The 131,279-nt window shown below is 39.5% G+C and overlaps 12 protein-coding genes and 1 pseudogene across 30 annotated transcripts in view; 4 read left to right on the top strand and 9 right to left on the bottom strand.

Annotated features, from left to right (window-relative positions):
• Positions 1-14,551: 14,551 nt before the first annotated feature.
• LOC120441710 (cystatin-A1-like) lies at positions 14,552-15,401 on the bottom strand. Its single transcript, XM_039617033.1, has 3 exons — positions 15,280-15,401; positions 15,074-15,175; positions 14,552-14,927 (listed from the first exon to the last, which is right to left on the bottom strand). The coding sequence occupies exons 1-3, from the start codon at positions 15,352-15,354 to the stop codon at positions 14,799-14,801; spliced, it is 306 nt and encodes a 101-aa protein (XP_039472967.1). The 5' UTR covers positions 15,355-15,401; the 3' UTR covers positions 14,552-14,798.
• Positions 15,402-20,396: 4,995 nt separating this feature from the next.
• LOC116314404 (cystatin-A-like) lies at positions 20,397-21,244 on the bottom strand. Its single transcript, XM_031732409.2, has 3 exons — positions 21,107-21,244; positions 20,901-21,002; positions 20,397-20,729 (listed from the first exon to the last, which is right to left on the bottom strand). Exons 1-3 carry the CDS (start codon positions 21,179-21,181, stop codon positions 20,601-20,603), a joined length of 306 nt encoding a protein of 101 aa, XP_031588269.1. The 5' UTR covers positions 21,182-21,244; the 3' UTR covers positions 20,397-20,600.
• An 8,738-nt stretch (positions 21,245-29,982) lies between these two features.
• Positions 29,983-31,796, bottom strand: LOC116314442 (cystatin-B-like). Its single transcript, XM_031732460.2, has 3 exons — positions 31,596-31,796; positions 31,405-31,506; positions 29,983-30,878 (listed from the first exon to the last, which is right to left on the bottom strand). Exons 1-3 carry the CDS (start codon positions 31,662-31,664, stop codon positions 30,750-30,752), a joined length of 300 nt encoding a protein of 99 aa, XP_031588320.1. The 5' UTR covers positions 31,665-31,796; the 3' UTR covers positions 29,983-30,749.
• Positions 31,797-39,399: 7,603 nt separating this feature from the next.
• LOC120441868 (cystatin-B-like) lies at positions 39,400-43,853 on the bottom strand. 9 transcript variants are annotated; one of them, XR_005614333.1, is made up of 5 exons: positions 43,643-43,678; positions 43,452-43,553; positions 40,260-43,297; positions 40,032-40,113; positions 39,400-39,914 (listed from the first exon to the last, which is right to left on the bottom strand). XR_005614333.1 is itself a non-coding variant. In XM_039617344.1 (3 exons), the coding sequence occupies exons 1-3, from the start codon at positions 43,703-43,705 to the stop codon at positions 41,647-41,649; spliced, it is 294 nt and encodes a 97-aa protein (XP_039473278.1). In that variant the 5' UTR covers positions 43,706-43,853; the 3' UTR covers positions 39,400-41,646. The 9 variants fall into 9 exon arrangements, 1 of the variants encoding a protein (XP_039473278.1); XR_005614332.1 differs by having other exon boundaries at positions 39,400-40,113; positions 40,260-40,303; positions 40,743-43,297; XR_005614329.1 differs by having other exon boundaries at positions 40,032-43,297.
• A 1,634-nt stretch (positions 43,854-45,487) lies between these two features.
• Positions 45,488-69,698, bottom strand: LOC120441867 (cystatin-B-like). 7 transcript variants are annotated; one of them, XM_039617341.1, is made up of 5 exons: positions 66,801-66,843; positions 66,615-66,701; positions 66,426-66,527; positions 66,201-66,264; positions 45,488-45,700 (listed from the first exon to the last, which is right to left on the bottom strand). In XM_039617341.1, the coding sequence occupies exons 2-5, from the start codon at positions 66,687-66,689 to the stop codon at positions 45,639-45,641; spliced, it is 303 nt and encodes a 100-aa protein (XP_039473275.1). In that variant the 5' UTR covers positions 66,690-66,701; positions 66,801-66,843; the 3' UTR covers positions 45,488-45,638. The 7 variants fall into 7 exon arrangements, with proteins under 7 accessions (XP_039473275.1, XP_039473271.1, XP_039473274.1 ...); XM_039617337.1 differs by lacking the exon at positions 66,801-66,843 and adding an exon at positions 69,525-69,698 and having other exon boundaries at positions 45,489-45,700; XM_039617340.1 differs by lacking the exon at positions 66,801-66,843 and adding an exon at positions 69,525-69,698 and having other exon boundaries at positions 45,489-45,700; positions 66,615-66,698.
• LOC116314444 (cystatin-B-like) lies at positions 62,624-64,056 on the bottom strand. The gene is made up of 3 exons (XM_039617335.1): positions 63,808-64,056; positions 63,617-63,718; positions 62,624-62,936 (listed from the first exon to the last, which is right to left on the bottom strand). Exons 1-3 carry the CDS (start codon positions 63,946-63,948, stop codon positions 62,808-62,810), a joined length of 372 nt encoding a protein of 123 aa, XP_039473269.1. The 5' UTR covers positions 63,949-64,056; the 3' UTR covers positions 62,624-62,807.
• Positions 69,699-76,037: 6,339 nt separating the features above from the next.
• LOC120441866 (extracellular matrix protein FRAS1-like) lies at positions 76,038-78,881 on the top strand. The gene is made up of 3 exons (XM_039617336.1): positions 76,038-76,068; positions 77,230-77,370; positions 78,234-78,881. The coding sequence occupies exons 2-3, from the start codon at positions 77,299-77,301 to the stop codon at positions 78,510-78,512; spliced, it is 351 nt and encodes a 116-aa protein (XP_039473270.1). The 5' UTR covers positions 76,038-76,068; positions 77,230-77,298; the 3' UTR covers positions 78,513-78,881.
• A 1,357-nt stretch (positions 78,882-80,238) lies between these two features.
• LOC116314445 lies at positions 80,239-81,321 on the bottom strand (annotated as a pseudogene).
• A 1,971-nt stretch (positions 81,322-83,292) lies between these two features.
• On the bottom strand, positions 83,293-85,767 carry LOC116314441 (cystatin-B-like). The gene is made up of 3 exons (XM_031732458.2): positions 85,522-85,767; positions 85,343-85,444; positions 83,293-83,612 (listed from the first exon to the last, which is right to left on the bottom strand). The coding sequence occupies exons 1-3, from the start codon at positions 85,660-85,662 to the stop codon at positions 83,484-83,486; spliced, it is 372 nt and encodes a 123-aa protein (XP_031588318.1). The 5' UTR covers positions 85,663-85,767; the 3' UTR covers positions 83,293-83,483.
• A 9,900-nt stretch (positions 85,768-95,667) lies between these two features.
• On the bottom strand, positions 95,668-97,014 carry LOC116314510 (cystatin-B-like). The gene is made up of 3 exons (XM_031732562.2): positions 96,851-97,014; positions 96,660-96,761; positions 95,668-95,992 (listed from the first exon to the last, which is right to left on the bottom strand). The coding sequence occupies exons 1-3, from the start codon at positions 96,917-96,919 to the stop codon at positions 95,864-95,866; spliced, it is 300 nt and encodes a 99-aa protein (XP_031588422.1). The 5' UTR covers positions 96,920-97,014; the 3' UTR covers positions 95,668-95,863.
• Positions 97,015-108,145: 11,131 nt separating this feature from the next.
• LOC116314515 (thiosulfate:glutathione sulfurtransferase-like) lies at positions 108,146-112,114 on the top strand. 2 transcript variants are annotated; one of them, XM_031732568.2, is made up of 4 exons: positions 108,146-108,338; positions 110,080-110,202; positions 110,300-110,462; positions 111,754-112,114. In XM_031732568.2, the coding sequence occupies exons 1-4, from the start codon at positions 108,332-108,334 to the stop codon at positions 111,815-111,817; spliced, it is 357 nt and encodes a 118-aa protein (XP_031588428.1). In that variant the 5' UTR covers positions 108,146-108,331; the 3' UTR covers positions 111,818-112,114. The 2 variants fall into 2 exon arrangements, with proteins under 2 accessions (XP_031588428.1, XP_031588429.2); XM_031732569.2 differs by lacking the exon at positions 108,146-108,338 and adding an exon at positions 109,348-109,563.
• An 11,158-nt stretch (positions 112,115-123,272) lies between these two features.
• Positions 123,273-125,649, top strand: LOC116314517 (thiosulfate:glutathione sulfurtransferase-like). Its single transcript, XM_031732570.2, has 4 exons — positions 123,273-123,536; positions 124,032-124,154; positions 124,251-124,413; positions 125,360-125,649. The coding sequence occupies exons 1-4, from the start codon at positions 123,356-123,358 to the stop codon at positions 125,412-125,414; spliced, it is 522 nt and encodes a 173-aa protein (XP_031588430.1). The 5' UTR covers positions 123,273-123,355; the 3' UTR covers positions 125,415-125,649.
• Positions 125,650-128,544: 2,895 nt separating this feature from the next.
• The window catches only part of drd3 (dopamine receptor D3), a 26,070-nt gene continuing 23,335 nt past the window's right edge, over positions 128,545-131,279 (top strand). For 2 of the 4 annotated variants that reach the window (XM_039617029.1, XM_031732585.2), the window contains exons 1-2: positions 128,547-128,957; positions 130,820-131,152. In XM_039617029.1, the coding sequence (XP_039472963.1) occupies positions 130,862-131,152 (291 nt within the window). In that variant the 5' untranslated portion in view covers positions 128,547-128,957; positions 130,820-130,861. Of the gene's footprint in view, positions 128,958-130,819; positions 131,153-131,279 lie in introns of all 4 variants that reach the window. The other 2 variants (XM_039617028.1, XM_039617030.1) reach the window with 2 other exon arrangements.

Below are 131,279 nucleotides of genomic sequence, written 5' to 3'. Positions count from 1 at the left end.
CTGTTCTAACTGCTTCAGACAGTCTATCACCCTCTTCCTGTAGCCACTTCCTGGGTCTCGTTTCAGGGGCTCATAAGTATTTTCATCACTGAGTAGTGACAAAATCTTCTCACGATAGTCTTTCTGGTTTAGCAATACTGTGCACCTACCCTTGTCTGCTGGCAGGATGATAATGTTGTTGTCATCACTAAGTGATGTGAGTGCCTTCCTCTCCTCCATGGTGATGTTGGATGCTGGGGGCTTTGCATTGCTGAGACAGGCCGAAACTTTCGTCCGTAGTTGCTCTGCTTGTTATGGAACGGCTGTGTGCAGGCAGGAGAAGGACCCAAAGTGCAGACTCCGGAGACAAACGTGAACTTAAACAGCTTTAATGATGAATAGTGATGGGTCCAGCAACACTGACGCACCGACGCTTGTATCAAGCTCACCTAGCGATGCCTGTATCGGTGCGTGCGTCGCTTTAAGAAAAAGTCACGTGATCGATACAGCTACTGTATCGCTCATTGCCAACGCGCCAAACTGTGTTTAAAAGGCACCGCATCCGCATCTGCCAACGGAATGAGTCGCCACCAAAAACACACAAAATTACTCTCGCAAAGATAAAAATAAAAAATAAAAAATACATATCTCTCCAAAACAAAATGGAGCCCGAAAGAAAAGAAATGTTTCTGCTGTGCGGGATCATTTTGATCTTTTCACTGCAAATAAGGTAACTGTTTGTCTGTCTTTGTTTCAGTGTAATCTATCAGAACAGGAAAAACAGCAATGTGACTTGAAGTGTAAATTATTTATTTCATTTTATGCAGGTTAAATGTCGCATCTGCTCTGCGTTTCTTACACAAACAAAAGCACCTCCTCAGTGTTTAGGCATTACAGAGCCAAACATGAAAATGAGGAGACAAACACACCGAGAATGAACACTGGTAGGCCTATATAGACACTGAATGGCTTTATCATCATTTTTTTATTAATATGTGTTTTATTATTTTCAAATCAAGCAAGACTGTTCTGGACCAGGCAGTCCTGAATTTTATTATATAGGACTGCCAACCCCTTAGTATTGTGGAGAGTGTCGGAGAGAAACATTCCAAGATCAGAGGATCCTTTAACGTACTGGGGGATGAGGAAGACATCTTATCTGAACCTTTTCCACCTGGCTTTTACAGTTTTATGTACCCCAGCTTCATCTGTGCCTGTGAGTTTTCCAAAGCTGGGGAAATGGTGTAAAAAAAAAAACGTAATAGACTGAATGCAAAAACATTGGATAAACCTATTTTTCTGAATAGAAATTTATAATAAACTCTGAGTCAAATGGGTAATATTACATTCACAATACTTTCATTTTAATTTTCCCTTAATGTCATTCACAATATATTTGAAAGATGTCTACAATATTTGCAATATAAAAGATATAAAATGATTCCATGGAAAATACAATACCTTACAGTGTATACAAGTATGACTAGGTCATTGAATCAGTGTCTGTTGTGAGTCTCAAGTAAGTTGCCTGCAATGATATTTAAGGTCCAGCAGGTGTCAGTATGGAGCAAAACAGCAACACTGTGTCGACACAGTATCGATACAGTTTGGGGAATGTGCTGAAACGCTTCACGAGGCCTCATCTACCCATCACTAATGCTGAACTCAAAAAAAGGGTAACAAAACTGAGAATACAAAATAACCTTACACAGAACACACAGCAAGATAAGGGTAGATCACGACACTGAGAAACTGAAACACAGGGCTTAAATACATAGAGGGAGCAATCAGGGAATGGGCAACAGGAGGGAAACACAGCTGGGGCAAATCAGGCCTAACGAAACAGGGGAAGCAAAACCAGATACATTAACATAAGATATGCACCTCCAAAGTAAAACAGGAAACATAACACAGACTGAACTTAAAGACACAGACTCACAGGCAGGCACTGCAACAGAGGGAACAGAGACGTGGGACCAGGGCAGACACAGACTGGACACGGGGATATAGCAGACAGGGGAGACAGCAACTAAAGATTACACAGAGACATAAACCATAAAACAGAACTCCAACAAAGTAACCAAAGACTAGAAATGATAAATAATATAATAAACTCAAAACCTCTGGGTCAACGACCCAGGCATCCTAACAGTACCCCCCCCTAAAGGGCTGGCTCCCAGACAGCCCAACCCGAAACACCAAAACAAAACAAAATCAACCCAACCAGGGTGGGCGGCGGGGGTCCCGGACGGAGGGACCAAAACAAACTAAACACAAGGAGCCAGAAACAAAAAAAGTGCAAACACTGGAGCCCGGAAAGCAACAGAACAAAAACAGGCTCACGACAGGCACAGGCGGCCAGGAAAAACAGTTCTGTACCACTGATTTGTTTCACAAAATGATCTTGGTCTTCTTTCTGTCGCAGAAAGAAAAGTCTTATTTATTGATACAGAAGTCAGACAGATGACTTCCTTAAATGAAGTCTGACATGTCATCACATTGCTCATTTATAGCTGAATGTAAACTTGCCACTGTGATGAAACGGCCTTAGAAACAATAAGGCTGTTTACAATAAGGGGGCGGGATTTTTTTGTAAAACAAAGGGGGGCGTAGCAACAAAAGTTTGGGAACCACTGCATTAACCAATGATGGACTTTGTAATGTCTACAGTCTCAGATCAACACAGCCCTGCCCTCCAGCACTATCAGCAGCAGGAGCAGCAGCAACAGCAACATTGTACCCCATCAGGTAAAACATAGGCTATGTTTGTCGCCACCTGATGACAATGATATAGAATGATGCTATCCCATATTACCGTGGTTCCCAAACTTTTTTTGCTGGGCCCCCCTTTGTTTTACATGAAAAATGTTCGCCCCCCCAACCCACCCCGCGCGTGCACGCACGCACACGCACTAACACATCCTCCAACCACACACACCCATATTTTGCTCCATTGTGGTTTATTTCACACCTCAAACATTTAGTAAACAATTAAGCAAATACAAGTAATATGCAATAAATTACAGGTAGTAATAAAATAAACTAAAATAAAATAAACTCTTTTACGCTACGTCCGCACCTACACGGGTATTTTTGAAAACGCAGCTGTATCGTCCACACGTAAATGGCGTTTCGAATCACCGAAAACGGAGATTTTTTTAAAACTCCATTTTTGTGTTTATGTGTGGACGAGGAATACAGAGTTCATCACGCAACGTCAAAGGTATGTGCCTTTTTTCACGTCCCGCTGTGCGCCATGTTATCGTTTACATGAGATGAATTGCAGAATGGCAGATAGAGACAAAATACTGTTAATCTGACTATCTGCAGGTTTTACACGCAGTTACTGTCCCTCCATTTAGAAAGGCAGAGGCGTCACGGTGTAATTATTTTACATGTAGTTGTTTTTTTCCTGTGTAATAATATTCAACATTGCTATCAATACATTTAAAAAAAAACTGCCTCTCTGTACAAAATGGGTTGAAAAACATAAACAACTGTGGGATACTGTTTGACTGTGATTTGAACCGGGGGAACAAATCGTGGCAGGATCAGCCTGATATTATTTTTATCCCGCTGTAACTTTACTGTATAAAGAGCTAACATCTCCAAAATGTCAGGAGTAGTTAGTCATTACAACAAGTGTTTGTGAACTAAAACTCAAGAATGTGGGATGTTAGTCCGTGATTTGAAGAGCCCAGCGCCAGCTCCCAACAAAGGGAACAAACCAATTCTGCAGGGGAGACCTACCTCGGCACTTGTGCAGGTGAAGCCAAAGGGAAGATATGCTTCACCATATTTTCTAGTCTTTGGCTTAGAATGAAGTTGGTTTGGAAACATATTCAGCGATGCTTCATCTCCTGCTTTGCGTTGTGCTAGCAGTGTCCAAGCGTTTTGTTTTTTTCCTTTTCATACTACGCCCCCCCTGCCATGGCTCTGCGCCCCCCCAGGGGGCGGGCCCCACACTTTGGGAAGGTCTGCCATATTAGATTCTTGATGAATGTGTGTTGTTGTTATTCAGCCTGGTTATATGTTCCACCTTTTTTAACTTTGAGCACCCGCCCCTTTAAACATCTCTGCACGGCCCTGTACAGCAGCTTAGGCTGAATATGGATAGACATGGAAATGTGAACACAAGTGTTGAATCTTTCCATGTATATTTCCTATCAACACTTTCCTAACTTTGACATTTCATGATGGTAGGTGATGGGTATCAATGCATGATTCACTGTGTTCTGACAACTAAAGTTGGAAAAGTTCACCCTTTTGATCTAGATTAGAATTTTAGATAAGAGGTATAATCCATTAACTATTTATATATCCTTCCATCAAAGTTGATTTGTTGTTTTTGCATTTTACTTTTTACTCAGAGTTAAATAATTAATAAGCCAGTCATCACCCTCCTTGTTTCCAACTAATCATTTCTTTTATTCTGGGTGCTTTTTCCACACATTAACTCCGATTCTATGGTAACTGACTGATTTTATCATTTGACATTGATATGGTGTTTGACTAACCTGATACTGAAACTTCCAGTTTTCTCGAACTGAGGAATTTCCAAGCAAGTATGCTTACGCGGGCCACAGTAGGTAGCTGTTTGTGAACTATGAACTGTGGGTAGCTGCAGGTAAACTGTGGGGCAAACCCACACTTATCCTATGCAGGCCCCAAGTGGGTGTGTCCAAACGGAGCCCACGCCCTTTAGAGCTCCAAACAGGCTTTAATCCATTTTTTTTGTTTTACGTTGTTGAACTTTGCTTATTGGAAAATATAGAGATCAGAGTTCGAGTGATGTGATATTATGTCTTGATATTAATGTCACGTTATTACAATATACATAATTATCACGTTATAACAAAATCTCCCCATGCCTCAATCCAAGCATAAAATAGAACTTAACTAATTGCGATAAATGAGCCATTTTCTCGAACTCTGATCTGCACTGTCATCCACTTCACTATGTTTTAAGACAAACACATATATCATGTTCGAAAAATAAAGATATGTTATATCGTGAAAACTTTATTGTTCAAACAATATAATTATCACGTTCATACAAAATAATATTTATATTGTAAGAACATGAAATGTTTTTTGTTATAACGTGATAGTTATGTATATTGTAATAATGTGATATCATCTTGTACAAACATGAAAAGTATATTGTTAGAACAATAAAGTTTTCAGGTTATAACGTGATATAGCTCTATTTTTCTTTTGCCTGGGTGGCAGCTCTACACTTCCGTATATCACAGAACATTTGGGAATTTCAGAAGAAACAGTTTATATATGAATACTTTTTTTGATATTCCTTATTACATTATTATTTTTGCTTATTTGGGGTGTGTCAAAACTAAACCTTATTACTCATTTGAAGCAATCAGCCGGATCAGCTGTTGTTATTGGTTTAATATGTCCTAGCCATTAGACAGAGGCAGACAAAGGTTTTACAATGTACATTTGTTGACTTGCGAAAAATCAGATTTTGCGTCTAATAATAATGCAAACATCTCCCCAAGAGCTCCTTAGGATAAGAAGCAATTTTACAGGGCTTGTTAACCAGTTGATACGTCTGTGAAAGCTCTGAAGTTCTGATTGAATGATTGATTGACAATACTATAATCTTTAAATCTGAGTCATCTGAAATGGAAACACGTAATTCCTGAGAAGTCAGTGTTTGTTTTTCTTTTTCCTGAACGGAAATTCATTGAGGAGTGTCACTAAACCAACTTTCACCACAGTTCTGCCAGGCTGTGCTCAGACAGGCACAATGTTTTGAACAAATGAACTGAACACTGAAACAAACATATTTTTGGGACACCACTGCAAAGGGGATAATTATCAATGATCCTTTCTTTATACTCATGTGTCGATACAGTCTTTGTTCATTCACCTGTAGGAAGTTTTCTTCTATTGCTCATGTAGGCACCTGTAACGAAGACACAGAGAGCACCCATCTTCAGACACACACTCTTCGTGTGAGAATGTGACAATCACATACCAATAGCACAGAGAGGTTAAATCCGGTGAACACAAATTTTCCACTAAACACAACAGGCTCCATTTTTTCTTTGTTGCAATATACATAATGTAATTTTTTTTAAACTTGTATTTATTATCAAACAGCTTTTTCTCTGTGTTGTGTTTGTGCTTCTTTAATGAGTAATCTTGTTTTTGTTTACTGTCTATCAGTTAATCCAGATTTTTGGTGAAAAGTTCATCTACAGATTTTCTTTACTTTTCACACAGAATTAAAATTAGTTTTAACAAACATACCAGAAAATTCAAAACTTATGTGTTTGTGTGTACCAATAAGCATTTGAGTAAAAACTCTCACTTTTTTTTATTGACTGCTTATGAGTCAAATACAGCTTCACAACTGTCACAAAATCAACACTCACAAAAAATTCATATTTTCTTTATTATTCCTTTAAAAATGTTCAATGTACAACATGTTTCAGTTTTTTGATTTAAAAATGATTCACTGCTTATAACACAAAAGTTTTATTCTTTTATTCTTTTATTATTATTTATTATTTTTGCTATAGCAACAGTAGTTTGGAGGGAATCATCAGCTGAAACAGGCCATGAGATCAAATTAGAAAGGTTTGATGGCCTCATCAATGCTGTGGTTTTCATTTACGTCAGTCACATGAATCGTTTTTGCATTAAGTGAAGTGCATTGACTGACATCCACCACAATGCACTTGGATCCTCCCACATCAACCTGCAGGCAAAAGAGACAAAAAACATGTTGTGTGTTTGAAACTAAATATCTTCATTAACACTTTTAACAGCACATCTAAAGTTTTCTTTCTTGTGTTCCAATTCCAGTGAATTTTTATATAATGAATATGAGAGAAGTACTTACCTTGATTCGAAAGAATTCCGTTCCTCTCGCACTCCCAAAAATGTAATTAAGAGCAAGGAATTCACTGAATATCTTCATGGTCTTTGCCTCCACTAAGAACTTGATCTGTGGTTGAACAAATTAGAATATGATGTAAATCCAGAGTGGAGTACAAATCAGAGCTTTTGGTTGTGGAGATTATGAAGAATGAAGGTAGAATGAAGCTCACCTGATCACAGATCCTCTGAATTCTTGGAGGAGCAGGAATTGCATCCATTCTGAAAGAAACAGAGACATAAGATATCTGCGTTTATGAATCCAGTTGGTTATCACACATATTTATACTGAAGTTTAGCAGAAGGTGTCTCCCATACATAAAGGGTGGAGCTATGAATCCAAGCACTGCCCTCACATAATTATGTTACTTATTGTTGGTGACTTACTCCCCAGCTCCAGCTTATACTTTTGCATGTCACCTAAATTACAATTGTGAAATACAAATATTTGCAGGCAACAAACTGCAAATTCACAGACAGAGCAAGAGTAAGTAAGTACTAAGCTCGATAAATTAGTCGTGATAACAATGATGTGCCACTGAGAGTGGAAAAATTCTTTGTGATCTACTAGCAAAGCAAAGACGCAGCCAGTTCATTTAAATAGTGAGCAACATTCACCATTCACAGAGCAGGGCAGACAAAAAACAGGAAGACCCAAGGGAATACCTTCATCCTTGGGATCAGACATTTGTAGAAACACATATGTGGCTGAGGAGGTGGACGGCTCCTTATCTTGGGCAGTGCCAGTGGTAGAGGGTGCTCCAAAATATTTTGTGCCCCTGAATAGAAACCCAGTATAAAACTCAGATACATGCATGCATCATTTTCATAATTAAAACAAATATATAATTTTGCCCAGTTTATCAAATATTCAGAATTATATGTATAACAAGCATTTTATTGAATTTGCTATCACAGCATCAGTGTTTGGATGTAATGCATTACTCTGTAATTACAGTAAGATAACTTTCCTAAATAATGTAGCCTAATAGTGTAAGGGATTTTATTTTTTGCTAAGTCATCTAGATTTGTCAAACATTGAGAATGGGAGTCAAATCAACAATACACTTTTTCCAATTAATAGCCAATTAATATTAGAATAGAACAGAATAATCCTTTAATTGTCCCACAAGGGGAAATTTGGTTTATTATATTATGCTGAAGATTAAAAATATCAGTGACTACTGTTTTCCCTATCCCAACTAATGAATGTTATCTTGTTTGAGGATACATGACATGCATAATACCTGCCATTATTCAATGACACTTACCTTTATCTTTTGCTCGTTTCTCCTCCTATTATTTTCTCTTTTTTCTAAACTGAGCACCTGATGACTTTGACCTTTTCTTGTCCATTTTCCATCTGTGTTAATTTTACACTCCAGTATCAACACCCAGTAAACTTAAAAATACAGAGCAAACCTGCTGTAAGTGACTGAACCTACAGGGCTAAATGCATCAAGTAACCACTAAGGAAATGAAATCACTCTTTTCATTCTTTTTTTAAAAATTGGATAAACAGATCCTGTTAAGAAGGGAAAGCCTTTAAATATGTGACAGAACTGAGTCTGCTGTCTTATTAGAGCAAAAATAATAATAAAAGTACTTTTTTCTGTCCCCAGTTAAAGCTGATGCAGTCAGAGCTGAACGTTGAAGAAGCTGTAAATGACAGAAGTCTGAAGGTACTGTTGGCTCGCTGTTCTCGTCACTGACTCGTCCTACAGTCACACATAAATGAGCTGTTGTTATCGTGTGTTACTTACTGACGTTTCCTCGGTTCAGGTTGTCAACGAAAGGTGCAGAATCCACTACACGCCTCCGAAGGTGAAATGAAGTCCTGCTTCATGAAAGGAGCTCTTTCACTCGAGGTTTAAATCCAGGCTGGAGCTGAAACTGTGAACTGCTGCTGAGTCCTCGCTGCAGGCTGTTCACCACCCAGACATCTCCGACCTCTTCCCCGTCCTTCTTCCAAGACGAAATTATTGTAAAAAAGGAGTTTTTTAAAAACGGAGTCAAATGGTTGTCTGAGTTTGAAATCATTTGTAGACCTTAGACGTCCTTTTTACATGTATTGAATTCAAATGTTTACTATGCACCGTCTTCATCAGAAATCGGTTCAACAACTGCTGGGTTGATGGATTACTGTGTCATTTTGGACGAGTCTTCATCAGTCCATCCCTCAGGATGAGATCTACAAGCTTTGATCATTCCTTAAGTTTTCACACGGTGTCATCATGATGTCAAATATCTGTCTGTCCAAAAATTCGATTTGGTACCAAGCACCAGAAAAAAGAACGACACTTCCATTAGCCTCAAGTGTACCTTATAAGAAATCGCCAATCCTCCAAACTAAGCTGTCTTTGTTAAAACTGTTGTACTTGCTTAACAACAGGAGCTGTATTCACTATGTGCGTTGGTATTTTACTTTTGAGTGCTTCTGATTTGATCTGATCATTTTCTCTGTTTATCAGAGATGTAAAGATCTCTCAATAAGGAAAGGACGAAAACTTCTATTTCACAGAGGACGTGTGACTGATCCTGATGTCATGGATGACATGTTCTATCACTATAACGTTTCCTGACTGAATAAACAGAAGCACTGCAGTGGTGTATCACAGCCTCCTGTCAGCAGAGTGATCACACAAGTCCAGTACTTGCAGTTTGTTTCATTTCCACTGGAGGGCCCCACCTGATCACAAACGGGTATTAATGGTATTAATTATTGTTGGTTTAATAAAAGCTGAGTCTTCCTCCTCCTAAAACACTTCAGTAGATTTTTTTCTGAAATTTCCACCATTAGAAATAAAGCAAGCAAATATATTTACCTTTGTGAGCTGTTTTTTCAAACATTTTTAGGCTCACGCAGATATTTCTTGAAACTTTTCTTACTTTTATGAACATAAATTCTCAAATTTTCTTTGACCAAACCACACAGATGATGAACACAGCCAGTTATAAATAAAAACATTGTGATGTATTTTAAAAAGCTTGCAGAGAAGTCATAAACATTTACTGAAGGTACTGGGATTATTGTATACATATATACATATATATGTGGGCCTCGGCAGCAGTACAGCTAGCTGCTGCTAGTGACAGGGTGAGCTTGTGGGCCCCTGGAAGTGCCTCCTCGTGGTGTGGAGTTTTTGTTTGATTGAGTGTTCTTTGTTGTTGTAACCTTTTTCCTTTTTCCAAGTGTTACTGATAAAACGGCGTTGCTGGCTCTTTATGTTAAGATTATTTATAATAAAGACTATTTTATTTACTAGACCTGTCTGTTTTCCTTTCATTCTGTTCTGGACCCATTTGTTACTGGTCCCCTCACTTGCACGCCTAGACCCCTTCGGGGGCGTAACAATGTGACGTTCCCCGAAGGAACGTATATGTATATATATATATATATATATATATACATATATGTATATATATATATATATATATATATATATATATACATGTATATATATATATATATATATGTGTGTGTGTGTGTGTGTGTGTGCGTGTGTGTGTGTATATATATATAAAAAGCTACAACCAGTAGCTTTTGACTGGTTGTCACCCAGTCAAAGCTACTTACAATTTGATGGATCAGTTCAGCTTTTAAGTAAGTTTCAGCACAGTCACATGTTGCTGCGATAATTTTATGTCATTACAGCTCCTTCTGGGTCGTGTTTGTTCTTCTCATTTTTTATTATTCAAACAAAACAAAACAATTTAGAGTATACTACTACTGTACTACTTTTCTACGTAAAATCGACCAACCCATAAGATCTCTCTAAAAGCATCAATTATTTTAGATTTTGCAACCACATCATAATTCTTATCACACATTTTTGTCATATCTTTTATTGAAAAATATGTATTATAGAAAGTGTTGAAAGAAAATGCCACACCCATACAACACAAGCCCATAGGGAAAAATATTGAAAACCAATAGGGAGGCAAAGTTTAAACAACGGCTCCTCTGCAACTTTTTTTTAAATCAATCACATTCATGTGTTTTTTTTTGTTGTTGTTTTTTTTTTACCATATTATAAAAACTATTCAATAAGGAGTGGGATCTTTTCTTTGTCCGCTGGCCAAGGGGAGATCCATGGAGCCATGTAAAACTAACTTGAACTTCTTGAGTTTATTCAATTCAATTTTATTTATACAGCACAAAATCATAACAACAGTCGCCTCAAGGTGCTTTATATTGTAAGGTAGATCCTACAACAATACATACAGAGAAAACCCAACAATCATATGTCCCCCTATGAGCATGCACTTTGGCCACAGTGGGAAGGAAAAACTCCCTTTTAACAGGAAGAAACCTCCGGCAGAACGAGGCTCAGGGAGGGGCGGGGCCATCTGCTGCGACCGGTCGGGGTGAGAGAAGGAAAACAGGATAAAGACATGCTGTGGAAGAGAGACAGAGATTAATAACAAGTATGATTCAATGCAGAGAGGTCTATTAACACAAAGGTGACTCAAGAAGAAGTACTCACTGGATCATGGGAATCGCCCAGCAGCCTACGCCTATTGCAGCATAACTAAGGGAGGATTCAGGGTCACCTGGTCCAGCCCTAACTATATGCTTTAGCAAAAAGGAAAGTTTTAAGCCTAGTCTTAAAAGTAGAGATAGTGTCTGTCTCCCGAATCCAAACTGGAAGCTGGTTCCATAGAAAAGGGGCCTGAAAACTGAAGGCTCTCCCTCCCATTCTACTTTTAATTACTCTAGGAACAACAAGTAAGCCTGCAGTGTGAGACCGAAGTGTTCTAATGGGGTGATATGGTACTACAAGGTCATTAAGATAAGATGGGACCTGATTATTTAAGACCTTGCAGGATTTTGAATTCAATTCTGGATTTAACAGCCAACGAAGGGAAGACGTTACAGGAGAAATATGCTCTCTCTTTCTAGTGCCCGATGACAAAAAAATGAACCAGACAATTAAAATGTTTGTTTTTCTTAATCTACTATTGAGGATTTGCTAACTCTGTTGTAGAACTGTCATGGGAGGGTGTGGTGGTCATTCTTTGGTATTTGTGTCAAAGAGTTTGTTCCTTGTTAATACTTAATACAGGTATTGAAAAAGAGAGAAACTCCTGCAAATACATGCAGGGACATGCAGAGGAGAGCCAGAAAAATAGAATATTTTGGGTAAACTTCCTTGAATCATATCACTGGGTGAGTTAGGTGGCTGATCTAAACAAGTTATCATATTTGAAAAGTCTCCTTTTTACTTGTATTTTAATACCAGATTCATAATGTGAGCTTATGGCGGTGGACACATCACATTGATCAAGCACATTTTTGTTCTGAAGAGAGTTTTTATAAACCTTGCTGTCTGATGTCACTTCATAGTTTTTATTTCCACTGTTATAGGTCTTCATACATATTATAGCCTGTATATTTATGATGGTTTGCCACCACATTTGCTTGTGATCACTCTTCATTAAAAATTTCTTTCATGTGACATTCAAATAACTTATCTGGTGTAACAAGGATCAGTTTATAGACAACTTGGTTGATTGTTGTGACATATCCAGGATACTGTTATACTTTTCCATTATGTAGGTTCACTTACCCCTAACATTGGTGATCAGGATAAGCAGTCACACGAAGCTGATTATCAACTCTTAAGCTAACCCAAGGTTTCCCCTGTGCATTCATATATATATATATATATATATATATATATATATATATATACATATATACATGACAGATCAAAGTTAATTCACTTTTACTGATTACATTTTGATGCTATTTTCTGGACAGCTGATGGGTTAGTAGGATGAAGCTCAGAAGGTAGAGCAGGTGATCTGTTGCTTAGAATGTTGGTGGTTCAATCCCTGGCTGCTCTTGTCTGCATGCCAAAGATTGTTGACTGTTGAGACATTGTTGATTGTTCCTTAAGTCTGCTCTTTGGGTCTGCTATTTGTTGCATTACGGCTGTGACTTCTTGTGAAAGTGAAATCCTGCCTTACCCTTCTTCCACTTAGACATGCAGCAAGAAAATGAGGCAAAATAAAGTGTTTCCTGGTTAGAATCATCATCATCATCATCATTTATTTATATAGCACTTTAAAAAACGCACCAGGCAGACCAAAGTGCTGAACAATACAGAAACAAGAAAAACAAAACATAGTATAAAATAATAGGAGGGATGTCTGTTTCCCGCCGAGTTAAAAGCCAGGGAGTAAAAATAGGTTTTCAATCTGGACTTAAAGACCTGCACTAAAGATGCTTGTCTAATATGAAGGGGAAGGGGAAGAATGCTATAATATCCGATACTTGAAGCTTTAGAGGAAAGTTCATCTCATGCTACACTTAGCTGATAAAGTCATACTTGGTATATGAGCAGTGCCAAGGACGCCAGTCTTCTGGAGCTTCTGTACGTTGATAGTATGAGGGAGTTTGCTGGTATCATCTTACATCCCCTTCTTGAACTGAGAGGACCTTTCACCACTGATACTGCTGTGGTACCAGTGGTGCCAAACACAGTTTAATTTTGGAACATCCCAATTAAGCAAAAGTAATATTGCATTCAGAAATATTAAGATGTGCATATACTTGTCAATAAACTGTTTCTTGTTAAACTCCCAAATATTCTGACACTCGCAGTCCTACTCTGCTGATGTAAGACTGGATACAGAAACTAAAAAATGTCTCAGCCATCATTCTCTGCACTGCAGTTGGGATTTAATGGAAAGAGTCACAGGATTAATCAGCAGGCGAGATGAGAAGGCACGTCTGAGCACAGCCTGGTAGAACTGGTAAAAGTCGGTAATGACACTCCTTAACAAAGCTCAATCCATGAGAAAAGACTTTCAAAGAACTGGGTGTATCAGCATAGCTTATTTAGATTCAGTGATATATTATTGCCAGTCTGTCAGTCAGATGAAACAAAGTATAAACCTAGTACTTGGAGCCAAGCTAACATTTCTGTTTGTGTGTAGTTTAGCACAGTGATGCTAAATCACAATGCTAACAAGTCTTAGCTGAGTATGCTAGGATATGAATCAGCACTTATCAATTTGTGCTTTTTCTATTTTAAACAAGGTTTTCCTTTTCAGCACTTGCTAACTTTGACATTCAAGTGGAAGTAATTTAATTAATGTATCAGTTTTCATTTATGGGCTGAAGAATGGAGCTCACTGAAATCAAATCAAATTTAAACTTCAAAGCAAAAATGAAATGCTCATAAAACTTTACTGTAAATAGAGAAATTCTACTGGACAGTTTCAGACTTAACTGCTGTTAGTGTGATATATTGTATAGCGACGCCATTTGTAATTTGACAAGGACATTGTATAGTATTGCTCAGGAGGCATTGCTCTGACACTTTTTTCTCCAAGTGAGGAGATAAATTATTCACATTTAGCATAATCTAAATATCTCCTTTCTGTTTTCCAGGGCAGAATGTAGTGGATGGATTAAAATTCACTTAAACAAAGTTATGGTCCATTTAAGATAAACTGGCATTTTATAAATATATATATATATATATATATATATATATATATATATATATATATATATAGATAGATACACACACACACACACACGAACGCACATACTTGTTTTCTCAGCTGAAATAAACTTACTTCTTCTTATTCAAATATTAAGTGTACCTCACTTAGTATTTGAGTAAAGACTCATTCCACATTTTTACTGGTTGCAAGTGATTTAATTACATGATAAATGACAAACAGATTATCCCAATAAATATTCATTTATTATTTATTTGTGAAATTATTCATTCACCTTCATTCAGTTATAAAGTAAACATTGTATTAGCTGTTTTAATTACTGTAAATATAAAGTTATTCTATGCATAACATTCGACTTCAAAGGAATATGGATGTGTGAAGTTCTTTAAACACAACAAATGCACATTTTTAAAAGGAGCTGAAACAAGCTCACATTAGAAAGGTAACAGGGGATCGTCTTTGTGGTGATGCTCTTGTACTCGAGTCAGGACGGCATTTCCTCCTTCAAATGGAAGCTTTCTCCACACCAGCAGATGAAGGTAACTGGTTCCTCCAGCATGAACCTGCAGTGGAGAGAAGTGAAAACCACACTGTGTGTTCAACACTGAGGCTCAATGTAACAGGTCTGTCCAGAAATAGCTTTTCTTTTCTGATTTTTCTTCAGGATGATGTGAAGAACATGTATAATGAATATGACAGTAATATTTACCTTGATGAGATAGTTTGTTCCTGCCACCACCTGACTCCTGTACTTAAGAGCAAGGAATTCCACATATTTTTTATTTGTCTTTTGCTCTGCTTGGCTCTTGACCTTTGTTTGAATAAAATAAAATTTGATATGAATCCAGACTGAAATTCAGAGTAAAGAGTTTTGTGTGTGGAGACTGCGAAAAATTAAAGTAGACTGAAGCTCACCTCATTACAGATCTTCCGGATTTCTGGAGTGGCAGGCATCGTCTCTGTGAATCCTCCGCTTAACACTTTAGCCATTCTGAAGGTTTGTTCAAATAAACAGAGATGTGAACGTTTGCCTTTAGGTGTTTCTGATGTGTCAGTACAGGTGGTTCACACACATATTTATACTGTATAACATCCCTGGAAAGGGTGGAGCATTTTAAGACTGAGTCATCAAAATGTTTCAGTTTTTTTCCCCCTCAAAACCTTGTTGAGTTTGGAAAGAGTTCTGCAACAATGTAGACCTAATGTATAGAAATATTTCAGAAACAAAATGAAATGTGAAAAATGTTTTTGAAACTTTATAGAAAATAACACTGGTTAAACTGTATTCTTCAGGCAAAGAAAATATACAAAATCTGATAAGACAGCTGCAACTACTGTATAGTCCAGTAAAGTCACACTACTTACATTCAGCAACTTTTTTATTAGGTACACCATTCCACTGCTTGTCAGAGGAATCAGCCTTTTACATCAGCAGCAACTCAAAGGCATGTAGACATGGCCAAGACAGCCGGCTGAAGGTTAAACTGAACACCAGAATAAGGAAGAAGGTGACTAAGTATGACATCGTCATTGATGTCAGAAGGGTGTGAATATGGTAAATGGCGCTTTACTTAGTCCCTAAGGACTAAGTAAAGCTGCCCCAAAGCGGTTTGCACTACATTCAGTCATCCACCCATTCACACACTGGTGATGGCAAACTACATTGTAGCCACAGCCACCCTGGGGCGCACTGACAGAGGCAAGGCTGCCGGACACTGGCGCCACCGGGCCCTCTGACCACCACCAGTAGGCAACGGGTGAAGTGTCTTGCCCAAGGACACAACGACCGAGACTGTCGGAGCCGGGGCTTGAACCAGCAACCTTCCGATTACAAGGCGAACTGCCAACTCTTGAGCCACGATCGCCCCTATAATATTTCAGTCATTGTTGATTTACTAGGATTGTGTGCAGGAAAGCACAACCATCTCCTGGGTTTACAGGGAATGGTCTGAAATGAGAAAATATGAGAGGAGAATGGACAGTTCGGACTATTTCAAGCTCATAGGAAGGCAACAGTAACTCAAGTAACCACTCATTACAAAAAAGGGTATGCAGAACAGCATCTCTGAAAGCACAAGACATCTGACCTTGAAGGAGATGGGGTAGCACAATGGAAGACAACACTGGGGGTCACACCTGTCAGCCAAGGGCAGGAAACTCGGGCTACTTTTTGCACAGACTCATCAAAACATTTTACTTAAATGGCCTCCAAAGTCACCAGATCTCAGTCCAGTAGAGCATCCTTGGGATGTGCGTGAAAGGAAAATTTGGATTAACAGCCGTGACACAGCTCGAATTCTCGAATTGTGATTGAAAAAAGTACAAACTGTTCTGATGATCTGTCAGATTGAGAAGTATATGTATAAGGTAAGCGAGCCTTTTAAGGGCAACATGGCTTTTGTTTGCTCATTGTTATTTCAGTGAAATGTGAACACCCCAGTATGATACTTCCTTGTGTAGGCTCAAATTGATGTTTGAACGCTTGTGGTGATGTAAAATAAAAAAGACATTCAACCTAAAGTAGCAAACCTGTTTTAAAATGTAAGGAATACAAACTACACATATTTATATTGTGTAGGCAGTAAAAGTAAAAAGTAGTCTGAAAAATAAATACTCAAGTAAAGGACAAAAACCTGAAAATTAATACAGTAACCAAATACTTATCATCTGTCTGCGTGTCTCAGTTGTTTAATCCCAGATGGTTATCACATATATTTATGCTGTAAGCACTGAAAACTTACCAGAAGGTGGCACCAGTTCCTGAAGAGTGAAGCTACATGCAAAGGTTGCCCTCACATCATGATGTCGCTTGTTGATGAATTTCTCTCCAAATTTGAGCTTACACTAAGACAGTTGTCAAAAATAATAATTGTGCAGTTCAAAGGTTGCAGACAAACAAATGGATATTCACAGACATACCAGGTTTTCTTGTTGCTGTTGATAAAATTGATATAAAAATCTCAAAAGATTTACAGATTTTAGGTGCAACAACAATGTGAAGCTGCAGTTGCAAAAATGCAACTTTACACTTATTAACAGTCTGTCTGTTATCACCCTGTCAAACCTGCCTTGTTTGTGTTTTTTAATGAGAACTCTTGTTTTTGCTCAAGACTTAATAGAGATATACACATTTAGGTGAGTCAGTGTTTTCTATGTAAACTCCATATTCACTTCTTCTTTTTATTTCATTTCTTCTCTTACAACATTGTTCATTCCATTTCATTCATTGCTAAGTGTTACAATGTCTCAGTAGCTATAGATTTAAAATAACTTATAACATAAATATTATCAAATTTAATTATTTGATTAATTTACATGGAAAGCAGCCTAAAGGCACAGGGCAATCTAAACAAGTTAGATTAAAAAGTGCCAATTTGATCATCTTTACTGTGACCTTCTCTTACTCAAACAACTTCAGTCTCCCCACCGTTGGACACAAGTTGTTGAAGAATATTCAGATGATCGTAACTGGATCCTCCCACATAAACCTGCAATCAACAGAGATGAAAACTCTTCTAGTCTTTAAAAATTTTACGTGCCCATTTCATAAGTGCATTCAGAATGTGTATTCTAAACAAGAATTAAAATTCTTTTGCCTTTGTTTGTATTGGCAACATTTGGCATTATTAATTAAACTGCCATATTAAGTAGCAAGATTTATCAGCTAGGTAAGGACTACTGCTTCATTGCTTATTAATAACAGTCTGGATAATTTCATGTATACTATAAACTACTTCAAATATTTCAAAATTGGTCTGTGATCATTTTTAAAAAAAGGTTATATAAAATAATCTAATAACTGAGTGTAAACAACTATTATTAAAGCGTATTGCACATGGCTATATACTGCCCCCTTCTGGTCATCTTACAAGCAATGTAGCATGTGGAAGCTGCATGTTGCATATAATGATGCAATGAGAATTCTTTGTAGGATAGAGGGAGTAGTGCCAGTCGGATGTTTGTAGCACACATACGCTGGTAGGATGGGGGCAGCATGGGCGCAAGAAACTTTTTTTGCTGATGCCCATCGATACCGCCCTGGGCAATGGCCCATGTCGCCCATATCAAAAACCACCACTGCCTCTAGTAACAGTATAATTTTACCACTCACAGACCCGACAGTGAGCAGTTCCCGTTACTCATCCAGTCTGACGAAGCACTGGTTGTATTTATTGATTTCATTTAAGTAATTGTGTATTTCATGTAAATTATAGTTTTATATCTTTACAATATCTTTTATATTTATTTTATAGGTTTATATGTTGTGTTGTTGTTGCTGTTTTTTTTAAACGATAGGCGAAAAGTCTGTCAATAAAGATTGATTAATTGATATTAACATCACGGGAAAAAAATAGACTAGAATTCTTTTCTTTACAGGCTCTTGACTTAGATTTAAGGTCTCAGCAGTTCCATCACTTTAAAATGTAATTGTTCTTTTCAGTTAATAATCTAAATAGCCTTTTATCTTCCTCTTCGTTGCAACTAATCATCTAGATTTATTTTTCAGTCATCTGTCTACATTTATACCTCAGCACAACAGGACTGTGAGTATTACTGCAGAATGCTTGGAAGAGTAACAAGAATCAGTTTATAGACAAGTACTTTCTTGTGTGACGTTTCTGGTTATCTTTAGTTATCTGGGAAACTGCAAACTGAAACTGTGGTGAAAAAATCTGGGGTGAACGATTTATGACTTGTTTGAAAGACAAAAAACTTGTTGAACTAGACATGGATGATATGATCACTTCACCTCTGAATGCTGCACACAGCTAAGACAAAAAGAAATTCGGGGTAAAGGTTTCCAAGAAAAATGATACTGAGAAGCAAAGTCATATTACTGACTTTTATTCATTGTATGATTTAATGATACGTGTGCTTTTATCTTGTTCTGCACTCTATATATTTATTGGTTTATTTGTTTTTGTCATGCACTATTATTTGCATTTTTGAATAACTTATGATTAGATTTTAAAAGTAATTATGTACATTACTGTACAAAAGTCTCGAGCTCTGTGCGTGTGTGTTTTATTATGTGGTTCAGGCCTTCTGGAGGTCTTCCAAAGTTTTTCAAGCATAACAAAGGCAGCACATATAACAGACAACTTAGCCAAGACTCCATTTCATATTGAGTCTTTAGACACAACTTTACTGGCTGCTTGACACAAAAAATTCATTTTATAGCCATTTCTTTAGTTCAGTATATGAAAGTACCATGGATAACACATTTTGACAAGGAAAAAATTGATTGTTCATTGTTCTGAGTTTTGCTTCCCCTTGTGTCATCATGTCAGGTTAGAATCAGCTCTGTCTCCCTCCTGTTGTGTATTCCCTCGTTACCCTCTGTCTGTATATTGGGTGTGTTTTCCTTTGATTCTCGTCAGGTTGTCTGCTTATCTCTTCTTGTGGTCTCCAAGTCTCAGGTTTTCTCAGATCTCAGGTTTCTGTACTGTTTTTCTATGTGTCTCGTGTTCTTACATTTAGCTTTTCCGTTATAGCTTTTTGTAGTTTATCTCAGTGCCCTATCACATTTTGTTTTGTAGTGTTTTGTGCAGCCAAAATAAAGACTCGCTCTTTGTTAAATTTCTTTCTTCCGGATCTTTACAAATCAATGCCTGTTATTGAATTAACTACTCCTACATAATGTTTATGGAATCACAGTAGACATCTGTCATACTTCCCTTATCTGATTTTTGCTGCATTACAAACTTCTTAAATTACCTTTATAAAGAACAACAACAACAGCAAAAAGCCCTTATTGAATGTATGCTAAATAAAATACTATTCACTTAAAGTAAATACTGCCCAGAGGGTGAACTGCCTTGGTGGAGGTTTGCATTCTCTGAGTGCTTCTTGTTTATTAAGTCACTTCCTTTCATTTTTCACACCAAGATAAACAGTATCTTGTTTGTTTTCTTTTTCCTTCCTCAAGTTTTTTATTTTCCATTTTCCATGTCCTCTTATTGTTTGTAAGGGATTTACTCACAGGATCAGCACCAAATATGACTTCACTGTCAAGAAACTGATTAACCCAAAACATTTTATAATTTCTTTATTATTCATGTGTGAATCTATTTATTCAACTTCATCCACTTCTAAAGTATACATTGTACCATCTCTGTCTTCATTCCTGTATATGTAATCATACTCTCTGTATAACATTCAAGTTCACAGGAATATTATTACAATAAAATGATAATAACATTTTGGAGAAAGCTGAAGCAGGCTCTGTGATCACATTAGAAAGGTACAAGGGGATCGTCTTTGTGGTGATGCTCCTGTACACCAGTCACCACTTCTTGTCCTGCATTACATGGAAGCTTATGGAACACCATCAGATGAAGGTAATTGGTTCCTCCAACATGAACCTGCAGTCAAAGTGGGGAAAACCATGCTGTGTGTTCAACACTGAGGAATCTCAGATTTACATTTTAATAACACACATGGATGTCACAAAGAACTCTGTCCATAAACAGTTTTTCTTCTTCTCCTTCAATGATGTGAAAAACACATGTAATGAATTTCACAGTAATAATTACCTTGATGAGATAGTTTATTCCTGCCACCACCTGACTCCTGTACTCCACAGCATGAAATTCGGCATAATTCTTCTGTGGCTCTTCTTCTACTTGGTTTTTGACCTTTGTTTAAATAAAATACAATTTACAATACAATCAGACTGAAATTCAAAGTAAAGATTTTTGTGCACAGAGACTCTGAAAAATCAAAGTAGACTGAAGCTCACATTTTCACAGATCTTCTGAGTTTGCTCATCAGCTTTCTTTGTTTTTGTCCATCCTCCGCAGATCACGTCTGACATTCTGAAGGTCTGCTGAAATAAACAGAGATGTAAACGTTTGCTTTTAGGTGTCTCTGATGTTTCAATACAGGTGGCTGACACACATATTTATACTGGATAACAAACCCAGAAACAGTACGTAAAGGGTGGAGCTACCTGTGTAACCACTGCCCTCACATCATTGTTACTCAACTGGAATATATTCCAGTTCCAGTTTACATTGGGTCACTTCTCAAAAGTTAGACTTGTGCTTTTTAAGAAAACTGCAGACACAGAAATGTATGGCATTCATAGCAGGTTTCACTGTTGTTATTAATTAAACTGCCATGTTAGATAGCAAGATTTATCAGCTAGGTAAGGACTACTGCACATTTAAGTCTGTTTTCTTTAATAGCTTTAATTTATTAAAAGAGACATTCTTTACATTTATTATTACATGATGTCTTTATAGAGTAAAGTTAAACTGCTGTTTACAGAATAAATCATCTACAGTTATAGGTTCATTCACACCTCAGTAAGACAAAAGCTGCTGTCTAGTTCATCGAGTTCTCCATCCCTGTGTTTCTTTACAGTAATGATAATTACTTTGGGTTGGATATTTATTCATTTCAATTTGTGTCACTTTTGTTATTACAGTGCATGTACAAGAGGGCAATGTTCAAACTGACAGGCAGGAGGAAGAAAAAAGACAGAAAAAAGGAGAAAGCATAATAATTTTGTAATCAAACCGTTTTAGCCATTATTATTTTTCACATCAAATGAGTCACAAATTCAATGCGACGGTGCTCTAAGCAGGAAATACTGTTTGATCTGTGAGCAGAAATGTTTTCCTTTTTTGATTTATTTAATGTCGCTTCATTGTTTATTAATGCCAGTCTTCATTATTTCATATATTTATATTTTTTGATAGTTTGTCACCACATTTGGTTGGTCATCACTGTCATCACTTTATATAACAATAATCAAATAACTATCAAAGTAAGAAGTACAACAAGTAGTACAACGATTAACATGCCTAAATAACCTTTTTTCCAACCTCTTTTTTGCAAATGATCATCTAGATTCATCTTATGGAACTCAAACATAGTAATTGAGTCATTATTTTCAGTCATCTGTCTACATTTATACCTCAGCACAACAGGACTGTGAGTATTACTGCAGAATGCTTGGAAGTGTAACAAGAATCAGTTTATAGACAAGTACTTCCATGTGTGACATTTCTGGTTATCTTTAGTTATCTGGGATATTACAAACTGAAACTGTGGTGAAAAAATCTGGGGTGAATGATTTATGGCTTGGTTGAAAGAAAAAAACTTGTTGAACTAGACATGCATGATATGATCACATCACTTCTGAATGCTGCACACAGCTAAGACAAAAAGAAATTCGGGATAAACGTTTCCAAAAAAATAATACTGAGAAGCAAAGTCATATTACTGACTTTTATTCATTGTATGATTTAATGATACGTGTGCTTTTATCTTCTTCTGCACTCTATATATTTATTGGTTTATTTGTTTTTGTCATGCACTATTATTTGCATTTTTGAATAACTTACGATTAGATTTTAAAAGTAATTATGTACATTACTGTAGAAAAGTTTTGAGCTCTGTGCGTCTGTTTTATTATGTGGTTCAGGCCTTCTAGAGGTCTTCCAAAGTTTTTCAAGCATAACAAAGGCAGCACATATAACAGACAACTTAGCCAAGACTTAATTTTAAATTGAATCTTTAGACACAACTTTATTACTGGCTGCTGACATAAAAAAACACATTTTATACCCATTTCTTTAGTTTAGTATATGAAAGTACCATGGATAACACATTTTCGACAAGCATAAATAAAGATCTTATTATTGGATATTATTTGCATAAATAAAGATCTGCCATCTAAAAACCTGGTATATAGCAGCATAGTGTGCGGCATGCCCTTAAAAAATCTGAGGAAAATGGACAAGTGGAGGACAAAAGAAACATGGGCAGGCCTAAAATACTATCTACAGCAGATGAACAGTATCTGAAAGTCATGTCCTTAACAAACAGGAAGGGTGGTTGTCAAGAAGCCCTTCTTAAGGAAGGGAAACAGCTTCATTTTTCAGCATGACAATGACCAAAACACACTGCCAGTGCAGTAAAAGCATACCTGGATAGAAAAACACACAGTGAGACTCTATCAGTCATGGACCGGTCTCCCCAAAACCAGATCTCAGCATTATTGAATCAGCGTGGCATCATCTTTACAGTGAACAGAAGAAAAGGCAGCCAACATCCAAAGAAGAGATTTAAATATCCTTTGTGAAGCCTGGAGAACTATTCCTGAAGACTACCTAAAAAAATTAAAAGAAATGACACAATAACATTTGTAGAATTTGGAGTTTCAATAAATTACTCAGACTCGATGATTTTGTGCATTGTTTTCTGATAGTATAAGTTAGGTAAGCTAACTAATACCAGGAAAGTCCAGCAGTTTTTTTCATATGAGTTTCACTTTCACCGGTCTCTCTTTTCTTTTTTGAAACCCACACTTTCCTTTTTACGAAGCAATCCTATCATGTTGCTGCTCTACCGCTCAGGATCAGACAAAGCTGAACTGACTTTTCCTCCTTCACCTGTAAACATTTTCCACACCAGCATATGAAGGCAACTGGTTTCTCTGACATGAACCTGCAGTCAAGAATAGTTAAAAACAATGCTGTGTGTTCAATGCTGAGGATCAGGAAATTTTTAATAACTCACAGAAATTCTATTAATAAGCATAATTTTATTTCCTTTGTTAGATAGTTTGTCTTTTCCTCTTGTTTGTCTGTCACTCTGCTTGGTCCTTGATCTTTGTAGAATAAAATATAATTCGAAAAAGGTTTTGTGCATAGAGGCTGTGATAAATGAAAGTAGACTAAAGCTCTAATCAACTAATCATATAGATTTATCTTGAAAACCTTTTGAGGGGGGCCAGAACTCAGGATGGCAACTGAGTCATTTGGCATAGGAGTAAGATATTATTTAATGATTTTCATTCATTTCCCTGCATTTATACCTCAGCACAGTAGAACTGTGACTATTACTGCAGAATGTTTGGAGATGCAACAACGATTAGAGTATGTCATGGAAGTTTTAAAATAACCTGCAAACACACTTTGTGAGCATTATTTGAAGTGAGTTTAATAAACACATTGCAATGTGGAGAGAAACACTAATCAAACACCAAAGTGATCTCTGACGATGGCCGCTGCCCTCACATCTCATACACACACACAGACAAAGACATTCCACAACTCTTACATGTTGGCCCATGCTCGGGGTGGCGGGATTTTACCTTCATCCTTAAAAACCTTCTCCCTCACAGAGAGAGAATCATGACCTTGTTTTCTGCCTAGCTGTCACCTAGAGATTTACATCCCTGATAAACAGGAGTCTCACTTGCTGTTTAACGTCTCGCATGAACTTACAATGGCCCCACTGTGTGTGTGTATATATGTGTGATAGAGCATAAGGCCCTTTTGTGGCGCACATGCATACAACTGGTGACAATGTGATTCTACAATTACTGAAGTGATATGGTTAAAATATGTGTTCAATACAACAGAAAAGAAATCTTCCACCATGAGTACTTTGTGTGTTCTAACATTTCTTATTATAATTTGTGTATCTGGGATGTTGTGTTGTTGTGTATTCCCTCGTTATCCTCTGTCTATATATTGTCTTGTGTTTGCTCCTCATCGAGTCCGTCTGCTTATCTCTCCTCTAGGTCTCCAAGTCCCAGGTTTCCTCAAGCTTTCTGTATTGTTTTTCTATGTATCTCGTGTTTTGATGTTTAGCTTTCCCCATTTTAGGTTTTTGTAGTTTGTCTCAGTCACCTGTAGCATTTTGTTTTGTAGTGTTTTGTGCAGCCAAAAATAAAGACTCGCTCTTTGTTAAATTTCCACCTCCATTTGTTTGCATTTGGATCCGGATTCTCTTCTTTCCACGCCATCTGCCTTAGCAGACATGACACGATGGTCTTTACAAATCAGTACCTGTTAATAAATTAACTACTCCTACATAATGTTTATGGAATCAAAGTAGACATCTGTCATGCTTCCCTTACCTGATTTTTGCTGCATTACAAACTTCTTAAATTATCTTTATAAAGAACAACAACAACAAAAAGCCCTAATTGAATGTATGCTAAATAAAATACTATTCACTTAAAGTAAATACTGCCCAGAGAGTGAAGTGCCTTGGTGGAGGTTTGCATTCTCTGAGTGCTTCTTGTTTATTCAGTCACTTCCTTTCTTTCCTCTTTAATGTTGCTTCATTGTTTATTGATGCCAGTCTTCATAATTTCATATATTTATTCTTTTTTGATAGTTTGTCACCAGAACTGGTTTGTCATCACTCTTTGTTTAAAAAATGTACATAAAAATAATCAAATAACTGTGCATAACGTTAGAAGTACAACAAGTAGTACAACAATTAACATGCCCAAATAACCTTTTTTCCATCCTCTTCTTTGCAAATGATCATCTAGATTTATCTTATGGAGCTCAAACATGGTCATTGAGTGATTATTTTTCAGTCATTTATACCTCAGCACAACAGGACTGTGAGTATTACTGCAGAACGCTTGGAAGTGTAACAAGGATCACTTAATAGACAAGTACTTTCTTGTGTGACATTTCTGGTTATCTTTAGTTATCTGGGACATTACAAACTGAAACTGTGGTGAAAAAATCTGGGGTGAAGGATTTATGACTTGTTTGAAAGACAAAAAACTTGTTGAACTAGACATGGATGATATGATCACTTCACTTCTGAATGCTGCACAAAGCTAAGACAAAAAGAAATTCGGGATAAAGGTTTCAAATATAAATGATACTGAGAAGCAAAGTCATATTACTGACTTTTATTCATTGTATGATTTAATGATAGGTGTGCTTTTATCTTTTTCTGTATTCTATATATTTATTGGTTTATTTGTTTTTATCATGCACTATTATTTGCATTTTCAAATAACTTATGATTATGGATCCAAATTTTGAATTTTTAGTTCAAATCTTTGTCAATATTTGCGTAAGCATCCAGGAAAGAGGCACAACAGTGAGTGTCTGCAAGCTGCACATATAAAAATGTATACTCCCCTAGCAGAGAATATACAATACACTTAAAACATGCTGTACATGAAAGAATCCGTGAAAATGTGGCAATTTTATACCCAAACTTAGGTTTTATTCTCTCAGCTGCAAAGTTTTTAGTTAATTCTCAGAAAACGTTCTAATTTTTCAGATTTGTTTTCCTTTGCCACTGGAAAAACAAAACAACCAAAGACAAAAATAAAAAAAATGATAGATAGAAAATAAAATTAGAATATATATAATTGTTTATCTATTACTTAGCTACTTTGGTGTAGTGAGAATGGCCATGGGGGAGATCTTTAAAGGAAAAGCTTTAAAACTAATCAAAATACAATAGAATTTCAAAATCTCTGCATTCGTTCACATCTTCCATACCCTTGCAGTGGGACAGATTGGAGTCTTTGACAGGCAGGTTCTGGCCCCTGGGTCATATGTTATGTTTCTGTTTGACCCCTTGTTCAACATGTTTTGTTGATACAATCAAGATGCCTGAACAGGAGATATACGTAAGCCATACAAGCCATGAGATGCAACTGAAATCTCCTCTTGAAACACGAACCTACAAGATTTAAAGTCAACCTCTGAAGTTAATTTTTCAGAATGTATGAAAATTGTTGTTCACAGCTGGATAACGTGGTCTACATCAGCGGTCCCCAACCCCCGGGCCTCGGACCGGTACCGGTCCGTGAGTCGTTTGGTACCGGGCCGCGAGAGTTGAGGCTCAGGTGTGAAATGTATGGTTTTCAGGGTTTTTATCAGTTTTCAGCGTTGTTTTGTTATCGTTTTATCGTTAACTCGGTTTTCCTGGGTCTTTTCACGTGTGTTATGAATAAATCTTCTTTTTTTCGGTACCGGTACTAGTTTTATTTTGTTGTATTCATCCGCGACACCTTAAAGGCCGGTCCGTGAAAATATTGTCGGGCATAAACCGGTCCGTGAGGCAAAAAAGGTTGGGGACCGCTGGTCTACATGGAAACAATGATCTCTAACTTTTGCAAACAAAATGTGAAAAATGAAATTACAGCGCCATCTAGTGACATTTTAAGAATATTGACAGTTAAATGTTATCAGGCTTTAAATGGAACATGAAAAGACCGAAATACATTAAAACACACATGGAAAAATGATAATTGAGTAGATTTGTTTGATGGTTGTAGGAGTAGAAACATCTGAAGGTTCAGTTACTTTGTCTTTGTACTTTGGTTGCACTTATACACACAAATGGGTATTACAATTATTATTTCTCCAGACTAGTCACTAACCCATCATCATATGGCCAAATGTGTTTAGGACTAGGTGACTATAAATAAATAAATAAATACATAAATAAACTTCAATAAACAATGACACCATCACAGCAAAGTGGGCAGTGCCATAAGATTGGTGTAGTGCTATAAAATATCAATATCTAAATATTCAGAGCTACTTTGAAACTCAAATCAGATATGTGTGTATGTATAGTGTGAAAAACAACCCCACAATACACCTTGTGAGATTATTATGTTATCATATGTTACCTTATATCTGTAATCAAAGTAGTTGAATCATGATACTGCTGTAGGTCATAGTACATCTTTTAGTCTAGATTGTGTGATGTGTATGTAGTTTAGTTTCCATTATACTTCTGAGTTAAAAGAAGGTGACAATCATTAGATTTGTTAGATAGGTGTGTATTATCTTGTACCATTGATCTGCTGTGAATGTGTTACACTGTTTCTTGACATTTCATACTGCTGAACCATGAAGAGAATGTTGGGTGCAGAGGGCCTTGTGCCGATAATAGAAGAGACAGACCACATTCCATACCCCCACCTTTACAGAGAGCAGAAAGACAGAGAGCCAAGGCCATAAGTCAGGCTCGCTAGGAATTAGAAAACATGTGAAGGTTTAGATTTTTACGACTAGGTGGGGGCCACCAGAGGCTATAAGAGTTTGAGTAATCCTCCACCATTTTGAGATTTGCTGTGACCCTCTGCATGCATGTCTCCCCATCCGGATGGTTTATGCTCATAAAGTGTTGAATTGTATGGAAATAAATAATTGTTGATTGAGCATTTATACACCGAGTATTGTCCTTCCTTCAGCCCAAAGATTAAAAGAACTGGGAGATTTTAACAACCTAAAATATGGATCTCTACACATTAGATCAATGCAAATGTTTAGTCACGATTTTCACAGGACTTCTTCTTCTGCTGTTAGAGTATTTCCCTCCTTCCTTCTGTTTTCTGATCCACTTTGTGGTTATATTGTACCAGTTGTCATAAGGCAGGAGATGGGCTACACCTTCTCCATCACAGGGCCAGGACAGTGAGACAGACAGTCAGTGATGCTCACATTGACATTCATTGCTATGTAGAATCACTGATTAACCTAACATGCAGGTGTTTGGGCCATTGCACAACTGTGCCACCTGAGTATTATTTACACCTATAAATGTATAGTTATTTACTGTTTACTGTTATTTACACTTAGCTAGATTATTGCGACAGTGTTGTGTTTATTGTGTTGCTCTCTTTTTGGCTTGTTTTGTCTTTTTTCTTCTTCTCTCAACAGGTGATCCAGGAAATTTTTTTTAAGTGCCCTTTCTCACTGTCCCTCTTCCCCTCTGTTTTTCTTTCCCTCCCTCTCTTTCTTTCTTTCTCCCTTTCCTATCTTGAAGTCATGTCTGTCCCGTCTGTAACAACTGAAAAAAAATAAAATAAATAATAATAATAATAATAACAAAGGTCAATCAAATAGACCAATATGGCAAGGCTGTGATGGTCCACTTGGTAACGTAAATCAGTTGGGCATCTATCTTGGCCTTCAGACAATAATTCTGATGGCTAAAGAACCAAACGGGACAGGCAAAAAAAAAAAAAAAAAAAGAAAAGAAAAAGAAAAGAAAAGAAAAAAAAGAAAAAGGTTGGATGGGATCTTTGTCATGATGGTCTTCCACACCAGTAACTACGGCTTCTCCTCCATAACATGGAAGCTTCTTCCAGACCCGCAGATGAAAGTAGCTGGATCCTCCCACATGAACCTGCAGTCAAACCATCACTGAAGATCTTCAGTAAGGTGTTCATCAGTGGATCTCACAAGTAACTCGGTCCATAAACACTTTCTTTATTTTCTTTCATTAATAATCAGTAACATGTATAATGCCACAGTGTTAATAACCTTTATGACATAGCTGACTCTTTGCAGGACCAGTAGAGTCACACACATGAAAATAAGAATGAAATAAATTAATAATTGATAAATTACTTAAGTAATGTTTAAATAAATAAGATAATTAAAAATAATTAAAAAATGAATTGGTACGACGCCTCATTCAGTAAATTGAAAAAGAAAACAAACAACAAAAATCACATTGCACATGATTAACAAAGAGAAGCGTCAGTCACAAAATCAAACAAACACTGACTTAATGGTAAAGTCTGCTAATAAAATACTCCTTACAACCTACTGACCACCTTTCATGTGTACTTTTAGCCACTGAACGCCAGCAGAGCTTCACTGGATGGACGGCACCATTCTTACAATAAATATTCCCTTTGTGCCCTGTGGATGGAGGCGGTGCTGCACTGGACAACTCCCATCAGGGCAGAAATGTTTCAGCACAGGAGAAAAAAGAATAAATTTCGATTGTTTTGAGACAAGGAATGAAATTCTGTTATCTCCTAAAAATAGAAAAAGTTGATTTCAATCAATAAGGGACTCTAGACTCAGGTCAGACTGAACTGTGCTTTATTTTAGGTCACTTTCAGATATGCGTTAAAAAAGGACACCATGCTAAATGAAATATAACTCTCCAAATGATGCTATAATAAACTCTCCAACATTAAAGAACATGGGATGTGGGGGAAAAGTACTTACAGTTCAGTCTCACATGGTTATTGCTACAAGAATGTAAAATATGTTAGATAAGCAATCAGACCTGAACCAAATCAATATGACAGATCTGCAAATTTTTTAGCTGAAGGGGGAAAAAGTGCATGATTGGAGAAACTTTAATTTCTGTAAAACACTCCAGAAACATGTCTTCCAAAAACTCATGAAAGGAGTATTCAAACCATATAAACCTGAATATAAAGAATGTAAATATTATTTTGTGAGTTTGAAAAGACATAACATTGTGTGCTAAAATCCATGAATCAATTCAGAGCCTGGAGACATGCTTACAGCTGAGTTTTACTGCAGACATTGTCCATATCAGGAAAGAGACATGTGTTTGGCTTCACTGTGACAAATGAAGAAATAGAGTCTGCTCCTGAAACTGCAGGCATTTCACAAATCAGAAACAATAACAGAAAAATAATCGGGTTCATTTATTTACCCACCTTGTATTTAACTGGTCCACTTTGCCTTCTATTATCTGCAGTATGTTACTATATGTAAATAAGGAAAACTTTCCCCACATGAAGCAGCAGGTTATTAATGGATTACAATGAGAGTACAGGCTGTAGGCACTGATGCTTTGGCTGGTTCATTGTCCCATTAGAAGTACTCAATACTGTCATGTTGACTCTTGGGGTGCTGCAGATCGGTCAGCTCGAGCTCTTCTCCATCACACGGGAGTTTCTCGTAAACACGGAGGTGAACATATTCTTCATCTCCCACATAAACCTGCAAGGAAGAACAAGGAAAGTTAAAGGAGATGCTTACTGTGCACATAGAAGTACTCCTGATCATTTTATCACAGCTGTGGTAATGTAAGCCACAGCTGTGGGCCAAACAACATGCTAACATGTGGAAAGGAGAATCCAGATCTTCATATATAGAGTGCACGATGGTTCTAGTGTTCACAAACACAACATTTGTTGATTTCTGTTCATGGCTGAGACAGTATGAAATGCACATGGATTTTCATTTTCTTTAACAGGTTTCTCTCCAATTTTGAATACATTTAAGCAAAATTTGGCTGGAAACAGCAGTGATGAGTAACACTTCATGCTAGAAAGTCAAAAAATTTTGTATGAACCTCCGTATAAATATAAAACAACATAACTACAGAATGAAAAAAATCACTGATCATTGCTTTAGTTTTCACTTGAGAGATCAGATTATCTACCATCAGTACTCTTATTGATGATATTTCATTATATTGAAGAGCTTTGTAGTGTTGCCACTGAGCTCACATTACAAACATTACCTTAATGAAGTAGTTGGTCCCAGTTACGACCTGTGTTCTGTAGCTCTGTGCAATGAAAACCTCGAAGTTTCTCTCGGCTTTCTGCTCTGCGAGAGGCTTCATCTAAATAACAATGACAATACCATCAACATGAAGCACAGGCCCCGTGTGTGCACAAAGTTGTGAGTGTGAAATCTCTCTTTTCTACTCACTGCATCACAGATGTTCTGAACTTCTTCATCAGCCTCCTTTTCCTCAGTCAGCCCTCCGCACATCGGCATTTTGACAAGCTTTTGGTAGTGAAAAACGACTGAAAAGTGAATAAAAGCACGCAGAGCCTGTTTTTATGGGGCGTTCAGTGCGTCAGCGAGTCATAGGGTGATGAGAGGGGCGGTATTTGTAAAAGGTCATGTAAAAAAAACCCCACACACATACAAAGTGAGAGAGAGAGAGAGAGGAAGACTCCTTTGTGTTTGTAGGATACATCTCTTAAGTATCTCTTAAATATCCATACACAAATATTTAGGCCCTTCCCTTTTTCCTGCATGCTCTCAAGTTTGCTGGGATGTGAAAATACAGGGTGTGAGTCACAGCCTAAAAAACTGCTTTCAGCTCTTCCTTTCCGGTTATCGTACGTCTGACACCTGAACCTCAGCAAACCACAGTTCCCCAAAGTACTGAGTGGGTACTGCTCTCTGTGGTTCAGACATTATTTTATTGCTATTATTTGTTGTTTAAGGCTGAATTAGAATTAGATTTTACCCAGTTACCTAGTGTTTTTAAACCAGGGGTTTAAAAAAGTCTTCACATACTTTCAAGAAAAATTTTAGAGGGCCTTCAGCCTAATTAGTACTCTTTTAAAGTTCAAATGTAGAGCTGTAAATGTTAGATGCAAAAGTAAAAAAAAAAACAAAAAGGAGATTTGAGCAGCAAAATAAAACAGAGAGATGAAAAACTGGTTACAAAGTGACACAAGCTAAAGAAAGAAAAAAAAAAACAGACAGGCATTTTTCTACAAAACGGGCAATGGCCACCTAAAGATGAGGACAGACATCAAGGAGACACAAATAACACAGAAAAGCAAAACCTGTGCACACATAGACCAAACAAGCTCACTCATATGTATGACATCACTGCATTTGCTCTTAAAATTACTTTGTCTTGTAATTGCACAGGTGGGGTGTTGGGTTCGTTATTGAACAGATACCACAACGGTTCTGGTGCGTACAGGAATCAGGGCAACTCTAACATTAAACCCCTCCTGCTGTTACTTTGGGTGTTAATGTTAAATCTCTGGGCTCTCTTGCTTTTATCACTTAAGAAATATTTCCAAATCACACTTTAGTGTGTCATGCTCAGAATTACTGTTATTCATGCCTTTATTTCATCATGTCTGAATTATTGTAATTCATTGCTCACTTGTCTCCAAAAGTTGAATCTGTTCATCTGGACGTAGCGTTTTGTGGGAGAAACGTTTCGTCACTCATCCAAGTGACTTCTTCAGTCTCAGCTGACTGCAGGTTTCCCAAACCTTATAAACAGGACATTTGCATAATGACTGAAACCAGCCCACTGAAGGAACAATGGGCTGTGAGGTCAGTTCCTTAATCATAATTATGCAAATTCCCATGACCATTGATCAACAATCACTGACCAAAACCCACTGATCAAAGAACACTGATCAATGGCCATGAGTACCATTCACAGAGAGTTGGGGAATGGCTGCAATCACAGCATTGTAAGATGGCGAAAGATGTACCCTTAGGCCCCTCCTCGATTCAGAGATGGTCTTTCCTTTTCACGTAAATGGCCTCCTTGACTCCGCGCTCAAACCAGCACTCTTCCCTGTCCAGGATGTGTACATTCTCATCGTTGAAAGAGTGTCCACTGGCCTGTAGGTGTAAATAAACTGTCCTGGCCTGATGAGGTTGCTCTTCTGTGTTGTGCCATCCGCTTCGCTAGAGGTTGTTTGGTTTCCCCGATGTATAAATCCTGGCAATCCTCCTGGCACTTAACAGCGTACACTATGTTACTCTGTTTGTGTCGGGGGACCCCATCCTTGGGGTGGACCAGTTTTTGGCGCAGCGTATTTTGGGGTTGCTTGCTTTTGCAACAGTGGGCCCACAGACTCTAGATCTTTAGTTTTCAGTAGCACTTTTCTTTTTCACCACACTCTGGAACTCTCTCCCACTGAGCTTTAGATCTGTGGACTCGATGGTCTGTTAAAAAGCAGCTAAAGACTCATATTTAAACCTTTTTTCAGGTAACTTTATACTTTGTAATTTTAATTACTTAGGGTTATGCATATATGTTGAAATTTTAAGGATTCTTCTTTTTGCTTTGCTTTTTTGTTTTTTCTTAATGTCTTAGCTGCTTGATTGAGTGGTGATATTGTCTCTGTGTTCTACTAGAAATTAAACAATCATCAATAATCATTTCGACAGCAAAACAAAATTATTATTCTTGAAAGTAATTTTAAATAACAAAATAAAACAGAAGGGAAACAATGAAATGTTAGGGTGGTCACTGAGTAGCCTTCTGACATTACCACGAGGTATAAATTAGTTACATTCAGTTAGTGCAAGCATTTATATAACATTAGCCACTGCATGTTAGCCTGATTTTCACAATGACAACACCAGATGTCTCAAACAAATATATAGCATGCATATATAAGGAGGATAAAATATTGGATTATGTTTAACACTGAAGTCTTTAAACAGATCTACATGCTGGTCTATTAGATAAGTTGCTAAATATTTTAAGCATTTCTCCCTTTGTCTGAGTAAAATAATTTGAATATCAACTTCTGTGAATCAGCTGACTTTTACTGTCTTTCTTATCAGTGAGGCAGGCTGCATGTGAAGCATCTCCTCTGTGAGCTTGTGGCTCCCTCAGAGTGTCTTTAAAACATTTAAAAGCACCACGGCGTTCCAGGCAGGGCGAGTCTGAGGCTGCCGGGAAAAGTGAACACGGGGGATATCTTTGACTTTCAAGGGTTGTCCATAAATGCTAACCAGGCAGCACCCTCTCAACCTGAGCTGTGGCTGAAAAAGGAGGCAGGCTGGTTCATGCTTTTAATCCACAGAGAAACCTTCGTCCCATGATTCAACACTCGATAATGGAAGAAAAATAAATATCAGAATTGACTGAGCCAGGCTATTTACAGTAGTTCAGGGTCACCAGGAATCTAAAATGTTCTTTTTCAAAGGAGCACAGCTGTGCAGCAACTCTCAGGCATTTACATTACTAACAAGCACAGATGCAATGCGAGCACATGCACTCCCTGAAATGTACCACATTTTTCTCTTTTGTACATGACTAGTGTCACCTAATCTGATCTTCTTCAAATTGTTGAATACCTTATGCTTTAGCCATGACTTGTGGATTTGTCTATGTCACTGTTTAAAGCATCTTCAGAAGAGATGTGGTGTGTTATGTTTACAACAGTTTTTATTTCTCAGCAGTTACTTCGTTTGCCTTCTTCGCACGCATCTCAGCAAGAAGGCTATGGTCCCATTCACTAAACCGAAACACTGCAGAACAAATGAGCAAACGAGACAAATGACTCCAAAGTTCTTGTGCTTTTGACTCAATTCAGACGTCTTGAATTCGATGAACACTGGAGCGAAATGCTTTTAACAAAGAAAATACTGTTTTACTTAAGTTGTTTAAGCCACTCCCACTCTCATATAGAAAGACTAAAAGTTTAAGGTTGTGAATAAGGGAAGTCAAAGAATTGACATGTGCACATGACATGATTTGTGCACTTGTGTGTCTATATTACGTTTACTCTGAGGGGAACAGATGTCTTCTGTATGACCTTATCTCTGCAGATGCATGACTTGAGCCACTTGCTGACATTATCACATTCACAGGGATACTCCCTCACTCCCTCATTTCTCTGAACATATCAATGATGTAATCAATCGCTTAGTGAAGAATCGTTGTCCTGCACGTTCACCTACGAATTTAATAGATCATCTCAATTTCTTCAAACTAAAGATTCGGTCTTTTGAATAAATTGTTAACACAATCAGATTCACTTTCACTCAGAAAGTAAATCTGATTGTGTTGTAGGGGGTTGATTGCGTAAGCTGTGCTTCCCTTAACAAGAATAAATATCGACCTATACTTGGAGCAAATATTACAAATACAGTAAATTTAATTTGGCGGAGTAGGGCATATATTGGGGGGAGTGATTTAGATGTAAAGAAGGTAGTGTGATGATATATTATTATAGGAATGTGTGGGATACTGCATAGATGAGAGGAAAGGTTAAGGTACTTTATGTGCCTGGAAAAGAGGAAAACTATTGAACAGGAAAATATTATTGTCATTGTCTGGTTTCCAACTTCATATAACAAGAATTTGAGAGGCTGGGGCAGGAAAAATATCATGGAGGGTTGCGGCTATAGGATTGAACATAGTTTAAGGGTGTGATTTTTGAGCTATCTGACACATGCACACATACACACACACGCACACAGGTTAATATACTGTATGCCATTTAAATGACAAACTGCTGTAGCCAAAGTCATATTCTTCTGAGCCTTCCCCCCATTGCTCCCCTCTGCTGGGCTGAATGTTTTCAAACACAGTGGGTTCATTGGGGTGGATGGGCACAGGGTGGAAAAAGTTCTCTCAGTCTCAGTCAAGGATAACAAGAATGAAAAGCAGGGAGAGAGAAAGAATGACCACTGTCTGGTTACAGAAAATGTTCAAACCGGCCCAGTTTGGCATTGACTGAGATGTGTGTGAGGGGAAAGTGTTCCTGTTCACAGCTCAGGCTTTTTAATGTGAAGCCAATTACACCCATGCTGGACAATGCTGGTTTACCGTCACGTAAAAGTACAGTACTGTGCAAAAGTCTCAGACTATCCTCATTTCTTTATATTTTGCTTCCAAGGAGCCAGACTTCCTTCTAGGACTTCCTTCTTTTAAATTTTTTCTTTGAAGTCTGGCTGTTTTTACACAAATTTTCAGACCAGTCCTTGTGCCTGAGCAGTTTCAGAGGAATGGTTTTGTGTGTTAGGGCAATTAACGCTGACATATTAATCATTTGAGCATAAAAAACCCACCTAACCCAAGAGAGGAACCAGTTAATTTATCTGTAGGTACTTTGTTACTTGCAGCCTGTTCCAGAAATTTTAAAAAAAATTGTTCCCATTTCTTTTGTTAAATCTATGAAAAATGACAAAAAAGTACCATTTGACAAACATAAAATAGTATTTTTGCACCAGAAGGTGATTTCCAATGACCTGTTAGCCAAAAAGCTGGTATAACTTGGTATGATCTGCAGTTCTTAAAAAGATTAGGAAACTGAACAACAAGTGAAGGACAGAAATGAAGTGGCAGACTTAAAGAAAACAAACAACAACAACAAAACAAAAAAACTACCTACAACAGATTAACTGTATCTAAAAGTCATGTCCTTCAGAAATGAAAAAAAATTATCCAGAAAAAACCCTGACACAGTCGGTCCAACTACTCTTTACCATTTTTAAGGAAAGCTGAGATTTGACAAGATACACAAGAACTGCACTGAATATCAGTGGCCACAGCTCTTATGGAGAGATGAATCCAAACGTTGAAGTTTTTGGTTCAAATAATTCTCTTAACTGGTTACTGAAACATATTTCAAGTATAGTTATATTATGGACACAATGTGTAGACCCTCAGCTTTCATTTGATGGTATCCACATTCAATTTGGATGAAGGGTTTAGGAGTTTCAGCTACTTAGCATGTGCTAGGGACTAAAAGTAATTGGACAATTGACTCAAATGCTATTTCATGGGCAGGTGTGGGCAAGTCCTTCATTATATCATTATCAATTAATCACTAAAAGGCGTGGAGTTGATTTGAGGCATGGTGCTTTCATTTGGAAGATTTTGCTGTGAACAGACAACATGCAGACAAAGGAGCTCTCCATGTAGGTGAAACAAGCCATCCTCAAGCTGCAGAAACGGGAAAAACTCATCCGAGAAATTGATACAATGTTAGGAGTTGCAAAATCTACAGTTTGGTACATCCTGAGAAAGAAACAAAGCACTGGTGAACTCAGCAATGCAAAAAAGACCTGGATGTCCACGGAAGACAACCGTGGTGGATGATCGCAGAATCATTTCCATGGTGATGAGAAAATCCCATTACAACAACCATATGGCTTTATTTTTCAGTATAACAATGATCCCAAACACACTCCCACTCAATACTGCTGAGTTACAGAGCAGACTATAGGTGTCTCACCATTTTACCGCTCTTTTTAAAGTATTTTTATTTAAAATGTATTATCTGTTTCACTATGGACAAAAGGAGCTGTTACATGTTTCTTTGAAACTGAGCTGGTTATCCTTGCTATTCTGATGGCATCTCTCAAGTGAGTCACATAAGTGGTGAATTGTGAGTCAGTTCAATTCCCCAACCAATCACATACGTAAAAATAGTCCATATGACCACAGGATGTATCTAACATTTATAAACTTAGACTGTAATCACACTAAAACTGTGTCCCAATTCAGGGTCTGCATCCTTCGGAGGGCTCGGCCTTCACAGTCCACGTGGGCTGCATCCTCTGAAGACCGAGAAGGCCGGAAGTGAGAGGCTTGTGAAATGGGACGGTCTAGCCTTCAGATTTGCGTCAGCGGCTGTTCCCGCCCTTACCATTTCTCCCGACTGGTGAAATGGATTCGGACAACATTCTTGCTTGTCTCATCTTTGTACTAATTGAAGAGCTACAACAAATCACTCATCACAGACGAGGGATTTGAACTAAGAAGTACATTCACCTTCGGGTACAGTGAAAAAGGGAGGTCTCTGAGTAAGTCTCTGAAAGTGGTGCTGAATCTACTTAACCAGGATTGGAGACATGGTTGGGGTGCCACAATTGAGGTGTTTCTTTTCTGGCTGGCTAGTGGAGCATCCTACAGAGTTGTTTCCAGAGTTTTCGTAATATCTCGTTCCACTGTTCACAGCATTGTCCACAGGGTCACAGAGGAGGTGGTGGCTATTTGCCTGAAGATCTAGACGCCGTGTCTCATGGGTTAACAGGGCTGGCAAGACACAGAGCCTTTTTGAAAGCTGCTGGTGCAATTGACTGCTGTCATGTCCGCATCAAACCTCCCAGCGGCCCTGATGGTCAGTGCTACAGGAACAGGGCCACTTCATCGATGCATATGTGGGCTGGCCGAGGTCAGTGCATGACTCCAGGTTGCTCCGCAACAGCCCACTGTACCGACAGGCCATTTACCCTCCTCCAGGGCATTTCATACTTGCAGATGGAGATTACCCATGTCTCCAACATCCACTCCCCCTCATCACTCCCTAAAAGAGGCCAGTCCAATCTGTGGGAGCCCAGTGCTTCAACTCTCATCATTCCAAAAGCATGCTCCATTATAGAGCGTGCTTTTGGAATGATGAAGATGAGGTTCTGTGCCATCTTCCTCCAAGCGCTGGAGGTGTACCACACCTTTGTACCACATGTAAGTCATTAGAATACATTGTCATTGTTTTTGGAAGAATCATAATGACATAATGGGAACTTTAGTGTATGTGCATGTATAATATATAATTATTTACAGAACCAAACATCTGTTTCAGGTCATAACAGCATGTGCTGTCCTGCATAACATCTGCCTCGGTGCTGGTGACATTGCAGTGGACAGTGGAAACAAGCATCCCTGAACACCTTCTGGAGACCACCCTGTATGATGGTCCACTCAGTAGCTGGAAAGCCAAACCAAGGGTCTCACTTACGGCACCTCCTTCATCTCTTTGGTCCTGGTCCAGCAGATTCAGCAGCACTGCCCAAGACTTCCTGCTCAGCCAAATATCAGGCCTGGTTAAAAGTGCCTGTGCATACTGGGACACTCAGGTTAATCCTTTAATGACAAGTACCAATAATCCTGTGCTGTTTTCTTTTCAATTTTGTTATTATCTCACTTTGGACAATTTAATAGGTCAGGTACAAATAAATTGCTGTACATAGTTTGAGAAAATCACGCAAATACAGTTGGAATATTTCAAATGTTTTTATTTTCCAAACTTCATTCATTTTGTTTAGGCAGTACATAATTTGTAACAAAACAATATAAATAAAGTAGAACTATGTACAGTGACTTTTATTCACAGAACTCTAATCATTTTGCTTTTCAACTAGTTTTTCCAGGACACCTAACAGCCTGTCCATTCTCTCGGCTCTTCGTTCCCCCATTTCCCGTTGTAGTCTCATGTCCTCTCTTATTAATTCAAAAAATACATCATCCCTGTCCTTCTTTCTTTTGTCCGCTCTTGGCTCCAGCTGGCCATCGTCCTCCTGCTCTTCCTGAGCTTGGACTTGGTTGCCCACTGCTGAACTGGGCCCTGGAGTGTCATCCTGGATGGAGGACACTCCAGGGCTAGGGTTAGGGTAGACTAGAGGCCTGGTAGAAGACCTCTGTCCTAACACCTCATCCATGAGGGCAAACCAAGGCCATGTAGCAGCAGTGCTCTTCCCACTCACTCCCTCACCTGACGTTGGATACTTGCAATCCTAGCGGCAGAGGACATCAAAAGTGGCAGTTGACAAAAACATCTACAGTACAGATTTACATTAATACCTTCAATACATTCTACTTGACAATACATATTGCAATACTATTGTACACACTTTGTTTTTTTAATTTTCCCATTTTTGGGGGGCCTGCGAAGGGGGGATTTTCCCCACCAGGCCCATCTTCTCAAGAATTTCCCTGAGAGACAGAATATAAGAGAACATGTCAATCATGTTAATCCCTGGACAGCATCCACAGCAAAATTTTGTAAATTAGGACCACAAGACCGAAAAATCACTCTCCCTTATGTCTAACAGATTAAAAACTGCATACTGTTGCTGTACCTCCAACCGGTGGAGAGGTATTCGTTGTCTCGGCGGAGTTGTCCCTAAAAGGACATTGGAGTAAATTCACTTTTCTGTTTGACGTTTGTACAGCATATTCAGCTGTGTGGAAACTACAACATTTAATGTCAGGCAAAACGATTTACTCCGGAACAAATAAAGCACTGACAAAAGCCAAACAATAACTTTTTCAGGTTATTTAAGTGACTTATATATCATGTTTAACATGACTAGTGAGAGCACTTTTGCAAATATGTGATGTCTTGATAAATAAAGCAGGTATTTGAAGTGCACACAGCTACATTCTCGCCTGGAAATATCTTCAAAGTTTATTTTGTGACCCAGAAAGAGCAATATTGAAAGTGACCCTTATGCTAAAAAACAGCAAGACTGTGCATTTGCAGTCATGTAAGTTTAACGAGTGTCACAAAATTCACCTTAAGATTTCTTCCATTAACTTTTTCATCTTCAAAAATAACGTACATTTGAAAATGTAGGTGTCCTCCGCCGCCATTTCCACAGTCTCCTTTGCTGATGCCATCGTTACAAACTGAATTGGTTGGCCCGCACTATGAATCCTGGGATATGTTGGGCCATGAAGAATACACCTGGCCCACCCTTCAAATCTGGGGAAATGAAGGATACCTTCGAATTGGGACAGCCTTCGTTGCGTTGCTGTGACGTAATCGGCCTTCAAATGTGGCCTCCGAAGGATGAATTGGGACACAGCTTAAGAAAGTGTTTTAACCATATGAGGTCTAGGAAGGAGGTCTAACCCATATTCTCAAAGCCAATGCTATCAGAATGTGGGAATCTTGGTTTAGATGCACATCTTTTAATTCAAATCTGGTCACAAATACCTTAGCAAGTGAAATATACTGAAATATACTTGAAATGATATTAAAGAACTCTAAATCAGGTTATCAGACCTTCATGATTAATTCTGTTACATCATCCGAAACTGACCAAGTTTACACAGCTATGCGACATAAATTACACTTTAAATACACTCTGTTCACATATGGGTCCCACATACACAGTCACACTCGTTTCACTCCTCTTTGATAAGTAATCAGACCTGAACTGCATTAATATGCAAAGTCTGCAAATGTTTTTAATTGTAGAGTTTTTAATTTTTGTAAAACTTTCCAGAAATGGGTCTTCCAAAAAAACATGAAAGGACTATTCAAACCACAGCAGAAAAATAATCTGCTTTATTTTTTTTACCCACCTCGTATTTAACTGGTCCACTTTGTCTTCTATTATCTGCAGTTGGTTATTATATGTAAACAAGGAAGGTTTCCCCTCATGAAGAGGCAAGTTATTAATGGATTACAATGAGAGTACAGGGTGTAGGCACTGATGCTTTGGCTGGTTCATTTTCCCATTAGAAGTACTCAATACTGTCATGTTGACTCTTGGGGTGCTGCAGATCGGTCAGCTCGAGCGTTCCTCCATCACACGGGAGTTTCTCGTAAACACGGAGGTGAACATAATCGTCTCCTCCCACATAGACCTGCAAGGAAGTACAAGGAAAATTAAAGGAGATGCTTAATGTGCACATAGAAGTACTCCTGATCATTTTAACACACCTATGGTAATGTAAGCCACACTAACCAAATGACATGCAAACATGTGGAAAAGGAGAATCCACATCTTCATATACAAAGTGCCTGATTGTTGTAGTGTTCACAAACAGAACATTTGTTGAGCTCTGTTGATGGCTGACAGAGTTTATGAAGTAAATATGTGCTTATGCTTCTTTATTTAAGCCCTAGTGCTAGTTGTGTGTTACAAGCGACCATTCACATGACCTGGAAAAACCGATACTGCTCGTTTTGTGCCTTAACACCAGGAGTGTGAGGCACACATATTTTTCATTTTCTTTTGTGGACTTGTCTCAAAATTTAAACAAATTAAAGCAAAATTTGTGTGGAAACAATGATTGAAAGCCTCAGCTGTGATGCTAGAAAATCAATAACAGTTAAAGGTTTGCACATACCTTCACATAAGTGTAGCGGTAGTAACTGAAAAAACCCCCCACTGATCATTGCTTTAGTTTTCACCTAACAGATCACATTATCAATCAATGCTCTTATTGATGATATTTTATTATATGCAAGACCTCAGAGCTTTGTAGTGTTGCCACTGTGCTCCCTGCTTGCATTACAAATGTAGCGCCCCAGACTGTGTACTCCACTATAGCCGGGTACGCCCTGAGTTCTAGTTACCTTGAACTTACTTAGTTGCCCTCAGTGCAAGCTCCCCTGATTTACACACATATAACCCACAGATACACTTTTACCTTACTCTGAACTATAGATAAGAAACAGTACCAGACACACAATCTTCTGTTTAAACCAAGCAGGTTTACTGAATGACTTGATAAACACCCAATAAATCATTAAAGTAAACAGTCTCTTGCAATGATAAAATATAACAATAACAACAGTTAAACAGTTCGTTACCGTAATGGGCCCCACACACACACACACACTCTCACACCCCAATTTCCCAAGTCCCCTCGGTGCAGGCCTGGATCGATGCTTGTGTGCGTAGGAACCAACGGTCCTAAAAGAAAACAAAATGGTGCTCCTACCTGGAACTCTTAGTCTCTTTCCACAAACTCACAGCAAGCCGAGAGGTCCGTCCCTAGTCCATGCAGCTGCACACTTACTCCTTGCCAGCAGCAAACCTGATCGGTCAGCCTCTGCAGTTAGTAGCCTCTCGCTCTGTACAGGTCCGGTGATCGTTAGCGAAGTCCGCCTTGAGGGCTAACTCCGGTTAGCCAAGTTAGCACGCCGCTAATTAGGTGATTCCGAGGCAACAGTGCAAACCAGTCCGGGCTGCACCACCTCACAGTCACGCTCTGTTACTCAGCCGTCGACGTGGGATGATTTATCCTTATCGTCCATGGGAAAAAGTCTCTGCAGACGCTAGCCGCATCTCGCGCACGCTTTTCTCTCCTCCCATCTCTCGTGGCTGCTGCCTTCTCCCTCGTTTCTTTTCCTCTCCGGCCCCTTTCACAATAAAAGCACCTAAACAATAACTAAGTTATGAATAATACAAATATAGGAAAATGAACAAGATAACTATTCAGATACACATATATATATATATATATATATATATATATATAACTAGAAATAAAACTTAGCCCCATAAAATGTACCCGGGCTACACAAACATTACCTTAATGAAGTAGTTGGTCCCAGCTACGAGCTGTGTTTTGTAGCTCTTTGCAGTGAAAACCTCGAAGTTTCTCCCAGTTTTCTGCTCTGCGAGAGGTTTCATCTGAATAACAATGACAGCAACAACAATATGAATGACAGGCCCCGTGTGTGCACAAAGTTGTGAGTGTAAAATCTCCCTTTTCTACTCACTGCATCACAGATGTTCTGAACTTCTTCATCAGCCTGCTTCACCTCGGTCAGCCCTCCGCACATTTCCACTTTGACAACATTTGGTTGGTAAAAAAACGACCAAAAAGCTAATAAATACACGTCAATTCACAAGACTCTGCATTGTGGACCAGCGCAGGGGAAGAGGGGTGTTTGTTTGTACGGTATTTGTAAACGATCATGTAAAAAACCAAATAACACAACAGCGAGTCATATGACTTCGCATTTTGGACCGTACCATCAGCTCAAGGAAAAGGGGGGCGGTAAAAAAACAAACAAACTAAAAAAACAAAACAAAAACAAGCACACTTAGACTAGGAAAAGAAAATAATCACTTTTGCCCACATTTTTACCGCATGTGTGGGTTTGTCGGAGCGTATGACAAAATACTCTCGAGTCTGCCGGGAAGTGAAAATACAGGGTGTGAGCTGTGATTGAAATATTGGAGAGGATCACACATGAATCACAACCTAAGTACAGCTTTCAGCTCTTCCTTTCCGGTTATCCTACTAATGACACCTGAACTTTAGCCTTTCCAAATCTCCCAAAACTTTATTTATTTAATGCAAATATACCTACTAAACTTAAGGGGATACTAGAGTTGGTATCGATCTACCTACCTTTAGTGCACAGGTATCGAACTCCAGGCATCGAGGGCCGGTGTCCTGCAGGTTTTAGATGTGTCCTTGATCCATCAGAGCTGGTTTAAATGGCTAAAATACCTCCTCAATATGTCTTGAAGTTCTCCAGAAGCCTGGTACTGAACTAATGATTTGTTTCAGGTGTGCTGACCCAGGGTGATATTTAAAACTTGCAGGACATTGGCCCTCGAGGCCTGGAGTTTGACACTCCTGCTCTAGTGTATACTCCTCTCTGTGGTTTAGATATTTTTTTTTTACTCTTATTTGTTGTTCAAGGCTGTAGATATTAGATTTTACTGTTCCCTAGTTGTTTTTGTTTTTTCCACCAGGGGGAATCTTCTCTTCATATACTTTTAAGTGAGTTTCAGGGGGCTCTGCCTAATTATTACTCTTTTCTAGTTAACATTTAGAGCTGGAAATGTTAGATGCAAAAATAAAAAAACAAAAAGGAGATTTTAATGACTGCAAACAGCATCAAAATTAAAACAGGGAGATAAAAATACAGCCACAAAGTGACACAAGCTAAAGAAAAAAAAAAAAAGCAGAACAAACAAACATCTGAACGTGACGTGTTGATGGCTGCAATAAGGCCAATACAAGATGGTCTACCAGATTAAATAGTTAAAACATTTAAATAAATGAAGGAAGGCTGAATGATCTGGTCAAAGCATGGTGGAGATGTACAAACAATCAAGATGTGCAGGAGACATAACGAGGACATCTGCTGGACAAGTGGGACTAATGCAAGATTAAAAAGAAATTCAGCTGTGACTGACATCTTAATAATGATTATCTTCTGTATGGACGACCACGTCCATCATTGTAGAACACAATAAATTGGAGAGATTAGTAGCCTGAATAATCCTTTAATTACTGGTTAGATTCTGTATATGCTGCACAAATTATGTCTCTAAAAACAGGATAACATGTGTTGGACTTTTGGGACTCTGTTAGAGTCTTCCCTCACACACACATACACACAGAGATAATTCAGACAAGAGTACTGTTAACCTTACAGTTATTATAGATGAAGCAAATATGAAAATCAAAAAATCATCAGTAGCTGCAATGATGGTAAAAACAGAAGTTAATAACTAGCAAGAAATCAACAATCACAATCATTTAGTTTTTTGTTACAGAATCCAACTTTTAATGCTTTAAATGCCAAAGTCCAGTCAAAGATATATTTCTAGAAATAAACATTTAAATGTATTAATTATAACTTTAACTTTTGAAGGAGCATTATTGCAGTTTTTTCTTTCAGGATAATAAAACAGCACATGTCATGAGGCAGCAGCTTGGAGGCAGAGAGCAGCTGAAATACAAAGTGTGATTCATTAAAAAGGTTGGATGGGATCTTTGTCATGATGGTCTTCCACACCAGTAACTACAGCTTCTCCTCAAGTGACAGCAACATCAGGAAGAAACAACACGAGAAGCTTGAGGAGTACCACCAGCTCTAGGAGAAGAGCTCAAGAAGATGTGGCGGGTGAAGGTAACAGTGGTCCCAGTGGTAATCGGAGCACTAGGTGCAGTGACTCCCAAGCTAGGCGAGTCGCTCCAGGAAGTCCTGGAACAACATCTGAGATCTCTGTCCTGAACAGCAGGATACTGCACAGGACCCTCAAGATCCCAGGCCTCTGGTGGAGGACCTGAGCTGGAAGGATAGACAGTCCACAGGGGCGAGAGGGGAATTTTAAAATAATACATTAATTAATTAATTAATTAATTAATTATACAGTTTATATAATTTATATTTTCATTTATATAATCTACACACACACACAGTTGCTTTAGCCTTCCCTTCCCCAACTTACCGTAAGGTTGACAGCTGCAACTATTCTGGTGCGCACAGCACTATGGTGCTAATTACATTATACACACGCAGCATTGAGGCCGTCCAAAGAGCAGCGACTTTATCCGAAATGCTGTACATGTCACAATGCTTTCACATTTATAAGATAACCGCAAAACACTGATTAAAGAAATACAAGATGCAGTTGTGTTCATAATCAACATCACCAGAACTCTTACCATCCATAACACACACTGCAGTAATCAATATACTTACAGGTATCTGAACACACACTGGCAGTCCTGGACTTTCCTCACCACCAGCCTATATCTGCCATTTCCCACTTCAGTGTGCAGCTCTCTTATTCCAGCCATGGGGTGCCCAGCATTCCCAGGCTTGCACTCTTAATAACTGACGGAGTGGAGCCGTCACGGTGCACGCACTCAGAGCATGACTCATGACAGAAACATACAATATCCAGTAAGAAAGATCAGTTAAGTTTATAGTGTCATTTACTGCTTATATCATTAAGGGCAATAAAGAGTACTGTGTGATATTTTGGTGGGGATTTATTTATTTCTGGGGGTTTTTATGTAATTAAAAACATAAATACCACTCATACAATACAACTCTTTTAGTCTGACACAGTACTTCTTTCTTATCTTTTGCTTAGTTTGTCATTCAAATGAAAAAGTGTTTCTGATCTGTATGGTAAACATAATAAACATCAACTAAAAGTCAAATATTTAAAGTCTATCATCAAATGTTTATGTGCTACAGTTCATCCTGACTATTCTATAATATTATTTATTCACTTTTTAAAACATATATGAACCTGAAGTTTTTGCTTTAGCTCTAGCTCATGTGAGAAAGAAACTTTTCACAGAACTCTGTGCTGTCCTGTGAAAAACCAAGTACAACACCTGACTCGATACTTTGTCGAACAAAACAAACCACAAAATTCACATTGATGTAATTAAGAAAGAGAAGCGTCAGTAACAAGATAAAACTCTCCAAATGATGCTATAATTGACACTTCCACACGGGATGTGGGGAAGAAAAGTATTTAAACTTCAGTCTCACATGGTTATTGCTACAAGAACGTAAAATATGATTTTGTGAGTTTGAAAACACATAACATTGTGTGCTAAAATCCTTCAATTCAGAGCCTGGAGACATGCTTACAGCATTTCTCTCTCATATCTTTTGCAGCTCTTTTTTAGCCCATTATTTTCTCACCTTTTTCACTTTTCTGGTTATTGCACCCTCTCAGATGGGACTACAGGGAAGCTCTCTGTCCATATCTCTTCCTGCCGTACTGCCCTCTGATGACTTCTTTGCGTTCTCTCAATCTTTTCTATCCTTTCTTCACATCTTTCAAACCTATATCACTTTTTCACACCTCCTGATATAAAACTCCAGTGTCGTTCTCGTTCTATATAAATCTCAGCTTTTTCAGCTCCTCTGCTATAGTCCATCCTTTCTCCCTTTTACCAGGATAAGAAACTGATTCTTAATACTTTGATTTAATTTGGGATGAATTGTTTTCCCAAACGCTGCCAAAAGCCAGGTTTTACTGATAAATCTTTGCTTGATGGGGGGACTTTAAATTTTTTCTTCTCTCTGCTCCTTTTGTTTTTACACTGACCTTATTTATTTTATCCTGCAGTCAAGTCAGGCGTGCATGCTGTCTGTGAGGCAAAGCAGAGGGAAGGGCAGGATTACAAATGCACAAGGGGCTGATTAGAACATGAGACACAGGAGAGCGCAAAAGTAAAGATGAAAGCCAAACTAAACCAAACCAAACTTTTTCCACCACTTGGTGAGTAGTTGGCATCCTACATGCAAACTGCAGGTGACCATGGCAATCTGATTGCAACCAAAGCAATCACAATCAGTGTTGGTCAAGTTACTTGAAAAAAGTAATCAGTAACTAATTACTGATTATTTCCCCCCAAAAGTAATCCCATTACTTTACTGATTACTTATTTTCAAAAGTAATTAGTTACTTAGTTACTTTTAAAAAACATGATTTACAACCTGAATAGGTGATAAAGCGATAGATCTTTCAGCCCAATTCTACTTTTTCTGCATAGTCCATCATATAAAATGTAATCAAATGAAAAAGTCTCTTTTTAAAACTAGTTTTATTAGTTTTAATCTAATAAAATTATGCATCAAGCAAAAATTAAATTATATACAACATTCTCTGACTGGAAGAAATTTGTTCAACATTTAAACCTATTTTCTGCACATTCCAGCACATAAAATAAAATAGTTTTTTGTGTTTACACTCAGTCTTTCAAATGTAAAACACAGCAGAAAATAAATCAAATCAAAGACTCAGCGGTCCTGTTGCTCTATTTTCCCCTGCTTAACAGGAGTGGGGCAGGCGGAGGTTTGCCCTGGTGCAGTTGTGCCGCATGTCAGTGGAAGAATCTTGGAGTTTCTCTGTGAATTTCGCATTCCCATGGCAGCGTACTCGTGCTTGCTTGGAAGTTTAGGGGTTCAGTTTTCTTCCCATGCAGTGTACAGCAGACGCTAATGGTTTTGTCACTTTTTACGGAATCAAACTCAAAGTAAGGTCAGTACTTCCACGCTTTAAACGCTGCACGGTCATACTCTCTCCCGCACTCGTTATATTATCCATTTTTGATCTGCACACAGCTGTTGCCACGAACACCGCACTCGTTTACCTCATTGTCATGAGACACTCGCGCAAACGAAATCACGGTTTAGTAACGCAGTAACGCAGCGTGCTTACGGGAAAGCAACAGTAATCTAATTACCTTTTTTGCAATAGTAATCCCTTACTTTACGCGTTACTTGAAATAAGTAATCGGATTATGCGTTATTGCCCATCTCTGGTCCACATACAGAAAGTGTCATAGAAAAATTTAAGGTATCGTGCCACATTTGACCTCTGACCTCTTGTTCATGGTTAATAATTAAGAGTCAAAGTGAAAGACAAATTTGAAACTTTGTTACTTACTACCGTTGTTTGGAATAAATAGGAATATAGGGAATTACATATTTTTATTTCAAGACAGCGTTGTCAAGAGAAAGAGAATGACCTGCCTAGTTAATAGGAAATATACTTTTACTATAATATATAATAAGCTCAAGTTATTCATGTACTTTATTATTAAACATTTAAACAATGAAATGAATGTTACACATGTAGTATATCTGCATATCTGTATAAATAAGAAAGAATAATGTCAAGTATAGTAAAGTGGATTTCATCAGGACAAAATAAAAGCCCTTCCTCTTGTTTTTATTTCAATACAAATTTCTTAAAGGAAAAACAAAGGAAATAAATAAATACAAAACATCACACTATTGCCCTTTAATTATTTTTAAAACCTGACATCTGTGCAGACCACAACTAGACAGATAAGCACATCGGATTCAGATTTGAGTTAAACTAACATCAGTCAGTCTCTAGAAGTCTAAAAAGTCTGTTTCTATCATTAAACATCCAATATACTCAACTTCCCAGAAAGTTTTGACTTCACGTGTGAAAATAGAAACGATTTTTGTTGTGTTTTGTACCACGACATCAGCTCAGATATTAACCTGCATAGCATTCAGCCCATGTTTAAACAAAATGTGGCATTTTCTGCTATTTCCTGTCAGGACAAATGGAAATGAAAATGTAATTTGCTTTAATATGATGGAACTAAAAAAGCTTGATTTTCATCACTGACTGAGAATATTGGATCTGTCTCCCAGCCTGGCTGTCCTGATTATGATGATGTATAAACCTTTAGCTGAGGAATAGATGCCAAAAGCCAAGAAGACCATAGAATTGTGCTCATTTTGCTGTCAGTAGACAGTGTTGGGGAGTAACGGAATACATGTACCACTGTTACGTATATAAAATACAAAATATGAGTAACTGTATTCTGTTACAGTTACCGTTTAAAAAAATGGTATTCAGAATACAGTTACTTTGTTGAAATAAATGGATTACACGGCGTCTCTTTTCCTGATTTATATGTTAGGCTATGCCCTCTCTATTTTTGGTAATTCCACGACGGTGGAAACCCAAACAAAACACGCATTAAGAGGCTCTAATACCTGTGTCTCAGTCTCACGGCCCATGTCACCTCTAATGATGTGAAGAAATATTTCTTTAAATTATTATTCAATAAATTGATTTAATATGAAGGCAATAGGCAGAGTGTTACATGCATAGCCCTAAAGAATATAGCCTCATGGGCAGTGTAGTCCATGCTGCAGGAGAATGCAGCCAAAAGAGTGCCTGACGAGCCCAGTTGTAAGTAAGCTATTAAGACTCGACTTTCAACTCGTGTTCGTGTTTTCCTCTGAAACAATAAGTTCCGTTGGAGCACACTTTCAACGCCTCTCTGTCTCTCGCTAGCAAAGCTGACCCAGACAACAAAGTAAAGCAAGTTTTTGGCTACGAGCCCGACACGGAACCCGACGTATTAGCCAGAGGTCCCTTTACTACGGTTCGGAGTCATGGACCTGTTTCATGTACGCGATGGAATAGTTTTAGTTGTAAAAAGCATGATAATATATTAAGTAATCCAAAGTACATTTTAGGGCATGTATTCTGTAATCTGTAGTGGAATATATTTTAAAAGTAACCTTCCCAACACTGTCAGTAGATGACATGAAGAGAGCTGATACTGAGATGTCTTTATTTCCTTGATGCCTTGTTGATATGTTGAATGAGTTATTGCCTTCCTTGTGTAATGTTTAGTTAGTTTGACTTTGTGAAATTCCCTCCTTCTGAGGTGAGAAATAACTTTGCTATTGCAGAGCTAAATTATTCAACAAGTTAATACCTTCAGCGAGGTCACCTGCACGAGAAATCCATTTTCATGTTATTTAATGTTCCTCGGTACAATGACAGTCCTGTAATGAAGTGCCTAATTTAAAATGTAACATCACCTATTGGTGAAACCAGCTTAGATTATAGGACTCACATGTTTTCATTTCTAGTCTTTAAAACCTCTCTACCCATCTAGTATTAATTCCTTCTGGGATACAAGTTAAGTATGTATATTATGCACACACACATACACACATGCAGCTATTACCCATTTCTTGTTTTTATACCTAAGATGAATTATTGTTGAATGAAGACATTTTTCAAACACATGTAAAATGTGGCCAATTGTGTTTATTGGGTTAAAAAAGGTAGAAGGGGGAAAAGAGGTAAAAGAGGAATAAAAAAGAAGGAAAGAGAGAGAGAGAAAAACCCCAACAATCCCTCTGAGCAAGCACCAGGCGACAGTGGATAGGAAAACTCCTTTAAAGTGAAAGACACTTAAAGGAGAAACCTATGGCAGAACCAGGCTCAGGAGGGGCAGTCAACTGCCGGGACTGGTCGGGGGTGAGGGTGAAAAAAAAAAAGGAGGGAGGGGAAGGGAAGGGGAAAGGGGGACAGAAAGAAGGAAAGAGAGAGAAGAGAAACCCCAACAATCCCTCTGAGCAAGCACCAGGCGACAGTGGATAGGAAAAACTCCTTTTAAAGTGAAAGACACTTAAAGGAGAAACCTATGGCAGAACCAGGCTCAGGAGGGGGCAGTCAACTGCCGGGACTGGTCGGGGGGTGAGGGTGAAAAAAGAAAAAGGAGGGAGGGGAAGGGGAAGGGGAAGGTTAAGTTGGAATAGAGGCGGAGGAAGACATGGTTACAGGTGAGAAGCAGCAGTGTCCCTCCTCCAGAACCAGTGGAAACGTTTTTCTTCTTTTCAGATAATGTTCCACGAGCACTTTTTTTCTCAAGGATGAGGGTTTTCAGCTCATCCATTGTTTCTGTGTTTTCTTTCTCAAGTTTGCTGCATCTTTTCACCATGTCTTCTAATTGTTCTTGTTTTTCTTTAAGCTTGTCTTGCAGTTCTTTAACTGTTGCCTCTCTATTCGCTTTTGCCTTGTGCACATCTGTGTGCATGTCTTCCAGCTGCTGGTTTCTCTTCTGGATTTCTTGAAGTCTACACTGCAGGTCTTTATGTGTTTTCTGTTGTTCTTGCTTTTGCGCCTGGATTTCAGTGTTTTTGTACTTCAAGGTCTTAGAAAGTTCTTCAAGTTCGGTATTTTTTCTCAGCATTTCATTGATGCTACTCTGCATCGCTGAGCATTGTTTTTCCATTTTTTTCTTTTCTCCTTCCAGTACAGATGTTTTGTACCTCGTTTCGTTATACAATTCTTGGAGTGTTAGATTTTTCTTCAGGAGAAAAACATTTTCTTCTTCCTGATGTATTTTCTGTTGGTCTTTTTCTTGAAGCAGCTCTTTATTTTTGAGGAGTGTTTCCTCAAGAGTTATTTGGAGCATTTTGCATTTTTCCTCCAAGACTGCAAACTTGGAGTCCGTTTCTTTCTCGAGCATTTCTTGTTGCTCTCTCTCTTGAATGAACTCCTTATTTCTGTGCACTTTTTTATCGAGCTTGATTTGGAGCAGTCTGTGTTTTTCCTCCATCTCATCAAGCTTGGAGTCCATTTCCTTCTGCTTCATTTCCATTTGCTTCTTGTCTTGAAGCAACTGTCGATTTTTGTGCAGAGTTTTATCATGTTTCACCTGCAGAGCTTTGCATTTTTCCTCCATGGCTTGGAGTTTGCTCTGCAGGTCTCTCTGCTCTACGGGCTCTTGTTTCTTGTCTTGGAGAATCTCTTTATTTCTCTCCAGAGTTTCATCAAGCATAACTTGCAAGCCTTCATTTTGTTTCTCGATGTTCCTCAGCTTGCACTCCATTTCTTCCTGATGTATTTTCTGTTGGTCTTTGTCGTGAAGCAACTCTTTATTTCTTTCCAGAGCTTCATCAAGCATTACTTGCAAGCCTCTATTTTGTTTCTCGATGTGCCTCAGCTTGCAATCCATTTCTTGCTGATGTATTTTCCGTTGGTCTTTCTCGTGAAGGAACTCTTTATTCCTTTCCAGAGCTTCATCAAGCATTACTTGCAAGCCTCTATTTTGTTTCTCGATGTGCCTCAGCTTGCAATCCATTTCTTGCTGATGTATTTTCCGTTGGTCTTTCTCGTGAAGGAACTCTTTATTCCTTTCCAGAGTTTCATCAAGCATTACTTGCAAGCCTCTATTTTGTTTCTCGATGTTCCTCAGCTTGCAATCCATTTCTTCCTTTTGTATTTTTGTTGGTCATTCTCGTGAAGCATCTCTGTATTTTTGAGCAGTGTTTCCTCAAGAGTTATTTGGAGCATTTTCAGTTTTTCTTCCAAGACTTCAAGCTTGGAGTCCGTTTCTTTCTCGAGGATTTCTTGTTGCTCTCTCTCTTCAATGAACTCTTTATTTCTGTGCACTGTTTTCTCAAGCTTGATTTGGAGCAGTCTGTGTTTTTCCTCCATCTCGTCATGCTTGGAGTCCATTTCCTTCTGTTTCATTTCCATTTGCTTCTTGTCTTGAAGCAACTGTTGATTTTTGTGCAGAGTTTTGTCATGCTTTACCTGCAGCGCTTTGTATTTTTCCTCCATGGCTTGGAGTTTGCGCTGCATGTCTCTCTGCTCGGCCTGTTGTTTCTCTTCTTGGTGGATTTCTTTAAGTTTCTCCAGAGCTTCATCAAGCTCTTCTTGGAGCTCCTGATTCTTCTTGAGCATTTTATCCCCTTTAATGCTCTCTTTTTTCTCCTTTTGGAGCAGATCTTTAATTTTTTCCAGAGCTTCATCCAGCTTTTCTTGGAGCACCTGATTCTTCTTATCTCGGAGAGCCCATTGTTTCTCCTCAATACCTTCTTTTTCTTGAAGCTGGTAGGATAATTTTTCTAATTCAGCGCTCTTTCTCTCATTTTCTTCCGTCAGGATCTTAATCTTCTCTCTGTTCATGAGATTTTCATTCTGCATTTCTTCCAATCGCTGTTCCTCTAATTCTACCTGTTCATCCCAAGGTAGAGAGCTCATATAAGGGTCTAGGGGCTCATACCATGGAATAGAGCTGGGGTCAGCTTCTTGTCTTTCTTGCTTTTTCTGAGACATGTTGGAGTCTGTTTACCGTGACTACGAAAAGGATCCAAAGGTTTCAAAATGCTTTACTGGTGAATGTTTGAACGCTGCTGACATAAGTGCTGCAAATAACGGACTAAAAGTTGTACATCCTCACCCCTATTTAAGGATTTTGAGGATCAAAGCTTCAAAGGATCAAAGCTTTAGAAGCCGGTGACATCAGAATTCCATAAGCCATGAGGTTGTCACATGACATTTTTGAATGAGGTCATATTTTTGTATGAATTTTTTTAAATAACATCAACATTCCGTAAGCCAGTGAGGTTCTTACATGACTTTTGAATGAGGATAAATTTTTGCTTGGAAAATTACCAATAAAGTTTCAATCCCTGTTACTTTTGTAAAAAAAAAAAAAAAAAAAAGAAAGAAAGAAAAAAGTGAGTAAAGAAAGTAAGTAAAAGTACAGTTTTATTTATATAGCATCTTTCAAGACAAATTCATTTTGTTTGAGTTGTATTGGTAACTCGTTGAAGTGTTACTGGGTATCATAACCAGTTTGCGCATACAGTGAGTGAAAGCATTGGGTGGACTGAATGAGGTTAAATTAAATCGATAGAACTGAGTGGAGTTCTATCGATTGTATTGATCAGACAGTTAGAACAACAACTAAAGGAAACTTTGATTAATCTCAAAGGAACTAATATAGGTTAACTGGTAGCTGATACAAATCAGGATTTACAACCATTTTTGGTTTGTGTTAGATTTATATTGTTGATTGTCATTTATGCTTAGAAATATCTACTTATATATGCTTAGTTGTAAATTGATAGAGGTTTGATCCTTAATAGTCTGCAAACTTTGTATGCATTCCAGAGTGTTCTGGCATGCACACACAACTTAAGGTCAGGAGAGAGGTTATATCTGCTCTTACTGATTTATGGTATAGGAGGACACCTACTCTGTATCTGGTTAAGTATAAGAGCCTTTTGTTTAGATGGACCGTTAGACTCCTGGCACCAGCGTTGGGGAGTCTTCACAGGTACACACACACACACACACACACACACACACACACACACACACACTTACACAACGCACAGGCAAGGTACTCTTTGTGTGTATGTATATGTCATATGTTAATGACCCTATGCATATTCATGTAACCTCAATAAAAGAGCAGTGTGCGGGGAGTGGACGAGAGCAACTGGGGTCAAGCGAAGGAACGGCGCTTGTCCGGTTCTCTCCGTGCACGGAAACAAAGAACGTTGCCTACTTGTGTCTTGCTTGCTGTGTAATTACATTGTCTTCAACGTTCCAGCGAATAGGTTTATGCTATGAACCTATCAGTTTGTTTGTTTTTCTGTTTGACTCCTTGTTTTGTTTAATATTGCAATTTATATGATAGTATTATGGGTTTGTTAAACTTTTCAATGTGCAAATGTTGGAAAATGAAATATCACAGCTGGAAATCAATGAAAGTGGAAATTCAGAAGAACTACCATCTCCACCCTAAATGACCATAGCCCCTCCACCCTTATTTGTTTATTACATTATATAACTGCCCTTGTATACAGACCCACAATGTTTCTGTTTCAATATTTCTTACACATACACCATGTATATAGTTTCACTCACATATATGTATGCATATACATTGCTTTTTATTTTATTTTATTTATTTATTTTTCCCCCCTTGTTGTATATTGGTTTCTCTTCTTCTTACTTTTGCACCTTTGTGGTCAAGCTACCCAATTTCGCTGTGCAAGAAACTGCACAATGACAATAAAAAGCTCTAAGTCTAAGTCTAAGTCTTTTCCTCATTAATGCACATCATAGATAACTATGTAATGTGTCTGTTGCACACTTTGTATGTCAGGAATAACCATAAATGTGTTGTCTTGCAAACGGCTGTATCAGGTCTTTACATCCACAATAAGCGAGGATAACAGAACTCCTGGAAAGCAAAAAAAAAAAAAAAAAAATCTGGTTCTTCTTTTTAAGACAGTCACCTTTAGTTTCACGCTGAGTGATGCTGGATTGTTGCAGACAAACCTGATTATGTTTCCCAGTGGGTTTTAATCTTCAGAGGCAACACAGAGTAAAGAGAAGCATTGTTATTTCAGTTTAACTTTAGTCTCAGTTTAGTTTTATCCCCTTGTAAATTTGATAAGAGCCAAATTGAGGAAACAAACTCAGTGTGTGGCCAGAAAATGCCATGGTGTCTTATAAACACATGTCACAACAAAATATGACGGATAAGACATCACATGTATAACGGAAAGAGACGCAGAAGAATTCATCTCTTTAGGCACTAGGATCAGCACCTTCACGCAGGCTGACCTGGCATCACGCAGCATCCAGTACGTCCACACCAGTGAAGAAGAGAAACATACCGACCAGTTCTCCTTCACCGTGTCCGACGGGACAAATGAGGTGAATGGCAGAAGATTTTTACGATACCTGGTAGCTTAACATGTTTTAAAATTCATTCATGAAGGAGGTCTAGATGCAGATATCTACTGACTACAACAGAAGCTCTGAAATATTATTTGTTCTTCCTAAAGACTAATTGGGTTTTAAAAATAACTTTGTTCCCATTTTGGCCAAGAAATAAGTCAACAGTCCTTGTGTGTCCAAAGAGGGACCTTTAATCTCAAGTGCAGGGAACAACCTTAAATGGTGCAGAAAACAAGCTGTTAACAGGAATTAAGAAAGAAAAGTTTTCTGATCACTTAAACGCTTAGATTAAATGAAAAAAAAAAAAAAAAAACCTTAACTATGTCATTAAATTGAAAGATATGAAAGAAATGTGAAAACTAACAAACTCTACAGCTTTTATAACAGCGGGAAAGTAGCAGCTTCCTGTCCCGGTCTCCTCATGCATAAATCTGCCTTGCTAATTCAAACTAATGAGGATCACAAGGACTCGAGTAAACATGTGAAAAGGTCATTTGACCTTCACGCCTGGCTGACTGCAATGTGGGAAGCTTTGTGGCCACTGTGGTGCTTGGTGAAGTTGTGTAGCCCTTTGGGGTTAAACTTTTTCATCACAATGAGACTTTTCTATTTGCTGAATTGTTGAGAAAGTTCTCAGTGAAAAGCAGGAAGTTGATGGCAGGATGTAGTTTTGGTTACACATATGTGTATCGCTCATAGGTTGTTTCATCATCTTATTATTGTTCTTTGTCTTCAGGTTGCTCAGACTTTCTACATCACTATCAAGCCTGTGGACGACTCCCTGCCTCTTCTTCAGGTCCCTGGCATGAGGGTGCAGGAGGGTGTGAGGAAGACCATCACTGAGTTTGAGCTGAAAGCCACCGATGCGGACACAGAGGTAACACACTGGCTACATACGTTTTCTGCAAATCTTTCACAGCTTTAATTACAGTATATGCGTGACATCATGACAAGAATCAGGTGTCACCTTCTGTGGCGGGAACTACAACAGAGACGCTTTGAGCACTTCAGAAGGTCTTAAAGTAAAACGAAACAAAAAACTTTTCAAATGTGTAACTGAGGTCAAAATACAGCATTGAAGGACTGATTTCTTCAGCGTGCACACTCATACTTCTTTAATTAAGGCGAAACTAAAGCAAATGTTGGATGTTATCCATCCTCTGCTGCATATATTGTAGAGTTAATAATATGTATGAAGTAATTTAAATGAGCTTATTTGCCTTTTTCCTTCTTTAGGCATCAAATTCTCTTTATGAGCTGCACAATATAAACAGATCATATCTTTGAAGCTTGGTATGATTTGTGAACTAATTGGCATCATGTTTGGAATCATCCCAAAGCAGTACAGATACCAGTTTAGAAAAGAGCTGGACCTCTGAATGTTTATTTTGAGATGATTACCTAAGCTGGCTAAACTAAGCAGCCGGTTTAAGGGATAATCCAACACTGTTAATCCCATAAATCTGTAATTCTCAGTAAAAACTTGAAGATTTATTTTCTACTGCCTTATTGTAGAATTTTAGAGAGTAACACCCAAAAGTGATGTTAAGGTTCGCCACTATAGATATTTTGAAGCTGATTCCTGAATTTGAGTTCTCACTATTTTGCTGGTTTGTTGGTTGTGCAGAACCAACACTGCTTCTTTATGTAGCTTCATCCTAGGGAGACATTGCAGGCGATATCATTGAGCCGTCCTTCCTTTCCTGCATTTTCCTCCTATTACACCACCTTCCTCCAGGCGGAGTCCATCGTCTTCAGCGTCATCCAGGCTCCTCGACACGGCACCATCGAGCGCACCATCAGCGGCCAACACTACCGACAGATAAGCAGCTTCAGAATCAAACTAATCATTTGATTCAGGTGTGTTGACCCAGGCTGATATTTAAAAGTTGCAGGACACCGGCCCTCGAGGCCTGGAGTTATTATAGATGAAGCAAATATGAAAATCCAAAAAATCATCAGTAGCTGCAATGATGGTAAATGCAATGGTAAAAGTTAATAACTAGCAAGAAATCAACGATCACAATCATTTAGTTTTTTACAGAATTCAACTTTTAATGTTTCAAATGATGAACTCCAGTCAGTTATATATGTGTAGAAATAAAGATTTTTAATATATTGATTATAACTTTAACTTCTGAAGGAGCATTATTGCAGTTTTTTCTTTCAGGATAATAAAACAGCACATGTCATGAGGCAGCAGCTTGGAGGCAGAGAGCAGCTGAAATACAAAGTGTGATTCATTAAAAAGGTTGGATGGGATCTTTGTCATGATGGTCTTCCACACCAGTAACTACGGCTTCTCCTCCATAACATGGAAGCTTCTTCCAGACCTGCAGATGAAGGTAGCTGTCTCCTCCTACATGAACCTGCAGTCAAACCAGAGGAAACTTGTACTTGTTGAACACTGAAGATCTTCAATCTGTTCAACAGCTCATCTGGATCTCACAAGTAACTCAGTCCATAAACACTTTCTTTATTTTCTTCCATTAATAATCACTGTCATGTATGATGTCACAGTTTTAATTACCTTGATGTCATAGTTGATTCCTTGCACCACTTGACTCTTGTACTGAACAGCTTTGAACACGGCATATGCTTCATTTCTTTTTTCCTCTACTTGACACTTAACCTGTATATGGACAAAATAAAAGTAAAACATAACGTAAAATGCAGAGCACAGAGTTGATGTGTCTGTCTGTCTGAATGTTATGAAGAAGCTCACCTCATCACAGATTGTCTGAATTTCCTCATCAGCGTCTTTCACCTTCGAGAATCCTCCACCTGTTATGGCATCCATTGTGAAAGTCTGCTGAAATAAACAGAGGAGACAGTGTTCTGGTTTTGTGTCTCAAACATACTGGTGCCAGTCCCAGTACATATACTGGGTAAGTGACCTGGAAACTTACTGGAAGGTGACTCTAACGCATGATAGGAGGAGCAACATGTGAAACCACAGCCCCTAAATGTTTGCTTACACTGTCTTCTTGAAATATCTACTTGTGTAATTGTCTTAAATTATCTGAGTCTTTAAAACAGATAAACCTATGCTTTCATATGAACTTTTCAGACCACTAAAAAGGACGATAACTAAAAGGTGTTTCGCGTAGTTCTGTCAGTCTGTAGTCGTGATGAATGTCTTATAAAAATAATTTATGTGCCACAGCTGTGGCTGTCAAAAATTATCTTAAATAAATACCATGAACTTTGGAAATTCTACTTTAAGCTGACTGTCCAGAGATAAGCTGTCAAACCTTAGATAGATCAATATGCCAGATCTGCAAGATTTTTTTTAACTGAAGTGAAAAAAGTGTGTGACTGAGGAACCTTACAGTTTTGCAAAACACCCCAAAAACACGTTTTCAAGAAAATTGTAAAATGAATCTTGAGTCTAAACGTGTTTAGAGCAGATGATTTACTTTAATTTTATAAACATATAAACTTCATAGAAAAAGTAAAGAAACTTATATTTGGGCAATCATTTCTTTGCTGTCACACTTCTTCTTGGCAATAAATCTTATGCTATGGGAAAGTCTGTTCATTTTCCCTTAAATGGTGCCATGTTTGTAAGGAAAATATATTCCTGTGTTGAGCAGCAGAGGTGAGTATGTGGATCATCCCCATAAAATATTGCCAGATCTTCTCTGCCAAAGCCAAATAGCTTATTCTCCTATTGACTCTGGTTTTGAGCTTCAGGTACCCCAGGTACTGACAATCCAGTGCCTGATTGGTGCCCACTTCGTATCTCCTGTGAGCATGGACCCTGGTGCAGCGATCATATGCTCCAAGCATGCTACATTTAACTGATGTGGATAGGGCCTGTGCCATACGGCAACTTCAAACTTGACACCACAAGAAGACCGTTTCCGCTCACTGTCTGCATTTAGAAACCGTAAGCAGTCTGCTACAGATTTGCAGTTAAAGTTTGCAGGATGATTTTGCCAATGGTGCTCTGTCCAGACAATCCATCAGGCCCATTAGCACTGACGTCAGCGATATGTGCACTAAGCGTGAGCCTGAGGTGAAATTTTATGTTTAGCAACGAATGCAGACTCTGCCTTTAGCAGCTGGATTGTAGGATCAAAGTCTGGAAAAGACACAGACACTATGCTGATTGATGTATCGATAGGACAGCTTTTGCAGAGTTTGTCCCTATGCAGAAAGATATCGAGATTAGATCCTGTAACAAGTGGGAACACAAGAAGCTTGAGAAGTACCAAGGGCTTAGAGAAGAGCTCGAGAAGATGTGGAGGGTGAAGGTAACAGTAGTCCCAGTGGTAATCGGAGCACTAGGTGCAGTGACTCCCAAGCTAGGCGAGTGGCTCCAGGAAATCCTGGAACAACATCTGAGATCTCTGTCCTGAACAGCAGGATACTGCACAGGACCCTCAAGATCCCAGGCCTCTGGTGGAGGACCTGAGCTGGAAGGATAGACAGTCCACAGGGGCGAGAGGGGAATTTTAAAATAATACATTAATTAATTAATTAATTATACAGTTTATATGATTTATATTTTCATTTATATAATCTACACACACACACACACACAGTTACTTTAGCCTTCCCCACTGCTCTGCCATCAACTTACCGTAAGGTTGACAGCTGCAACTATTCTGGTGCGCGCAGCACTATGGTGCTAATTACATTATACACACGCAGCATTGAGGCCGTCCAAAGAGCAGCGACTTTATCCAAAATGCTGTACATGTCACAATGCTTTCACATTTATAAGATAACCGCAAAACACTGATTAAAGAAATACAAGATGCAGTTGTGTTCATAATCAACATCACCAGAACTCTTACCATCCATAACACACACTGCAGTAATCAATATACTTACAGGTATCTGAACACACACTGGCAGTCCTGGACTTTCCTCACCACCAGCCTATATCTGCCATTTCCCACTTCAGTGTGCAGCTCTCTTATTCCAGCCACGGGGTGCCCAGCATTCCCAGGCTTGCACTCTTAATAACTGACGGAGTGGAGCCGTCACGGTGCACGCACTCAGAGCATGACTCATGACAGAAACATACAATATCCAGTAAGAAAGATCAGCTGAGTCTATAGTGTCATTTACTGCTTATATCATTAAGGGAAATGTATTTGTTTTTGTTTTTGTTTTTATTTTTTCAAAAATGTAATTAAAAACATAAATACCACCCTTATGGGTATACAGTAAGCTTGAAGATCAGACGACAGCAAGTTAAGTCTAAAGTCAACTCTTTTAGTCTGACACAGTACTTCTTTCTTATCTTTCCTTAGTTTGTCATTCAAATGATGAAGTGTTTCTGGTCTGTAGGATAAACACAATACACGTCAAATAAAAGTCAAATATTTAAAGTCTATCATCAAATGTTTATGTGCTACAGTTCATCCTGACTATTGTATAATATTATTTATTCACTTTTAAAACATTTATGGGCCTGACGATTTTGCTTTAGCTCTAGCTCATGTGAGAAAGAAACTTTTCACAGAACTCTGTGCTGTCCTATGAAAAACCAAGTACAACACCTGACTCGATACTTTGTCGAACAAAACAAACCACAAAATTCACATTGATGTAATTAACAAAGACAAGCGTCAGTAACAAGATAAAAGAAACACTGATTAATGGTCAAATTTGCTAATAAAATAATGCTGACAACCTACTGACCACCTTTCATGTGTACTTTCAGTTATCTCCTAAAAGCTGGAAAAGTTGATTTCAATCAATAAGAGACCCTCTGACTGAACTGTGCTTTATTTTAGGTCCCTTCTTCAGATATGCGTTCAAAAAGGATAACATCCTAAATGAAATATAACTCTCCAAATGATGCTATAATTGACTCTTACACACAGGATGTGGGGAAGAAAAGTATTTAAACTTCAGTCTCACATGGTTATTGCTACAAGAACGTAAAATATGATTTTGTGAGTTTGAAAACACATAACATTGTGTGCTAAAATCCTTCAATTCAGAGCCTGGAGACATGCTCACAGCTGAGTTTTACTAAAGACATTGCCCATATTAGGAAAGAGACGTGTGTTTGGCTTCACTGATTATGTAATTTTCTGGCCCTCTTTCAGTGTGACAAATGAAATACAGTCCACTCCCGGGGCTGCAGACATTTCACAACTCAGAAACCACAACCGAAAAAAAAATCTGCTTCATTCATTTAATTAAGTACTTTGTATAAAACATGATCCACTTTGTCTTCCATTTTCTGCAGTATGTTATTATATGTAAACAAGGAAAGCTTTCCCCTCATGAAGAGGCAGGTTATTAATGGATTACAATGAGAGTACAGGGTATAGGCACTGATTCTTTGGCTGGTTCATTTTCCCATTAGAAGTACTCAATACTGTCATGTTGACTCTTGGGGTGCTGCAGATTGGTCAGCTCGAGCGTTCCTCCATAAGCCGGGAGCTTCTTGTAAACACGGAGGTGAACATATTCGCCTCCTCCCACATAGACCTGCAAGGAAGTACAAGGAAACTTAAAGGAGATGCTTAATGTGCACATAGAAGTACTCCTGCTCATTTTATTACAGCTGTGGTAATGTAAGCCACAACTGTGGGCCAAACAACACGCTAACATGTGGAAATGGGGAATCCACATCTTCATATATAGAGTGCACGATGGTTCTAGTGTTCACAAACACAACATTTGTTGAGCTCTGTTCATGGCTGAGACAGTTTATCAAGTAAATATCTGCTTATGCTTCTTTATTTAACCCATTAGGGGTGTTTTGTATTACAAGTCAACATCTACAAGTACAGGAACTGCTCGTTTTGTCCGTTAACCCCAGGAGTGTGACGCGCACATGCATTTTCATTTGTGGATTCTTCCAAAAGATTTAAATGCACTTAACCAAAATTTGGGTGTTTTCAATGATTGAAAGCATCAGCAGTGATGCTAGAAAACTTAAAACAGTTTAAGTTTTGTATGAATCTCCATATAAATGACCACATAAACGCAGAGTGTAGAGGTAGTTACGTGGGGGGGGGAAACAACACTGATCGTGGCTGGAGTTTTCACTTGAGAGATCAGATTATCTACAATCAATGCTCTTATTGATGATATTTTGTTATATGCAAGACCTCATAGCTTTGTAGTGTTGCCACTGTGCTCACTGCTTGCATTACAAACATTACCTTAATGAAGTAGTTGGTCCCAGCTACGAGCTGCGTTTTGTAGCTCTTTGCAGTGAAAACCTCGAAGTTTCTCCCAGTTTTCTGCTCTGCGAGAGATTTCATCTGAATAACAAAGACAGCAACATCTATATGAAACACAGGCCCTGTGTGTGCACAAAGTTTTGAGTGTAAAATCTCTATTTTCTACTCACTGCATCGCAGATCTTCTGAACAACTTCATCAGCCTGCTTCACCTTGGTCAGCCCTCCGCACATTTCCACTTCGACAACATTTTGTTGGTAAAAAACGACCAAAAAGCTAATAAATACACGCCAATTCACAAGACTCCGCATTTTGGACCAGCGCAGGGGGAGCGAGATGGATGCTGTTTGTAAACGATTATGTAAAAAAATAAATCAAAAAATCAAAACAAGTTATATGACTCCGCATTTTGGACCGTACCATCAGCTCAGGGACTAGGGGGGAGGTATTTGCCAAACGTCATGTAAAAAAGAAGAAGAAGAAGAAGAAGAAAGATGCACACATAGACAGACTAAGACAAGAAAATAATGACTTTTATTCACATTTTTAGACGTTTTGTGTTGATAAATCTCTCAAATATTTAAGCGTATGACAGCTAACTGTGGAGTCTGCCGGTGTTGTGCCAAAAAATGATCGTCCGTCAAAAGCTGATTTCCGGCATTTGCCAAAAACTGTTTGCTCAAATTTAAACTGCTATAAATAACTTGTTGGTCTATAATATGTGAAACATATGTGAAATGGATCCCTCATGAATGACATCAAGTCATCTTGCGCCACAAACAACATTCATGTAACAAGGTGTAGGCCGCAATCAGTTTTTCGATCTGTTACCAATGCCAGAGTTGGTATCAATACCATCGATATTTGGATCGATATTTGAACTTCAGGTACCCCAGGTGCTGACAATCCAGTGCCTGATTGGTGCCTAATTAGCATCTCCTGTGAGCATGGAACCTGGTGCAGCAGAGGTCTGCTCCAAGCATGCTACATTTAAAGGATGTGGATAGTTCCCACGCCATAGGGCAACTTCAAACTGGTGTTCCACAAAAAAAACATGCAACGTTATTTGGAGTGAGCCCTAATGCCAAGTCCAGACTGAAGAACAAGTTCTATTTAACCGCTAATGTCAGAGACAAGCCGCGAAGTGAGCGTCCTAAGAACACGACACCACAAGAAGGCAGTTTCCGCACCCTGTCAGCATTTAGAAATCTGTAAGCAGTCTGCTACAGATTTGCAGTCAAAGTTTGCAGGACGATTTGGCCAATGGTGCTCTGCCCAGACAATCAATTCCTCCCATATGCACTGATGTCAGTAACACGTGCACTGAACATGGACATGTGGAGAGATGTTATGTTTAGCAATGAATACAGATTCTGCCTCTAAGCAGCTGAGTCGTGGGTCAAAGAGCAACAATTTGCACTTGTCACATTTCAACACTCAGGAATGTAACTTCTGGCTGCGAGAATCAACAGTGGTGCTCACATGTTTCATATAGGGACTCGGGATCAGTGGAGGCTCTCTTTGCACTTTGCTGTTTCTTTGTCTCTTTAGCTTGTGACTATTTTATTTTGGTATAAGGCAGTGTGTACCTTTTACCTAGCCTTTGGGGGAACATCCATTTGCTGTGAGTCGTGTCTTCACTGCAGTGTTTTCAAGCACCTTGACTCTTTGCAAATAGTTCAAAATAAAAATGTTGATGTGAACTAGAGCAACAGAAAGTGAACTGAATTAACTGTATTCTTGACACGGCAGTGAGTCTGCCCAAAGCTAAATACGCTCTGATATGTCCAACTTTTCAGTGAGATCCAGTACAGAGACATGCTGCTGTGATTATTTTATGGCAGTACAGCTTCTTTTCTGTCATATTTGTGCATCTGTTACGCCCCTCTGCAGCCCCTAATCTCTTTGCAGTGGCAGTGCAAGAGTGTTCAGCTGTTGCTAATTGACCACAGCGAGTCAGGTGTGGTACCAGCTATTTTAACTAACTTGTAATATAATTCAAAATAAAACCTCTTCTCGTTGAAATTGTGGTGTTTGTCTCCATCTTTATGTCGCGGCTTTTGAGCTGGGTCGTAACAGCGTCTTTAATGAGAAATCTTGTTGGTGATTGTTCATAACTTATTCCAAATATATAAAGTGTGAATAATGAGTGTTTTTGATGTAAAATCCATCTCCACCTAGAACTTTGTAATTAAACACCCTCGACACATTTTTGCAAATTGGCCCGTGACTTCTTGCAAGAAATTCAACCTCACAACTGTCAAGAACTCAACAACCAAGAAATTCTTTGAATCTTTCTTTTGATATTCTTTTTGAAAACTTTTTTTTTGACATTGTACCATATTTCACAGTAACTGCAGTTTTAAAATGCACCGCTTTTGGCTCAAACCTTTAAAGGAATATTACTTCATTTTAATTATTTGATGGTATTAAAACATTTTGTTTTCTTCCACACAAATTTGGAGTAACCAGCTGAAATCGGGTGTGTACTGGCTTCAGATTAGAAAGGTATGATTGGATCTTCTTATGTGGTTTTATTGCACAGAAGAAAGAACGGCTTCCCCTCCATAACATGGAAGCTTCTTCCAGACCCGCAGAAGAAGGTAGCTGTCTCCTCCTACATGAACCTGCAGTCAAATCAGAGGAAACTTGTACTTGTTGAACACTGAAGATCTTCAATCTGTTCAACAGCTCATCTGGATCTCACAAGTAACTCAGTCCATAAACACTTTCTTTATTTTCTTCCATTAATAATCACTGTCATGTATGATGTCACACTTTTAATTACCTTGATGTCATAGTTGATTCCTTGCACCACTTGACTCTTGTACTGAACAGCTTTGAACACGGCATATGCTTCATTTCTTTTTTCCTCTACTTGACACTTAACCTGTATATGGACAAAATAAAAGTAAAACAACGTAAAATGCAGAGCACAGAGTTGATGTGTCTGTCTGAATGTTATGAAGAAGCTCACCTCATCACAGATTGTCTGAATTTCCTCATCAGCGTCTTTCACCTTCGAGAATCCTCCACATTTTATGGCATCCATTGTGAAAGTCTGCTGAAATAAACAGAGGAGACAGTTTTCTGGTTTTATGTGTCTCAAACATACTGGTGCCAGTCCCAGTACATATACTGGGTAAGTGACCTGGAAACTTACTGGAAGGTGACTCTAACGCATGATAGGAGGAGCAACATGTGAAACCACAGCCCCTAAATGTTTGCTTACACTGTCTTCTTGAAATATCTACTTGTGTAACTGTCTTAAATTATCTGTGTCTTTAAAACAGATAAACCTATGCTTTCATATGAACTTTTCAGACCACTAAAAAGGACGATAACTAAAAGGTGTTTCGCGTAGTCCTGTCAGTCTGTAGTCGTGATGAATGTCTTATAAAAATAATTTATGTGCCACAGCTGTGGCAGTCAAAAATTATCTTAAATAAATACCATGAACTTTGCAAATTCTACTTTAAGCTGACTGTCCAGAGATAAGCTGTCAAACCTTAGATAGATCAATATGCCAGATCTGCAAGTTTTTTCAACTGAAGGGAAAAAAGTGTGTGACTGAGGAACCTTACAGTTTTGCAAAACACCCCAAAAACACGTTTTCAAGAAAATGATAAAAGGAATCTTGAGTCTATATAAACCTGTTTAGAGCAGATGGTTGTCAAACTAAAGTATTTAAAATCTCATCCAGCTCCTCCACACCATTGTACAATATTTACTTTTTACTTATTACAAACATATAAACTTAACACAAAACTAAGGAAACTTATATTTGAGCAATCATTTCTTTGCTGTCACACTTCTTCTTGGCAATAAATCTTATGCTATGGGAAAGTCTGTTCATTTTCCTTTAAATGGTGCCATGTTTGTAAGGAAAATATATTCCTGTGTTGAGCAGCAGAGGTGAGTATGTGGATTATGCCCATAAAAAACTTGCCAGATCTTCTCTGCCAAAGCCAAATAGCTTATTCTGCTATTGACTCTGGTTTTGAGCTTCAGGTACCCCAGGTACTGACAATCCAGTGCCTGGTTGGTGCCCACTTAGTATCTCCTGTGAGCATGGACCCTCTTGCAGCGATCATATTCTCCAAGCATGCTACATTTAACTGATGTGGATAGGGCCTGTGCCATACGGCAACTTCAAACTTGACACCAGAGGAACACGACACCACAAGAAGACCGTTTCCGCACACTGTCTGCATTTAGAAACCGTACGCAGTCTGCTAAAGATTTGCAGTCAAAGTTTGCACGATGATTTTACCAGTGGTGCTCTGCCCAGACGATGCATCAGGCCCATTAGCACTGACATCAGCGACATGTCCACTAAGCATGAACGTGAGGAGAAATGTTATGTTTAGCAATGAATGCAGACTCTGCCAGCTGGATTGTAGGATCAAAGTCTGGAAAAGACACAGATGCTATGCTGATTGATGCATCGATGGAACAGCTTTTGCAGAGCTTGTCCCTATGATCAGTACCTGTGATCAGATGCCAGGGATTAGATACCCTGCTGGGATACACCCTGAGAGTGTACGCAAAGCAAAAGGAAGGAGGCCAAGGACTAGTGAGTGTCAGAACCACTGTGGAGGATGAGACAACAGACATCTATGAGTACATCAGGAAGGTGGCCACTAATGACTGCATGCTTAGTGAATAACTCTGGCAGCAGAAACCAGAGAAACAGAGAAAGAGGAGGATCAAGGAGAAGAACCATCATTTAAGGACAGGGCCCTGCACGGTATGTATCACCAGCAGAACTTGCAAATCTGGCAGATGACATCCAGAAATCCCACCAGGATCTGGACAAAGCTGGACTGAAAGACAGCACAGAGGCACTAATCATGGCAGCACAGGGGAACGCTCTGAGCACAAGATCCATCGAGGCTGGGGTCTACCACACCAGGCAAGACCCCAGGTGCAGGCTGTGTAAAGATGCCCCTGAGAAACTCCAGGAACGGTTGGGTGCAAGATGCTAGCAGGCAGGAAACACCATAACCAAGGGGTCGGCATAATATACAAGAACATCTGTGCTGAGTATGGCCTGGAAGTTGTACAGTGGTCGAGAATGACGAGCTAAGGTCCTGTGAGACTTCCAGATACAGACGGACAAAATGGTGGTAGCTAACCAACCGGACATGGTGGGGGTAGAGAAGCAGAAGAAGAAGGCCGTAGTGATACACGTAGCGATACCAAACGACAGCAACATCAGGAAGAAACAACACGAGAAACTTGAGAAGTACCAAGGGCTCAGAGAAGAGCTCGAGAAGATGTGGAGGGTGAAGGTAACATTGGTTGCAGTGGTAATCGGAGCACTAGGTGCAGTGACTCCCAAGCTAGGCGAGTGGCTCCAGCAGATCCCTGGAACAACATCCGAGATCTCTGTCCTGATGAGCACAGTCCTAGGAACAGCTAAGATACTGCGCAGGACCCTCAAGATCCCAGGCCTCTGGTGGAGGACCCGAGCTTGAAGGATAGACCGCCCGCAGGGGCGACAGGGGAATTTTAAAAAGTTAATAAATTATGTAGTTTCTATAATTTATATGTTCATTTATATAATCTACACACACACACACACACACACAGTTACTTTAGCCTTCCCCACTGCTCTGCCACCAACTTACCGTAAGGTTGACAGCTGCAACTATTCTGGTGCACGCAGCACTATGGTGCTAATTACATTATACACACGCAGCATTGAGGCCGTCCAAAGAGCAGCGACTTTATCCAAAATGCTGTACATGTCACAATGCTTTCACATTTATAAGATAACTGCAAAACACTGATTAAAGAAATCCAAGATGCAGTCGCGTTCATAATCAACATCACCAGAACTCTTACCATCAATAACACACACTGCAGTAATCAATATACTTACAGGTATCTGAACACACACTGGCAGTCCTGGACTTTCCTCACCACCAGCCTATATCTGCCATTTCCCACTTCAGTGTGCAGCTCTCTTATTCCAGCCACGGGGTGCCCAGCATTCCCAGGCTTGCACTCTTAATGACTGATGGAGTGGAGCCGTCACGGTGCACGCACTCAGAGCATGACTCATGACAGAAACATACAATATCCAGTAAGTAAGATCAGCTGAGTCTATAGTGTCATTTACTGCTTATATCATTAAGGAAATGTATTTGTTTTTGTTTTGTTTTTCAAAATGTAATTAAAAACATAAATACCACCCTTATGGGTATACAGTAAGCTTGAAGATCAGACGACAGCAAGTTAAGTCTAAAGTCAACTCTTTTAGTCTGACACAGTACTTCTTTCTTGTCTTTTGCTTAGTTTGTCATTCAAATGATGAAGTGTTTCTGGTCTATAGGATAAACACAATACACGTCAAATAAAAGTCAAATATTTAAAGTCTATCATCAAATGTTTATGTGCTACAGTTCATCCTGACTATTGTATAATATTATTTATTCACTTTTTAAAACATTTATGGGCCTGACGATTTTGCTTTAGCTCTAGCTCATGTGAGAAAGAAACTTTTCACAGAACTCTGTGCTGTCCTATGAAAAACCAAGTACAACACCTGACTCGATACTTTGTCGAACAAAACAAACCACAAAATTCACATTGATGTAATTAACAAAGACAAGCGTCAGTAACAAGATAAAAGAAACACTGATTAATGGTCAAATTTGCTAATAAAATAATGCTGACAACCTACTGACCACCTTTCATGTGTACTTTCAGTTATCTCCTAAAAGCTGGAAAAGTTGATTTCAATCAATAAGAGACCCTCTGACTGAACTGTGCTTTATTTTAGGTCCCCTTCAGATATGCGTTCAAAAGGATAACATGCTAAATGAAATATAACTCTCCAAATGATGCTATAATTGACTCTTACACACAGGATGTGGGAAGAAAAGTATTTAAACTTCAGTCTCACATGGTTATTGCTACAAGAACGTAAAATATGATTTTGTGAGTTTGAAAACACATAACATTGTGTGCTAAAATCCTTCAATTCAGAGCCTGGAGACATGCTTACAGCATTTCTCTCTCATATCTTTGCAGCTCTTTTTAGCCCATTATTTTCTCACCTTTTCACTTTTCTGGTTATTGCACCCTCTCAGATGTGACTACAGGAAGCTCTCTGTCCATACCTCTTCCTGCCGTACTGCCCTCTGATGACTTCTTTGCGTTCTCTCAATCTTTTCTATCCTTTCTTCACATCTTTCAAACCTATATCACTTTTTCACACCTCCTGATATAAAACTCCAGTGTTGTTCTCGTTCTACATAAATCTCAGCTTTTTTCAGCTCCTCTGCTATAGTCCATCCTTTCTCCCTTTTACTAGGATAAGAATCTGATTTTTAATACTTTGATTTAATTTGGGATGAATTGTTTTCCCAAACGCTGCCAAAAGCCAGGTTTTACTGATAAATCTTTGTTTGATAGGGGGACTTTAAATGTATTCTTCTCTCTGCTCCTTTTCATTTTATAATGCCCTCATTTATTTTATCCTGCAGTCAAGTCAGGCGTGCATGCTGTTTGTGAGGCAAAGCAGAGGGAAGGGCAGGATTACAAATGCACTGATTAGACAATGAGACACAGGAGAGCGCAAAAGTAAAGATGAAAGCCAAACCAAACCAAACTTTTTCCACCACTTGGTGAGTAGTTGGCATCCTACATGCAAACTGCAGGTGACCATGGCAATCTGATTGCAACCAAAGCAATCACAATCAGTGTTGGTCAAGTTACTTGAAAAAAGTAATCAGTAACTAATTACTGATTATCCCCCCAAAAGTAATCCTGTTACTTTACTGAAATTTGTTTAACATTTGAACCTATTTTCTGCACATTCCAGCACATAAAATAGTTTTTGTGTTTACACTCACTCTTTCAAATAAATGCATGTAAAACACAGCAGAAAATAAATCAAATCAAAGACTCAGCGGTCCTGTTGTTTCTATTTCCCCTGCTTAGCAGGAGTGGGGCAGGCGGAGGTTTGCCCTGGTGCAGTTGTGCCGCATGTCAGTGGAAGAATCTTGGAGTTTCTCTGTGAATTTCGCATTCCCATGGCAGCGCACTCGGTGCTTGCTTTGAAGTTTAGGGTTTTATCGCTGTAAAAAGCGTTTTCTTCCCACGCAGTGAACATCAGACGCTAATGTTTTGTCACTTTTACGGAATCAAACTCAAAATAAGGTCAGTACTTCCAAGCTTTAAACGCTGCACGGTCATACTCTCTCCCGCACTCGTTATATTATCTATTTTTGATCTGCACACAGCTGTTGCCACGAATGCCGCACTCGCTTACGTCATTGTCATGAGACACTCGCGCAAACGAAATCACATCAAATTAGTAACGCAGTACCGCAGCATGCTTACAGGAAAGTAACAGTAATCTAATTACCTTTTTTGCAATAGTAATCCCTTACTTTACTCGTTACTTGAAAAAAGTAATCAAATTATGCATTATCGCCCATCTCTGGTCTACATACAGAAAGTGTCATATAAAGATTAAAGGTATCATGCCACATTTGACCTCTGACCTCTTGTTCATGGTTAATAAATTAAGAGTCAAAGTGAAAGACAAATATGAAACTTTGTTACTTACTACAGTTGTTTGGAATAGATAGGAATATAGGGAATTATAGATTTTTATTTCAAGACAGGACTCACATGTTTACATTTCTAGTCTTTAAAACCTCTCTACCCATCTAGTATTAATTCCTTCTGGGATACAAGTATGTATATTATGCAGACACACAAACACACATGCAGCTATTACCCACTTCTTGTTTTTATACCTAAGATGAATTATTGTTGAATGAAGACATTTTTCAAACACATGTAAAATGTGGCCAATTTTGTTTATTTGGTAAAAAAAAAAAAAGGTAGAAGGGGGGAAAAGAGGTAAAAAGAGGAATAAAAAGAAGGAAAGAGAGAGAAGAGAGAAAACCCCAACAATCCCCTCTGAGCAAGCACCAGGCGACAGTGGATAGGAAAAACTCCTTTTAAAGTGAAAGACACTTAAAGGAGAAACCTATGGCAGAACCAGGCTCAGGAGGGGCAGTCAACTGCCGGGACTGGTCGGGGGTGAGGGTGTGAAAAAGAAAAAGGAGGGAGGGAAGGGAAGGGAAGGGGAAAATTAAGTTGGAATAGAGGCGGAGGAAGACATGGTTACATCAGGTGAGAAGCAGCAGTGTCCCTCCTCCAGAACCAGTGGAAACGTTTTTTTTTTTTTTCAGATAATGTTCCACGAGCACTTTTTTCTCAAGGATGAGGGTTTTCAGCTCATCCATTGTTTCTGTGTTTTCTTTCTCAAGTTTGCTGCATCTTTTCACCATGTCTTCTAATTGTTCTTGTTTTTCTTTAAGCTTGTCTTGCAGTTCTTTAACTGTTGCCTCCTCTATTCGCTTTGCCTTGTGCACATCTGTGTGCATGTCTTCCAGCTGCTGGTTTCTCTTCTGGATTTCTTGAAGTCTACACTGCAGGTCTTTATGTGTTTTCTGTTGTTCTTGCTTTTGCGCCTGGATTTCAGTGTTTTTGTACTTCAAGGTCTTAGAAAGTTCTTCAAGTTCGGTATTTTTCTCAGCATTTCATTGATGCTACTCTGCATCGCTGAGCATTGTTTTTCCATTTTTTCTTTTCTCCTTCCAGTACAGATGTTTTGTACCTCGTTTCGTTATACAATTCTTGGAGTGTTAGATTTTTCTTCAGGAGAAAACATTTTCTTCTTCCTGATGTATTTTCTGTTGGTCTTTTTCTTGAAGCAGCTCTTTATTTTTGAGGAGTGTTTCCTCAAGAGTTATTTGGAGCATTTGCATTTTCCTCCAAGACTGCAAACTTGAGTCCGTTTCTTTCTCGAGCATTTCTTGTTGCTCTCTCTCTTGAATGAACTCCTTATTTCTGTGCACTTTTTATCGAGCTTGATTTGGAGCAGTCTGTGTTTTCCTCCATCTCATCAAGCTTGGAGTCCATTTCCTTCTGCTTCATTTCCATTTGCTTCTTGTCTTGAAGCAACTGTCGATTTTTGTGCAGAGTTTTATCATGTTTCACCTGCAGAGCTTTGCATTTTTCCTCCATGGCTTGGAGTTTGCTCTGCAGGTCTCTCTCTGCTCACGGGCTCTTGTTTCTTGTCTTGGAGAATCTCTTTATTTCTCTCCAGAGTTTCATCAAGCATAACTTGCAAGCCTTCATTTTGTTTCTCGATGTTCCTCAGCTTGCACTCCATTTCTTCCTGATGTATTTTCTGTTGGTCTTTGTCGTGAAGCAACTCTTTATTTCTTTCCAGAGCTTCATCAAGCATTACTTGCAAGCCTCTATTTTGTTTCTCGATGTGCCTCAGCTTGCAATCCATTTCTTGCTGATGTATTTTCCGTTGGTCTTTCTCGTGAAGGAACTCTTTATTCCTTTCCAGAGCTTCATCAAGCATTACTTGCAAGCCTCTATTTTGTTTCTCGATGTGCCTCAGCTTGCAATCCATTTCTTGCTGATGTATTTTCCGTTGGTCTTTCTCGTGAAGGAACTCTTTATTCCTTTCCAGAGTTTCATCAAGCATTACTTGCAAGCCTCTATTTTGTTTCTCGATGTTCCTCAGCTTGCAATCCATTTCTTCCTTTTGTATTTTTTGTTGGTCATTCTCGTGAAGCATCTCTGTATTTTTGAGCAGTGTTTCCTCAAGAGTTATTTGGAGCATTTTCAGTTTTTCTTCCAAGACTTCAAGCTTGGAGTCCGTTTCTTTCTCGAGGATTTCTTGTTGCTCTCTCTCTTCAATGAACTCTTTATTTCTGTGCACTGTTTTCTCAAGCTTGATTTGGAGCAGTCTGTGTTTTCCTCCATCTCGTCATGCTTGGAGTCCATTTCCTTCTGTTTCATTTCCATTTGCTTCTTGTCTTGAAGCAACTGTTGATTTTGTGCAGAGTTTTGTCATGCTTTACCTGCAGCGCTTTGTATTTTTCCTCCATGGCTTGGAGTTTGCGCTGCATGTCTCTCTGCTCGGCCTGTTGTTTCTCTTCTTGGTGGATTTCTTTAAGTTTCTCCAGAGCTTCATCAAGCTCTTCTTGGAGCTCCTGATTCTTCTTGAGCATTTTATCCCTTTAATGCTCTCTTTTCTCCTTTTGGAGCAGATCTTTAATTTTTTCCAGAGCTTCATCCAGCTTTTCTTGGAGCACCTGATTCTTCTTATCTCGGAGAGCCCATTGTTTCTCCTCAATACCTTCTTTTCTTGAAGCTGGTAGGATAATTTTTCTAATTCAGCGCTCTTTCTCTCATTTTCTTCCGTCAGGATCTTAATCTTCTCTCTGTTCATGAGATTTTCATTCTGCATTTCTTCCAATCGCTGTTCCTCTAATTCTACCTGTTCATCCCAAGGTAGAGAGCTCATATAAGGGTCTAGGGGCTCATACCATGGAATAGAGCTGGGGTCAGCTTCTTGTCTTTCTTGCTTTTTCTGAGACATGTTGGAGTCTGTTTACCGTGACTACGAAAAGGATCCAAAGGTTTCAAAATGCTTTACTGGTGAATGTTTGAACGCTGCTGACATAAGTGCTGCAAATAACGGACTAAAAGTTGTACATCCTCACCCCTATTTAAGGATTTTGAGGATCAAAGCTTCAAAGGATCAAAGCTTTAGAAGCCGGTGACATCAGAATTCCATAAGCCATGAGGTTGTCACATGACATTTTTGAATGAGGTCATATTTTTTGTATGAATTTTTTAAATAACATCAACATTCCGTAAGCCAGTGAGGTTCTTACATGACTTTTGAATGAGGATAAATTTTTGCTTGGAAAATTACCAATAAAGTTTCAATCCCTGTTACTTTTGTAAAAAAAAAAAAAAAGAAAGAAAGAAAAAGTGAGTAAAGAAAGTAAGTAAAAGTACAGTTTTATTTATATAGCATCTTTCAAGACAAATTCATTTTGTTTGAGTTGTATTGGTAACTCGTTGAAGTGTTACTGGGTATCATAACCAGTTTGCGCATACAGTGAGTGAAAGCATTGGGTGGACTGAATGAGGCTAAATTAAATCGATAGAACTGAGTGGAGTTCTATCGATTGTATTGATCAGACAGTTAGAACAACAACTAAAGGAAACTTTGATTAATCTCAAAGGAACTAATATAGGTTAACTGGTAGCTGATACAAATCAGGATTTACAACCATTTTTGGTTTGTGTTAGATTTATATTGTTGATTGTCATTTATGCTTAGAAATATCTACTTATATATGCTTAGTTGTAAATTGATAGAGGTTTGATCCTTAATAGTCTGCAAACTTTGTATGCATTCCAGAGTGTTCTGGCATGCACACACAACTTAAGGTCAGGAGAGAGGTTATATCTGCTCTTACTGATTTATGGTATAGGAGGACACCTACTCTGTATCTGGTTAAGTATAAGAGCCTTTTGTTTAGATGGACCGTTAGACTCCTGGCACCAGCGTTGGGGAGTCTTCACAGGTACACACACACACACACACACACACACACACACACTTACACAACGCACAGGCAAGGTACTCTTTGTGTGTATGTATATGTCATATGTTAATGACCCTATGCATATTCATGTAACCTCAATAAAAGAGCAGTGTACGGGGGAGTGGACGAGAGCAACTGGGGTCAAGCGAAGGAACGGCGCTTGTCCGGTTCTCTCCCGTGCACGGAAACAAAGAACGTTGCCTACTTGTGTCTTGCTTGCTGTGTAATTACATTGTCTTCAACGTTCCAGCGAATAGGTTTATGCTATGAACCTATCAGTTTGTTTGTTTTTCTGTTTGACTCCTTGTTTTGTTTAATATTGCAATTTATATGATAGTATTATGGGTTTGTTAAACTTTTCAATGTGCAAATGTTGGAAAATGAAATATCACAGCTGGAAATCAATGAAAGTGGAAATTCAGAAGAACTACCATCTCCACCCTAAATGACCATAGCCCCTCCACCCTTATTTGTTTATTACATTATATAACTGCCCTTGTATACAGACCCACAATGTTTCTGTTTCAATATTTCTTACACATACACCATGTATATAGTTTCACTCACATATATGTATGCATATACATTGCTTTTTATTTTATTTTATTTATTTATTTTTCCCCCCTTGTTGTATATTGGTTTCTGTTAACAGGAATTAAGAAAGAAAAGTTTTCTGATCACTTAAACGCTTAGATTAAATGAAAAAAAAAAAAAAAAACCTTAACTATGTCATTAAATTGAAAGATATTAAAGAAATGTGAAAACTAACAAACTCTACAGCTTTTATAACAGCGGAAAGTAGCAGCTTCCTGTCCCGGTCTCCTCATGCATAAATCTGCCTTGCTAATTCAAACTAATGAGGATCACAAGGACTCGAGTAAACATGTGAAAAGGTCATTTGACCTTCACGCCTGGCTGACTGCAATGTGTGGAAGCTTTGTGGCCACTGTGGTGCTTGGTGAAGTTGTGTAGCCCTTTGGGGTTAAACTTTTCATCACAATGAGACTTTTCTATTTGCTGAATTGTTGAGAAAGTTCTCAGTGAAAAGCAGGAAGTTGATGGCAGGATGTAGTTTTGGTTACACATATGTGTATCGCTCATAGGTTGTTTCATCATCTTATTATTGTTCTTTGTCTTCAGGTTGCTCAGACTTTCTACATCACTATCAAGCCTGTGGACGACTCCCTGCCTCTTCTTCAGGTCCCTGGCATGAGGGTGCAGGAGGGTGTGAGGAAGACCATCACTGAGTTTGAGCTGAAAGCCACCGATGCGGACACAGAGGTAACACACTGGCTACATACGTTTTCTGCAAATCTTTCACAGCTTTAATTACAGTATATGCGTGACATCATGACAAGAATCAGGTGTCACCTTCTGTGGCGGGAACTACAACAGAGACGCTTTGAGTACTTCAGAAGGTCTTAAAATAAAACAAAACAAAAACTTTTCAAATGTGTAACTGAGGTCAAAATACAGCATTGAAGGACTGATTTCTTCAGCGTGCACACTCATACTTCTTTAATTAAAGGCGAAACTAAAGCAAATGTTGGATGTTATCCATCCTCTGCTGCATATATTGTAGAGTTAATAATATGTATGAAGTAATTTAAATGAGCTTATTTGCCTTTTTCCTCCTTTAGGCATCAAATTCTCTTTATGAGCTGCACAATATAAACAGATCATATATTTGAAGCTTGGTATGATTTGTGAACTAATTGGCATCATGTTTGGAATCATCCCAAAGCAGTACAGATACCAGTTTAGAAAAGAGCTGGACCTCTGAATGTTTATTTTGAGATGATTACCTAAGATGGCTAAACTAAGCAGCCGGCTTAAGGGATAATCCAACACTGTTAATCCCATAAATCTGTAATTCTCAGTAAAAACTTGAAGATTTATTTTCTACTGCCTTATTGTAGAATTTTAGAGAGTAACACCCAAAAGTGATGTTAAGGTTCGCCACTATAGATATTTTGAAGCTGATTCCTGAATTTGAGTTCTCACTATTTTGCTGGTTTGTTGGTTGTGCAGAACCAACACTGCTTCTTTATGTAGCTTCATCCTAGGGAGACATTGCAGGCGATATCATTGAGCCGTCCTTCCTTTCCCTGCATTTTCCCTCCTATTACACCACCTTCCTCCAGGTGGAGTCCATCGTCTTCAGCGTCATCCAGGCTCCTCGACACGGCACCATCGAGCGCACCATCAACAGCCAACGCTACCGACAGATAAGCAGCTTCACCATGGACGACATCGACCAGAACCGCATCAGCTACAACCACGACGGCTCCAACTCGCTCAAATACCGCTTCACCTTCACCATGACCAACAGCACCAACCTGCTCTTCATGGTGGAGGACAACGGAAAAGAGATGTGTGTGTGTGTGTCTGTGTGTGTGCACAGTTTTATTACAGTGGGATGATTGAAATGGCAGAGTGAGGGCATGTCTGCGAGAGTGTGCGTGCTCTGACCTTTTGTGAATTTGTGGATGTATTCATGTGCTGAGAAACTGGGCGCTTTTGCAAAGGGCGGGCACCTCCGGAAACAGAGAGTGAAAATATTTTTGCAAAGGACATGTTTGGAAGGACAGGATATTTCTGTAGCAAAGTTTTGCCTTTTCCCGTCCTCCTGTAAGCTTTGATGTTTTTGTGTAACCTGCTTCAAATATTCATAAAAAATTAGGATAATTTTCCTTTTTTGTGTCATAGTGAATACTAATAAACCATATACTACATGTGTATTTTAAAAACTCACATCAATTGGCTGACGGTGTATGATATTAAAAGGAAATGAAGGCTACTTTTAGCTTAGTGTGGGATCACCACAGTCATGGTTGGGATATATTGTGTACAGCAAATATATCCCAACTATATCCCAACAAATCAAACAAAGCCACTTTAATGTGTCGCATGCTCAATTTGAAGCTTGTAAACATCATTTTCTTAATGAAAATACATTCTCAATAACTGAAATAACCCTTAGCCTGAGAGACGGAGGCAATATGTATAAATAAAACAGATGAGATTTCTAGTACAAACTGTAAATATCATCCCGACTGTGAGCAGTTGCTTCCATATTCTGCCAAATGCTTGCACTCAATCTAAAAATATGATTGAGATATTACTATTCTGGATATTAATGCATAATTTAGTACTGTTTTCATCTCTGTGGTGTTTATGCTGAGCTTCCTGAAGGTCATTTGGCCAATTTTGAAGCAGTGGGGCTCTCATCTAAGTGTTTCCTTTCCACAACCTTCTGTGGAAGGTGTAAATGAGCAGAAACCCAGAGCCAATAATAACTTTCACTTTCATTTCCAGGATATTTTATTTCTCCAAGTACTGTGAATTGGCCCAAGGCTGCAAATTATGGAAGTGATACTATCCAAAAAATGCAAAAGATTTTTACTATTAAGATTCAATCAGTCTTTTTTGGGTGTCCCCCTCCTCACAGTAAAATTGTGTGCAAGCATAAATATCAGCACTAATTGTCTTTAAAGACCATCGTGTGACTTTGGTTCTCCTGCTGATTTAACAAGCTGCAGCAGTGCTTTGTGACATTTTTGGCATATTTAAAACATTATTTTTAACCCATTTTTAACCCGTGTGGTTATTTTTGACTGACTCCTATCAGACCTGATCTGAGTCAGTTCACTTCCTACTAATGGTATTTTATTAAAATTGGGTCTGAATGGGTAAAATAATTATGTTCATCTCCTTTTGAGCCAGCGTTGAGCTCAACTTTAGGGTGAGGTTCTAAGACATCTAGCGGGATCTCACCTGGATATTTTCCCTTTGGAGATTATCAGTGCACACCTAACTCAAAGGCAATTATGAGCAAGACCCAGAAACTACTGGAGAGCTTATACTTTATGTCTCATCCGGCCTGAGATCTCCTTGGGATCTTCGTAGCCGATATCAATTTGGGTGTGGGTACGTGCTTCATCAGAAGAACGTCCAGGAAACCATGGACAACTTCAAGTTCCTGGTCAAAGACAGCAAACCAAATGTGATCAGTGACAAAGTCTTCCACGTCCAGTGGTCCCTCCTCAGCTTTGAGCACATTTCACAAAATTAGAAACCACAACAGAAAAAAAATAATCAGCTTCATTTATTTACCCACCTCGTATTTAACTGATCAATTTTGCCTTCTATTATCTGCAGTATGTTATTATATGTAAACAAGGAAAGCTTTCCCCTCATGAAGAGGCAGGTTATTAATGGATTACAATGAGAGTACAGGCTGTAGGCACTGATGTTTGGCTGGTTCATCTTCCCATTAGAAGTACTCAATACTGTCATATTGAGTCTTGGGTGCTGCAGATCAGTCAGCTCGAGCGTTCCTCCATCACACGGGAGTTTTTCATAAACACTGAGGTGGACATATTCTTCATCTCCAACATAGAGCTGCAAGGAAGTACAAGAAAAGTTAAAGGAGATCCTTAAAGGAGATCCTTGTGCACATAGAAGTACTGCTGATCATTTTAACACAGCTGTGGTAAGTCACACTAGCCAAACGACATGCTAACATGTGGAAATGGAGAATCTACACCTTCATATACATACGTAGAGTGCCTGATGGCTCTAATGTTCACAAACAGAACATTTGTTGAGCTCTGTTCATGGCTGAGACAGTATGAAGTGCACATGAATTTTCATTTTATTTTGCAGGTTTCTCTCAAATTTTGCAGTGATAAGTAACACTTCAGGCTAGAAAGTCAAAAAGTTTTGTATGAGCCTCCGCTTAAATATAAAACCACATAAGCCCAGAGTGTAGAAGTAGTAGCTGAAAAAAAAATCCAGTGATCATCGCTTTAGTTTCCCCTGAGAGATCAGATTATCTACCAACTATACTCTTATTGATGATATGTTTTTCTATTGAAGAGCTTTTTAATGTTGCCACTGAGCTCACTGTTTCCATTACAAACATTACCTTAATGAAGTAGTTGGTCCCAGCTACGAGCTGTGTTTTGTAGCTCTGTGCAATGAAAACCTCGAAGTTTCTCTCGGCCCTCTGCTCTGTGAGAGGCTTCATCTAAATAAAAATGACAATAACACCAACATGAAGCACAGGCCCCGTGTGTGCATAAAGTTGTGAGTGTAAAATCTTTCTCTTCTACTCACTGCATCACAGATCTTCTGAGCTTCTTCATCAGCCTCCTTTTCCTCGGTCAGCCCTCCGCACATCGGCATTTTGACACGTTTTTTGGTGGTGAAAAACAAGCAAATAGTGAATAAGCACACACAGAGCCTGTTTTTATGGGGCTTTGGTGAGTCAGCGAGTCATGGGGTGATTGGAGGGGCGGTATTTGTAAAAGGTCATGTAAAAAAAAACAGAGAGAGAGAGAGAAAGACAGAGACAGGGAGTCTGATTTTGTGTTTATAGGATACATCTCTTAAATATCTCTTAAATACACAAATTTTTAGGCAATTCCCTTTTTCCTGCATGCTCTCGAGTCTGCTGGGAAGTGAAAATACAGGGTGTGAGCTGTGATTGCAATGTTTGGAGAGGATCACCCATGAATCTCGGCCTAAAAACCTGCTTTCAGCTCTTCCTTTCCGGTTATCGTACGTCTGACACCTGAACCTCAGCAAACCACGGTTCCCAAAAGTAAGAGTGGATACTGCTCTCTGTGGTTCAGACATTATTTTATTTCTATTATTTGTTGTTTAAGGCTGTAGAATTAGATTTTACCCAGTTACCTAGGTTTGGGGGGTTTTTTTAACCAGGGGGTCTCTTTGCCTCACATACTTTCAAGAAAATTTTAGAGGGCCTTCAGCCTGAATAGTACTCTTTTAAAGTTCAGATTTAGAGCTGGAAATGTTAGATGCAAATGTAACACTTCTGGAGTTGTTACAGTACACTAGGACCAGTGAGGTTCGATGAGTGTAGCGTGTAATAAAGACCCCAGACCAGAAAATAAGTTTAAATTGCCGGCTTATTATTTTGTAAAAACAGAGAATAGGCAGTTGACACACATTACATAAAACATTCCACACCACATTTAAGGAAAACAAGATATTTCCTTTCCCTTTTTAGTTCAGTAATTTCTGTTAATTTATCCTATTTATCTCAAAACCTTTTATTTGGCTTTAAAAGGATGTTATTTTCAACCTAGGTTATTGTTTTATTTATTTCAAGTTCTAAGTTCGAGTTTATCCTTTAATCTATTTGAATTAACACTGTGTTATTTTAAATCAAGTTTAGTTCTTTAGGCCCAAGATTTAATTTAATCTTGGTCTAGTTCACCTTTAGATTTCAACCATTTCTTATTTTGTTTTAAACCAACAAAATTATTTGCATTTCCGTTAACACCATTACAGCGTTAAAATGTGAGGTTGACCAAAAATATCAAGTGTTCAAATAACACACAACTTCAGGGTTGTTTTTTTTTATTTCTATATGATAATTCTGCATTATTAAGCAATAAGAACACTAGTCTGAAGTCCTGTAATCATTATGAAGCTATAATTTGAAATACAATAAAACATTACATTTTTGTACAAAGTATTGGTATTGGATCAGTATTGTCGATACCGCCCTGAATTTTACTTAGTATTGGATCGGAAAGGAAATCAGTGGTATCGCACATCACTAGTGAACAGACAGCATGCAGTCAAAGCAGCTCTCCATGTAGGTGGAACAAGCCATCCTCAAGCTGTGAAAATGGAAAGATCCCATCCAAGAAATTGCTACAATATTAGGAGTGGCAAAATTTACAGTTTGGTACATCCTGAGAAAGAAACAAAGGATTGGTGAACTCAGCAATGCAAAAAAGACCTGGATGTCAAAGAAAGACAACCGTGGTGGATGATCGCAGAATCATTTCCATGGCCATGAGAAAACCCCTTTACAACAACCAGATGGCTTCGTTTTTCAGTGAGACGATGATCCCAAACACACTGCCAGAGCGATGTCCCAATACTGCTGAGTTACAGCACAGACTATAGATGTCTCACTATTTTACAGCTCTTTTTAAAGCATAATGTTTATTTCAAATGTATTATCTGTTTCACTATGGACAAAAGGAGCTGTTTTACATGTTTCTTTGAAACTGAGCTGGTTATCCTTGCTATTCTGATGGCATCTCTCAAGTGAGTGACAAAATTGGTGAATTGTGGGTCAGTTCAATTCCCCAACCAATCACATACTTAAAAATAGCCCCTATGACCACAGGATGTATCTCACAATTACACACACACACACACAGATAAAAATCTGCTTTATTTATTTACCCACCTCGTATTTAACTGATCTAGTTTGCCTTATTTCCATTACCTACAGTATGTTATTATATGTAAACAAGGAAAGCTTTCCCCTCATGAAGAGGCAGGTTATTAATGGATTACAATGAGACTACTGTGGGCACTGATGCTTTGGCTGGTTCGTTCTCTCATTAGAAGTATGCAATAGTGTCATATTGACTCTTGGGGTGCTGCAGCCTGGTTAGCTCGAGCGTTCCTCCATAAGCTGGGAGTTTCTTGTAAACACGAAGGTGAACATATTCGTCTCCTCCCACATGGACCTGCAAGGAAGTACAAGAAAACTTAAAGGAGATGCTTAATGTGCACATAGAAGTACTCCTGCTCATTTTATCACAGCTGTGGTAATGTAAGCCACAGCTGTGGGCCAAACAACATGCTAACATGTGAAAAGGAGAATCCACATCTTCATATATAGAGTGCACGATGGTTCTAGTGTTCACAAACTAAGATAGCGGAGGGCATTACACAGCAGTAGTTTTGTTTGCTATCAATTTTGACAGCCCTATTAAAGATTAATATCAGTTTGTACATGCTCCAGATAGCTTTTCTTCAAATTCTTTAATTCTCACTTGCTTTTGCAACTTTGGACTTTTGTGTTACTCGCAGCAACAACTCCACCTCATTGTTAGTCCATTTAAAAAACTCAGTGCTTTTCCTCAACATTTTGCCGCGACGTTTCAAAGAGCCGGAAAGTAAATAAACGTCAGACAGGAATGAGGCAGGTCGAATCTTCTTGCATTTCACGCATGTGCAGTACTGGAACGTAAGCGTTTTCGGCCGTTTCAATGTGGACACACAACTCTGTGAAAACAACTGAAAACGCGAATGTGGACGCGGAGCGTTTTCAGACGAAAACCATTTTCAAATTTATCCGGGCTAGTGTGGACGTAGCCTTAGTTAACATTCTTGTTTTGATTTAGCCATACCTTATTTTTATTCTGTAGTGGGCAAACATTTACTATCCCGGGTTCGTTTATGTTTTGCACTTTTACAGATTATGTAATTAACCTCTTCTTTTATATCAACTCTGACGAGTTTGTTAAGTTAACATATTATTGGTTTCAACTGTTAGTTGTCTAGTTTGTTGAACTCGCCTTACTTATGTTCCAGGAGCAAAAGGAGGAAGTGCTGCTTCACTTCCTGTATTTATAACTTCCTCTTTAGTCTGAGGTCACAGGAAGGGACCAGGTGAAGAAGGGGGAGAATTGGTGTAATTTAATAAAGTCAAGTTTAGCATTGTTTGTTGAGAAATGGATGTATTGTTGTAATATGTATTGACTACACCGTAGAGTTTTTACTGTTAGGAAAGAGGAGAATCATAAGTTTATCTTACCTACTGAATGGAATAGTCCAGAGGAGAAATTGTTTGGATAGCTGAGTACTTAAGCAGAAGAACTCAGGTGTTTAAGGGGGGGGAGGACCAGGTCGGTGTAGCTGAGTGCACCTGACCTTAATTTTTGTTGATTTAAGTTCAGTTATGTTTATTTGCACCGAGTTAACTTGGAGTTGAGTTTTGATTTTTGTAATATTTTTTGTCACAAAGATGTAAATAAAACACTTGCTACACTGGACAGCATCTGTCTCCTGCCCTTCTTCAGCCACTTTGGCCAAGCTATCTTACAATGTGGAAAAGAGGCATCCACTTCTTTGGATACATAATGCCTGATGGCTCTAGTGTTCACAAACAGAACATTTTTTGAGCTCTGTTCACGGCTGTGACAGTTTATCAAGTAAATACCTGCTTATGCTTCTTTATTTATGCCCTAGGGCGTGTTGTGTGTTACAAGTTATCATTCACAAGTGCAAAACTGGAATTTCTTGTTTTGTTTGTCAACACCAGGAAGCGCACATGCATTTTAATTTTCTTTTGTGGGCTTGTCTCAAAATTAAGATAAATTTAAGCAAAAGTTGGGTGGAAACCATAACAGTTTAAGTTTTGTATGAACCTCCATATAAATTACCACATAAACGCTTGCATTACAAACATTACCTTAATGAAGTAGTTGGTCCCAGCTACGAGCTGCGTTTTGTAGCTCTTTGCAGTGAAAACCTCGAAGTTTCTCCCGGTTTTCTGCTCTGCGAGAGGCTTCATCTGAATAACAATGACAGCAACATCAACATGAAGCACAGACCCTGTGTGTGAGTGTAAAATCTCTCTTTTCTACTCACTGCATCACAGATCTTCTGAACTGCTTCATCAGCCTGCTTCTCCTCGGTCAACCCTCCGACCATTTCCACTGCGACAACATTTTGTTGGTAAAAAACGACCAAAAAGGTTATAAACATACGCCAATTCACAAGACTCCGCATTTTGGACCAACGCACGGAAAGAGATGCGTTTGTTTGTAGGCTAAAAAAACAACAACATAAACAAAGCGAGTCATATGACGCCACATTTTGGACCGTACCATCAGCTTAGGGAGAAGGGGGTTGTGGGCGGGGCGGTATTTGCCAACGTCATGAAAAAAAAGAGAAGCACACTTACATACGGAAATAATTACTTTTGTCCATTTTTTACTGCATGTGTGGGTTAGTCTGAGCTGAGGCAGTCTGCCAGTGTTGTGCCAAAAACTGATTTCTACGGTGGCCCTGAGAGGCCAAACGGACTGCAACTTCAGAAAACACTTGCAAAAAGAAAAATGCTGCAAAAAGAAAAATGCTGCAAAAAGAAAAACACTTGCAAAAGAAAATGCTGCAAAAGAAAAATGCTGCAAAAAGAAAAATGCTGCAAAAAGAAAAACACTTGCAAAAAGAAAAATGCTGCAAAAAGAAAAACGCTGCAAAAAGAAAAATGCTGCAAAAAGAAAAACACTTGCAAAAAGAAAAATGCTGCAAAAAGAAAAATGCTGCAAAAAGAAAAACACTTGCAAAAAGAAAAATGCTGCAAAAAGAAAAACGCTGCAAAAAGAAAAATGCTGCAAAAAGAAAAATGCTGCAAAAGCACACAAAGCACAACGGAAATAGGAAAAAAGACAACGGAAATGTTTCTGGGGAGACAATAACCGGACGGACCAGTTGCACGAACCAAAACATGTATGTATGGCTGTATCCCAATTCAGGGTCTGCAGCCTTAAAGTACGCAGCCTTAACGGTCCTTAAGGGCCGCACTCAAAGACCGCTGAGGCCGGCTTGTAGGCTTGTGAGATGGGACGGTCTAGCCTCCGTCGCGCTGCCCAGGTTGCCTAGCAACCATGATACTAACAGCTGGAAACGTTTCATACAGCTTTGTTTGACAGAAATGAAGGAGAACATATTTTGTACATTTGTTTCTACATGAGCTTTGTGTGATTTGATAAGTATCTGAGGCTGATGATTTTTGGGCTTCATTTCTGTACTGAACAGTCATTTAAGATTAGCTAGTAAATAACAATTAGCTCATGTTGTTCATGAGACTAAAGTCATCTCACTTTGGTAATGTAAATATAATATGGCCAATATTTTATTAATCATTATTAGTTATTACAGCAGTGAACATGAACTCTGTGCCAAACACTGAGCTTCAGTAAAGATTCAAGTTGCATTTATTTATATTTCCTATCACCTTAAATCTTCACTCAAAGACAAGCATCTTTGACAGTGTATATATAGATGTATTATATATAAGAGACAAATATTGTTTTTTTAATATGTTGGCATTACTAAATTTGGCTCAATGCTTATAAATGTGTGGAAGAAGCAAATGTACGAGCTGTGATAACTGTTTCTGATAGAATGAAGAGTAGACTGAAATATTAAATATTCCTTTATTGGGTGAGAAAATCAGACCATGTCATAACTGCTTTAAGTCATACAGAATAGATATCAGAGCCTTAAACAGGCCGACTTCTGCTAAATGGGTCAAACTGGGCAGAAAGTACACAAACACATAACATCCTTATAGAATATGATGTAACACTATAGATCAACTTACCTCAGAATATATAAAGCATATAAACAATTACAGCAATATGATGCAACAAACACAGCAGTACTACTAATCCAAAATACTCAAAGCTTCATAGAACTGAAACAAACATTTATTTTTAGCTCCATTCTGCTGCTGATACATACTTTAGGTTTCTGAATATTAAACTTGTTGCTGCCTTTCATAGTGTGTAACTTGAAGGCTCTGAGTACTTTCTCCCACACTGAAAACACTGGGATGATAACATTATTTGAACATTATCTAATAAGACTGATTCAGGACAGACAATTAGTTATGTTAAACTTTCCTAGCAGTCCTTCACAAACAGGGAACAGTCTGTCTATTCTCTCCATCTGTCAGCTGCTGCTGGCTCTTCCTCCTCCTCTTCCTCACACACTGCTGAGTTTGTCCTGGTGGATCATCAGGGTGCAAAGCCTCACAGATGATGTGCAGCAGTGGGTCCCTCAGTCTGTCCTCACTCTGGACACTTGCAGTTGTCACACATGGAAATCAAATGTGTGATAAGCTGCAGGATTCAAACACAAGTGTAACTTATAAATACATGTTCATACTTTTATTCCACAATCAGAGAGAAAGAAACAGAGAGAGTGCAGGACAGACAGACAGGTGACAGTCTCAGGTGTACACACTGCTACAAAACAGCACAAGAGAAGGAGGATTTAGTGTTTGTGTTATTACGAGTGCTAAACAAGAAGAGTTCCCAGATGGTCCAGTGGACACATGTGTGACTCCTGTGATTAAAGCATCTTTCTTTCAGCTTAACGAGTGAACCGTCAGCTCGTTCAAACACACGTTAAAGTCCGTTTGGCTCGACACCACCGAACAGAGGCAGCAATATAACATAGCTAACATTAACAGTGCAGTGAATCCTGCTTGTGCCGTCATATTCAGGACTGCAAACCGAGCAGCATCACTAACTTTCAGCTTGTTGTGTTTGTGGATATATGACTGACTTTAATTATCCACAAAATCATCAGATTCTCTGTAAGATTAAGGTCGACTATCTAACGGCGTGTAAAGTAAAGGCTTTAAAACAAAGTAAATGCTGAAAGTAAAAACATCGCTAATGTCACATAACTTTGCCGGCATGTGGCCAACAGTAATGTTTTAATGTTCCTCATTATTAAACATTTGCACATAAATAAGTAACATAATATTCAGAACTTACTTTTGAAAGTTTACTCTTTGGCCGCTCCACTTCTTTGAAGTGTCTCCCAGTGCACTTGTTAGCATGTTTTGGTTCGTGCAACTGGTCCGTCCGGTTATTGTCTCCCAGAAACATTTCCGTTGTCTTTTTTTCCTATTTCCGTTGTGCTTTGTGTGCTTTTGCAGCGTTTTTCTTTTGCAGCATTTTCTTTTGCAGCGTTTTCTTTTTGCAGCATTTTTCTTTTGCAAGTGTTTTCTTTTGCAGCATTTTTCTTTTTTGCAAGTGTTTTTCTTTTGCAGCATTTTCTTTTTTGCAAGTGTTTTTCTTTTGCAGCGTTTTTCTTTTTGCAGCATTTTTCTTTTGCAGCATTTTTCTTTTTGCAAGTGTTTTTCTTTTGCAGCATTTTTCTTTTTGCAAGTGTTTTCTCTTTTTGCAGCGTTTTTTCTTTTTGCAGCATTTTCTTTTGCAGCATTTTTCTTTTTGCAAGTGTTTTCTGAAGTTGCAGTCCGTTTGGCCTCTCAGGGCCACCGTAGATTTCTGGTATTTGCTAGAAACTGATTACTGTACTGCTATAAATAACTTGTTGCTCTATGCAAAACATATGTCAAATGTATCCCTCACGCATTGGCGTAACTTTGTGCTGAACATTGGGGGGGTCAAGATCTCTGTCTAAATAAATAAATAAATCTGGGTAACTTCCCAGATGATTAAACGTGCAACTATTTTGCTGGTAATAACTGAAATGAGTAAAGAAAATCAACAGCCTATTTATGCAAGATAATTCATAATTTTATTGGGTGAGTTATATTGGTTGGATCTGATTATTGGGGGGGTCATAACCCCCTAACCCCCCTGGAAATTATGCCCCTGCCCTCACGAATGATATCAAGTCATCTTGAGCCACAAACAACATTTCTGTAACAAGGTAGAAGCAGCAATCAGTTTTTGACACTGACTTTTATATATCCTTTATTTATCCAGTTAAAAATAATCTCGCGTTGACATTATAAGTGTCTTTTTTAAGAGCAATCTGGCCAAGAGGACAGCAGTAACTGCAACAAATATAACAATAGTTCTGTAAACATAGTTTAAGTGGACAAAACAGACCGGATTGGTTATAATGTAAATACAATAACACAGAGTTATACAGCTACCTGAAAAACAGGCCATTTTTACATTTTATATATAACCACTATGTAAACCCTGTTCACCAAAGTGTATTTACAAACATACATAAAGATATTACACATTAAAAAAAAAAAACGGAAACACTGGAAATCAGTTTTTGGCACAACAGGTAGTAAGTGAAAGTACAGGGCGTGAGGTGTGATTGTATAATTTGGAGAGGATCAAAGATGAATCATGGCCTAAAAAACTGCTTTGAGTTCTTCCTTTCAGGTTATCCTACTTCTGACACCTGAACCTCAGCATTTCCAAAAACTTTGTCTAATGCAATTCAGTTATACCTACTGAACTTAAGGGGATAGTAAAAAAAAAAAAAGTATTGATCCAACGTGCTAGTATCGATCCAATACAGATACCAGAGCTGGTATGGCAGGGCCAACCACAGAGACACACATGCCCACATTCACATTTATAGCCGACAAAAAAACACTGATAACCTAACATACAGGTCTTTGGGTCGTTGCACCACTGTGCCACAAAAGTATCATTTACACCTATAAATGTATAGTTTTCATACTAAACTGTCAATTGGTGTGTTTATTATGGAGACTTGACTTATTTTAAACATATTTTCAGTTTGCTGGTAAAAGCCTGAGTTCATAACTGGCAAGAAATCAACAACACAATTTATTTTGTTGTTACAGAATTCAACTTTTAATGCTTCAAACATCTCAAGCTGCAGTCCAGTCAGTGCTATATGTCTAGAAATATTATAATTAAAATGACTGATTTCCTAAAATTGTTACTTTTGAAGGAGCGTTATTGCATTTTTTTTCTTTTGGGTAACAAAACAGCACATGTCATGAGGCAGCAGCTTGGCGGCAGAGAGCAGCAAAAATACAAAGTGTGATCTCATTGAAAAGGTTGGATGGGATCTTTGTCATGATGGTCTTCTACACCAGTAACTATAGCTTCCCCCCCAATAACATGTAAGCTTCTTCCAGACCCACAGATCAAGGTAGCTGCATCCTCCCACATGTACCTGCAGTCAAATCAGAGGAAACTTGTACTTGCTGAACACTGAAGATCTTCAGTAAGATGTTCATCTGTTCAACAGGTCATCTGGAGCTCGCAAGTAACTCAGTCCATAAATACTTTATTTTCTTTCATTAGTAATTCCTAACATGCATAATATCACAGTGTTAATTACCTTGATGACATAGTTGACTCCTTGCAACTATGTTACTGAATGTTACTCACATAACACTCAGCTCACCTCATCACAGATTTTCTGAATTTCCTCATCAGCGTCCCTCGTCTCCATGAATCCTCCGCATACCATTTCAGCCATTCTGAAAGTCAGCTGAAATAAACAGAGGTGTCAGTTTTCTGGTTTTGTGTGTCTCAAACATACTGGTGCCTGGGTGTTCACCTGAATAATAAACTGGACTGGAGCCACAACACTGATGCTCTTTACAGGAAGGGTCAGAGCAGACTCTACCTGCTGAGGCGGCTGAGGTCATTTGGAGTACAGGAAGCGCTTTTAAAGACCTTCTATGACTCTGTGGTGGCATCTGTCATTTTTTACAGTGTGGTATGTTGGAGTAGCAGTTTATCGGCAGCTGAGAGGAAGAGGTTGGATAAACTCATCAGGAAGGCCAGCTCTGTTCTGGGATGCACCCTGGACCCAGTGCAAGTGGTGGGAGACAGAAGGACTCTGGCCAAAATAACATCTCTGATGGACAGAGTCTCCCACCCCATGCATGTAAATGTTGCTGAACTGCAGAGCTCCTTCAGTGAGAGATTGCTGCATCCTAGATGCATGAAGGAGCGTTTCCGCAGGTCCTTCCTCCCTGCATCTGTCAGACTGTACAATCAGAACTGCTCCCAACAATCACAGATGTTTACATCTGCGCTGTAACTGCAATAAGTTAATCAACCGATTCGCACTACAACCTGGTTTGCCTCTTATCTGTAGTTATTTATATTTAATTTAATAACTGTACAGTACTCTGTTTATAGTAAATATGTAAGAAAAATTGTGTTCTGTTCTGTGTCCTGTGTACTGTTTGTTTGTATATGTGTCTTTCTGGCTGCTGTTACAACCAAATTTCCCCTTGTGGGACAATTAAAGGATTATTCTATTCTATTCTATTCTATTCTGTCCGAGTGCATATACTGGGTAAGTGACCTGGAAACTTACTGGAAGGTGGCTCTAACACATGATGGGTGGAGCAACATGTGTAACCACAGGCCTCACAGCCACTAAATGTTTGCTTACACAGTCTTCTCCAAATATCTACTTGTGTAATTGTGTCTTAAATTTTAAATGTCTTTAAAACAGATAAAACCTATGCTTTTATATGAACTTTTCTTTAGATGACTAAAAAGGACGATAACTAAAAGGTGTTTCTTGCAGTCCTGTCAATCTGTAGTCTGATATGAATGTCTTACAAAACTCCATTATGTGGCACAGCTGTGTCTCTCAAAAATTATCTTAAATAAACAAAATGAACTTTGCAAATTCTTCTTTAAGCTGACTGTCCCAGAGATAAGCTATCAGACTTGACTCAGATCAATATGCCAGGTCTGCAGGTTTTTTTTAACTGAAGGGGGGGGGAAGTGTGATTGCAGAGACTTGCAGTTTTGCAAAGAACTCCAAACACAAGTAAAGAGAATGATAAAAAGAATACTGACAACTTGTCAAATCCTGTCTGCCACCAAAAACCACGTCTTCTTCTGCTTCCTTCATTTTTAACGGCAGCTTGCATCCAAAGATGTTGCACTACTGCCATCTCCTGGGTTTTACTGTTACATCACTTCCAAAACCTTAGATCCTCTTAATGAGTCCAGTATTTCTCAAAAAACGAAAAACCACTCCTTTTCCTTCATCATGACTTAACCACTCAACAACCTTTTCAAACTTGAGTTCTGTAGTACCACCCATTTCTACCCTCCACACTCTCCTTTGACTGACATACTTCCTGCAACTAATAAGTACATGTTCAACCGTTTCCATAGCATTATACCAGTTACATAAGCCAGTCCAATGTTTCCCCATCCTAAAGAGAGTGCCATTCAGAAAACAATGACCTGTTCGTATTCTACTTATTAATATCTCCTCCTGCCTATTTATTCCTCTACTTCTCTTAACTTCTATTGTGTGTTGTACTCTATATAAATGTCTCCCTTTTACTTCACTATGACCACGTCATTTTCCATAAATTCTTACTTTTTTTTCCAAACTATACTTTTGGTATCTGCACATCAACGTCTACTTTTTTAACAGCTTCTTTAGCCAACCTATCTGCTCTTTCATTACCCACAATACCGATTTGAGCCAGAGTCCACAATATTACTATATTTTTATTTTGTTCAGACAATCTATGATGAACAAAAAGAACTTCATACAAAATTTGCTGCTGGTTACTTTCAATTTAATTCAGTCCAATTCAATTCAATTCAGTTTTATTTATATAGCGCCAAATCACAACAACAGTCGCCTCAAGGCGCTTTATATTGTAAGGTAGACCCTACAATAATACATTCAGAGAAAAAAAACCCAACAATCATTCCACCTATTCTAAAGCCAACAGTATGGCATATAACCCTACTGCATATATACTCAGAAGATTTGATGGTCTTTTTGCAATCTTGATACAGCGTAGGTCTGCTCCAAGCATACTACATTTAACTGATGTGGATAGGGCCTGTGCCACAGGGCAACTTCAAACTGGTGTTCCACAAAACCAATATGCAAAATTATTCTGAGTGAGCCTTAATACCATCTCCAGACTGAAGAGCGAGTTCTATGACAAGCAGAGAAGTTGGCGTCCTAAGAAGACGGCACCACAAGAAGACCGTTACCGTACCCTGTCAGCACTTAGAAACCGTAGGCAGTCTGCTACAGATTTGCAAAGTTTTGGTTGATGGCACTCTATCCAGACAATCTGCAATGATGTTAGCAACACATGCACTGAACATGAACATGCTGAGAGATGTTATGTTTCGCAATGAATCCACGTTCTGCCTATGGCAGCTGGGTCGTGGGGTTAAAGACCAACAATTTCTACTTGTCACATTTCAACTCTAAGGAAAGTAACTTCTGGTTGTGAAACGGAGACTCAACAGCGGTGCTCACATGTTTCAAAGAATAGCTTGGACATTTCTCAAAGAACGTTAAGCCCTGAAGACGTTTTTTCTCTTTTTTAGAATCTTTGAATGTGAGGACAGAGACAGACCTGCAGACAGTCTCAGGATCAGTGGAGGCTTTCTTTGCACTTTGCTGTTTCTTTGTCTCTTTAACTTGTGACTATTTTATTTTGTGTAGCTTTTACCTAGCATTTGGGGGAACATCCATTTGCTGTGATACGTGTCTTCACTGCAGTTTTTTCAGACACCTTGACTCTTTGCAAATAGTTCACAACAAAAATATATGTTGTTGTGAACAAGAGAACTGAATTAACTTTATTCTTGACATCACAATGAGTATGTTGTCAATAAATACACTATAAAAATACACTCTGATATGTCCAAGTTTTCAGAGATCCAGTACTGTGACATGCTGCTGTAATTATTTTATTGCAGTGCCGCTTATCTTGTGTTATATTTGTGCTTTTTTAAATGAGAAATTATGTTGCTGATTGTTCATGACTTAGTCTAAATGTATAAAGTGTGAATAATCAGTGTTTTTAATGTAAAATCCATCTGCACCTAGAAGTTTATAATTAAACACCCTCTACACTTTTTGCCAGCAGCCCTCTGACTTCTTGCAAGAAATCCAACCAATTTTATTCAAAATGGCAAACAGTTCCACAAACCATGTGCAAACCTTCTTTTTTATTTTCTAGTTTAATGTTTTCCACAAGAAAATCAATCTAAAGCGTGTCATTTAAATCTGCAGCATGTTTACAATATGTTTGTAGAAACAGACTGCATGGTGAAATTTCTGCAACTTGAGTCATTAATGGGATCACATTGCGTGTGATTAACAAAGAGGAATGTCAGTCACAAGATAAAACAATCATAGGCTGACTAATGCCACAGTCTGCCAACAAAATACTGCTGACAACCCACTGACCACCTTTTTTTTTCCAAGTCAAAGTTGGGAAGTGTGGTTTGTGGTTGGCCCGACAGTCTCGACATGTTTAAATAAAGGATGTGACTTATATTATTTGGTCTATTTCACATGATTGTAAAGATTGCTTAAATCATATTTTCCCTGTACACTGTTGTGCATTATGTACAGTTCATTTGTGAACTTTGGACCACTGAAAACTTGAATAACTGGAAATCTTAAAGCGAAAGTTTTTCTTTACCTATGCTATGGAATAGCATGTCATGGCAGCATGGGTCGTCTTACATTTCAAATGTACAAATGTTTGCTACCACACGTTGCCAGCACAGTTTCACTTCACCTTGATCATGAATCCTAAAACCTATAGAGCTCCATTGGAGGTTGAGACACCAATCTTAGGAGATAATTTTCCATAATTTGGGGTTTTAGCAATGTTTTTGGAAAGCACTGTCAAGATCCATTTAACGTATAATAAATGACTGACAGTATTTATGAACTTAAACCATTCAGTGACCCTTGAGCCTTCTAGATGGATGCACTATTGCACAGGAATCACTCCCATCAGGACAGAAATGTTTCAGCGCAGGAGAAAATTGAGCAACTTTCTATTGATTTGTGTGAAAGAACAAAATGTGTCCTAAAAGTAGAAAAAAGTTGATTTAAATCAATAAGAGACCCCTGCCTCATATCGGATTGAACTGTGTATTAGTTCTCTTTCAGGTAAGCATTCAAAAAGGAGGGCAAGCTAGATGAAAGATAACTCTCCAAAAGATGTCATTTAAAAAAAAAAAAAAATGTGTTCAGAGTTCAGTCTGACATGATTATTGCTATAAAAAGGTTTTTTGCGGGTTTGAACACCAACATTGTGTGCTAAAAATCCATCAATCACTTTGGAGCATGAAGACATGTCTACAGCTGCCACATTTACTAAAGATAATGCAAATGTGTCTTATGTTAGGAAAGAGAAATGAGTTTGCTTTCAAATAATACAGTCCACTCCCCTTCTGGGGCTGCAGGCATTTCACAAATCAGACACCACAATAGAAGAAAAATCTGCTTCATTTATTTATGCACTTTGTATAAAACTGTTCCACTTTGTCTTATTTCTACCATCTACAGTATATTGTTACATATAAGCAAAGGAAACTGCACATTTTTGTTAAGAGGCAGGTTATTAATAGATCACTACGAGACTACAGCCTGAAGGCACTGATGCTTTGGCTGGTTCGTTCTCCCATTAGAAGTACTCAATACTGTCATCGTGACTCTTTGAGTGCTGCACGCTGGTCAGCTCGAGCTCTTCTCCATGACACGGGAGTTTCTTGTAAACACGGAGGTGAACGCATTCGTCTCCGCCCACATGGACCTGCAAGGAAGTACAAGGAAAGTTAGAGGAGATGCTTACTGTGCACATAGAAGTACTCGTGATAATATAAGCCACACTGACCACACAACATGCTAACATGTGGAAAAGGAGGCATTCATGTCGTCATAACAGAGTGGATTATAGTTCTAGTGATCACAAACATGGCTGATTCATTTTAGATTAAGAAAATGAAGGAAATCTTGTGCTTCTTTATTTAAGCCGTGGGGGAGTGTTGTGCAAATGTGTTCCAAGCCATCATACACAAGTACTGGAAGCACTGGAATGGCTCGTTTTGTCCGTTAACACCAGGAGTATGAAGCACATATGCGTTTTCATTTTCTTTTGCATATTTTCTTAAAATTTAAATACATTAACCAAACTTTGTCTGGAAACTTGGATTGAAAGCATCAGCGATGAATGACACTTAATGGTAGAAAATGAACAGTTTAAGGTTTGCATGAACTTTCATACATATGACCACATAACTACATAGTCTAGAGATAGTAAGAAAGAAAGAAAGAGAAATGACTGATCAGCGCATTAATTTTCACTTGAGAGATCAGATTATCTACAGTCAATGCTCTTATTGATGATATTTTATTATTGGCAAGACCTCAGAGCTTTGTAGTGTTACCACTGTGCTCACTGCTTGCATTACAAACATTACCTTAATGAAGTAGTTGGTCCCAGCGACGAGCTGCGTTTTGTAGCTCTTTGCAGTGAAAACCTCGAAGTTTCTCCCGGTTTTCTGCTCTGCGTGAGGCTTCATCTGAATAACAATGACACCAATATTAACAAGAAGCACAGGCCCTGTGTGTGCACAAAGTTTTGAGTGTAAAATCTCCCTTTTCTACTCACTGCATCACAGATCTTCTGAACTTCTTCATCAGCCTGCTTCACATCAGTCAGCCCTCCGCACATCGGCATTTTGTTAAGTTTTTGGTGGTGAAAAACAACCAAAAAGTGAATAAACGCACACAGAGCCTGTTTTTATAAGGCGTTCAGTGAGTCAGCGAGTCATATGACGACGGATTTTGGACCGTACCATCAGCATAGGGGGAGAAGCGGGTGGTACTTGCGAACGCTCGTGTAAAAAAACAAAGAAAAAGCTCAATACTAAGACAAGAAAATAATTAGTAGCTTTTCACATTTTTATACGCTGATTTTGTGTTTATAGGATAAATCTTTTAAATATTTGTAGATATGTTTTTAGTCCGTCCGCCTTTTACTGCATGTGTTGGTTTGTGCGAGCGTATGACAGCTGACTGTCGAGTCTGCCGGGAAGTGAAAATACAGGGTGTGAGCTGTGATGTTTGGAGAGGATCACACATGAGTCATGGCCTAAAAACCTGCTTTCAGCTCTTTCTTTCCGGTTATCCTACGTCTGACACCTGAACCTCAGCAAACCACAGTTTCCCAAAGTACTGTGTGGATACTACTCTCTGTGGTTCAGACATTATTTTATTGCTATTATTTGTTGTTTAAGGCTGAATTAGAATTAGATTTTACCCAGCTCCTTGGTTTTTTGACTAGGGGAAATCTTCTTCTACCCAATTATTACTTGTTTAAAGTTAATATTTAAACCTGGAAATGTTAGATGCAAAAATCAAAACCTAAAAGGAGACTTGAATGACTGCAAACGGCAGCAAAAAAGGTAAAACACGGAGATGAAAAACCAGCTACAAAGTGACACAAGCTAAAGAAAAAAAATAAAACACGCAACAGAGACAGACAGCTGAAAATGACTTATCGAAGGCTGCAATAAGGGCACTGCATAGACAGACATCATCAAGGAACACAAATAACACAGAAAAGCAAAACCAGTGCTCACATAGACCAAACAACCTCACATATGACATGTCTGCATTTTTAGTAGTTATGTGTCTCTTGTAGTTTGGGTGTCTTGTATGTAGAACAGACAGGGACCATTGAAGTCCGTGGGTTTTGGGTACAAGCTGGAGAAGCCTGCCTGGTATTTGAACTGAAGGAGTCCCGGGAGTAAAAGGTGCAGCAGTGGATTTCCAGACAGGGTGCAATTCAACTCTACCTGTGTGGAGGGCCCAGGGGGTCCAACAGTCTTGAAGGATTTCCCAGATATGCTGAGCATTTATTCAGCAACATTTACATGTATGGGGTGGGAGACTGTCCATCAGAGAAGTTATTTTGGTCAGAGTCCTTCTGTCTTCCACCACCTGCACTGGATCCAGGGTGCATCCCAGAACAGAGCTGGCCTTCCTGATGAGTTTATCCAACCTCTTCCTCTCAGCTGTCGATAAACTGCTGCTCCAACATACAACACTGTAAAAAACACAGATGCCACCACAGAATCGTAGAATGTCTTTAGAAGTGTTCCCTGGACTCCAAATGACCTCAGCCGCCACAGCAGGTAGAGTCTGCTCTGACCCTTCCTGTAAAGAGCATAAGTGTTGTGGCTCCAGTCCAGTTTATTATTCAGGTGAACACCCAGGTACCTATTAGGGTCCACTATCTCAATGTCCACTCCCTGGATGTTCACCAGTGTCAGTGTGGTGGGTCTGCATCTCTGGAAGTCCACCACCAACTCCTTGGTTTTCCCGGCATTGATCAGCAGGTGGTTCTGCTGGCACCAGTCCACAAAGTCCGGAGTCCACTGTCTGTACTCTGAGTCGTCCTCACTTGTGATGAGGCCGACTATGGCAGAATCGTCAGAGAACTTCTGTAGATGGCAGAAGGCCCTTTTGCCTTCACTCTATGGTCCAGTTCATCCCAAACCATCTTGATTGGGTTTAGGTCAGGTGACTGTGCAGGCCAGGCCATCTGGTGTAGCACTCCATTCCTCTCCTTCTTGGTTAAATAGCCTTTACACAGCCTGGGGTCATTGTCCTGCTGAAAAATAAATGATGGTCCAACTAAGTGCAAACTGGATGGGATGACATGTCACTGCAGGATGCTGTAGTAGCCATGCTGGTTCAGTGTGCCTTAAATTTTAAATAAATCCCCAACAGTGTTACCAGAACAGCACGACCATCACACATCCTCCTCCATGCTTCACAGTGGGAACCATGCATGTAGAGACCATTCGTTCACCTTTTCTCCGTCGCACAAAGACACGCTGGGTGGAACCAAAGATCTCAAATTTGGACTCATCAGACCAAAGAACAGATTTCCACTGGTTTAATGTCCATTCCTTGTGTTTCTTGGCCCAAACAAATCTCTTCTGCTTGTTGCTTTTCCTTAGTAGTGGTTTCTTAGCAACTATTTGACCACAAAGGCCTGATTTGCGCAGTCTCCTCTGAACAGCTGATGTAGAAATGTGTCTGCTACTGGAACTCTGTGTGGCATCTATCTGGTGTTACCTCGGCCAGGTACCAAAGAGACCTCTGGCTATTATTTCGGGTTCCATGACTGGCTCGTAGTCGGTAACTAGCTTACTGTGTGGGCCAACTTTGCTAGTGAAGAGACAGAAGGAGGCACTGGAAAACTGCTTCACAGGAACTTATTTTCTTCAGAGGCGTGAACACCATGTACAGTTGACTTCTAACAGCTTACTTACTGCGGGCACCACTGACACACCCCTTGGCTGCCCTGGGAGTTATTATATTTTTATGCTTTCCTTTGCTGTTTTGCTCGGTAGCTACTCGTAATCCTGTTTTTTCCGACTGTCTCCGTCACGCTCACGCACACACACAAACACACACACAGGGGCAGTCGCACGCATTCTCCCCACAGCCTGCAATACATTTCCCATGAGGCTTCACCCTTAAAGGACAATGCCTGTAACACAGGGCTCTAATCTGAGGTGCTTTAACTTGCGATTTCTGAGGCTAGTGACTCTTATGAATTTATGCTCAGCAGCAGAGATGACTCTTGGTCTTCCTTTCCTGGGGCGGTCCTCATGTGAGCCAGTTTCGTCACGATGGTTTTTGCGGCTGCACTTGGTGACTCATTCAAGGTTTTCACAATTTTTCAGACTGACTGACCTTCAGTTTTTAAAAGTAACGATGGACTGTCATTTCTCTTTACTTAGCCGATTGGTTCTTGCCATGCTATGAATTCTAACTGTTGTCAGATAGGGCTGTCAGCTGTGTAGCAACCTGACTTCTGCACAGCACAACTGATGGTCCCAACCCCATTATAAAGGCAAGAAATTCCACAAATGAGCCCTGACAAGGCACACCTGTTAAAACCATTTCAGGCGACTACATCATGAAGCTCAGTGAGAGAAGGCCAAGGATTTGCAGCGCTGTCAACAAATCAAATGGTGGCTGCTTTGAGGAATCTAAAATATAAGACATATTTAGAGTTAGCAATTTTTTCTTTGCTACAAAATTCCATATATCTTGCTTCATATATTTGATGACTTCAGTATCTATCTACAATGTAGAAAGTAGTAAAAATAACAAAGAAACACTGACTGAGGTCACACTTTTCACTGGTATGTGGGCTGGTTATTGAGCAACATGAAAGACGCACAAGGCTCCAGTTAGCTAATGTTCACTGACATCAAATGATGTGGTAACCAAATTAGTAATAATCAAATATAATACAAGTTAAAATTGTTTTTAAACCTAAATTATCAGACAATTACAAACTTTCACCAATGTCTGCTGTAAGTGGCTAATGTAACATGGGGATGAAACTGGCTTGTTGAAACGTGTCTACTGCCTCAACATAAAGGAAACTGTTGGATGTTTACTTCTCTGTGTATTTAGTTGTTATTCTTCTTCTATAAAGTATTATTATAACCTCAGCAACTACAGCGAATAGGATTGTTGACAGGATGATGCAGTTTTTGCAGGGAAATCTACACAGACCCAAGCTTTAGTATAACAGTTATCCCAGTGTTATTTATCCTGTTTGCAAGCCCTGAATATATTAATCAAATAAAAATTAATGCCTTGAGCTTCCAGCTAATCTAAGCTCCATGCTAGCTCTGTATTCAGGATAGTAATGACATGGCCATCCTTTCATTTTGTGAGACAATAAACTGCATGCAAAGCTTCGGTTTATGGATATGCTTTTTGGAAACTACTGGACTTCTCTTCAGTGGATGGAGTCCTGCGGGTGTGTCATTACTGCAATACTGACTTCACCAGACTCTGAGACATGCAGCTCATCCAGCTAAAGGACCTTTTGGCCCAGATTCTTACATGTTCCTCAACTTTACTTTAATGTAGAGCAGAAACCTGTGAAACAGGTTTCAGTGAACCCATTCCACACCTGAGGATCCACTGAGGAGACTAAGTGAGAATGTTGAACGCTCCAAACACAGATGCCCATGACAAACCAAAATGCAGATAACTGGTTAAAGAAATATGTTTTTGTTTGTTGCCTTACTGTTTTTAAAGTGTTTAGAAGAGAAAAGATATGGTTTGTTTAGTTAAACTATAAGAATGTAGAAAATCATTGGCAGATGTCAGCCTGTAGACCAACAAAAATTGGTAAGTGTAATTTGAGATTATCAAGACATATCTTGCAAACATGTTAAAAAGCAGTTTAACAGATAGAATAAATCATTATTAAATTGAAATAATTATATAGGAGTCTGCATGTTCTCCGTGTATTTGCAGGAGTTCTCTCTGGGTACTCCAGGTTCCTCCCACACTCCAAAGACATGCAGTGAGTGGGGTTAGGTTAATTCGTAATTCTAAACATTGTGAATGTGAGTGCAAATGGTTGTCTGTCTCTCTGTATTAGCCCTGTGACAGACTGGTGACCTATCCAGGGTGTACCCTGCCTCTCGCCCTATGGTAGCTGGGATAGGCACCAGCCCCTCCGTGAATCTGATGAGGATAAGCGGAAGAGAATTGATGGATGGAAATAACTATATTGGTTTAACATAAGGTAACTAAATACACTCAACATAAAAAAAAACCTTTAAATGTAAACAAACATGCGATAACTGTAAAGATTTCACATGAATGAAAGAAATAAAATATACAAATCATGTTCATTTAATAAGTAAAAGTTATGCATTTATAAAATAGAAAATTAAGGCTGACTAAACATTGTTTTATTTCATGCAAATGGTGTACATAAGTTATTTTTCATGGTAATCCAGCAGGTTATTTTTTCAGTGTATTTAGAAACACATCCTGTCAACATGTGGGTGGCACTGACACAGGGGCGCTTGAGATGGCTATGAAATGTTGAAATCCAGCTGTAAATGACATCCTAATCCTAATTAACTTCTGCATGGACGAGCATATACATCTCTGTAAAAAAGAATAAAATCCCTTTAATTTCACATTTGGCCAGCAGACCTACATTCATTACACTGTGTTGTGGGTTCTGGGTTAAATGCTCACAAAAAAACAGAATAATTTATTCTCTGAATTCAGTACATCAATCAGTTTTTACTGAATGTATATGAAAAATAAAAGTTGAAACTTGAATTCGACTGTAGGAAATTCTGCAGGGAAAAGAGATTTGTAGCCAGATTAAAACTGGATTAGAAACCTTTAATGTTTGGTTAGATCCTCTATGTGCTGCACAAATTTTCAGTCTCATTCAAAACAGATAAACATGTGTTGGACATGCAGGACTCTGTTAGCGAGTCTTCCCATTAATAATCTTTCACCCTTTCAGGTTTATCTTGTCTACAGTAGACTACAATCACCTTGGACTCAGTGGTGTGTCCATAGGTGGCATGGGGTGCCCCCACGCCCAATACACACACAACCAGTACCTTTGGATGATTGCATGAATAGGACCAGAAGGAGTGTAACTTAATACACTCTTACTTTTGTACTTTACGTTAATGCAGTGGTTCCCATTGCGGGGGGGGCGCGGTATTAAAAAAAAAAAAAAAGAATGCTTGGACACTAGCATAATGGACAGATTTTTGATGGGGCTCCCACACAAACGCAAAGCAGAGGATGAAGCATCGCCATATATGCTTCCAAACCAGCTTCCTTCTAAGCCAAAGACTAGAAGCATAGCTTGCCTTTGGCTTCACCTGCACAACGGTGGTGCCAAGGTAGGTATCCCCGACAGAATTTGTTTCCCCTGCATCAGGAGCATGAAGCTGCTCCTGATGCAGGAGCTGGGCTGTCCAAATCACGGACAAACAGTATCCCACATTCTTGATTTTTAGTTCACAAACACTTCTTATAATAAAATTTTGGTGTTGTTAGCTCTTTATAAAAACAATGGGATACAAACAATATCAGGCTGATCCTGCCGCAATTTGTTCCCCCGTTCAAATCACGGAGGAATTGTATCCCACAGTTGTTTATGTTTTTAAACTCATTTTGCACAGGGAGACATTTTTTTATAAATGTATTGATAGTAATGTTGAATATTCTTACACAGTAAAAAACAAAAACAAAACAAAAACAACTATACGTAAAATAATTACACCATAGAGATGGTTTGTTTAGTGGTTTATTTTATGGCAACCTGTAATTTATTGCAATTTACTTTTATTTGTTTAATTGTTTACAAAAGGTTTGAGGTGTGGAATAAACTGTGATGGAGTTGGGGGGGTATTTTCTTGTAAAACAAAGGGCGGCCTAGCAAAAGAAAGTTTGGGAACCACTGCTTTAATGTATATGTACATAATATAAATATTCTGATACTTTGCTACTTTCTGCTTCTATGCTACTATATTTTTGAATGCAAATATTGTATTTTTTTCACTCCATAATATTGATTTTACAGAATTATTATTTTGCAGATAAACTGCATTATTGTAGATCATGCAACCGATCAGTATAAAAATAATTAAAATCAGCAGTAGCTGCAATAAACCAATAATATGTTTTATATTATTTTGAAAAGGTCCACTCTCTGTAGATACTTTGAATACACTTGTGCATCATTAGGCTACATTGGAATACAATTTGTGCCTGAGTAAAAAAGGTTTTTGTTTTTTTTTAAAATATGTTTTTCCCCTTTGCAATACAGTTGTTTAATGTTTAAGGGCTTGTGCACTGCCACTTTTTGAGTAATAACTTTATAAAATACAGGGCAGCAGATGAGAAGATTTTCTGTGGGCCCTCTTGGCTTGTTCTTGTCTTCCTGCGCTACCCTCTTTAAAAAAAAAAAAAACTTGGAAACCTTCCTCCTCAGACTATCCCACATGCAGCAGCAAGAAAATCTTTCCCTGGTGTGGCGATAAACACAAACTTTCAGCAGTTACAGATTGTTTAACAGTGATTACACTAACGGTATTTAAGTTGTTGGAACTAAACGTGATCTCTAGGTGAGGGCTTTGTAGGTGTTTGCTGCAGTAATTGGAGGATGGAGATGTTGAGAGAAAGTGATGCTGTGACGAGCAGTGAGGAAGACAGCCAAACAAACCCTGTCATATTAATTTTCCTACAGTCACAGGAATTGTGTATTATTATAATATTCTGCCACCTGGAGGCGCTGTGTAATCATTTGAAAAACTCAGCCTACATTTAGTATATTATTCACATCATTTATTACATCCGCTGAACAGTTGAGTGGCCTATTGTGTTGTAGCAAAGTATCCGTATTTGTCATATATTGCGACAATTTAAAAAATAATGTTGCCACTTGTCTCCACTTCATCTTTGGGATGCATTTTTTATTTCTCCTGACTATTTGTGATGACTTGGACCCACTGAAGTACTAGCATGAAGTATGAAAACTGCATCTTTATACAGGAAGTCATTACTTTGTTACACAGCTGTTGCTTGCTTTTTGTTTAAAAAAAAAAGTATGTCCTTATGTGAGGGGAATAGGTTTATTTTCCAGCATAGATCAATAAAGACAACAATGTTTAACAAAATATAAAAATTTTGCCGATAAAATTATTAAATTGAAAACTAATATAAGATCAATTTAGTTCAGTTCAATTCAATTCAATTCAACTAAAGAAAATCCATAAAATTCAATTCAATTTAAATAGTGCCAACTGATAAAAACAGTTGTCTTATGTTGTCAGGTAAAGACCAAAGACCGTACAATATTAGAGCGAAACCCCCGACAATCAGCTGATCCCCTGTGAGCAAGGGCAACAATTGGAAGGAAAAAGTCCCTTTTAACACAAAGAAACCTCCGGCAGACGTAGGGAGATCGGTTGGGGGTGAAGGGAAAGAGAAAATAAAAAAAAAGAATGAGAGCGCAGAAAGACGGAAGGAGACAAAGGCACAGTAATGGTACATAAGCACAATGGGAATTACACCAATGACAAGCCAATACAAGGGAAATATGATCGCTGTCACTGTGACATTTTAAAACACTGGGATGCTTTTCAAGAAGCTTTTTTAAAAGAGCTTTAGTGACATTACTCTGAAATCACAACACAGGAGTGAGTGATTGTTACTAAAATGGGCTTCTGTATGCCGGTGCAGTTATTTAAGTTATTTCCTTAAAAAATCACTTAAATGACTGTATTTCCTTACATGCGCTGACTTTTGTAATTGTGCAGTTATATTGACATCCCCTAAAGAAACGCAAAAAACTGTTTTATTCTGAATAAATATGTGTAATGACCCTCACTCCTCTGTATCCAGTTCCAGGTTTTTGCAACTTTTCTGTAGTTCCTTTTCACGTAATTTGAGTTTATTTGAACATTGTTTGCTTTATATTTTGATTTGTCTACAGCACAGGAACATACATCCACACAATACACACATTACTGATGAACTGATCACATTATTAACTTTTGGTTTTTTAGCAATTTTTACTTTTCATGCAAATCATGTGTGGTCTCCATATTTTGTCCTTTCCTTTGAGCCAGAGCAATCATATATGGATGGTTGATCATAAAAGTAATGACACTTGCACATAATAAAGGGAAAAGGTTGGAAGAAAAATCATGGCTAAGTCCTAAGATTTTTAAACTGGAGGTTAGTGTTCTTTGAGATAACTCAAAGATATCTCCATGAATTAGATTTTCACGAATGGAAAGAAATTCACTAACATGCCTGAAAATACATGTTCATATGAAAAACCCTTCACGTCCCAGTAGTCACTACATGTCTGTCCTCTGAGCCCTGCAGTGAAGTGCGTGTGGCTCCATACATCAGACCATCGGCAAATTGTCAGTGCTTGTCCTCTGTCAGGTTTTCCGAGCCTGACTTAACAACTGACTTGTTTTCATGTTTTTTCCATCAGGATTTCAACCACAGCACAGCACTGACACATCTCTAGGTAAAGTCTTGAAGGACAGATAAAGAGAGCAGCAACATTTCAGTCATGTTGTCCCAAACAAACACTGACCAAGTTCACTGAACAGCTAAAAATAGTCTTAAATCAAATTAAGTGGAAAGCTTTGTAATGTTAAAAAAAATCAAAAATTAACCCATCAAGTAATTTTACAAATCACAAAAGTCCTTTTTTTCCACGAGTTTACTGTGTTGGTGTGTTGTTCTATGGTATACAGTGGGCTTCCTGAACGAGAGAGTGGGACCACCAGGAATCACTGACAAGTGAGGGAGGAGGCAAAAATCAGAGGGTGGGTGTGGTTTACATGTAAGTGTTACATATCGACAGAAGACACTTAGCATCTGTAAGATAACAGTGGGCTCACAAGTTGAAAGACTAAGGTGTAAGGAAGTAAAACAAAGCTGTTATAGACTGTTAAGCACACTGGGGGGAAATTGTTCCCAGGCTTACTTGATTAGCAAGATAAACTTGCACAGGATGTGCAGGTGCTGTTTCAATAACAACGACATGTTAATGAAACAGCATGACGATATGTGAGAACTGTTTCTTCAACCACCACTGCAGTGTCTGTGCAGGAAAGTGTAACTTTCTTACAAAGTACTGAATGCTTGAGGCTCAAAATACATTCCTGATGAACTCTTACTGTTAGTGTTATTACAGATGAGCTAATTATAAACTGATGGTGAGTAACTGTTGTCATGTCTGCAAAGAGACACTACTGCTCAGTTTTTAAGATCTATTTTTGTCCCTTTGAGAGCCACAAAGTAGCTGTCATTTATTTCCATTACACTAAAGAAAAGGCAGACCTAGGCAGATGTGTTAAATAAAGGCATAATCACAATACTTTATTAATCCTGTGGTAAATTGTTTTTGTTTGTTTGTTTTTTTTACAGACACTCACATAAAATATAATTATGAAAGATACTAAATGTAAAGTTTCTATATAAAAAATTAGTAAACTAAGGCCCTCAAAGTGTGATGTTGAATTAAAATATTGCAAACTTTAAAAAATAATATGTACCTTAGATAAGATATTACGGGTGAAAACACTCCAAGGGTCATGAAGTTTGATGTCCATGGGTAGGAATGCTTTACTGTGGTGTTCAGTGGTGCATCGTGGCTGAATGAGTCTTTTGCTGAACATGTTCCTGCAGCCGTCCAGCACGAGATGGAGAGGTTGTGAAGGATTTCTCCAGTATTGACTGTAGCTTGGACAGCATCCTCCTTTCTGAAACATTTGTCAGAAAGTCAAGCTCCACATACACGACTTTACTGGCCACGTGAATCAGATTATTGAGTAGTGCTGTTATGCAGTACCCTCAGTCTGCTGCTGCAGTACATCAATAACATAGAGGATTGCACTGGACACCACAGAGTCATAAAACATCCTGCATCATCCGGCAGATGTTGAAACTTCAGTTTTAACTATTCCTTTAAAACCATGGACGAGTCACTCTACAAGACATGGCACTATAATAATAATAATAATAATAACAATGCTGTTATTATAATACTGCAAAGAGCTGAAAGGTTGGGACAAATGAGAGATGCTGAAATTTAAATTTAAAAAAATCTTTTTATTCAGGGTAGACCAACTGAGCAGCGGAAAAACCTGAAAACATTGATTATTAACCCATTCTTAGCTGTTGCCCAAACCGCATCTCTTTCCTGTACCAGAGGAAAGGCATCAGTGTCTTTAACTGACAATATTTGCACTGAAGTTATCATTGACTGATTGTGTATAACGTTTTATTATGTGGGCCTTTCTTCTTCTAGAAAACGTGCAGGTTTTATGCACGTTTTTGTCATGTTAGTGCTGAAGATACTGATGGCTTGCATGTATTTGGATTAAAAAAGTAAAAATATGAATAGAATCTACAATTAATGTGATTGCAATTTTAAATACATTATGCACTTGTTCAAAGAGAAAAAGAGGAAGCGAAAATTGATACATTTTTTTTTTAAATTCATTAATTTATTATACCACAGATTTAGGTGTTTTCAACACTTATGCAGCTCTGAGACCTAACGGATTTTACGGTTGCCAGTGGAAACGGGGCATCCAACCACCAGCAGGCTGAGAAGAAGAAAAAAAAAATCAGCGTAAAGGTGAAATACGTGGTTAAACTTTAAAGTGTTTAAATTAACTGAATTATTCAACAAAACTTTGACTTCGTATCAAGATTTGAGGAGGAAAATTTATCTTCAGTTCAAGTAGACATGCCAGGTGTGTTCGAACAGTCAGTTAACTTATTGTAGCATTGATGTTTCTCTTGATTACTGTAGAAATGCATTAAACACTTAAAGGGACTACAGAAAAGGGGCACAAAGTTTTAAAAACTTTCATTTCACTGCCATCCATCGGGGGAAAGTGAAAACCTTTTTAACGACGGTTACGACGGTGCTATAACTGCTACATCCTGAGATTGGCGCCAAACGCACTATTACTCCTGTCCTGGCAAACTTACACTGGCTCCCCATTAAATTTAGAATTGATTTTAAAGTTTTACTCTTTACTTATAAAATTTTAAATAATATGGCACCTGATTACCTAGCTGATCTTCTCTGCCTATATAGCCCCACAAGAGCACTAAGATCATCAGACCAACTGCTCTTAGTGCAACCCAGGTCTCGCTTGAAAACCAGAGGTGATCGTGCCTTCGCCGTTGCAGCACCTAGATTATGGAATACACTTCCTTTCCATATACGCGCATCGGATTCTATTCAGTCTTTTAAATCACGTTTAAAAACATACATGTTCGACATTGCATTTAAGGTCAATTAGGGCAAACTGCATCCGGATTGCATTGGATTATGTAACTATTTTATTGTATTCTCATATTTATAATTTTATTATACTTGATTTTATCTGTATTATGATCTTATGGAAAGCACTTTGGTGTACCTCGGTCTTGAAATGTGCTATATAAATAAACTTTGATTTGATAAAGGGAGCGTTCCAAAAAAAAGAAGGCGAAGAAGAAGGCCGGTGTTCTGGGAATCCATCCTACCTGAACAAACATCCTACCCAACGTTTCTGCGCAGATGCGCCGCATGCGCACAACACCAACGCCGAATTAACTTCTTTTTCTCTCACCCATCCAGAATACTTCTTAAGGTTATGGTTATGATTAGGGTTATGGTTAGGGGTAGGGTTAGGTTTAGTCGCAAGTCATGGTCAAATTATAACACGGGTAGGACGTTTTGTCAGAGTAGGATGGTTTCTCAGAACCGGCTGAGTGAATGTATAGTGATGACAATAACGAGCAGTATGTAGTTATCCCGTATCAGTTTGCACAGCCCAGCAGTGTGCATAATGCTGTCGTTCGTGCTGTCCCGGAGTTTCTGCCAGGTTGTTACGGAGGCGAACCGGAGGTGTTACCCGGCCTTTGGCTCGATATTTCGGACTTTTTCAACATGGAGTCCGAAATGCGACGAAGCATCACAAGATGGTAAAGGCGTCGTTGTGCCCGGTCGAAATCGTCCTACGGGAATAACATAATGATCGTGCAATATTAGGCAGGCTTGCCACTTTGGGGCTACAGATATCTTTCTTAGTGGTTGATATTAATAGTTGGATCTCATGATATTTGTGTTAAACTGCTGGAATGCTGTCTTAAAGCGTCAATTGCCTGAGAAATACCACAGTCGGTGTTTATGGCTGCCTATAGTCAGCATTTTTCCCGGCTGAATGGGCTGCAGGTGGTGTACACAAGCAGTTTCACTCCATATTTCATAGAGAAGATAATACTGTAGCTTAGCTGTGCCAGGCGGTATTTTTAGTTCACCCCCACACCAGGCAGCCACAGTGTTTACCATCAGCAGGGGTTCAGTTAACAGGTACTGTAATTAAATCAAGAAATGGCGGAATGGTGGTTTTACATCATTTTCAAAGAATACAAGCACTATAAGCAAAATAATTTAAAACTCTAACTTGCCTCTTGTTTCCTTTCTTTGTTGCTTTTCAGGTTCAGTGGTGACCTACTCAGAGCTGAAGACCATGCTGGCAAGCCATAACATTCAGCTCTTTGATGTGAGAAATCCTGATGAGTACCAGGCTGGACACATTCCCCAGGCCGTCAATGTCCCACGTAAGCAGGATTTTGATACTTGTAGGGACTTGTCTGGTTTCCTGTTTTCCTGCATTTGTAAGTTAACATGTGTGGTCTTTGTTGGTATGTATCTCAGTGGACAACTTGGAGGGGTCTCTGCAGCTGTCCCCTGAGCTCTTTGAGCAAAGGTTTGAAGTGAAGGCTCCCACGAAAGCTGACGACAACATTGTGTTTCACTGCAAAAGTGGCAGCAGGAGCATCAGAGCACTAGGCATCGCTCATCAGCTGGGATTTAGCAAGTAAGTAGTAATAAATGTCCTTGTTTCTATGCAAAACAAACCTGGAGATTAAGCACACAACCAGTGGAAATCAACTGTGGAAACACAGTGTGTGTGTTTCCAGGGTAAATTTCTAAAGAGGTGAGGTCTACTACAGATCTGCAGCATTTTATCAATGAGAGGTTTACAAAGTCTGAAAGCACAGGGGCATGGCAGAAAACCTGTGTAACAAGCTCTGTATGTTGTGCTGTGAATTGTTTTCCCTTTCTCCACAACCAGTTCAAAGGTAAAATGGTACAGGGCGATGGTGGAGAAATGTGGCCACTTAACAAGTTAAATTGGCAAATTGGACAGGGATCCGAAACTTACCCAAAATGGGCAGTTAGGTCACAGACGAGCGTCCTGCAGATCAGGTTATGCCGAGTGAAGATCAGATACACTGCAAAGAGATTAGACTCAGGTTTTAAACTGCATGCAGTCTCACTGGCTTTGATAGGCGGGTTGAAAGAAATTCTTTACTTAGTCTTGTGAACATGTAATTCCCGTACAGATGTATTTTTCTACTGACCATATCTACAAAAATATGAAGTCTTATCTGGCCTATAAGTAGCAACAAAAAAAAATCATTACCATTCAATTATTATCCTTATTTATTGTTCCAGCACTCCTGCTACATTTAGATGTCTCCCAGGAAGTCACGCTTTGACCAAAATGAATCTCGTAACGAATGCAGAGAGTTATCATCAACTTCTGAATCAAACTGACTTGATATTCATGTGCAGTTCAAGTGGGTCTGCTGTACTCAGTGAATGAGTGTACAGTGATCAAGCCCAAAAAACATGCATCAGATCAACTGCGTGACCAGGAGCAGGCATGTTATTTCCCGTAGTGCATGTTTGGCATGTGCACTATAATTTAGACTGGGTGCCACCTCGTCCTTATCTAGAATTGAAGGTGAAGGGTTGCTATTTTGACACCCTGGAGGAGAATCAGTGTTTGCTGCAAATGCACAGGTGCAAGTTGTGAAAGTGGGAGTGGCACATTTATACACAAGGAGAACACTTTGAAGACAATGCTAATCAAACTTAAATCAGGTAACTTCTGCTGTTTTACAGACTCTTAAATCTTGGTTTGCGTTTCATAAACATTAATCCAAGATCTATAATGGTGCATTACTGCTGAAGCTGGAGTACAGAGTCCTCAGGTGATACTTTGACTTGCTGAACTGTGGGTGACCTTTTAGTATAAAGCAAACAACAGTATTAAGAGATTAAGCTCCTCTATCTGTGCTTTTTTTGTTTTTCCCCCTCAGGGCGAGACATTTTAAAGGAGGCTACTCCGAGTGGGTCGAGCAAGAAGGAAAATTAATCAAGTGAAGTCTGCACTGAAGTTCTTCATAGCCACCCGGCTGCTACATATCTGAACAATTTATATGATAGATTTTCATCATATTCTATTAACAAGTACTGTTTCTTTTAAGTAACAATTTAAATGCACTGTCTGTGATATATCTCTTATTTTGTTCAAGAGTACTGTCAAAGGAAGTTTTTAACACAGTTTTGCTGTAACTTTATGTGAAAATATTACAAGTGTCCTTTTTATCCTGCTTTAAGATATGACATGGATTACCAGCTGATGAATGTGAAGGTTCTTTAAATAAACCCTATAAAAAAATTAAACATCTGTGCCAAAATATTTTTTCTTTTTCATCATAAATACCTAATTACTATAAAAGCAACTAACCTATCCATTTTATATTTTACATTTTTATATTTTAATGTTTTTTTAACCACACTGAACATTAAGCAAAAGATGAAAATGGAAAGCACAGAAGTAAATGTACAGGAGCTCATTAAAATGTTCATTCAAATAAGTGGAGAGAAAATTTACAGTGTTCCAATGGCCTCCACTGTCATCAGATCTGATTCCAATAGAGCACCTTGTGATATAACAGAAGATTCACATTGTGGTTGTGCAGCTGACAAATCTGTGATGTTGTCATGTCAATACGGACCAAAATCTCTGGGGAATGTTTCCAGCACCTTCTTGATTCTATCTGAAGACAAAAGAGTCCTGCAGTGTTTTACTTCATTGTGACTCTACCAGCTGAACCTAAAAGATGCACCAATAAATAAATAAATAAACAATCCATAGGCTATTATTGTTGTTGTTGTTATTTAATTAATTAATTATTCAGCTGTGTCCATTTCATTTCATTCGTGTCTCCTAATATGTTCTCCCTTGTTTCCTCTATTTTGTCCTTTTGCTGTGTAAACATACCCGCACATGCGCTGCATTATTTCAGTTTGGAATAACAGCAGTTCAGCCTGAATGCCAGCAGATGGCAGCAAAATGTCGGCCAACTCTAAGAGTGTTTATTTCCATTTTCTCTCCAACACTGTTCTTATCATTATTGTATCCATGCCCTATAAGGACTGACCGTCACAGCGGTATTAGTCTGCGCTGATATACATCCTGTGAGTAACAGCTCTGTGAGCGGCTGTCAGGGCTCGAGCTGGCCAAGGCCTGTGCAGCTCTCATTCAAAGGGAAAGAGATCCCACTTCACTCTTCAGCTTCCCGTCCCTTTCTGATCAGAGCTATTTGCATAGCATCCGTACAGCAGGCGTGTCATGGGTGAAGGAGTTGATGTGGATGTATGGAGGGAATTGGGTGTACACCCTTAGTGATGACTTTGGAGGAGAAAGAGAGCAAAGGGTGTCTGGATTTAATGGACACCGGTTTCGAGTGACTGCACTGGAACATCATCCAAAGTCAAAATGTATCCTGTGTTGTGGATGTCGCACTGTAGAAAGCCTCATAGAGCCACCGAGACCCGGTGGGGGGGAAATGAAGTGAGCGAGCGAGATTGGAGCTTCATCTGTGAGCTCTCCACATCCACATTCGCCCGTGCGCAATGGCACCGAGCGCTCCTCCGGCTCCTCCCGCTCGCCTCGCAGTGCTGGACGCAACGACCGGGCAACTTTTAACTCAGCACGGATGATGCTTTTCCTCGATGGCATCTGATGAATTCTTCACTGGGTAACACTAACAGGTATGTAAACGTTTGTGCGTACTTTTTGTTTGGGTTTTTTAAAAGAAAAAGCAGTAATGTATTATTAATTGAAATGTTTTATGTGTTGTCTCTCCAGCTAAATCCTCACCCGCTGCTCGTTTAACAGTTTGATTGCGCATTTACTTCGATAACTGATCATGTGGCACAATCATTTTTGTCACTAATTAGGCCATTCATGTGTGTGACTGGACTACAACTGACCTCAGCCTTTGCAGAAAGGTGATTTCGACGCATGATAGGGCGCTGCAATTATGGGCTTTAATTGAATTCTGTGATAAATGTTTGACTATCGAGTAATAAGATGAACTTGGCAGGTATTTGTAATAAATTCCAGGTAGCAAAATGAATTTATTACACACAGCTAGACTGGGGGGGAAAAAAATCCTTGACAAGGTGTCAGCCAAGTCTGCTGTGGCAGCAACCCTCCTGTTAGTCTATGCGCAGTTTATTATTGGGTTAACATAACTCTCTTTAGGACTAACATAAAGTTAAACACCGTCACGATCTCCGTCACTGTGCAGGCTTCACTGTGACTTCAGAGCATGTCCGCTGAGTCAGATGATATGCCACCATGCATGTGCATTGAAGGGTCTGTTAGATGCCTACTTCACAGGTGTAACCGGTGGGATTCTGCGTTGTGTCTGATAAAAACGGTAAAAGAAAGAAAGGCCTCCAAGTAAATAATTTGCCCACTCCAGCTCCTCTCCCACAGGGGAATTGTAGAAAAGGCTGGCATTTATTATTACATTAAACATAAAATATGCATTTACACGTAACATATTTGATAAAACAAAACAACAACATGAAATCCGACATACCTGATAAAAACGGTAAAAGAAAGAAAGGCCTCCAAGTAAATAATTTGCCCACTCCAGCTCCTACAACCAAATACAAACAGTGGGGAAGAGGGTTAGCTCAACCCACCACAACTTCCAAGCTAGCAAGGAGTATATATATCCATGCTAGCATTTATGGCGCCTAAAACACATTTATGATGCACACATACTACACACTTATAACATCTAACAAAAATAGGCTTAATAATAACAATAATTGAACTAAAATTGCAATCAAAAACATCAGGGTGGCTAAATATGAATTATATGTGGGTTTTAAAGTGTTGGGAAAGAAATTACACCAACCTCTCCCACAGGGAATTGTAGAAAAGGGGAGAGGCAAAAGGGTACACTGTATTTATAAGGTTGCACCAAAGAAGAAGAAAAGAATGAGGAGGGGCTCTGACTGACATAACTACAGGCTTGGAGGTCCTAAAGGTCAGGTATAAAAGGAACGGTTTGGGGGTTTATAACACATTTTGTGTAATTATAACAAGTGATTTTTGACCCTGTTACATTCACCCCCCAAGAATTACACAAAATCCTAAAGAGTACACAAAAAAAAATAAAATAAAATGTATAAATACACCCACAACAATAGACACAGTGGCCTCAAACAAATTCACATCACATATACAATGAATTAGATCAGCAACATAGCTTCCTCCAAGGAGGATAAGAGACCTGAGACCCGCTCGGCGCCTAGCAAGATCCCAGGACACACTATAGACAAAATGAGGTGCCATTTACACCACACAAAACAGGCCATAATATCTATGGGCATCACCATCAGACTGCACAGACTGAAAAAAAAATACCGTCAATTCTGTGCTTGTATTATACTTTTCCAAAAACAATAGCAATGGACAACATATAGCAATAAACAAATTCACACATCGATAACCGCTGCTTGAACAGGTTCAACACCAAGGAGTGTTTCAAGTTGAGCCATTGATTCGATCAAGCGACGAACTGGTTTAATGATTCTACCAAAACGTGTAGTAAGTCCCTGATCCACGTCCACATTTTCGGGTTCAAGAGAATGAAAACTGTGGGATGGGAAAGCAGCAGGGGAGTCTGGGAGGCTCCATCACCAGCCAGCCCACCAAGATCAGGAACATCCATTATGGGAGGGGTCTCATGAACGCCATCTTCGACTGGGTCAGCGGCGGATTGCTGATGGATCCATGATAGTGTGCGGTCATCACGTTCGCCAATGCTGGAGACAGAAGCCACAGTACGTGTAGCAGGGGTACAGCTCCTGTGTCCCCAAAGATGTCACAGACCCATCCAGGTCAGACTCGGGGGCCACTGACAACGCTCACAGCAGGATGTGCAGCATCGTCATTCAATGTTGTGTCCAAGGGCAAAAGTTAACTTGAAGGAGCAGGTTGCGATGCACCACACGCTCGTGTCCTTCTCTGTCTCTGATACGACAGATGTGAAGAGCAGGATCCAAGTCGACTACCGTGTACACAACAGGTTCCCATTTGTCAGAGAGCTTCCTTTTCCTCTGACTCCCTTGTTTGCCAACAACACCTGGTCTCCCAGTGAAAGAGGCAGACCCTTCACCTTTCTGTTGTACTGGTCAGACTGGTGTCTCTGCTCCATCGTGCTGTGTTCCTGGGCTTGGAGCATGGCAGAGCGCAGGTCATTCATCAGTGACTTGACATAGGTATCATAGTCACAAATGGTGTCATCATGAAGGACATCCCGAAACATTAGGTCAACTGGCAACCTCGGGACCCTCCCAAACATCAGGTAGAATGGCGCAAAGCCGGTGGTCTCGTGTGCCGTACAGTTATACACAAACGTCATGGACTGTATCATCTGAGGCCATTTCTGCTTAGATCTGGGGGGGAGGGACCGTAACATGTTTCCAAGGGTGCGATTAAATCTCTCCGTGGTACCATTACCCATGGGGTGGTACGGTGAAGTGTGGGATTTGGCAATGCCACCCAAAACCAGAAGCTCTGCAAGCAGTTCGCTCTCAAAACTAGCTCCCTGGTCAGAGTGAATGCGCTGAGGGAAGCCACACACATGAAGAATCCATCCCAGAGCTTTTTAGCAACTCTCTTAGCTGTCTGATCCTGACATTGGAATGCATGTGCTAATTTTGTGAAGTGGTCAGTAATCACAAGAACATCCACAGACTTGTTGTTGCTGTCCTCAGCTGACCAGAAGTCAATGCACACAAGTTCCAGTGGAGCACAGGTCTTAATGCTTTCCAATGGGGCCCTAGCTGCTGGCTCTGGGGTCTTACTGAGAACACACCTGCGGCAACTTCTCACATGATTGCGCACATCCTTCTCCATATCATACCAGAAGAAACGCTGACGAGCCAAGGAGAGTGTGCGAGGTTGACCTTGATGACCAGCATTGTCGTGTATGCCAGACAGCACCATTTGCTTTAGAGAGTCAGGTACCACAAACTGGAATCTCTTGTGTTTTGTCAGTGGATCCTCACAACTCTGTAGAGGACACCATTGAGGAATGTGAGCTTGTCCCATTGTTTCAGGAGCCGCAATGTATGTTGGTTCTCGTGATAGCGCTCACGTCTGGAGGGTCTGCGCTTACGCTCAACATAACGGGCTACTCTGGAGATCACAGGATCCCCTGTTTGGTGAGACAGGAGATCAGCGTGGGACAGCACATGAGAGACATCACAGTCAGGTGGACTAATGGAGGTCAGGTGACCAGCGAGGGATGTTGCACGCTGGCGAAGCAGACTCCCACTCACAGAGGGAAGACATGAGAGAAGACACGTCATCAGTTGACAGAGACACATCAAGCACAGCAGAGGGTGGAGCACTGTGTATCGACTGAGGTTGACAGGTCAAACGGAAGGCATCTTGGACACTGGCATCTTTCACATCACCGACTTGCTCTAGCAGCTCAAAGTAGGGCTCCGACAGGAGGCGCTGGGCCAAAGGCCTCACAAACAGTTCCCTGCTCAGGGTGTCTGCCACGATGTTCAGCTTTCCGGGAACATATTTGATCTCAAAGCAGTATGGTGCAAGCTTAGAGACCCAACGCTGTTCACAGGCATCCAGCTTTGGCTTAGTCAGAATGTACGTGAGAGGGTTGTTATCAGTCCAGACAGTGAACTGGTGACCCTTGAGCCAGTGGCTGAACTTATCGCACACAGCCCACTTCAGAGCCAAAAACTCAAGCCGGTGTGCTGGGTATTTGGCCTGACTGCGGCTGAGAGACTTACTAGCAAAGGCTATAGGTCTTGCTCTCTCCTCACCAGCTGGCACCTGGGATAAGACAGCACCCAGCCCATCCATGGAAGCATCAGTTGAAAGGATGAATGGCCTCTCAAAATCAGGATGTGCCAGCACCGCACAGCTGAGGAGTGCACCTTTGAGTTCCTCAAATGCCTTCTCGCAAGCAGGAGTCCAGTCTTGAGGGGTGAGCTTACGAAAGGTTCCAGGTTTCCGACTCCCATGGCAGCCTTTAGTCCTCTTCTGACCGGCAGTTAGAGCAAAGAGTGGCTTTGCAACACGAGAGCACCCTGGAATGAAATGCTGGTAAAACATCACCATGCCAAGGAAGGATCTCACTTTCCTCTGAGAAGGAGTGCAACCGTCACCATCCATGAGGTCAGTCTTCTGAAAACTGGTGATAACCCTCACTTTATCCTGATCAACCGAGACACCACCAGCATCCACTACATGACCCAAAAACCTCACAGAGCGTCTGAGAAAGTGACATTTTTCTGCGCCAGCTTGAGGTTGCTGGTCCTCAGGCGAGAAAAAACAATCTCAATACGTTTTAGGGCCTCCTCTTCTGAAGGTGCAAAGACCAGCAGGTCATCAAGATAACACAGGAGGCTGGAAAAGTTCAAGTCACCAAAGATACTGAGCATCATCCGCATAAAAAGATGCTGGGCTGTTGCATAGACCCTGGGAAGTCTGTTGTACTCATACAGGCCAAGAGGTGTAGTGAAAGCCGTGTATCGTCTATCAGACTCATGGAGGGGAACGTTGTAGAACCCGGATGTGAGGTCCATGGTGCTGAAGAAAGCATTCCCACCAAGGGCAGCAAGACAGTCAGCCTGATGGGGCAGTGGGTGAGCATCCTTAACGGTTTTGGCATTGAGCCAGCGGAAGTCAGTGCATATCCTCAAGTCACCTGACTTCTTCCAAACCATTACCAGTGGTGGGCGTATTGGCTGGTGGACTTACTGATGATGCCTTTCATCTCCATGTCTGACAGCACCTCTCGCAACTTATGATAGTGAGCCGGGGTACTCTGCGATAGGGAAGCCTGAAAGGGTGGTCGTCAGTGAGGTGGATCACGATGGACAAAGTCTTTCACCTCACCACAGTCCAGTTTGTCTCTAGAGAACACATCCTGGTAAGTCAACACAAGCTCCACCAATTTCCTCTTCCACCCATCTGACACTTCACAGCCCTCAATGTCAATATCAGCCAACCCAACGTCTTTGAGTAGCTGTGCAGAGTCAGGCACAGGGTCTGATGAGGGGAAAAACTGGTATGCTGGTCAGACAGAGTCTCGCAGAGACCTTGAGTGATGGGCAGGTCTTCCACAGCAATACAAGGAAAGACATCAGCAATCTTAGCATTGCGACGAAGTGTCACAGGGCTCTGTGTTGGGTTAAGGACTTTCATAGGGACCCAACGATCTCCCCACATGGGTGTTATAATGCGCCCACCATTATGTTCTTTGGAGTGGAACGGGCTGACGTGGGTTCCACAACCACAGTACTCCTGGAGACACAAGTGCAGAAGGTGGCAGCTTTCCCCAAACTACATATTCTTTTTGTGGCAGGAGAGTGATGCCCTTCCGCAACCTGACTGTACCTATTTTATCTGGCATCACAGGACCAGACCACCGTGAGATACAGCTCATCAACTGCAGAAAGTCTTCACAATCAGTGCCAGTGTAATTGGAGTTAATAAGCTCCCAGTACTTTGTATCAGCCTTCATCTTCTGAATGATGGGCGGATCACATTGCTCCCCACAATGAGTTCATCTTTTGCCCAGGAACCACAAACGTTGGCACAAGAAACCTAGACCCATATACTTCAATGTCCAAATCATAGATGCATTTGGGTTGTGTGATAAGGCCACCACAACCAACCAGCACCACATTTTCAGGGACATGCTGTGGATTCAGAGCAACACCAGCAGCTCTTAGCTTGCAATCAGCCTCTTCACTCAGTGTGCATGACATACTCCCTGAATCAAGCATGCCTGTTAGGGAGCATCGGCCACTGACTGACACTGGAGTGTAAAACAGCTCACTAGCCCTGTCAACTCTTTGTGAACCCATAATAACAGTCTTCTCATCAGAGAGGCTATTACAGCAGTTAACATATATGGTTTTGGATCGGTTGCATTCGTGAGGGTTTCATCAACACCGCCCATGCTACCCCTCTCGTCACATGGGCTGGCTAGTTTAAAGCAGCACTGGTGGGAGGAGGGACTGACATGTTTGGTTTCTGGCGCAACTGTGGGCATTCACGCCTCATGTGTCCAGGGTCAAAGCAGCTGTGGCATAGCTTGTACAGCCTACAATGCACATGGGTTGTGTGTTCATGTGAGCCACACACTCTGCACGAAGCATGATGAGTACTGCGGTGCCCATGGGAATGACCCGTGGGTTGTGGGCACCTAGGACCAGTGGCTAATGATGCAGTGCACATGGACAGAACCTTGTCAAACAGTGCTACCATCTGTTGAACACCTGGCTCAGTTGAAGGAGGGCCGGAAACTGGCAAAGATGGGGGCGTGACATGAGAAGTCAAGGGAGGACAAGCAGAGGGCTGCTGCACACTTACCATGTCCGCAGAAAAGAGAGGCTGACATGTGGCTGCAGAGGAACAGAGGGCATAGGATAAGATGGCTCATGTGTTACTGGGACTGCTTGAGTACCGCTGGAGTGGGGCTGGCTGTTAACAGTAACAGGGCTCTGATGTGGGATGGACAGACATGCCGTATTATGAGACAAAACACTAGACTGTCTCATTTTCCTCACATAGTTGTCCAGACGGCTCTGAACCTCAGCCGCAGTCCACTCCTCAGGAGCCTTCAGTTGAAAAGACAAGGCAAGATTGTGATCAGGACAGTGATTAATGAACATCGAAACAACCTCACCACTGGGGTCCTCTACCAGTTTGCCACGCCTCTTGAGACACTCATCAGCAGCGTCAATAGACTTGTTCAACCGGATCCAGTAATCCATGGCATTCTCACCTGGTCGTGGCACAGTACTATAGAAATCTTTCATGGGCAGGCTGGAATATGTCAAGTCGCTGAAGTTAGACCTCAGTATGTCAAACACAGAAGTAATAAGATCATTCCCATTCAACTCAGGGCGACAGCGGTGACACCTTGACCACATCTCTGGCTTTGCCAGTCAGTCTAGACATTAATATGGCGAACATTTCTTCATCTGTGTCACAGCTGATTCTGTGCAGATAACATCTCATCATGTCCTCCCATTCACTGATGGGGAAATGATCTGTGTTGTCACCCTTGAAGTATGGTGGAGCTTTGGTGTCTGACTGAACAACAACCTTCAGCTGGGACTGGTCATTGCAGCTCGAGGGCACATTCTGGGAGACTGTGGCTGGGTGGGGGCGGCTGGTGCATAGAGTTAAGAGAGGATGTGATATTTTCCCCAATTTGCTTTGCTAAGTCAGTAATCAAGCTGCTCAACATGTCACTAGTGACAGCCTGGGTGTGCGTTTGGCATTCGCGAGCAGCTGGTGTGGAGCTAGCTGCTGGCATTAATGGTGAGTGCATCACTGACTGGTCTACAGTGTGGGCACCAATACCGGGGCTACTGGCCTACCCTCCCAAAACACTTCGGAGCAATCTGATGACCCCTCCCCAAACCAAAGGTCACATTACTCCCTGCAGAGAACAGATCAGGCATAGCACTATCCGCAGTTTCCTCACCTAACATGTTGGCCCAAGTGAGATATCACTGTTCAGCAGCAAAAAAAAAGAAAGAGCCTACCCCACGCACACAATTATACAAAACTTCACAAAACAATGAAAAGTGTGGGGAAAAAAAACATCAAAGAATCAAAACACCATAGAAAATAAAATAAAATAAATTAAAACAGGCTGTAAAAGTCAATATCAATAGAAAAAAAATAAATCACAATCTGTACCTGTATAATTTGAGGCAACAATATGAAACAGTGACAGAAATGATCACCTATGTATTTGCCCTTTAAGTTCACAGTGACAGAGATGCCTGCGAGCCAAATTGCAGGGCATCGATCACAAACGCACGATATAAAAACCTGTGAGTCAAAGCGCAGGGCACAGAACCCTGGCACACAGCGCACAGCTGCAGAGAGGAGGCGGGAAAACAGCGGCAGCGGAAGGAGGAGGAGATCGCGGACTGGCGATGTGACGGGTCAGCGGCACCAAGTGTAACCGGTGGGATTCTGCGTTGTGTCTGATAAAAACGGTAAAAGAAAGAAAGGCCTCCAAGTAAATAATTTGCCCACTCCAGCTCCTCTCCCACAGGGGAATTGTAGAAAAGGCTGGCATTTATTATTACATTAAACATAAAATATGCATTTACACGTAACATATTTGATAAAACAAAAACAACAACATGAAATCCGACATACCTGATAAAAACGGTAAAAGAAAGAAAGGCCTCCAAGTAAATAATTTGCCCACCCAGCTCCTACAACCAAATACAAACAGTGGGGAAGAGGGTTAGCTCAACCCACCACAACTTCCAAGCTAGCAAGGAGTATATATATCCATGCTAGCATTTATGGCGCCTAAAACACATTTATGATGCACACATACTACACACTTATAACATCTAACAAAAATAGGCTTAATAATAACAATAATTGAACTAAAATTGCAATCAAAAACATCAGGGTGGCTAAATATGAATTATATGTGGGTTTTAAAGTGTTGGGAAAGAAATTACACCAACCTCTCCCACAGGGGAATTGTAGAAAAGGGGAGAGGCAAAAGGGGTACACTGTATTTATAAGGTTGCACCAAAGAAGAAGAAAAGAATGAGGAGGGGCTCTGACTGACATAACTACAGGCTTGGAGGTCCTAAAGGTCAGGTATAAAAGGAACGGTTTGGGGGTTTATAACACATTTTGTGTAATTATAACAAGTGATTTTTGACCCTGTTACACAGGCACCTATGAGAGGTCACACCCCTGGACGGGGGCATTAAGAGGCCGGAATAAGTGGTTAACATTAAAGCGAGGTCGTAAAACAAAAGTGTGCACAGGGCAATCAGGTCCAATTAGCACTTGTCAAGTATAAACAAACCTTTCAGTAGAGCAATATGCGACCTTGTGCTCCTGTTCAGACTGAACACACACTGTGTGTGTGTGTGTGTGTGTGTGTGTGTGTGTGTGTGTGTGTGTGTGTGTACAGATGTGGTTTTCCTCAAATATTTTTTGATTGGCATCCTGCAACCTGCCACACCTCATTCTGTGATAAATCCACTGCTGCACTCCCTGAGGAGACTTCAAGGTGATCGGTATTGGTGCCTGGCTTTCCCCTGCTTCTTCAGGTTCTCCTGTGGACAATAATATGATACAGGAGTCATGGAAGAGCTTGGTAGCATTATAGACTGAGAAAATCTTTAAAAGCCTCCTGGGTCTGAGCCAGTTCTAAAAAGGATCTGATTTTCTCTGTGTCTTTCTCCCTGTTTCTGTCACTGAAAGATAACAGTCAGTTAGTTTATTGTCGCACTGATATGTGTTTCTCCAGATTACTGTAGAAATGTATTAAACCTTTAAAGTAAAGGGACTACAGAAAATGGGAACAAACCTGCTTGATTTCACTGCCCTCTATCGGGAGAGAATGAAAGGCCTTTTACCAGCGGTTGGTGCTATAGCTGCTACATCCTGAGATCGGCGCCAAACGCACCATTATTTAAGGAGCACCCCCTCCCAAAAAAGAAGGAGAAGAAGAATTAAACCGGCTGAGTGAATGTATGGTCATTTGGTGATAACAATAGAGTAGCAGTATGTATTTAGGTCGTGTCAGTTCGCGCTGTCCAGTAGTGTGCATAATGCTGTCCTTCGTGCTGTCCCGGAGTTTCTGCCAAGGTGTTACGGAGGCGAACCGGAGGTGTTACTCGACCTTTGGGTCGATATGTCGGACTTTTTCAACAGCGAGTCCGAAATGCGAAGAAGCATCAGACAATGGTAAAACCGTCGTTGTGTCCTGTCGAAATCCTCTTACAGGAATAAAATAATAATCTTGTAATACTAGGCCAGCATGTCACTTTGAGCCTAAAGATATATTTCTTAGTAACTGATATTAATAGTTGGATCTCATGATATTTTGTGTTAAACTGCTGGAATGCTGTCTTAAATCGTCAATTGCTTGAGAAATACCCTGACTGTGTGTTTATGGCTACCTATACTCAGCATTTTCACAGGTGAATGGACTGCAGGTGGTGTACACAAGTAGTTTCTCTCAATATTTCAAAGAGAGGATAATACTGTAGCTTAGCTGTGGCAGGCGGTACTTTGATTTCACCCCCACACCAGGCAGCCACAGTGTTTACCATCAGCAGGGGTTCAGATAACACGTACTCTCATTAAATCAGGAAATGGTGGTTTCACATAATTTTCAACGAATATATGCAACAAAATTAAAACTCTTCCTTCCTGTTTCCTTTCTTTGTTGCTTTTCAGGTTCAGTGGTGACCTACTCAGAGCTGAAGACCATGCTGGCAAGCCATAACATTCAGCTCTTTGATGTGAGAAATCCTGATGAGTACCAGGCTGGACACATTCCCCAGGCCGTCAACGTCCCACGTAAGCAGGATTCTGAAACTTGTAGGGACTTGTCTGGTTTCCTGTTTTTCTGCATTTATAGTTAACATGTGTGTTCTTTGTTGGTATGCACGTCAGTGGACAACCTGGAGGAGTCTCTGCAGCTGTCCCCTGAGCTCTTTGAGCAAAGGTTTGAAGTGAAGGCTCCCACGAAAGCTGACGACAACATTGTGTTTCACTGCAGAAGTGGCATCAGGAGCACCAGCGCACTGGGCATCGCTTATCAGCTGGGATTTAGCAAGTAAGTAGTAATAAATGTCCTTGTTTCTACACAAAACAAACCTGGAGATTAAGCACACAACCAGTGGAAATTGACTGTGGGAACGCGGTGTGCGTGTTTCCAGGGTAAATTTATGGAGAAGTGATGTCTAATACTGCATGGCGTCACTGAGAGATTTACAAAGTCTGAAAGCACAGGGGCATGGCCAAAAACCTGTGTTGCTAGCTCTGTAGATTATGCTGTGGAGTGTTTTCTCTTTCTCCAGAACCAGTTCTAAGGGTATAGGCTAATGGTACAGGGCGATGGTGGAGAAATGTGGCCATTTACAAGTTAAGTTGGCAAATTGGACAGGGATCAGCAACAAAATGGGCAGTTAGGTCACAGACGAGCGTCCTGCAGATCAGGTTATGCCGAGTGAAGATCAGATACACTGTGAGGAGATTAGACTGGTCTCACTGGCTTTGATAGGCGGGTTGAAAGAAAATTATTTACTTAGTCTTGTGAATGTGCAATTCCCACACAGATATATTTTTCTACTGACAAATCTACATGAAGTCTACTTTGGCCTATAAGAAAAAAAACATGTGTGTGCATATAAAAACAAAAAACCTCCGACATTAATCATCAATCAATCGAGATAATTAGTTATTTTTACAGCACTTCTGCTACATTTAGATGTCTCCCAGGAAGTCATGCTTTGACCAAAATGAACCTCTTTACAATGCAGATAGCTGACATCAAACTTGCACTTAAATCAGGTAGTTCTTACAGACTCTGAGTCTTGGTTTGCGTTTCATAAATGTTAATCCAAGAGATATAAATGGTGCATTTCTGCTGCAGCTGGAGAAGTGTCCTCAGGTGATACTTTGACTTGCTGAACTGTGGGCGACCTTTTAATATAAAGCAAACAACAGTATTAAGAGATTAAGCTCCTCTATCTGTGCTTTTTTTGTTTTTCCCCCCTCAGGGCGAGACATTTTAAAGGAGGCTACTCAGAGTGGGTCGAGCGAGAAGGAAAGTGAATCGGGTGAAATCTGCACTGAAGTTCTTCAAAGTACTGTTCCTTTTATTTAATGCACTGTGACTGATATATTTCTTATTTTGTTCAAGAGTACTGTCAAAAGAAGTTTTTAACAGTTTTGCTGTAACTTTACTAAAAATATTACAAGTGTCCTTTTTATCCTGCTTCAAGATATGACATGAATTGGCAGCTGATGAATGTGAAGGTTCTTTAAATAAAACCTATAAAAAATTAAACATTTGTGTTTAAATCTTTTTTTTTTTTTCTTTGTCATCGTAAATACCTAATTAGTATAAAAACAACCCACCTGTCCATTTTATATTCAAGTTTTTGGTTGTTTTGTTTCTGTTTTTTCTTTTTACCACGTTGATGTTTCCATGAAAACGCTGAAAAAAAGGAAAGCACAGAAGTAAAAATACAAGACAAGCTCATTAAAATGTTCATTTAAATAAGTGGTGAGAAAAATTTACTTCCATTGGCCCGAAACGTTATTTTAATGAGCATATGGCTGTTTTGCCAGCACTTTGAGCTTATAATAATGGATTGCATTTATATAGCGCTTTTTTAGGCACAATTCCACTATTATTATTATTATTATTATTAGTATTATTATTATTATTATAGGTTTTGTTTTTTAATTTTTCCTTTTGCAGTCTTCTCACATTTGTTTTCTAAATTATATTTTTGGCTCACTTGTACACTCCGTAAGGTAAAATGAGACTTAAAGTGCAGCACATTAAGTATGAGAATAGATTTTTTTCTTAATACAGATTTTTTTTTTTTTTTCCTTATCCAGTGAAGGAAATGCATAGTTTGCTTTTAACTGTTAAATTATGAGCCAGTTGCTCTGTCTACGTCCCAGTAGCATTGTTCACCTAACACACTAAATTCTTTTGGTTCTATCTACTGGAATTTTACAGTAAATCTCTACAGCAGCAGCTGAAGACTGCACTGGGCGTCACTCCTCTGAGCTAAGGACATTTGCGTAATAAAACATTGAGAAAACATTTCCTGGTCTGATTAACCCTCATTTCCTGTTGCAACATTTGGTAGAGTTGGTGTAATGAGATCCCTTCCCAGACACCTTAACCCCCACGCACATCCTGGGCCATTTGACCTCAGTAAATGACGTGAAGGGTGGGGCTAGGTTTCACAATCAGTTCAAACGAAATCTTGGCTGATTGTGACTCACACCCGTCTTCACACCCAGGCTTGTGTGATAAGGGTTCATGGCCCTCTTGGGGACACTCCCATGCCACTTAAAATCTGGGCCTCTCCACCAATCACGCTTAGAACTGAAGCTTCTCAGATGACAGGTGAAAAGTCTTCAAGGAAACTTCAAGAAGTCCAGATACTTTTCTTTTAGAGACACTTAGAGTTTTTTATTGTCATTGTGCAGTTTCTTGCACAGTGAAATTGGGTAGCTGGACCTCGAAGGTGCAAAGGTAAGAAGAGAAAACAAAATACAACAAGGGGAAACAAATAAATAAAAATAAAAGAAAATCAAGCTCTTTAGAATACCTAAAAAATAAATAAGCAATCCATAGGCTTTTATTATTATGTTTTACTTAATTATTCAGCTGTGTCTATTTCCATTTAACATGTCTCCTAATATGTTCTCCTGAGTTTCATTTTTTGTCCTTTAGCAGTGTGAACATACCCGCACATGCACTGAATTATTTCAGTTTGGAATAACAGCAGTTCAGCCTGAATGCCAGCAGATGGCAGCAAAGTGCCGGCCAACTCTAAGAGTGTTTATTTCCATTTTCTCTCCAACACTGTTCTTTTTATTATTGTATCCATGCCCTATAAGGGCTGACCTTCACAGTGGTATTAGTCTGCGCTGATATACATCCTGTGAGTAACAGCTCTGTGAGCGGCTGTCAGGAGCTCGAGCTGGCCAAGGCCTGTGCAGCTCTCATTCAAAGGGGAAAGAGATCCCACTTCACTCTTCAGCTTCCCGTCCCTTTCTGATCAGAGCTATTTGCATAGCATCCGTACAGCAGGCGTGTCATGGGTGAAGGAGTTGATGTTTATGTGTGGATGTATGGAGGGAATTGGGTGTACACCCTTAGTGATGACTTTGGAGGAGATGAACATAAAGAGAGCAAAGGGTGTCTGGATTTAATGGACACCGGTTTCGAGTGACTGCACTGGAACATCATCCAAAGTCAAAATGTATCCTGTGTTGTGGATATCGCACATCATTAAATTTCATCAGGCTCCAAACACAAGCCAGCTGCAGCACATATTAGGAGTCTCCAGAGCTCTATACGGCAGAAGATGTATATATATGCCAGAAAGCTTCTGCAGACAAGAAGGATGGGTCAGATTTCCAGTGGGCACCAAGGACATTTAGGCACTTTTACATGAGTTAAAACACAAACTGACAGGTGGTTCAGAGTGAAAAATGATCAGTTGGCGATTGTTTGTCAGCGGCTGCAGTTACACAGGACAGGCCATTAACTTCCTGCTGCTCGCTGCTTTTTAAAATGCACTCTACCAAGGCTTTGTAATAAAGTCGACTACATGACTCTGTTTTGCCTTTTTTTAATTCTGGAAATGTAAACCACATGGCCTTCATTTGTCTCCAAAACGGCTGTTGTGCTAAACCTCCCTCACAGGACTTTTGCTGAATTTTCTCCAGTTTTTTTTCTTCCTTCTTTGCGAGCTGGAATGTGTACATGAATGGGAAAAATGACACCCTCCTTCGCGTGGTTTGGTCCAGATCTCACTTACTTGGTGCGCGCTGTAGGGGCTCCTGCAGTACGGATTCCTCTTATCTTAAAATGCCATGTAGACAGAGGGGGGACGCATTGGCTGAGAGCAGAGAGATATAAGGCAAAAAGGTCCTGGTATTCTTTATCTGCATAGAGTTTCTTTTTTCTTTTTGGCATTTCTTATGTCACGGGGTTATAAAGGGGCCCATAAAGATAATGGCGCGATGGTTTACACATGTTTTTTAAGCACCCAGGCTGGCCTAATGCCTCACAGGTCTTTCATTTGGTTGTTTTATGAGGCCAGCATCTGGTTATTTTTATTCCATTATCACTTCCAGCAAAGCACGACCCAGACTGCGAGACTGTGTCAGGGTCATACTGATGAGGGAGGGGATTCTAACTCACAACGCAGATATACAAAAACTTCTATCATAGCAGTGACACGCAATCATTTTATTCTCAGATCAAAACATGTTCCGCGCCCCCCTCTCGTAATAATTAGCCACAGCGTCACTAAGCACACCTGATGTAGCCACAACATACGTGCGTAACTCCGGTGTGGCCGCAGAAAGCTCACTGTAGAAAGCCTCATAGAGCCACCGAGACCCGGTGGGGGAAAATGAAGTGAGCGAGCGAGATTGGAGCTTCATCTGTGAGCTCTCCACATCCACATTCGCCCGTGCGCAATGGCACCGAGCGCTCCTCCGGCTCCTCCCGCTCGCCTCGCAGTGCTGGACGCAACGACCGGGCAACTTTTAACTCAGCACGGATGATGCTTTTCCTCGATGGCATCTGATGAATTCTTCACTGGGTAACACTAACAGGTATGTAAGCGTTTGTGCGTACTTTTGTTTGGGTTTTTAAAAAAGAAAAAGCAGTAATGTATTATTAATTGAAATGTTTTATGTGTTGTCTCTCCAGCTAAATCCTCACCCGCTGCTCGTTTAACAGTTTGATTGCGCATTTACTTCGATAACTGATCATGTGGCACAATCATTTTTGTCACTAATTAGGCCATTCATGTGTGTGACTGGACTACAATTGACCTCAGCCTTTGCAGAAAGGTGATTTCGACGCATGATAGGGCGCTGCAATTATGGGCTTTAATTGAATTCTGTGATAAATGTTTGACTATCGAGTAATAAGATGAACTTGGCAGGTATTTGTAATAAATTCCAGGTAGCAAAATGAATTTATTACACACAGCTAGACTGGGGGGGAAAAAAAATCCTTGACAAGGTGTCAGCCAAGTCTGCTGTGGCAGCAACCCTCCTGTTAGTCTATGCGCAGTTTATTATTGGGTTAACATAACTGTCTTTAGGACTAACATAAAGTTAAACACCGTCACGATCTCCGTCACTGTGCAGGCTTCACTGTGACTTCAGAGCATGTCCGCTGAGTCAGATGCTATGCCACCATGCATGTGCATTGAAGGGTCTGTTAGATGCCTACTTCACAGGCACTTATGAGAGGTCACACCCCTGGACGGGGGCATTAAGAGGCCGGAATAAGTGGTTAACATTAAAGCGAGGTCGTAAAACAAAAGTGTGCACAGGGCAATCAGGTCCAATTAGCACTTGTCATACAAGTATAAACAAACCTTTCAGTAGAGCAATATGCGACCTTGTGCTCCTGTTCAGACTGAACACACACTGTGTGTGTGTGTGTGTGTACAGATGTGGTTTTCCTCAAATATTTTTTGATTGGCATCCCTGCAACCTGCCACACCTCATTCTGTGATAAATCCACTGCTGCACTCCCCTGAGGAGACTTCAAGGTGATCGGTATTGGTGCCTGGCTTTCCCCTGCTTCTTCAGGTTCTCCTGTGGACAATAATATGATACAGGAGCCATTGAAGAGCTTGGTGGCATTATAGACTGAGAAAATCTTTAAAAGCCTCCTGGGTCTGAGCCAGTTCTAAAAAGGATCTGATTTTCTCTGTGTCTTTCTCCCTGTTTCTGTCACTGAAAGAATGGGGGATGCTGGATTAGATGGATCAGTATGTTTACCATCTAGACACAGGTGTGAGTATTACCACAGTGGGCTGATATCTGGACTCGGGCCAGATAGGGAGGTTTGATGATAAATGAGAGGAAGGGCTGAGTGCAAGGAGCACCGAGCCAAGTAGACCTCTCAGTGTGGCAGCACAGACTTATTACCCCTCCCTGATGAGCTAACCTTCCTGACACTGCTTAAAGCTTCTCTTCCAGGCCCTAATTAAAGCTACCATCTCTGTTTTGTAGCTCCCATTGTTTTTATCAGTTGTTTTAGATGCCATTTACAGGAACGATCGCAGTGCTTTTGAAAGGGTGACTGGAACAATCATAAATGCATTGCACGGTTGAAGCATGCATTGTCTGCTGAGTCTTTATGGAGATGATTGTCTCTATAGGAGCCACGGAGCCGTATCGTGAAGAGGCGTCAATACGCTCCCCCATTTTTTATTCAGCAGGAGAAATGAAACTCTCGTGCCAGCAAAAAGCAGCGATGCTCTGCAAAGAGAGTGTTACTGCTGGGATTTATCTCCTTACGTTTCATTTATCAGTGCATCTGACTTGTGTTGGGAGTCAGGATCTGTTTTCCAGCAGGCCTTTCTATGAGAAAATTCACCTAATGACTAAAGTGTGGGAATCCAAAAGGAAACAGGAGGTTGTGTGTTTATTCCAATACTCTTTTCTTTGGGCAGGTCTGCCAAACATCTCACCCCCCATGTCACTGGGACGTCTCAATGGCGATGTTTAGCAGCTCGGAGCGGCTCTGGAATGAGTCAGAGCGCCTCAGATGGGATGAGAGGAATGAGAGCTTGGAGGCACCATGGCAGGACGAGGGGGAGCGCAATTACTACGCCATGCTGTACTCCCTGCTTATCCTAGCCATCGTATTTGGGAACGTGTTGGTGTGCCTGGCCGTGCTAAGGGAACGTTCCCTCCAGACGACCACCAACTACCTGGTGGTGAGCCTGGCTGTGTCTGACCTGCTCGTGGCCTCCCTGGTCATGCCCTGGGCTGTCTACCTGGAGGTGAGTGTCTGTGTTTACATCCTTCAGTATCTCATGCATGTTCTTTTCAGTAGAGTTTTAAAAGTTTATTGTAATTACATCCATATAGAAGGATTTTCTTTATATATTTTTGCGAGGTTGAATGGTC

Source organism: Oreochromis aureus, linkage group 9 (assembly GCF_013358895.1).
Source record: "Oreochromis aureus strain Israel breed Guangdong linkage group 9, ZZ_aureus, whole genome shotgun sequence".
Taxonomy (NCBI): Eukaryota; Metazoa; Chordata; class Actinopteri; order Cichliformes; family Cichlidae; genus Oreochromis; species Oreochromis aureus.
Note: the sequence above shows the minus strand (reverse complement) of the source record. Positions and strands in the feature narration are given on the sequence as shown.

Coding starts and splice junctions, on each gene's coding strand:
- LOC116314510 (XM_031732562.2), bottom strand. CDS start 96,919: ATGCCGATGTGCGGAGGGCTGACTGATGTGAAGCAGGCTGATGAAGAA. Junction 96,762..96,850: donor TTCAGAAGATCTGTGATGCA/GTGAGTAGAAAA, acceptor ATTGTTATTCAG/ATGAAGCCTCACGCAGAGCA. Junction 95,993..96,659: donor GGACCAACTACTTCATTAAG/GTAATGTTTGTA, acceptor ACTTCCTTGCAG/GTCCATGTGGGCGGAGACGA.
- LOC116314442 (XM_031732460.2), bottom strand. CDS start 31,664: ATGCCGATGTGCGGAGGGCTGACTGAGGAAAAGGAGGCTGATGAAGAA. Junction 31,507..31,595: donor TTCAGAACATCTGTGATGCA/GTGAGTAGAAAA, acceptor ATTGTTATTTAG/ATGAAGCCTCTCGCAGAGCA. Junction 30,879..31,404: donor GGACCAACTACTTCATTAAG/GTAATGTTTGTA, acceptor TCTTCCTTGCAG/GTTTATGTGGGAGATGAAGA.
- LOC116314515 (XM_031732569.2), top strand. CDS start 109,428: ATGCTGTCGTTCGTGCTGTCCCGGAGTTTCTGCCAGGTTGTTACGGAG. Junction 110,203..110,299: donor CCAGGCCGTCAATGTCCCAC/GTAAGCAGGATT, acceptor TATGTATCTCAG/TGGACAACTTGGAGGGGTCT. Junction 110,463..111,753: donor CATCAGCTGGGATTTAGCAA/GTAAGTAGTAAT, acceptor TTTCCCCCTCAG/GGCGAGACATTTTAAAGGAG.
- LOC116314404 (XM_031732409.2), bottom strand. CDS start 21,181: ATGTCAGACGTGATCTGCGGAGGATGGACAAAAACAAAGAAAGCTGAT. Junction 21,003..21,106: donor CTCAGAAGATCTGTGAAAAT/GTGAGCTTCAGT, acceptor ATTTAAACAAAG/GTCAAAAACCAAGTAGAAGA. Junction 20,730..20,900: donor GAATAAACTATCTCATCAAG/GTAATTATTACT, acceptor CTTTGACTGCAG/GTTCATGTTGGAGGAACCAA.
- LOC120441710 (XM_039617033.1), bottom strand. CDS start 15,354: ATGGCTAAAGTGTTAAGCGGAGGATTCACAGAGACGATGCCTGCCACT. Junction 15,176..15,279: donor TCCGGAAGATCTGTAATGAG/GTGAGCTTCAGT, acceptor ATTCAAACAAAG/GTCAAGAGCCAAGCAGAGCA. Junction 14,928..15,073: donor GAACAAACTATCTCATCAAG/GTAAATATTACT, acceptor TCTCCACTGCAG/GTTCATGCTGGAGGAACCAG.
- LOC116314441 (XM_031732458.2), bottom strand. CDS start 85,662: ATGCGGAGTCTTGTGAATTGGCGTATGTTTATAACCTTTTTGGTCGTT. Junction 85,445..85,521: donor TTCAGAAGATCTGTGATGCA/GTGAGTAGAAAA, acceptor ATTGTTATTCAG/ATGAAGCCTCTCGCAGAGCA. Junction 83,613..85,342: donor GGACCAACTACTTCATTAAG/GTAATGTTTGTA, acceptor ACTTCCTTGCAG/GTCCATGTGGGAGGAGACGA.
- LOC116314517 (XM_031732570.2), top strand. CDS start 123,356: ATGTATTTAGGTCGTGTCAGTTCGCGCTGTCCAGTAGTGTGCATAATG. Junction 123,537..124,031: donor CGAAGAAGCATCAGACAATG/GTAAAACCGTCG, acceptor GTTGCTTTTCAG/GTTCAGTGGTGACCTACTCA. Junction 124,414..125,359: donor TATCAGCTGGGATTTAGCAA/GTAAGTAGTAAT, acceptor TTCCCCCCTCAG/GGCGAGACATTTTAAAGGAG.
- LOC116314444 (XM_039617335.1), bottom strand. CDS start 63,948: ATGCGGAGTCTTGTGAATTGGCGTGTATTTATTAGCTTTTTGGTCGTT. Junction 63,719..63,807: donor TTCAGAAGATCTGCGATGCA/GTGAGTAGAAAA, acceptor TTTGTTATTCAG/ATGAAATCTCTCGCAGAGCA. Junction 62,937..63,616: donor GGACCAACTACTTCATTAAG/GTAATGTTTGTA, acceptor ACTTCCTTGCAG/GTCTATGTGGGAGGAGGCGA.
- LOC120441866 (XM_039617336.1), top strand. CDS start 77,299: ATGAGGGTGCAGGAGGGTGTGAGGAAGACCATCACTGAGTTTGAGCTG. Junction 77,371..78,233: donor CCACCGATGCGGACACAGAG/GTAACACACTGG, acceptor ACCTTCCTCCAG/GTGGAGTCCATCGTCTTCAG.
- LOC120441867 (XM_039617337.1), bottom strand. CDS start 66,689: ATGGATGCCATAAAATGTGGAGGATTCTCGAAGGTGAAAGACGCTGAT. Junction 66,528..66,614: donor TTCAGACAATCTGTGATGAG/GTGAGCTTCTTC, acceptor GTCCATATACAG/GTTAAGTGTCAAGTAGAGGA. Junction 45,701..66,200: donor GAAGCTTCCATGTTATGGAG/GGGAAGCCGTTC, acceptor CTGTCACTTGAG/GAGAAGCTGTAGTTACTGGT.
- LOC120441868 (XM_039617344.1), bottom strand. CDS start 43,705: ATGTGCGGAGGGCTGACCGAGGTGAAGCAGGCTGATGAAGAAGTTCAG. Junction 43,554..43,642: donor TTCAGAACATCTGTGATGCA/GTGAGTAGAAAA, acceptor ATTGTTATTCAG/ATGAAACCTCTCGCAGAGCA. Junction 41,776..43,451: donor GGACCAACTACTTCATTAAG/GTAATGTTTGTG, acceptor ACTTCCTTGCAG/GTCTATGTGGGAGGAGACGA.